This window comes from Dermochelys coriacea, chromosome 9 (assembly GCF_009764565.3).
Source record: "Dermochelys coriacea isolate rDerCor1 chromosome 9, rDerCor1.pri.v4, whole genome shotgun sequence".
Classification (NCBI taxonomy): Eukaryota; Metazoa; Chordata; order Testudines; family Dermochelyidae; genus Dermochelys; species Dermochelys coriacea.
In genome coordinates this window covers 54,829,722-54,951,247 of record NC_050076.1, presented here as the reverse complement: position 1 = coordinate 54,951,247, position 121,526 = coordinate 54,829,722, and the positions used below count along the sequence as shown (strand labels likewise).

The 121,526-nt window shown below is 47.0% G+C and overlaps 1 protein-coding gene across 3 annotated transcripts; it reads right to left on the bottom strand.

The window, feature by feature from the left end:
• Positions 1-16,735: 16,735 nt before the first annotated feature.
• SLCO2A1 (solute carrier organic anion transporter family member 2A1) lies at positions 16,736-100,256 on the bottom strand. 3 transcript variants are annotated; one of them, XM_038416072.2, is made up of 14 exons: positions 99,862-100,230; positions 74,499-74,636; positions 61,599-61,761; positions 55,100-55,315; positions 51,534-51,632; positions 48,319-48,452; positions 46,960-47,041; positions 45,375-45,539; positions 44,260-44,449; positions 37,111-37,267; positions 31,344-31,513; positions 20,672-20,736; positions 18,721-18,841; positions 16,736-17,695 (listed from the first exon to the last, which is right to left on the bottom strand). In XM_038416072.2, the coding sequence occupies exons 1-14, from the start codon at positions 99,955-99,957 to the stop codon at positions 17,575-17,577; spliced, it is 1,917 nt and encodes a 638-aa protein (XP_038272000.1). In that variant the 5' UTR covers positions 99,958-100,230; the 3' UTR covers positions 16,736-17,574. The 3 variants fall into 3 exon arrangements, with proteins under 3 accessions (XP_038272000.1, XP_038272001.1, XP_043348198.1); XM_038416073.2 differs by lacking the exon at positions 55,100-55,315 and having other exon boundaries at positions 99,862-100,256; XM_043492263.1 differs by lacking the exon at positions 74,499-74,636 and having other exon boundaries at positions 99,862-100,224.
• Positions 100,257-121,526: the final 21,270 nt, after the last annotated feature.

Genomic DNA, 121,526 nt, shown 5'->3' with positions numbered 1-121,526 from the left:
GAAATAGGCCAAATCCCGTGAGATGGGATATTAGATGGATGGGATCTGAGTTACCAGGAAAGAATTTTCTGTAGTATCTGTGGGGATATTGCTATATGCTTCAGGGTTTAGAGGATTGCATATTTGGGGCGGGAAGGATTTCCTCCAGGGAGATGGGAGAGGCCTGGAGGTTTTACGCTTCCTCTGTAGCATGGGGCATGGTGACTTGAGGGAGGCTTTCTGTCATTGAAGCTTAAACCATGATTTAAGGGACTCAATAGCTCAGACATCGGTGAGGTTGTTCATAGGAGTGGGTGGGTGAGGTTCTGTGGATGCGCTGTGCAGGAGGTTGGACTAGATTATCAGAATGGTCCTTCTGACCTTGATCTATGAATCTAAACAATGGTATTTTGAAAACAACTCCGGCAGCTGAGGGGAGGCTCTCACTCCTAACTAAAACCAGCTAATGATAGAAAAGGGGAAATAATATAATAGATAGTATGTATCCGCTCCCTCTATGCCAGTGTAAGGTTCTCCCCACCAGTGTATTCAAGGGCTTTGTGCTGTGTATTTCAAAATGCTTCTGGCAATAAGACTCCATCACAGTCCCCTGTGGGAAGCTATCACACCTGTGTTTAATAGACCTCGCTAGTAGGATGTTTTTTATGATTAAGACAATACTTCTTTGCTCAGCTGCAGATCATTATTAATAGTGCGGGAAGCCTTGAATTCCCAGCACCTAGGTTCTTCCACACATCACATATGGTGGAGCAGTAATCGAGAATCATTTAGATGGGCTTTATTTAATACATTAATATTTCCTAACCAATCAGCTGCGCAGCCCCAGAAATCCAGGCTGGGTCTTAGAGGGCCAACTTCCTGCTCCGTGACATGGCATCTTTGTGTCTGCAGCCCAAACTTGCCTGGACTTTTTATCTACCAGAGCACATGTAGTTCATATTAATTGCCATACACTACCACAGTGAGGTCGCTCAGTATTTCCTTGCTAACTAACTTCCTCCATGAATAAAAGATGGGGATATTCCCAGTGCCCCACAATATGTATCTGCATTTTTCCTGTCAATATCCTTTATTTTTCCAGTGCTTTTTTTAATCTCTAGGCCCCTTATTTTCTTTCTTTGGCTGTCCTAGTCTACAGTATCCCCACAAATTTAACTCAGGAGACTGGCTCCTAATAGAAGATCATCACATAGATATAACCAAGTACTTCTGTTCTTGTGGTAACCTACGGATCTGCGATGTTTAGTGATACCCTATGATCACCATTTCAGCCTCATTCATCTGACAATGATCATACCCAAGATGTGTCAATAGTGTTCCCACTAAGTTTCATAAGAAGTGTGCTGCACACTTATGAAAAGCCAGGTGCACAAACCTGTTGATTTCAGTTTTGTCCTTCCATGATGGTGACAAGAAAAGCAAGCAGGCTCTCAGCATGCTTGCTCTCTGGTATTTGCAGTGGAACATATTGCAAATCTGTCGCATACGTCAGTCTTTGGATCAGCACTTTTAAACATATGGTAAAGTGCACTAAGTAAACCAATGGGACGGGCAAGTTCCCATCAGGTAAATCATGAAATAGTGGAATTAGACCATAGAACTCTCAGCCCTTACAGTTTCCTCCATCACTTCCCATATTGTTACCAGAGCGCGAAGGTTGGGAGAAGAAGAACTGACATGGTTACGGGATCGTATACTGTGTTCAGATCCTGTGCCGGTTGGGTCCACCACATGACTGCTGCTAGAGTGGCCCATCTTTATCCCCTCCCAATTAAGGCAAGGATAAACTTGAGCTTTAATAGAAAGTAACTATTATCACATAGCTTGGGGATATAGTCACATACATCTTAGCCTCATGGGTATCAATACTCAAAGGTAGTATTATGGTTAGTTAGGTAGTTAGCACCGAACTCTGGTGGAAACTAGGAGCCCAAATATTTGCAGGATGGGCTCTGTTCCTAAACATGCGCCTTTACTCGACCATGCCTTATTCACTGATGGACAGTCTCTTCCCAGCAGCATGGGGCTCTGAGGATTGGGTTTGTGAGCGCTTGGTTAATTACATGTTGGCAGGGGGGAGTTTGACTATTGCTGCATGAAAAGGAAATGTAGTACTTCCTCTGAACACCAGTAGGGAGCAAGAGTGGGGGCGGGGGTCATCCTTTGTGCAGAGCTAGTAAGGAGAGATTCTTCCCTCAGCAGGAACATGCAGGGAAAGGCAAGCATGGCAGAAGGTTGATGAACTCACCACTGCAATGGGGCCAATAGGTGTAGCTGTTCATTATCGTAAAGATGAAAATTTCATAGTGACCCCTTCCTCTTGCAGAGAGTCCTCCAAGGGGCTTAGTCAGGCTCTGCCGATACCTCCCTATTAGCTAAACAAGTTTCTACTGATCACAGATGGCCAGCCCCCAACAACTTTCAACCTGCTGATACCGGTGTGGCTGCCCATTGAGTGCAGGGTACAATGGGGGTATCAATAGGCACAGAGTTTCAGACCGTTAGTCTTATGTCAAATTGGGCATATGCTTATCCTTGGCTATCTCTTAGCGTCCCATTGCCCTATTCACAAGGCATATGGGTCACAGGGGCAGTGGTCAGCTGAAAGTCAGAGACCAGAACATCAGCAAGACTGCAGTACGCTGCAGTGGGGCAACAGTGCGAGCAGCTGGCGCACAGGGGAGTGGAGATCCCCTGGTGGAAGCTCTGCTGCATCCTGGGCCTTTGCCATAGGCTCTGGCAGGGTTGTGCAAAGACCTGCAAGCAGGCGTGATTGCACACTGCAGAACTAGGGCGCAAGTACAAAGAGACAGGGCAAGATGAGCTACAGACAGCACAGCAGGGGGTTAGCATAAGGAAAGGCAGCGCATGCATGCGATTTTATCAGCCGGCTATATAGTGGCGGCTGCCATGGCCAGTCCTCCACTGAGCCTTACGCAGTGAAGGCTTTCTCCTAGGCCTTCATTAGCAGACGGCTCAAAGGAAAACCGTTTTCAATTCGACTGGTTAAAACAAGGTCCGTCTTGCCACTCTAGGTGGCTCTGCCCACACCTATGTTGTGGTTAAGGCATAGTACCAACACTCTGGAGATCTGGGTTCGAGCCCTCCTTTGTCTGACATTGGGCAGAATCATTTCTGTGCCTCAGTTCCCCATCCATAAAACATGGCTCACAAGCCTTCCTTTATTTGGACTGTAAGCACTGTCTCTCACTAGGTGTCTGGATGGGGCCTGGCCCATCAGGGTCTTGATCTTAGCTGGGACATGCAGGCAGCACTGTAATAAGTGGGTAGGGTCTCTGCACTCTGTGTCCAGGCCTAGGTCCAGGCTCTGTAAGAAAGGGAACAGCAGTGCTGATTGGTCAAACCCACATGTTAAATCCAACAGATTCCTTATGTCATATACACCAGGAAACAAAGCCCATTGAAAACCAGATCACCTGGCCTGCCCACAGCCTCCTGAGGGTCGGAATATTGAATTCAGCTGCAAAGACTGGGGCAGGGGAAAAGGGGGGCTCTTGTATTAAGGATCTCTATGTGTTGGTTAGTGAAACTCAGCTAGTCTACTGTGCTTTCTTATTCCTCCTTCCCCCATCTCCTTAACGCATAAGCAGGCTTTGCTACCCATCACATGGATCGCACAGCACAATGAGCTGTTCCCTCACCTATGCAATGTCAGCGTTATACTCCACAGCGGTTCCGTACAGGAGTCCCATTTACATCTCCCTGTTTATGTCAGGCCTGATCTGAGAATGTTATTTAACATGCTTATTAATATGCATATGCCTGATTTGCATGTCAAAAGCCGTGATGCATGGGGGGGCCTTTGGTGTTGCCACAGCTGTCCTGAAGCCTGATAAGGTGATGTTGCTGGAATGGACAAGATTTTTAAATAAGCCTGTTAAAGAATTTCACATGCTTGTTGACAGCAATGTGTAATCATGGGCTAACTAACACAATTGTAAAGTGTCATTTAGACAAGGGTCAAACTTCTGTGCAAGTCATATTTAACACTAGGTTGGATCTTTGGTTTAAACAGGATTAGCACAAATGTTTGGTCCTTGGTTATGTCACAGTTTACAGTCATGTTAGGTAACCCGTGTTAAAGCACACTTACATTTTATACCATACCAAGCCACTAGCAAAACTGATTGCAAACAACTCAGGCTGAAATTAGCCATCTGCCTACTCAATGGATACTTATGACTCACTGATCCATTTGCCAAAATTAGGCTTTGGGCTTTATTTCCTCACGCAAATAGCCCATCGCTCAGGTTAGTCCCAAAGTTTTCTACATTCCACACAAATCTGGGGTCTCCTCACTTCTGTTGTTGAAAGTTATTTACAGCAAAAATAAAGAATCATTGCACTGACATTGTACAGACACTAAAGGGATGAATCTCATGGCATGTGATATTTCCTAAAGGAATCATTTCTTTGTGTCCCTCATTTTGCATCTTTGTCCCACATTGCATCGCACATTTGAACCTAAGAACAGCCATAGTGGGTCGGACCAAAGGTCCAGCTAGCCCAGTATCCTGTCTTCCAACAGTGGCCAATACCAGGTGCTTCAGAGGGAATGAACAGAACAGATAATCACCAAGTGATCCATCTATCACCCATTCCCAGCTTCTGGCAAACAGAGGCTAGGGACACCATCCCGGCCTATCCTGGCTAATAGCCATTTATGGACCTAGCCTCCATGAATTTATCCAGGGCCTTGGAGTTACTGGTTTGAGAACAATTTGTGAACTAAAACGCGGCTACATTTGTGTGATGTTGCACTCCCTATGTTTACGGAAATATGCTTATGAGTTTAAATACAATGTAACTGGAATATGCTTTCTGCAAAAGGGCTCTTGTAAGGAATCATTACAAAGTTTATAATCTACTGAGTGTGTTCATCCTAGTTGTATGAATGTATCATTCTTGTATCTGAAGCTAGAAATATGAAGTATTACTCTAAAGTCCTATGCATAATGACAGGTTTCAGAGTAGCAGCCGTGTTAGTCTGTATTCGCAAAAAGAAAAGGAGTACTTGTGGCACCTTAGAGACTAACAAATTTATTAGAGCATAAGCTTTTGTGAGCTACAGCTCACAAAAGCTTATGCTCTAATAAATTTGTTAGTCTCTAAGGTGCCACAAGTACTCCTTTTCTTTTTTCTAAAGTCCTATTGTAATTATGTAAAGTGTGGGCCATTAATGGTGGTTTAGAATCTTGATGTCTCCCATTGACCAGGACAATTGGCCGTAAATGGCTCTGTTTACTTGTAAGCCTTCCTGTGTTCCTGTGAGTCAGGCTGGAAAGAATGGAGGCTTGGGGTCTCACAGGACATGTCACCATGTCAGCTGTCACTGGAATCCATCTTAAACTTGGTATTTTTCCATTTAGAAAGAGGGATGGGAACTCAGAGAGACAAAAGCTTCCCGCCTTGTGCCAAAGCTATAAAAGGGGGTGGAACAGAACAAAGGGGGCTGCCACTCATGAGAAATCCCCTTTGTTACCACCTGAGCTAGAACTAACAAGGACTGTACCGGGGAAAGGATTGGGCCCAGACTAAGAAGGAGTCTAGTCTGTGAAAGAAGTTTATTGGAACATCTCTGAGGGTGAGATTTACCTGTATTCAGTTTCTTAAATGTATTAGGCTTAGACTTGCGTGTTTTGTTTTATTTTGCTTGGTGACTTGCTTTGTTTTGTCTGTTATTACTTGAAATCACTTAAATCCTACTTTTTATACTTAATAAAATCATTTTTGTTTATCAGTAAACCCAGAGTAAGTGATTAATACCTGGGGGAGCCAACAGCTGTGCATATTTCTCTATCAGTGTTATAGAGGGCGGACAATTTATGAGTTTAGCCTGTATAAGCTTTATACAGAGTAAAACCGATTTATTTGGGGTTTGGATGCCATTGGGAACTGGGTGTCTGGGTACTGGAGATAGGAAACCTGCTGAGCAGTTTTGATTAAAGTCTGCAGCTTTGGGGGTGTGGCCCGGACCCTGGGTCTGTGTTGCAGCAGGCTAACATGTCTGGCTCAACAAGGCAGGGTTCTGGAGTCCCAAGCTGGCAGGGAAAATGGGCTCAGAGGTAGTTTCAGCATGTCAGGTGACAGTCCCAAGGGGGTCTCTGTGACCGAACCCGTTACAATTTGTAACAAATACAGTCAGAAATAGATAGCTCATCCAGCTCTTGTTGTTGGATGCTGTTGGCTTTCCTTCATCATTTTATTTATATTAGTGTCTTGTTACATTGTCCATGGATTCTGAAAGGAATAACATGCCTACAGATGGCCATGCATGAAGAAACAGCACTGAATATACAAAGCAGGTAATTGCAAGGTAAACAGATCCTGGATTATGCACCAGCCTGTTAACCTAGACCTGTGACAATGAACAAACAAACCAGTGTATGTGTTTGAGAATTAGGGATTTGAAGGGCAAATAGAATCTCATGTCTGGAGAGCTTAAGTAACCCACACACCTTCTGGGTGTGATGTTCTGTCCCATCTAGTGGCACCGAGACCATTTAGACAGAGAGTTAAATGAGTCTGCTCTACAGCCTTAGCTAACAACCAGTTGGCTTATAGCTCATGCAGCAGAGGCTCATGCACTAAGCTCCAGAGGATCACCAATGACCGGGGTCTGTCAATGTTACACTTAGAAGATTAGATCCTTCATGTGTGCCCATAACTTTATTTAACACTTCCTTCTTCATAGTCGGCGTCACCATGGTAGCTGAGGTGGCCACTCCGTTCAGTCAGTCTGCATAAGCAGATCCATCTCCTCTGAAGGACTCTATAAGAATAAAATCACTGTCATTTTCTGCCTTGCTGGATAAGGATAGCTCCCAGAAGACATTTACTTTCTTTTTCTTGTACCAGTGTAGCTTCCTTGTTACATTACAATCATTATTTTTGAAAGCCTTGTTCATTCTTACTCTTAAACGCTAAATGCCGAGAGCACAGGTTTTGTTAGACTTCTAAATAAATGTAAACATTTTAACATTACTTTCTTTACCTTCCAGGTGTCTCTTTAGTTTTTGTCTGCCCCCCACCACCCTGTTATTGCAGTATCTGCACACCACTATTTTTAATGTGTTTATCACATTACAATAGCCATGTGAGGTAGGCCCGCGCTATGCCCTCTGCTTTACAGATGTATACAAACAGTTAGTTTGCAGCAAGCCAGGTTGCAAATCTCCCTCCAACTAGCTGTCTAGCTGGGCCCTGCTGCCATGCACTGAAATGGCATGTTGATCTATCCCACTTCAGTTAGGTTCAACTGAAATGTTTCATTGTGACATTTTCAAAATGGTTCGTTTCTATGTCTTCTTATTCCTTTTTTTTTGATCCTAGAAGTAGCTTATCTTGTGATCCAAAAAGCCATTTCAAGCTGAAAAACGAATGTTTTGTTTACCTGCAGCTCTGACCGCAGTTACCAAAGACATCAGGACCAAAGCTGCCTGGAGGAGCTGGGGTGGGTGGAGCAGGGCAGGAAACTCATGCCCAGTTGGGCCCAAGCACCTGAGCCCTGCCCCCTTAGCCAGCTGTTTCAATAGGCAGCAGAGGGTGCTACAAGCTCTGCAGCCCAGGGCTCCTCCCTGACCATATCCCAGCTGGCCCCCTTCTCTCTCCCTCTCCCCAGGCCCTGTTGCCGCCAGTCCTGCAGCACCGAGCTGAGAGATGTAGCTTCTTTCCAGCTGACCCCATCCTGGCTGCCACCACTGCTGAGCCCCACAGGGTCAGGGCAGGCTGCTCCCTCCCCTCCTTCCCCCAGAGGAGACTCCTCCAGACCGGGGAGGGGAGGGGCTGGGGGGAACACAGGTGGAGAAGGGGGCAGTGACTAGAGCAAAGGAGGAGGTTATCCAGCCATATGGGATGGGTGGGGGGGTGAGTTAAGGGGAGGCGGGGGCTCTCACATGTGTATGGACTGCCCTCAGAAGTCTGGTGCTTGTAAACGCAGCAGTTGGCGCACTGGCAGAGGGGCATGGCCTGTGGTCGGAGGAGGTAGCAGCACCGGCCTCTTGTCCGCCACTTTGTTACTCCCAGCCCCTGGTGACTAGGGAAACTCAGCCCTCACCGATGACCAAGTTTGCCCCCGGTCGCAGGGCTCATAAGTAACCTCCCTCCCCATGGGATCTGTGGCCATGGCCTTTGCCTAACTTATGGTTGCCATCTTTCTACTTTCACAAAACCGAATACCCTTATCCCCCGCCTGCCCCTCCTCCAAGGCCCCTTCTCCGAGGCACAGCCCCCGTTCACTCCATCCCCCCTCCATCTGTCACTTGCTTTCCCCACCCTCACTCACTCACTCACACTCATTTTCACCGGGCTGGCTCAGGGGATTGGGGTGTGGGATGGGGGTGAGGGCTCCAGTTAGGGGTGCGGGCTCTGGGGTGGGGCCAGTAATTAGAAATTCAGGGTACGGGAGGGGGCTCCAGGCTGAGGCAGTGGGTTGGGATGCAAGAGGGGGGTGAGCGCTCTGGCTGGTGGTGCGGTCTCTGGGGTGGGGCAGGAGATGAGGGGCTTGGAGTGCAGAAGGGGGCTCCAGGCTGGGGCTGAGGGGTTCAGAGTATGGGAGGGGATACTCTGGCTGGGGGTGCATAACCTTGTATGAGGATGAGGGGTTTGGAGGGTGGGAGGGGGATCAGGGGTGGAACAGGGGTTTGGGGCAGGGGGTGGTGAGGGCTCCATCTGGGAGTGCAGGCTCTGGTGTGGGGCTGGGGATGAGGGGTTTGAGGTGCAGGACAGTGCTCCAAGCTGGGACTGAGGGGTTCGGAGGATGGAAGTGGGTCCGGGGTGCAGGGTCCAGGTGGCGCTTACCTCAGGCAGCTCCCGGAAGCAGCAGCATGTCCCCCCTCTGGCTCCTATGCAGAACCATGGCCAGGCAGCTCTGCACACTGCCCCGTCCACAGGCGCTGCCCCCGCAGCTCCCATTGGCTGTGGTTCCCAACCAATGCGAGCTGCAGAGCCAGCACTTGGAGCGAAGGCAGCATGCAGAGCTCCCTGGCTGCCCCTATGCCAGGAGCCGGAGGGGGGACATGCCACTGCTTCCAGGAGCCATGTTGAGCCACGGCAAGCAGGGAGCTCACCTTAGCCGCACTGTGCTGCCGACTGACTTTTAATGGCCCGGTTAGTGATGCTTTTTTATGACCAGGTGTTCCGGTTGAAAACCAGACACCTGGCAACCTTAGCCTCAGTCCCCAGCAATGCCTGTGACCATCCAAGAAACAGCTATCTCTTTAACCTGGTGCTCCACAGTTAAGGTTAGCTTCAAAGGCTTGTGAAGCCCTAGAATCTAGGCATGCACACCAACAGGTCCAACCTGCTGTCTGGTGTACTCCACCCTGTCCACATAGTCCAATCCCCTAAAGAGATTTCAGCTTTGCTAGCACTGGGGCAGGAGATCCTCGCTAGAGCTCATACCAATCTGTTAGTATTCTCCACCATACCCCAGCTTCACAAGATCTACACTGAATAAAGGATCCTTAAGCACAGTTCTTACTAGCAGCTGGGATCCCATTCTGCTTCACTCTGGCTTGTGATTTGGTTAGGGTGACATCTTGCCAAGCATATGCTGGGGACAGCTCTGCTGCCCTTTCGCTGCATATTAATGTTAGCAATTGTTCATTGCCGCTGCTCCCAAAAATAAAAGGAACTTGCTCCAAAGCACCCAAAGTGTTCACACTGGAATGGTGATAACAAATGCAAATGAGGCCTGGCTCATTCCACCTCTTCCCCTGGATGCCAGCAGAGGGGAGTAGAGAGCTGTATCCTTCAGAGTCTTTGCCATGGGGCAGATGTATCAATGGCCAGAAACGCCCTGGCCAAAAGGGAGGAGGCAGACCCACACCTTTACCATAGACAGGCACCTTTGTGAGCCCAGTATGTGCCCCCTGGGGGAAGCCAATGGAAGGTTCACTCGTGCCAGAGACAGCCCCTGCCTCTGGAGCGGGGCTGGCAGCCGCTTACGCCTGTGCTCTCTGGTCTGCACTCAGTGCTAGCTCTCTTCTAATCTCTAAATAGCCAGGGTTCGCCTCACCTCAGGCAAGTCTACACTACAAAAGTAAGTCACCGTAAGATACATCTGTGTACAGCCACCACGGAAAGTGAACTGGTTTTACACATCCACACTATGCTCCTTGTGTTGGTGGTGCAAGTCCCCACCAGGAATGCTCGCACCAATTTCACTGTCAGTGTGGGGCATTGTGGGGTGGGTTCTGAAAGGCAGCAACAGTCGATGTAAGTGATGCAGTGTCACTGGCACCGCAGCGACCTAACTCCATCGACATACTCCTCTCATGGGGGTGGAGTTATTAAGTTGGCATAGTGGGCAAGTGTCATTGGTGGGAGCGACCTTATAGTGTAGAGGTTTACAGAGTTAGGTGAATGTACGCTGCCTTACGTCAGCCTAGCTCTGTAGTGTAGACCAGGCCTCAGATACAGCTCTCCCCGCAGGCCCTGCCATGGTGTGTGGGCTCAGCCCCTCCCCAGGGCGCAGGGAGGGAGAGCTGGCTCTCTGGAGCAGGGCTCTGCCTGTTGAATTCAGTCCTGCCAGAGACCCAGTGGCCCAGCCTGGCCCCTTTTCAAGCACTGTGTAGGACACAGCTGTTAACCAAGCTTCTCCTCTGCCTGCAGGCCTGGGCTCTCCTGGCGCACAGAACACTGACCTCTGTTCTCGGAGACTGATACAAGCAAAAGCCCTCGCCATCATTCCCCACTGGGGCAGCAGTGCTGGAGGCTGTGATATGGACAGCAGCAGGTGTTTCCAGCCCCACACATCCTTCTCCCTTACACCAGGGCGGGGGGGGGGGGGAGTGAGAGGAGCATTTGCACATGGGCAAGAAAATCAAGCCTTCCTTTTTCTCCTTCTTTACAGTATTATTTCTGCCCTTCCCCTCAGGGCCTGGGCTAGGCCACGCCGGGGTCCCCTGCCTATGCCAAATCGCAGCTGGCATTCAAGTGCTGACTCCCAAGCCTTATAGTCTCAAGTATTGCTTCCCTGGCATTTGGTCTCTGTAGCCAGGCTTCTTCCTACACCCGCAGGATCTCGGTGATTCCCTGCATTGGCCCCATCCCCAGATCTCTGCTCAGCCCTTGAGTCTATCACCTCTCCTCCAGGTGTGCACCATGATCCCCGGGTGGCGCTGCCCATGGAAAGCCTCCAGCCTTCCTAGGTGGGTCCTTTGCTTGCATAGCACCCTGGGAAGCTTCATGTAGGACCAGGCTCTTCCCTAGGGATGTGCCAGCCAGGAACTTCTGCTGCTTCTTTCTTTGTGGTGGTACCTGTCCAGCTTCTTTGTCTCCAGGCTGATGCTTGCGCCCCTTGAGCCCATGCCCAGCAAGGGGTGGAACAGCCCAGAATACCTCATGCAGGCATCTAGGTTAAATATCTCCAACACGTTTCCCTCACAGCCACACTCATCACCCCCCTGTCCTGCACACCCTGCTCCATGCATGGGGTGTTTCTGTCAGTCCTCTCATGCCCCATGCTCTGTCTGATTTCACTGCCCTCCTTGCTCAGCGACACTTGTGGCCCTTTGAGCCCTTCCCTCCAGAAAGGAGACCCACTGGCCGCTGGGGGAGCAGCCCAGCAGGGCTCCATCCCAGGAGTGGCAGATTGCACGTGGCTTTGGTGGCCATTCTACGCCCCAGAGGAAGTCTCAAGTTCTAGACTTCCCCTTCTCGGAGCCTGTTAGTGTCTAGACATACTCCCTCCTGGGGGGTAGTTCCACAGTATCTGCTGTCGGCTTGATCTCCACGTACGAAGATCTCCACAAAACTCTGTGCCTGTCTCAACCACATCACTCTGTTATCAGCATTAACTCAGCGTGTGGTGGAGCCCTAGAAACACACAGCCCAGACCCACATATCAGCCTCCTCGATGCGCCAAACAGAGCCTCTGCAGTTGCTCAGATCTCACAGCCTCTGCCAGTCCCCCAACTTTGACATGACCCTGCTGTGTATCCTCTGTGCAAGGGGTACACTCTCCTGAGAGGAGCTAGCATGAAGATGGCACAAATACCACCTTAAAACTGACTTAACCAGGCACATGGGGGCAGGGTTGCCAACCCTCCCGGAATGGCCATGAGTCTCCTAGAATCGCTCTCCCAGTGGCTACTGAAACCAATCTGGGAGATGTTAATAGGCCGCTAAAAGTCCATTCGGCAGTGTAGGGGGCTAAGGCAGGCTCCCTACCTGCTCTGGCTCTGCGCGGCTCCTAGACGTGACCAGCATGTCCCTCTGTATGCTGCCCCCACCCCAAGTGCCAACTCCGCAGCTCCCATTGGCTGAGAACCACGACCAATGGGAGCTGCAGGGGCAGTGCCTGCAGGCAGGGGAAGCATGCAGAGCCACTTGGGCACCCCTGAGCCTAGGAGCCAGACATGCTGGTCTCTTCTGGGAGCTGCCCAAGATAAGCGCCACCTGGCCAAAGCCCACTCCCCGAGCCCCCTCCTGCACCCCAACCCCCTGCCACATGCCCGAGCCCCCTCCTGCACCTCAAACCCCTAATCTCTGGCCCCACGCCAGACCCCGCCCCCCGCACTGGAGCCTGCACCCTCTCCCTCACCACAACCCCATGCCCCAGCCCTGAGCCCCCTCCCGCACCCAAACTCCCTCCCAGAGCTTGCACCCCACACCCTCTCCCATACCCCAACCCCATCCCCCAGTCCAGTGAAAGTGAGTGAGAGTGGGGGAGAGTGAACGATGGAAGGAAGGAGGGATGGAGTGAGCATGGGGCGGGGCTTTGGAGAAGAGGCAGGACAGGGGTGTGGCCTCAGAGAAGGGGCAGGGCAGGGGGCGGGGCAAGGGTGTTTGATGAGACAGTTGGCAACCCTACATGGGGGTGGGGAGTTCCTTGCAGGAGGGAATCCCCATGTGATATGAAGGCAGCAGAGCCAGCCCTATGCCACCCTGCTCTGCTAGCCCATCATCTGGAGCTCACCGCTGCCAAAAGGGCGCCCAGTGGCCCTGGCTGTGTTCCTCCCTGAAGCCCTGCTCCTGCTCATCCTCTTCCTCCTAATGCACCTGCAAAGAGGTGAGTGTGAGTGGTAAGTGGTGAGCGGGCGGCGGGGGACCTGGAGGAGGGGAAGAAGAGGTATGAGTGAGCTGCTGGTCAGCTGGCATGTGCAGGGGATCAGGGGAGGGGGCAAAGAGGCACACATGTGGTGGGCGGGGGGGGCCTCAGGGGAAGGGGTGGGCAATGGGGCTGAGCAGGGCTGAGGGTGGACCATGGGCAGGGCTTCAGGGGGAGGAGTCCGAGAAGGCGGGGGGGGGCTGGTTTGGGCATGCCCAACCTCCCCGAATGGAGGAGTCAGGCACTGCTCTGGCCCTGCTGTGCAGTGTACTGAGTATGCTGGGACAGCAGCCGGGTTGATGCTGTGCTCCAGTGAGCCACAACTGTAGCATGGCCCTGTGGGGGTACTTGCAGTCAGACACCATTTAGAGCAGCTCTGGAACTGCTGTAATGTGTGGCAGAGGCCAACCCAAAGGATCATCAGCCCTGTAATTGGATTGGGAAGGGGATGGGGAAAGGTGGCATAAATGGTACATTCCTGCCCTATCTCTGCCCTCCTCCCTGTCCTGCGCAGGGCACTCCTTGGACACCATCTTAGTGTCCCAGCTATATATAACAGTGACTCCTGCAGTGCCCGTGGTGTCGCTCATTTGGAAAGATGGCTCCCATGCACAGTCATTAGAAGGCTATGCAGTGCCTCACAGTTCAGTCATAGAGAGAAGGGTGTCCTGCCATTGTCCACCGATGGCTGGGGCTGCAGGGATGTAAGTCAGTCGTAAGACCTCCCCATGCTGGGGAGAGACAGAAAAGCAGTTGCTTGCCCCTCGGTAAGGAAAGTGAAGCTATCTGGTACAGCAGAGCAGGAGATAGAGCTACAATAGCGAGGTCGGAGGTAATCTGGCGACCTCCCTCTCAGCTGAGGGTCAGTGTCTAGTTCAGGATCTCTGATAAAGCCTCATCTTTCCCCAGCACTGTCCCAATCACCGTTTTCTCCAGAGAAGAAACAACACCTATCATTGAGCGAAAGGATGACCCGTGGTTAGGACACTGGGCAAGGTCTCAGGAGACCTATATACCGCTCCTTGTTCTACCACCAACTTCCTGCGTGACCTTGGACAAGTCACTTAGCCTCAATTTCCCCATCTGTAAAATGAGGCTAATAGAACTGCCCTTCAGGTTCTCAGATACTAGGGTAATGGGGGGAGGGCATTCAAGCCCCACAGAGAGGTGATATTTGTGTGGCTAGCTTTATTTAACACACCTGGCCATGCCTGAAAATGGCCACAACACCCACAACAGGCCAGCTTCTCAGGCACTCAGCTCCTATTCAGACACCTATAAGGGGCAGATTTTCAGGGCCTCTGCACAGGGGATGGGTGGGTATCAGCTATGGCAGCGTACCTGTGCCATCTAGTGGCAGAGCGCTACTGCTGGGGCCGGGGAGTGAACGGATTACAGAGCAGGGAGTGAGGGGAAAAGAAAGAGGGATGACTGCAAAGATTAGAAGGGGCGAGAGTGAGCCAGAAGGGAGGCGAGGGTAATGTTAATATAAAGGCAATACTAGGCCACCCAGAATGATAGATTCCATTTGCTTTTCTCAGCTGTGACATAACTGTACCTTTCTATTGTACACGTCTGTGTCCAGTTCCAAAGCATCAGCCTGGCCGTCTACATGGGTGTTTGCCAGAAGGCTGCTATAAAGAATGCACTGTATTATGACTGCCTCGTGGAAGAAAGTGTTGCCTTGGGAAGGGAACTGAGGTGTGTATCAGCAAGGTAGCAGCTCCCTCGGTCTTGAAGTGCCTAATGCCACACTACAGCAGCTGCTCGGGGTAATGCAGGAAGATATGTGCCCCGACAGACTCACCAACACCACTTGCCAGAGACCCACCGTATTCCATTGCGGGCTCCCTGCCAGCTACGGGCTAAGCCTGACCTTCCTTAGTTTGTGAGCTCTCAGCATAGCCCAGCTCAAGCTGGTCAGACTGCCAGCACAAATCACAAGGCCCCAGACTAGCAATCTAGGATCTTGATTTGACAGCTCCAGTCCCTCTGATCTCTCCCAGCCTTGCTGTTTGATATAATTCACCAACAGCCCAGCCAGTCCCAGCACAAGCTGCCTGAGATTTATTTCTTTGCAGATTCCAAAAGCTAAGGAGGACAATAGAGAGATGTGACACTAAAACAGCAGTCACACCTTTAAATACCCCCTGGTGCTTTGGGAGCAGGGTACCAGGACAGTGATTCCCTACAACACCCAGCTGGGTGGAGGCTGGAGAAAATGGAGGGAGGAAATAGTGGGGAGCTTTGGGATGAAGGTGGGTGGTGTTGTGAAAGGGAATGAACATTAATGCAAGCCCTGCTAATCCAGCATGGCTCTTTGCCCCCATTAGTGGCTAAACCATATAGAGAAATTAATGAACCTGCTACTGCCTCCAAGCTAACAGAGATCAATCAGTGGCAGCTCATGCTTTTAAAACCCACAGTCCAAGGCTTGATCCCCACACGTGACCAGAATAAGGGCATTTTTGTGACCTGGCCCATTCAGCATATGTCTGCGTAGCAGTGATGTCTCTGGGTGGGTTGTTGGCACAGGGATTGAACCAGGGACCGCTGGATTTTAATATATGAGCCTCTACTGCCTGAGCTAAAAGAGACCCCTTGATTTCCCAAATGAGGAGCAGGCTCATCAGCTTCTAGCTGGCCTAGCCACAACTAGAGGGGGGTTGACTGCCACCCCAAGCAGGCATTGCTTACACCTCTCTGTGTATTATCATCATGCGTGCCTGCTTTTTCACCATCCTCCATTCCAAAATAAATCTAAGAGTGAAGTGCATGGCTCTGCTTTCATCACTGTCCCCAGTACCAAGCCTCAAGTCTCATTGACTTCCCAAGGCTGGAAATCGATCCCCTGTAGGCATCTCTAGTCATGACTCTCAGAATCAGTGGCCATTTTTGAAAGTGTTGGCCCAAAGTCAGACGGTCCATAGCACTGTCGGGAATGACACCCAGGTCTCCTTGTTACCCACCTGTGCCTTAATCACAAGGACATGGTTCCTAAGACCTGTGGGACCAGGCTTTCCAGAGATCTCAGTGCCAAGCTGTCGAGCGCTGAGCACAGATCAGTGGGCCCAAATTTTCAGAAGAGCTGAGCTCCCTTTAGGCACCTAAACAGGGGCCAGATTTTCCAAAGAGCCCAGCAACCAATGTGCAGAAAATCTGGCCCTGTGAGGGGGTACTTGAAAGTCTGGCCCCTGAAGCCTGTTCTTGACTGGGGGATTGGGGGGAGGCAGAAGCTCTGACCCCAAGCTGGAGAATGTGGGGAAGCAGAAACTGGGAAATCCACAAGTATAGACTAGCCCTTCTCCAAAGTCTCCTGTAGAACCTCTGTCCAAGCCTGAAAGTTGTGGTGCCAAAAGAAACTGTTTCCTCCCCTCCATGCCCAGCATGCACATGCTCGGATTCAATGAGAACTCTCCTGACGAGCTTCCTTTGGGTTAATTCTGTCCCTTCTTACACAGAACTGTCTGCCCAGGAAATGAAACACCCCAGGTGGGCCTGATCCTGTGAGGTGCCGGGGCCCTCCCCGCCTGCTGACTTCAGTGAAAGGTGCTGCTCACGCTCAGCACCTTCCATGATCTGAGACCATCAGCACAACAAGCAGAGCCCTGGGAGAAGAAAGGAGGTCTCCCATAGGACATTCAATACAGCACCCGAGAGTAGTAAACGTGGGTTTTATTTAAAAATGTGACATTGCAAAATAAACTACTAGCACTAACTTTATACAGTTCATCTACCTGTGTCCACGTTGGCCTGTGTGTGAGGTGGAGGGGAATAGATCTCTGAGCAGAGATTATAAATTTCTTTGATGCTAATGCCATGACTGGTCCCCCTCCCTCCTCTGCTCCCCCCGCCAGGCCAGGCACAGCATACATGGCATGGGACAGAATACATTGGACTGAAGCAAGCTCTTTCACAGACACAGTGGGTGGACAGGAATTTCTGGAGCAGTGGGACAGGGCTCTCACTCCTCCCCCCTCCCCCAGCCTATACACATGGCTTTAGCAGCTGTAACTGCTTTACCCCAAGTAGAATTTTTCCCACTTGCCATTCCTGCATGTTCAAATTCTTCCAAGAGGCTAGATGCTCTTGGGGCAGTCCAGGGGTTCCTCCTCACAGGCCAGACCCCTCTTCTATTTCTCCTTAGAAAACAAAAATAACATCCCCTTTTCTTTGGGGATGAGTGACGCTCTGCTGGAGAACACCTTGCTCTCGGATCTCAAATAGGTCTCTTCATGGGTTCTCGTCCACCGGCTCTTTTCCACGTATCCTGGGAAATCCACACTGGAAAGCCCAGTTTGTTCTCCATTTCCCTCCTTGGAAGTGCAAAGATGTCTCGCCATGGTCTGCATAGCTGGGTTACAGAGCAATTTGCATAGTGGAGCTCAGACGCTAATAAGGAGTTGTTTTCTTACAAAATAGCATGAAAAGGCTAAGTACTGTAGTAAATATGGATAGGCTAGGAAGGGTGCACTCAGGGGTCCATTTGCAGGTCAGGGCTAGACCAGGCCAGCTGCCTTATCTTGCACGTTGTATTCCTTGTTCTTCTTCAACCGCCAGTTGATGATGACCAGCAGCAGAATGCCAAGGAGTTTGTACCCCATCTGGAGGCCTATGTATCTGTCAAGAGAAAGAAATAGAGAAAAGGAGCGGTGTGAAACTGCTAGGGACAAACTCCGATCCGATGGGGCTGGTCCCTGTGCTCAGTAAGATGGCCCTACTGCTCCCTTAGAATGATCCCCGAGCTCTGCTGAACCTTTGGAGTCTGCAAGCTGACTGAGGAGAGGCATTGCAGTGCCATAGCTAGGGCCCTGGCTTCCTGGCTCTGCCACTGAGTGCTGTGACCTTGGGCAACACCTGGCTCCCCTGTGTGCCTCTCCCAACATTTGTGTGTTTAGCCTGGAAGCTCTTCAGTGCAGGGACTGTCTCCTGCATGGCCAGCACCTACCACAATTCTGCCCCAATCTCTACGGTGGGCTTACAGCCTTCCTGGGACATCAATAACACCACTAACTATTGAACTCTGATAGTTAGTTGTGCTGCACGGAGGGCTCTACGATGAGACTGGCACTCTGTGGGTGAGAGAGGGGCCATCCTAACTTGGATCCCTCTCCTATCTACACTTTAACCTATCCTAAAAGAAAATCCCTGGGTTATATTTTAAATCCCTAAAATATAACCCAGGCAGGAGACAGGTTACTTGCCTCACACCTAGCAACTCAGTGAGCGAGGAACATCTCTAAACTGCTGAGGGACAGGGTCTTTGGCTTATCCCACTATTTACAGTAGCAGCAGTGTTCGGACCATGCTCATACATGTTCTTCCTTTCCCATAGTCTCCTCTCAATCCCCTCTCTTGCTCTGGTTTGTCTGCCCCCAAGTCCCTGGACTATCTTGAGCATGCAGCCAGTTTCCTGATCACCCCCCGATGTCTTTCTCAATCCTCGGAGCAACTGAAAAGAGAAAAACTCCTCTCAGGAACCCCCTTCCCAATGCCACCTTCTGCCACCGCTTGACTGTCAAAATGGACTCCCTAGGGCCTGGGGCTCTGAGGGCAGTGGGAGTGTATGGCTCCCTCAGAACCACTGGCCTGACCCATTCCAAGCCAGGGATGGGCTTGTCTCCAGGAGAGCGGGCTCTGAATACCTGCTACGAAGGAAGTCGTTGTTGTAGTAGGCGCAGAATCCTCGCTTGCTGCATTGCTTATTCCAGTGGAGGCAGGAGGAGTCAATGATGACACCAAAGAGAGCTGGAGCAGGTAACCAGGCTGCCGTGGCCAGGGGGAGAAGGGGAAGAAAGAATGTGAGACCAGAGTCACACTCCTTGCCCCGCAATATAGACACAGCAGTCTGTTTAAATTCCCTCTCCTGTTCGCATGGAGGATGTTTCCAGCCAGTCCTCAAACCCGGCCTGGCATCCTGCTACCCCTGGAGGCAGGCCTGATACTTTGAATCTGCTTTACCGCAGCTGGAGCACTCTTTCCATTATAAGCCAACCCAGCTGCTTGGGCGCCATGCCAGCACTCTCCCATCATACCTATGCTTTATCTGGTCCCTATAGCCAGAACTCAGTCAGTGGCTTGCTGTGGTTGTATGCAAGGCGTGCAAAGCAAGCGCCAGGACCGGCTGTGCCCATGGAGCGATTCTGCCCCACGCCTGGATGCACAAACAAAATGGTGTCCTGTGCGCAGCGTGACCTGGTGCTCCCTGTGCATGCCAGGTCATGCCGCAGGGAGGACACCATTTTGCATGCAAATGTACAATTGCACGCCTGTCTAAAAACATCCCAGCACCTCACTGGCCTCAGTCCCAGTCACTCTCTCTTCAGAGCTCAGCTTGAAACCTTCCTCTTCACTTTAACCTGTTACTGAAATTGACCCCTCCATTTCTGCTTTCCCCCAGTCTTCCCTTAGCGGCTACCTACTTTGCACCACTAACGGGGCCTTGAAACGTGCGTCAGTTACACTTACACTCCCCATTACAGCCGCTTGACGTTGGTGGGAGAGATCCTCAGCTGAAGTCAAGGGAGGCCTGATGATTTCCACCAGCTGAAGATCTGGCCCCCACAGCAGTATAAAACAGGGTCAGTGTAAATGGGAATTGAGCTCTACATTCCTTTCCTGCCTGTGGGATAGCGGCTGCACCTTTTTTTGAGGGATGCTATATAAAAACATAGTTCTGTCATGGGCCAGATCCTGAGCTAATGTAAATTGGCGGAACTCTGCTGAAGTCAATGGAGCCCTGCTGATTTACACCAGCCCAGAATCTGACCTAGAATATTTGCTTCAAGTGTTGAGGGAACTTTAACGTCCGAAGTTGTCAGGACATCAGCGTTGTGGCTCATCCAGCCTTTCCTGGTCGCTAAGGCTGCCCTTCTGTACTTTACAATGTGAAGATTGGAAAACTGTCAACAATGCCAACATTCCTGACATGAGAAATGATCTAAGTGTCATCTGATGGAGGGTTTCAACGGAAGCAGACTGTGCACTATCTGCTGGATCAGCTGAATGGGGGTCACAGAAACCATCAGTGGAGTGTCAATACTTTTCCACCACCCAGAGAAGCTTACCTCTTAGGAATTAAAAAAAATGTTACTGCTTCATATGAACAAAGAAATAAATGAGACACAGACCAAAAGGTAAGTTAGGGCTTGTCTACACAGACAGTCGGTTCCTGGGGTGTAAATCTACCTCGCACTAGCCTGCCACCCACTAACTATCGAAGTGGACCCTGCTGCTTTGTGTTAAATGTTCCCTAGTGTGCTCTAATCTACTCCTGTTTCAAGTGGGTAGCTCAAAGTGTGCTAGGGAACTCTTAGTGCACAGCAGTGGTGTTCACAGCAAACAACAGACTGGGGGGGCTAGATTTAGACCCTGGCTTGCTGTAAACTAAGTGTTCACGCAAACAAGTGCTTAGACAGTCAAAAGAAATCCAATCCAAAAGGGAAGGGAAAGGGCTAATGTGAGGTTCTGATGAACCTTGCTGTCCTCTCTCCAGTCTCCAGTTCAGACCTGTACTATGACATTATATGATTTACATGCTTCTTTCCTCCCAGTTTGATGGTTTGTACAGGGAGCTCAAGTCAGACAGACACTCACCTAACAGTCTCATCAGTAAGAACTGGACTCCAATAGCAAATGACTTTTCATCCTGGTTCACCAACCTGTAGGGGAGAAGTTAGAGAAGATCAGATCCAAAAGGTGGATCCATCATTTTTGATGTATTGCCCTGTGCAGATAATGAACAGGTTGGAATCTGCATTCCAGTGGCTTGGGGCTCACCACGTCTCATGGGATGTTCAAGGCTTAAAGATACAGTCAAGCCAGATTTCTCTTGAAGTGAAAGATGTGGGGGAAAGGGATATTTAAGTAATTCCTGAGGGAATGGGCCAGGTTTAGAGGGGACATCACTAGTGATTGGAGCTGGCTGGAAGACTGTAAGTATTTTCTGTGAAAAATTTCAAAAGAAAGGGGATATATTTCCCCCCAAAATATTTTGCAGAATTTTTCCAATGAAAAACTGAAAACAAAGGTCTGAGAGAGGATCTGATTGCTGTCTATAAATTCATTAGCGGGTAAACACCTGGGAGAGAGAAGAGCTATTTAAGCTAACAGACAATATTGGCACAAGAACAAATGGGTATGAAGTGGCCGTGAGTATATTTAGGCTGGAAATGAGAAAGTTTCTAACCATCACAGGACTGAGATTCTGAGATAGTCTTCCAACAGGAAGAGTGGGGGAAGCAACCTAACTAGCTTTAAGATGGAGCTTGATAAATATATTGAAACATTATATGACAGATTACATGTCTGTGACAGGTTTCAGAGTAGCAGCCGTGTTAGTCTGTATTCGCAAAAAGAAAAGGAGTACTTGTGGCACCTTAGAGACTAACAAATTTATTAGAGCATAAGCTTTCGTGAGCTACAGCTCACTTCATTGGATGCATTTGGTGGAAAAAACAGAGGGGAGATTGATATACACACACAGAGAACATGAAACAATGGGTTTATCATACACACTGTAAGGAGAGTGATCACTTAAGATAAGCCATCACCAGCAGCAGGGGGGGGAAAGGAGGAAAACCTTTCATGGTGACAAGCAAGGTAGGCTATTTCCAGCAGTTAACAAGAATATCTGAGGAACAGTGGGAGGTCGGGGTATGAACAAGAGGCTACTAGGCAGCTCTCCAACACCACTTTCTACAAGCCATTACCCTCTGATCCCACTGAGAGTTACCAAAAGAAACTACAGCATTTGCTCAAGAAACTCCCTGAAAAAGCACAAGAACAAATCCGCACAGACACACCCCTAGAACCCCGACCTGGGGTATTCTATCTGCTACCCAAGATCCATAAACCTGGAAATCCTGGACGCCCCATCATCTCAGGCATTGGCACCCTGACAGCAGGATTGTCTGGCTATGTAGACTCCCTCCTCAGGCCCTACGTTACCTGCACTCCCAGCTATCTTCAAGACACCACTGACTTCCTGAGGAAACCACAGTCCATTGGTGATCTTCCTAAAAACACCATCCTAGCCACTATGGATGTAGAAGCCCTCTATACCAACATTCCACACAAAGATGGGCTACAAGCCATCAGGAACAGTATCCCCGATAATGTCACGGCTAACCTGGTGGCTGAACTTTGTGACTTTGTCCTCACCCATAACTATTTCACATTTGGGGACAATGTATACCTTCAAGTCAGCGGCACTGCGATGGGTACCCGCATGGCCCCACAGTATGCCAACCTTTTTATGGCTGACTTAGAATAACGCTTCCTCAGCTCTCGTCTCCTAATGCCCCTACTCTACTTGCGCTACATTGATGACATCTTCATCATCTGGACCCATGGAAAAGAAGCCCTTGAGGAATTCCACCATGATTTCAACAATTTCCATCCCACCATCAACCTCAGCCTGGACCAGTCCACACAAGAGATCCACTTCCTGGACACTACGGTGCTAATAAGCGATGGTCACATAAACACCACCCTATATCGGAAACCTACTGACCGCTATTCCTACCTACATGCCTCTAGCTTTCATCCAGATCATACCACACGATCCATTGTCTACAGCCAAGCTCTACGATATAACCGCATTTGCTCCAAGCCCTCAGACAGAGACAAACACCTACAAGATCTCTATCATGCATTCCTATAACTACAATACCCACCTGCTGAAGTGAAGAAACAGATTGACAGAGCCAGAAGAGTACCCAGAAGTCACCTACTACAGGACAGGCCCAACAAAGAAAATAACAGAATGCCACTAGCCATCACCTTCAGCCCCCAACTAAAACCTCTCCAACGCATCATCAAGGATCTACAACCTATCCTGAAGGACGACCCATCACTCTCATAGATCTTGGGAGACAGGCCAGTCCTTGCTTACAGACAGCCCCCCAATCTGAAGCAAATACTCACTAGCAACCACACACCACACAACAGAACCACCAACCCAGGAACCTATCCTTGCAAGAAAGCCCGTTGCCAACTCTGTCCACATATCTATTCAGGGGACACCATCATAGGGCCTAATCACATCAGCCACACTATCAGAGGCTTGTTCACCTGCGCATCTACCAATATGATATATGCCATCATGTGCCAGCAATGCCCCTCTGCCATGTACATTGGTCAAACTGGACAGTCTCTACGTAAAAGAATGAATGGACACAAATCAGACGTCAAGAATTATAACATTCAAAAACCAGGCGGAGAACACTTCAATCTCTCTGGTCACTCGATTACAGACCTAAGAGTGGCTATCCTTCAACAAAAAAGCTTCAAAAACAGACTCCAATGAGAGACTGCTGAATTGGAATTAATTTGCAAACTGGATACAATTAACTTAGGCTTGAATAGAGACTGGGAATGGATGAGTCATTACACAAAGTAAAACTATTTCCCCATGTTATTTCTCCCCCCCACCCCACCCCACCCCCCACTGTTCCTAAGATATTCTTGTTAACTGCTGGAAATAGCCTACCTTGCTTGTCACCATGAAAGGTTTTCCTCCCCCCCCCCCCCGCTGCTGGTGATGGCTTATCTTAAGTGATCACTCTCCTTACAGTGTGTATGATAAACCCATTGTTTCATGTTCTCTGTGTGTGTATATCAATCTCCCCTCGGTTTTTTCCACCAAATGCATCCGATGAAGTGAGCTGTAGCTCATGAAAGCTTATGCTCTAATAAATTTGTTAGTCTCTAAGGTGCCACAAGTACTCCTTTTCTTTTTACGTCTGTGACAGTAGGTGACTGGACTTGGCCCAAGAGGTCTCTTCCAGTTACATATTCTATGAAACCCCAGACCTGTTAGATCTTGAAAACTGAAGCATTTCTGGTTTTCAAAAATCTCTCCCAAAACAAACATTTTCCAGTTTTTGAAATATTGGTTGTTTTTGAAAACTGAATTTTTTTCCATTTCTGTTTTTTCATAAAATATCATCCAAAACAAAAAATGTTTGCAAAACTTGGTTTAGAAACAAGGCGGTTTTCTTGTTAGACCCGTTTCTAGGACAAAATGCTGCTCAGGTCGCTGGTGATGTAAGTCACTCCTCGGCGGTGGGTGGAAGGAACTGGTGTGCTCAAGGACAGAAAGGGGAAGTAGCAGGAAAGGCAGCCAGCAGATGGGATGAAGGTAAAGATGGGGAGGAGCTCCAGAGCTTCTTGGTTGATTTTACTGCTGCATCTACTCAGTGGAATGTAACTTACACCACCATTTATATCACATCTGAATTTGGCCCAATGACTTGTGATACAGCATGGCCAAAAGGCAGCAGGAGAGTGATATAGGAGAGATATGTAAGTCCCAGGTTGAGGAGAAGCCTTATTCCCTGTAGAGGGAAGAAAGGTTTCTATAGATTAATTAAAAGTAGCTGAAGTCAATTAGAGCACCTGAAGCTAGTCACCTGATAAAAACCCCCTGCTACAATCAGCCAGGGGAAGGAGTTGGAGCAGAGTAGTTTGGAGTTGGAGCAGAGAGCAGTTGGAAGAAATTGGAGCAGAGTGGTTTGGAGTTGGAGCAGAGTGCAAATTGGAGGAGTTGAAGTAGAGGAGAGTTTGGAGAAGTGCCGTGGCTCTCTAGAAGACCAAGACCCTAGGTAAAGAGACACCCAGCTTGTGCAGAGAGAGAGGGCAGGAAGACCCACATGCTGAAGAGCAGGAGAGGGAAGTAACCCAGGGGAAGGAAGCACTAGTTCAAGTGGTTTACCATTATCCCTAGGGCCCCTGGGCTGGGACCCGGAGTAGAGGGCGGGCCCGGGTCCCTCCTTCTCCATTACCCTTCTCTGGGTTACTAGTGGGACAGTAAATACCCTAGCTCAGGGGCAGGAAACTGCGCCCTGAACTCCCCACCCCAAGAAGAGGAAGTGCGGGACCCATCATAATCATACCAGCAATTTGCCACACGTGGTGTGAAAAGTGGGATCTCCATGCTAAAGACTTAAAATAGGGTTAACCAAAACCCGTCCCGTCCCCAAGATGGACGACGTGGTCAAGGCCTTAATACAAGCCACTGCGGCCCAACAGAAAGCTACCCAAATCCACCGCCCAACAGGAGGCGCCTCGGGTGCAGCAGGAGACTAATCGGCTGTTGATGAATCAGGCTGCCCAGGACCGATCTCTGCTACAGGAGCTGGCAAACCAGAAGAAGGCCCTTATGGAGCAGAACCACAATTGTGACGGAACCCAGACTATATGGGCCAGCCACTGCCTACAGAAAATGACACGGAAGGATGATGTAGAGGTGTACCTCCTGGCATTTGAGAGAACAGCCCTGCGGGAGGCCTGGCCCCGAGATCAGTGGTCTGGTATCCTCGTCCCGTTCCTGTGTGGAAAGGCCCAGAAGGTCTACTACGATATGGCTGCAGAGACTGCGGAGGATTACCCTCAGCTGAAGGCAAAGATCCTGGCCAGATCTGGAGTAACCACGGCGTTCCGAACCCAGAGGTTTTATGAATGGCAGTATACAGAGGACAAGACACCCTGATCGCAATTGTTTGACCTGATCCACCTGACCTGGAAATGGCTGTGCCCTGAGGCCCTCAACTCTGAAAAAATGATAGAGCTCCTGGTACTGGACCGGTATATGAGGGGGCTACCACCAGGCCTTAAGGCTTGGGTTGGTCAGAATGACCCCTCTACCTATGATGAGTTGGTCTCCATCGTGGAAAGACAGCTGGCAGCCTGGGAACTGTTCCAGACCCCAGCGGGTGAGACATGGCAAACCAGAAAGACAACCCCAAACCCAAGTCCCGGATTGTCAAGAACTACAGAAGAACCATAACTAGAAGGAAAGACACTGAGAAATGGCTCGAGGCCAAGAAGGGACCTGGGGGGTTGGGAAGAGAGGGCTGGGGGGCCACAGAGGGCAGAGGGCAGCAACCGCGATAAGGGGTTGGTGTTACGAGTGTGGGGAACTAGGGCATATAGCAGCCCAATGCCCCAACTGGGAAGAGCCTATGCAGTGCAGTCTGGGGGATCCTGGGGAACAATGTGGCCTAATTGGCCTGGTAGGGGTTGCAATGACCTCACATGGGTATACAAGGTCAGTAAAGATGAATGGTATTACGACCGTAGCATTAGTAGATTCCGGGAGTGCTGTCACACTGGTCTCAGGGAAGTTGGTGGGGCAAGACCAACTAACCCGGGCCAAAACCACAGGCGTATCGTGCGTTCATGGCATCATAAATTTCTACCCCACAATCCCAGTACGGATTGAGATCCAAGGAAACACTACCAGGCTAACTGCAGGAGTGGTCCCTAGACTCCCCTACCCAGTCTTAATTGGTAGGGACTTTCCCGAGTTTGAGAACTTACTCCCCCCAGTAGACCCAGGGGAGGGTAGCAACCCCCAGGCTGAGACGGAGGCACCTACAGATAGCCTCACCCCAATTTTTGCCGAATTTGCCCCAGAGCTATTTTAATCTCCCAGGAAACCCCGAAAGTCTAGGTGGGAAAAGAGGACAGATAAAAGGCTAGGGACCAAGATTCTAGCAGAGAACCAGAAAGCCTCCCTTGTTGGTAAGTGAACCCGTTCAGGAGGCCAGGAGACAATTCAGGCCAGTGAGGACTCAGAGGTGGTTCCTAGCCCAAGTAGGGGCAACCCAAAGGGCGGAGAAGAAATAGGTCCCATGGAGTTAGGTCAAATCGGTACTGCACGTGAAAGTTTTGGGCAGGACCAAGCCAATGACCCGCTATATGCAAATGTGAGGGAGGAGGTAGTGGAAGTAAATGGCGTACCCGTGGAAGGAAAGACCAAGGGTCAAAGGCCGTATTATGTGATGAAATGTGATCTGTTGTACCAAATAGTGCAAATTATAGGGGAAGAAGTGGAGCAGCTCTTAGTCCCACGGAAACACACAAGGGCAGTATTAGAGTTAGCTCACAGTAATTTATTTGGGGGACATCTAGGAGTAGACAAGACACTTGATAGAGTCCTAAGAAGATTTTATTGGCCAGGAATACGCGCCGAGGTCCAACGTTATTGTACCTCCTGCCTGGAATGCCAGTTGCATAGCCGCCGACCTCACTTGCGGGCCCCATTAGTACCTTTGCCTATTATTGAAGTCCCTTTTGAAAGGATAGCCATGGACCTAGTCGGCCCGCTGGAAAGATCAGCACAGGGCCACCAAAACATATTAGTCATCCTTGACTACGCCACACGGTATCCAGAAGCCATTCCTTTAAGAAACTCCACATCCAAGGCAATAGCAAAAGAACTACTTCAGGTTTTTGCCAGAGTGGGCATCCCTAAGGAGATCCTGACTGACCAAAGAACCCCTTTCATGTTGAAATTAATGAAGGACTTATGTACCCTGCTCTGCATCCATGCCATATGGACCTCAGTTTACCATCCACAAACAGAAGGACTGGTAGAGAGGTTTAACCGCACCCTTAAAGGTATGATCCGGAAGGTGGTAGCACAGGACGGAAAAGACTGGGATACCCTTCTACCATACCTAACGTTTGCAATACAGGAAGTCCCCCAGGCGTCCACCGGTTTCTTTCCCTTTGAGCTACTATACAGATGCCACCCACACAGAATATTAGATAATGCCAAGGAGGACTTGGAAGAACCCAACCCAGGAAAGAATGTCATTGAGCACGTGACACAGATGAGAGAGCGAATAGCTTGAGTAACCCCTATAGTATGAGAACATTTGGAAAAAGCACAAGAGACCCAGCAGATATATGATAACCGCCGGGTGAAAGTACAGAAATTTCAGCTGGGAGAATGGGTGATGGTGCTAGTGCCGATAGCAGAAAGCAAACTCCTGGCCAGCTGGCATGGGCCACATGAGATAGTGGAAGCCATTGGGGAAGCGGACTGTAAGGTCAGACAACCAGACTACTGAAGACCAGAGCAGGTCTACCATGTAAACTTACTGAAGCCCTGGCGTGACTGAGAGACATGCCTGGTCATTCAGAGAGCTCCACCTCAGACGGACGACCCACAGGAGCAGGTGAGGATATCCCCCGAGTTAGCCCCAGAACAACGAACAGAGGTCATTGATATGATCCAACGGAACCAAGATGTGTTCTGTACACAGCTGGGCTGTACGACACTGGTCCAAAATCATATAGTCACCAGGCCCGGAATAAGAATGACGATAAGACCGTACTGGATACCGGAAGCTAAAAGAGAGGAAATTAGGATAGAAGTGAAGAAGATGTTGGAACTTGGGATTATTGAAGAATCCCAAAGCCAGTGGTCCAGCCCTATCGTCCTAGTACCCAACCTGACGGCACCCTGAGATTTTGCAATGACTTCTGGAAGTTGAATGAAGTATCCCAATTTGATGCCTATCTGATACCACGTGTTGATGAGCTAGTTGATCAGTTAGGCAAGACCCGATACCTAACCACTCTGGACCTGACCAAAGGATATTGGCAAATTCCCCTGGCCAAGAATGCCAAGGAGAAGACTGCTTTCTCTACACCTGATGGCCTGTTCCAATACACTGTCGTCCCTTTCGGACTCCTGCAACATTCCAACGACTTATGGATAAATTGCTGAGACCCCATGCCAGGTGTGTTGCCGCTTATTTAGACAATATAGTCATCCATAGTCCTGACTGGGAAATGCACCTAGGGAAAATAGAATTGGTACTAGTCGCCCTGCAGAAGGCCGGCCTCCCTGCCAACCCTCTCAAGTGCGTGATAGGACTAGCTGAGGCGAGATACCTCGGGTATGTAGTAGGGAGAGGGCTTGGTAAAACTGCAATGGAACAAAGTGGAGGCAATACAAGATTGGCCTCGGCCAGTCCATAAAATGCAGGTCAAAGCATTTTTCGGGTTAGTAGGGTACTATCGGAGATTCATCCCTCATTTCACCACAAGACCAGGGCCATTGACGGACCTGATAAAGGCTCGGGGCCCCAAGATAGTAAAATGGTCTGATGCAGCAGAAGAAGCATTCGCAGGTTTAAGGACAGCCCTTTACTGCCATCCAAGTATTCATAGCCCCATACTTCAAGAAAGAATTTGTCCTATAAACAGATGCCTCGGAAGTAGGGCTAGGAGTCGTCCTTTCACAGATGGTAGGGGAGGAGGAACACACCTCAGCCGGAAGCTCCTCCCCAGGGAACAAAAGTATGCCGTTGTTGAAAAGGAATGTCTGGCGATAAAATGGGCCATGGAAACTCTCTGCTACTATCTACTGGCGTGGCGATTTACCCTGGTGACAGACTACACCCCGCTCCAGTGGATGCACAGAAACAAGGAGAAGAATGCAAGAGTGACTAGATGGTTCCTATCTCTGCAACCCTTTCATTTCTGAGTACAGCATAGGGCCGGAAGCCAACACAGCAATGCAGATTGCCTCTCATCCCAAGTAGCCCAACAGCATGGTGTTGAGTGAGGGGGGGAGGATATGTGATACAGCACGGCCAGAAGGCAGCAGGAGAGTGATCCTATTGGGATCTGGGAAGTGGGCGGGTGAAGCCCGTCCACTGCTAAAGGATCCCCCCCAACCTAAAAGGGGGATCCACAGGACCTAGATACCAAATAAATCCAGGGGATAGTTAATGAAATAACAGGGACAGGAGTGTGGTCAAAGGGTCAAACAAAGGGAACCGGACGGGGACACCGAGCAGAGAGCCCCGGACAGCGCCCACTGCTTCTCAAAGGCGTCAAGGGAGTCAGAGGAACTCCGAGAGGACGCTGAGAGGAACTCTGCCCGGATACGTGAACGGACTGAGGATCGGAAATAGGCCCCACAGTCACAGGAGACTCCATTGGCCAACCTCCTCACTCTGGTTTTATGGATGGCCAATAGGAGAGTGATATAGGAGAAATATGTAAGTCCCAGGATGAGGAGATGCCTTATTCCCTGTAGAGGGAAAAAGGTTTCTATAGATTAATTAAAAGCACCTGAAGCCAATTAGAGCACCTAAAGCTAGTCACCTGATAAAAACCCCCTGCTTCAATCAGCCAGGGGAAGGAGTTGGAGCAGAGTGGTTTGGAGGAGTTGGAGCAGAGAGCAGTTTGGAGGAGTTGAAGTAGAGGAGAGTTTGGAGAAGTGATGTGGCTGCTAGAAGACCACGATCCTAGGTAAAGAGACACCTGGCTTGTGCAGAGAGAGAGAGAGGGCAGGAAGCCCCACAAGCTGAAGAGCAGGACAGGGAAGTAGCCCAGGGGAAGGAAGCACTAGTTCAAGTTGTTTACCACTATCCCTAGGGCCCTTGGGCTGGGACCCGGAGTAGAGGGCAGGCCCGGGTCCCTCCCTCTCCACTACCCTTCTCTGGGTTACTAGTGGGACAGTAAATACCCTAGTTCAGGGGCAGAAAACTGCTCCCTGAATCCCCCCCAAGAAGAGGAAGTGTGGAACCCATCATAATCATACCAGCAATTTGCCACACTTGGTATATTCAGATAGCTAACAGGCAAGTTCCATCGGGGCCACGCAGCAATTTCACACCTTCCTTGAGCATATGAAGGACGCTATTCTTTTGGAAATCGGGGTCTCTGGCCAGGACTGGAGTAGATAGGTGAGTTCTGATCTGGAGAAGAAAGTAGCTTTGGACTGAAAAGCAAGCAGCGGGGAGATGGGGATGAAGGGCAGAGGAATGAGGAAGAGGCAAGAGCTGCTACATTCAGTGAGGAGGAAGAGGCTCTTGGGGAGCCCAGTGTCTTAAGGGGGTCCAAAAAGTTGGTGGATTTGGGTTGGGTTTAGTCTTAATTCACCTCTAATTGTGAGCCTAAGAAGATACAGGGCCAGATCCTCAGCTGACATAAATCCATGTAGCTCCATTGATATCCCTTAGTTCTGATATTGACTCCCATGGAGATCAACCAATCAGCACCTGCTGAAGACCTGACCCACACTTCTTGGCCTTTCTTTAAAAGACAACATACCAAACCCAGTCTCCTAGTTGCCTCTTGCCAGTGATAGACCTAGGCTGTGTGACCTATGCAGCTGCATAAAGTCTAACTCTTTCGGAGCCCCCACCACACACAGATACTCATCCCATTAGCCCATGTAGCATCCCCAACTCCACATCCAGCAGACCATGTCAGAGAAAGAGTTCCCCAACTGCCCTCCCCGAGCTCCAATTCAAAAGTCCATGTAGGGGTGCCACAAACAGTCAGAGACCATTATACATAGGCAAGGAGGGGTGTATCACTCCAGGCAGTCAGGAAGGAGGCAGCCAGTGCAGAGAGGCCAAGGAGAAGACCTGGTCATAGGTGGGGAGGAAATTTGCCAGTACTTTGCATATGATACTTCATATGAGGTCCCATGAAACTGAACTTTGTCGCTTACCGTAATACCATCATGTAGAGGGGATTGTGAGACAAGCATGCTACCAGGGCAGCAAACGAGATGAGGAATATGACAGGAAGGAGTAAATGGGAACAGCTGACCAGACAGGAACCTGTCTTTGCTGAGGACTGTCCATTCTTGGTGTGGATACAGGAGCAGTTCACATAGATCTGTTTAGGGCATTAAAAAAAGACAGTAAAACATCTCCTGAGATCAATATATCTGGAGCAGAGTTTTCCCAGTTCTCTTCTCCCACCAGTTTTCCATGGAGTAATGGCACTGGCCTCAGTGGCAGGAGTTCCTGTGGCAGGAGTGAGAGCAGAATATGGCCAATATTAAAAAAATAATATTGTGAAGTCATCATTCAGTGCTTATTAGTGATGCTTGCTCAGTAGGAACCTGGCATAGGCCAGGAAGACCTAGATCACACACAGTTGCTAAAAGTCCTACTGAAAAACAAAACACCTAACAAACATATCGAAAATTTAGGCTACATAAAAAAGCCACAAGAGTATAACAATGCAGGCAGGCAGACCAGCAGCAGGGCAAGGGGCTACCCAGTTTATTGCATTCAGAGCAATATGTGTGATTACCTGCCTTGTAGGCAGATGGCGTATGTGTGCATGCAGTACAGGAAACTCATAGCTCTCAGAGACAGAGTACGGGCTCTGAAGGCCACAGTGGATTGGCTGGAGGAGCATAGGAAGACAGAGGTTCAGGGAGGAGACTTTTAGGGACAGCATAGAATGGTCCCATCTCCTGTCTGACAGTCCCTGTGTGTAAAGGAGGATGAAAGTCATGGGGCAGGAGATCATCAAGCTGGAGTGGAGGGACATGATCCCATAGCTGAGACTCACCTTCTGGATGATGTCATGGTATCTTCTTGCACTGAGGATATCCCTCCAGGGCAGGGAACCCAGTTATTAGGACGAGACAGGCCATAATAGTAGGAGAAGCAATTATTAGAGCCATAGATAGTTGGATTTGTGATGATCAGAAGAATGGCATGATGAACTGCCTACTGGATGTGAAAGTAATGGATCTCATAAGACATCTAGATAACCTTATAGATAGTACTGGGGAGGAGCCAGTAGTCATGGTACGTTTCAGACTAGCAGCCATGTTAGTCTGTATTCGCAAAAAGAAAAGGAGTACTTGTGGTACTTTAGAGACTAACAAATTTATTTGAGCATAAGCTTTCGTGAGCTTATGGATGCATCCGATGAAGTGAGCTGGAGCTCACGAAAGCTTATGCTCAAATAAATTTGTTAGTCTCTTTGGTCATGGTACATGTAAGTACTAATGACACTAGGAAAGGCAGGAGAGAGGACCTGGAGGCCAAATTTAGGCTCTAGGTAAGAGATTAAAGTCCAAGGCCTCCCTGGTAGCATTCTCTAAAATGCTTCCAGTTCTACATGCAGAGTTAATAAAACAGGCAGAACTGCAAAGTCTAAATGCATGGATGAGACAATGGTATAGGGAGGAGGGATTTAGGTTTATTAGGAACTGGGGAACCTTTAGAGGAAGGAGGAGCCTCTACAGGAAGGATGGGCTCTACCTGAACCAAAGTGGAACTAGATTGCTGGCATGTAAAATTAAAAAGGTTGTGGAGAATTTTTTAAGCTAAGGGCTGGGGCAAGCGGACAGGTGCAGAGGAGCACCCGGTTCAGATGGAGACATCCCTCAGGGATGAATTTATTAAAGTGGGAACTCCATAGCCTTGCTAAGAGGATAGGAAAGAAGATGGCAAAGTACAGGTGGGAGCTAGTAAGGAACAGTCAAATGTAAAAGAATCCATTTCAATATAACCAACTGAATATTGATAAAACATACAAATGCTTATATACAAATGTGAGAAGTCTACATACTAAGATGGGTAAATGAGAGTGACTGGCATTAAATGAGGATATTGCTATAACAGGAACCATGGAAACTTGGTGGAAGAAGGAAAATCAATGGGACACAGTAATATTAGTGTATGAAATATACAGGAATGACAGAGTAGGTTATTCTGGTGGGGGAGTTGCACTATATGTTAAAACAGCATAAGCCAAATAAGAAGAAAATCACAAATGACTCAAACAGAACCATAGTATCTCTGTGGACAGAAATTTGATGCTTGAATAATAAGAGTCTATGTCCTCTGTGTTTTAAATCTTTTTATTACCCTGTAAAGTTACCTTCCATCCTGATTTTGCAGGTGTGATTCTTTTACTTTTTTCTTTATAATAAAGTTATTCTTTTAAGAACCTGATTGATTTTAGTGTCCTAAAGATAAAGGTCTGGTCTGCACTCACATTGCTAAGACAATTAGTTGGTATATTATTCTCAAGCCTCCCCAGGAAAGGGGGTAAAGGGACTTGAGGGGGGATATTTTTGGGGGATAGGGATTCCAAGTGACCCTCCCCTGAATTTTTGTGTAAATCACTTGGTGGTGGCAGCAATACCATCCAAGGACAAGGAAAGGAATTTGTGCCTTGGGGAAGTTTTTAACCTAAACTCGTAGAATTTAAGCTTGGGGGTCTTTCATGTGGGTCCCCACATCTGTACCCCAGAGTTCAGAGTGGGGGGGATCCTGACAGTCGAGCAGTAGGAATATACGACCAACCACCTGACAGGATGGTGACAGTGACTGTGAAACGCTCAGGGAGGTTAAAGAAGCTACAAAACCAGAAAATATCATAATAATGGGTAATTTCAACTATCCTCATAGTGACTGGTAAATGGCACCTCAGGACATGAATCAGACATGAAATTTCTAGGCACCATGAATGACTGCTTCTTGGAGCAGCTAATCGTGGAGCCCACAAAAGGAGAGGCAATTCCTGATTTAGTCCTAAGTGGAGCACAAGATCCGGTCCAAGATAGCTGAACCACTTGGTAATAGCGACCATAAGGTAAATACATTTAGCATCCCTGTAGGGGGAAATACACCAAAACCCCCACCCCACTAACATTTAACTTTAAGAAGGGGAACTACACAAGAATAAGGATGATAGTTAGATGGAAAATAAAGAGAGCAGTCACGAGGGTAAAATGCCTGTCACAGTTGGGTTGTGGGCGGCAGACCTAGCAGTCAGAACCCAGAGTCCACAGTCACAAGACAGGGGTCAAGAGCCAGCTGAGTCAGGACTTCAGGAGGTCAGAAGCCGGAGACAAACTGGAGAGCTGACCCATGAGTCAGGCTGGTCAGGTACCATGTGCTCAGAGGCAGGTGACAAACTGTAGGTCAAGAACCATAAATCAGATGCCAACAGGCCAGGTGGGTCAGTAGACCAGGAGATCAAGCTGGGAACACAGAAGTGGGAAGCAGGAAGCACAAAGCACAGAGTCCAGAGCAGGGTGGAGCCCACTAGTTCAGATAACTTCTTGCTGCTGGCTTAAATGGGGCCAGCAGGCCATTCAGCCATGCTGGGATGCTGCCAATCGGACCTCAGGGGCAGAGCCTCATGTGTCTCAAGTAAGCTATTGCTAACATCCTCCAGGTGGAGGGCTGGGGCATGGCTGCTCGCAGGCAGACCTGTAGGTTATAGCAGCAGGCAAAGTACTTTAAAACACCATAATAGAGGCTCAGACTAAATGTATACCCCAAATGAAAAAAGATAGCAGGAGGACTAAAAGAATGCGACCCTGATTAAACAGCAGAGCATTACAGGCTAAAAGGTGCCATTTAAAATTTGGAAGTCACACTCTGGCAAATAAGATGTAAAGGTGTAACAAGGCAGGCCAAGAAAGAATTTGAGAAGCAACTTGCTAAAGACACAAAATCCAACAGTAACAAAAAAAAAAATGTAAGTAGATCAGAAGCAGGAAGCCTGCCAAACAATCAGTGGGGCCACTGGATAATCAAGGTGCTAAAAGAGCACTCAAGGAAGACAAGGTCATCATAGAGAAGCTAAATAAATTCTTTGAATCCATCGTCACCGCATAGGCTGCGAAGGGGATTCCCACACCAGAGCTACTCTTTTCGGACAATAGATCTTAAGTATTGTCCCAGATTGATGCGTCAATAGAAGAGGCTTTAGAACAGACTGACAAACTAAATAGTAATGAGCTTCCCCAATTTATAGAATTCTTTGAGGGAGTCAACATGCACGTGGAGAAAGGTGATCCAGTTGATACAGTGCACTTGGATTTTCAAAAAGCCTTTGACAATGTCCCTCATCAAAGGCTTTTAAGGAAACAAAGTAGCCATGAGATAAGAGGGAAGGTTCTCTCATGGATTAGTAACTGGTCGAAAGATAAGGAAACAAAGGGTAAGAATAAACGGTCAGTTTTCACAATGGAGAGAGGTGAACAGCGGGGTCCTTCAAGGCTCTGTCCTGGGGCCTGTGCTGTTCAACATATTCATTAACGATCTGGAAAAAAGGGGTGCACTGTGAAGTGGCAAAGTTTGCAGATGACACAAAATTGTTCTAGATAGGTAAGTGAAAAGCTGACAGTGAAAAGCTACAAAGGATCTCACTAAGATGGGTGTCTGGGCAACAAAATGTCAGATGAAATTCTACGGCAATAAGTGCAAAGTAATGCATATTGTAAAACACAGTCCCAACTATACATATATATATATGCAATGATGGGGGTCTAAATTAGGTGTTACCACTCAAGAAAGAGATGTTGGAGTCATTGTGGATAGTTTTCTGAAAACTTCCACTCAGTGTGCAGCAGTGGTCAAAAACTCCTACAGTATGTTAGAAACTATTATGAAAGAGAAAATAAGATAGAAATTATCATAATGCCTCTATATAAAGGCATGGTGCACCCACACCTTGAATACTGTGTCCAGTTCTGGTTGCCCCATCTCAAAAAGAACTCAGAGGAACTGAAAAAGGTTCAGAGAAGGACAATAAAGATGAACAGGGGTATGGAACAGCTTCCATACGAGGAGAGACTAAAAAGATTAGGTTTCAGAGTAGCAGCCGTGTTAGTCTGTATTCGCAAAAAGAAAAGGAGTACTTGTGGCACCTTAGAGACTAACAAATTTATTAGAGCATAAGCTTTCGTGAGCTACAGCTCACTTCATCGGATGCATCGGATCCGATGAAGTGAGCTGTAGCTCACGAAAGCTTATGCTCTAATAAATTTGTTAGTCTCTAAGGTGCCACAAGTACTCCTTTTCTTTTTTTAAAAAGATTAGGGCTATTCAGCTTTCAGGACATTGGAAATGTCCCCATTTTTCATTGCTTTGACTAAAACTTTAGAAATGTTTAATAGCTATACAATGCTTGTTGGAGATGTATCACTATGCCAAGCAGAATTTGCTCAATGTTTAAGATGGAACCAATAATCCAGAGGAACAGGCATCTGGGGTGATAAACCATGTTTGGTGTGAAGAGGAAGAAAGTCAAATGATTGCAGGCCTCATCAAAGCTCTTCTTTTGCTTTGAGGCAAAATTAATTATACTTGTTCAAGTGTTCTGTGATCAACTTATTCTGAACATGAAGCTACTGGGGAAAGTCCTGTGCACAGAGAAGTATGCACATGCTGCTGGTGAGTCAGAAGCTGGCATGGCAACACCAGTGCACACTTGGAGAGAAGTGCCCTTTGTCAGGACTGTTTCGCAGCTCGCAACAATATCACCACAAAAGCACCCTGGGTTTTGATTCTGAGAAAATGATCAACATAGCTAGAGGTGGCTCCTGACACCTGATCTTATGAGCTTCCAGAAACAGTTTAGATTCTGGCCCGTCAATGTGACTTTGTGGGCCAGATGGCTCAGCAGTGTGTCATCTCCCCAGCCCTGGAATCCAAGTTGCTGCTACTTACCATGTCCTTGGGTGTGGAGGAATTAACGGAATCCGAGCAGCCAGCCTTGCAGGGGGAGATGTACTCCACGTTGTCATCTCCACAGACTGGGTGAAAGAGGTACTCTGAGCAGGAGCACCCAGTGGGGCACTTAGCTTGGGACTGGAAACTCGATGTACTGCCAAGAAAATGGAAAAAAGAAAAGAAAATAGGATAGGGGAAAAAAAGACCTGTTGAATTCTCTGCGTGGTTAACCAATCTCCCTGTCTCTGTTTGTGTTGGGTCACTGCCATGCAGTAGCCTGGCCTTATGCCCGATTCCTATCCCCTGGCAGGTACTGCTAAAGTTTACAGTGAACTTAGCAGTAATTACTCGCATGTGCATGCAAACAAACATTCACATGCTTTTTTTTGGAGGAAAATTAATGATCAGATACCTGGAGAAATTTAATTGGGCTAAGGCATCCGTCTGAAACCATATAACTTCCCAAATCAGAAATGGGGGGAAAGTCAGTTCAATCAGAATTGAAATTGGAAGCATGCTAGCTCAAACACACAAATTGAGGCAAAGGCTGCATTTAAACTTCACAGGACAAAATTCGCTACACTGATTTTACTTTCCTTAGCACTATGGAGGAGCAGTAAACATCTGCAGTAACATATTATCCAGTAATCCATCTTCAGGGATTACTCTCAGTCAAATCCTAGGGCATGGTGAATGACAGGACAGACTGCATATGCTTTACTTCCTGCAGCAAATAGCTAACAGTCAGCTGGAGTTTTTCAGGTAAAAGGGATTTTCCACTACTCATGGGCTGCTGGCTCTGAGGTGGGGAAGATTTCCAGAGCAATGGAAGCAGTGTTTCCCCCAGGAATTGAAATTACGAGGGGTGTTCAAATTTATGGGTGGGTGGGTCAGGACCAATGAGGGGTGAGACCATGAGGGTGAAGGTGGGCTGTATGGCACCATAGTAAAAACTGAAAAATGTTTCATGACCCTTTTATTAGATTTTAAAATCATCAGACAAATTAAAGTTGGCTACTCAAGCCTTCTATGAATCACTATATCTCCATCCTTCTTGGTTTCTTGTTATAATTTTGCACAACTCTGTTAATGAACTTCTTGAATGCAATGCATTCATCTTTAGTGGCTTCTCGTATATCTGGTACTTCCATTCCTTCAATTGATATGCTCATTAGTTCATTCACATGATCAGGCAGAAGGCAACTTCTTTAAAAAAAACCACAACATTCTATTCAATGATGAAAAAGAACGCTCAGCTGTAGCTGTTGTGTCTGGGAGTAGCAAGAGATGAATTCCTACTTCTTTCAGTCCGGGAAACATAGCATAAAGATTAGGTCGAGCCACTAGTGATGATAAAAAAGAAGTCAAATCTTCATTCATTCGTCGTATGATATTCCACTCTGTGTTCAAATTCTCTATTCTGTTCTGAGCACATGGCAGCCCCATTGCTGGTAGTGCCTCTCTCTATTCAACTGTCGGTGTTTTATAAGACAGGGATCTGTAAAAGCTACATAGAGGTTGAGTAGAATCTAGAAGTCGCTGTTGTAGGTTTTTAAGAATCAAGTCTGTGTACTTTTTCAGTTGTTTTAACAAACACTTCTTGTCCTCTTCACTTAAGGATTCAATATAAATGCCTTCATTAGTCAACTTCTGGATTGAAGTCTTTACTACTTCCAGTACTTTTTCAATGGATAGCTCTCTGATTGATCCAAATGTAGCTTCTATTGCTGGACAAAGATCTACTACTGTTGTACCAGATGCCTGGATGGCATTGTTTAATGACCCAAGTGATTTCAACAGTAGATTTACAAGAGAGAGAATGGCAATAGTCTTTTCTGAACATAGTAGCAAAAGTAATCCACCAGCCTCACTACTTAGATCCATCCTATCTTGGTAGATACTTTCCAAAGCCAGTAATAATGGCTGGAGTAATTTTAAGACAACAACCAAGGATTGCTCATGAGAAAGCCAGAGGGTTTTCCCAGGTTGGACTAATTTGAACTTCAGTCCCAATGTATCTTCCATATTTTCCAAGATATTCAGTCTTTTGGGACTCTTGCTGAAAAAAGAATACAATGAAGACATTAAATTTATAGCTTTTTAAATATCTTTTGAAGAATCTGCAGCTCGTACTAGCACTAGTTGGAGTACATGGCCTCTGCAATGCGTATAGGAGAGACAAGGGTTAAACTTTTCTCTGAGCAAAGCTTGTGCTCCACCATGTCTTCCAGAGAAGTTTGCAGCTCCATCAAATGCACAAGCAGCCATCTGTTTGGGATCCAATTGACAAGCATTTAACTCTTCTAAGATGTGGGTTGTCACAGATGCAGCCAATCTGTCTTCTATAACTTGAACATCTAGAAATGCATGTACTGGCCTACCACTGACATCAAGATAACGTACAGAATGACTTAATACTTAATGACCATTTGCATTAGTGCATTCATCGCCATGTATGCAAATTTTTTGAATGTGGTGAGAGAGTTCTTCACTTTTTCAACTGTTGAGTCTTTCACTGTTGCACCACATGCATCTAGCCAATCAATTGAGTTTCTTGCAGAAAGATAGTGAGCATTTTCTGGTCTTGTTCAGAACCATTGTTCAACTTCAGGATGGACAAGTGACAATGCACTTTACATTGGCCTCCAGTTTGTAGTGTGTGGTATCTTTCGCTTAAATAGAAAGTATGATGCCACAGCCATGTTTGTTCACATGAACTGTGTTGTGTAACAGCCTCATTAACACTCACCGGTGTTGTCCTTGGTCAGTGGAGACTCAGAGTTCAGAGGTGCTTTCACATGAGTTCATCTCCCAGGTGGGGGGCAAGAAGGCACCTTGTTTGTTCCTCCAGCTGCTCATTGTTCGCTCTGGTCACTGTTGTTTGTTGTGCCACCATTCACTCCATCGTTCTGTTGCCAATGGCCCTGCACCATCACCTGCCACCTGCCACTGCGACCTCTGTGCAGGTCTCTTGAGGTTTCACACAACTGTCAGTGATTTTAGCTGAGCTCTCAGCTAGTGCGGACTGGGCCATCTCTTCCACAGAAACACTGTCCCACAGCAGGTCTAAGCACTTAGACCTGATTATCAGTGATTTCAGCTGTAGTGATCACTTAACAAAACAAAGACTATCCATGGAACCTAATCAGCTCTGTCTTTAAACAGTGGAGAGGGGCAGGTCTAATAGTACTTGTGACTCAGGCAGACCATCAAGCAAAACACCTGTCCCCACCCTGTCTCTCGATGCCCTCAATCAGCACAGGCTAAGTTCAGTTCTACTGCCCTTTACTCATACAATAAGAATAACAACATTTCATTACACCCCTTGCCCCCCCGCATTCAAGTGATTTGTAACCCAACCCCAGCCAAAATCTATCACTTGGGCAACACAGCTCTGTTTGCTGGATACCTGGTTAGATAAGGTATGAATGTAAATACAATCTGGTCCTGAAGTCTTTCCCCCCAGCCGCCAGCTCATCACTAGCTGTCAGGGAGAGCTCATTTAGACTTTGCTTACAAATCATAATTTGAAATTATTAGGTTGGCCAACATCACCAAAATGAATGCACTGACATTGTCATAAACAGCTGTACAAGGAAGCTAGTCTATGTTCATACTTTTCAAATCTATTATACTTTTTCAGATACACGTATTTTATCATACACTGTATATGCTTTTAAAGTATGTATTAATGTTTCAATTTCAATTCAAATTTCCAATCATTAAATTGGCAATACTGCATATAACTAGTTCACAAAACTGGGGGTGAGGGGTTGGGGAAATTCAGGGGGGAGTAAACACCCCCATGGGGGGAGGGGTGTAGGGAAATCCCTGAATGGAAAGCATCAGCCAATAGACAACAGACCATAGTAAGAGTCTGACTAGCCTGGTAGTTGATTTGACCCAAGGAACCTGCAGGGGAAGGAGAAGAGCAGGTGAAGGGAGCCACTGGGGAGAAGAGAAAACAATAGCCAGAAAGTGCTGAGCCCAAACCTTGCCCTGGAAGTGGATTGAGTTCACTGGGTCTTCATCATGAGGCGGAAGGGGGCCTCTCTCTCTCTCTCTCTCTCTAGAAACCTGTAGGATTTTGCCTTCCTCACTCAAATTGACAAAGAATGTGGATCCCTCCACTTCTGGCAGTCAGGGGTTCTGTGTACAGCAGTTCTCTACAATCAGCAGTGGGGAACTCACTACATGTCCTGCCCAGGCAGGCATAGACATGGCAGCAAAGGGGCAAATGCCTGTTCTCCACCATAGTCTCCCAACCTGCCATCTCCTCCCATGCAATTGTAACCCACAGTGCTCTGTCCCAGCTAGTGGCACCGAGACCACGGAGAGAGAGAGATTAGAGTCTGCTCTACAGCCTTAGGTAATGGGCCTATGGCTTTTAGCTCATGCAGTAGAGGCTCGTGCATTTAGCTCCGGAGGTCCCAGGTTCGATCCCGCCCGCTGATGACCGGGGTTTGTCAGTGTTACACGATTATCAGAGAAACTCCAGCACACACCTCCAAGCTAAGAAGGAATAGTGAGGAACATGAACTCAAATTAAAACATAAAATTAAAAACCATCACCAACACCAGGCAGTGTACTGGAGTCCAAGGGCCACATTCCCTGATCTCGCCCCAGCATTTCCAAGGAAGGAATTAGGCAAAGTCAGACTTCAATACACAGCATCACAGCATGCAGATATCTCTCCGCAGCGTGGCATCTGCTCCCTGCATTCCACGAAAACACAGCAAATAGCCAGCAAGTGATGGGGGCAATTCAATCCCAGGGCCTGGTCAGCAGACACTGCCCCCGAGCTGACTGCCCTGCCCCCCATCAGCAACCAGACAGACACGAACATCTTTGTGAATCCTGACACAACTAGAGGGCACAGGTGTGCTGACCCATAGCTCAAAATGGCATCTCCAAAGAGCCTGCAAGCCCCAACCCTCCGTGGCTCTGCGTCACTAGTCCAGAATCTGATCTCAGACTGCAAAGAAGGTGAGTGGCCTGGAACTGCACGGTAATGTGCTCAATGTCCTACCCACAAAACTGTCTTTCCTGTCTCTTAGATCCTTTACCAGCTTCCTCTCCCCTCCTCCTCCTCTCCCCCCACCCCGCCCCCGAATCCAAACAATACAGGCTGAACACTGTGTTGTATGGCTAAATAGAGCTCCTCCACACACAGACAAATAATTTTGGGGATCACTAGTAGATTTTTAAAATTGCCAACACTCCCAATGACTATTAACCATTCCTAATGAAGTACACTCAGTGCAGATCTCGAGAGCACCATACAAACATTGCCAGCCATTGCCTAGAGGTCTGTTTGCTGAGTGCTGGTGTCGCTTTCCTTGGTTAAAAATATGTGTTTTTGTTTAACTATGGTAGGGTGCAGGAGGGGGATGAATGGATAGAGTGGCCAGCTTCTGGCCCCTCCTGTTTGCAAGCAGCGCACCCCTGGGACAGAGCGTTTATCACAGGCCAAGAGTAACATTTGTGTGGAAGCCCCTTCTTAAGATATTGGCAGTATGCTGGGAAATGGTCTGAATAAGGTGAAACTGACGAGCTTGGAATGGAGACCAAGTGCAACTTTATCTTAAATAAGTAAAAGGGGACAATAAGAGTCAAGTGTTCCCTCTCACACAGCCAGAGAGGCTACTTTCTGAGAGAAGGAGTGTGAGAGCCAGCTGGCTGTACTAACAGCCTTCAGACAGGGCAGGTGTTCCATGAGCCAGAGCCCCTCTTCCTTATAGAAATGTAAGGATGAAACTTACAGAGGTAGCTTTGCTTGATATGGGAGTCACCAGGTAAACATTATGACCACACTTGTTTGGAAAGGGGTGTTCTGTGCTGTACACCCTCTCTATTCTCTGGCCGGTATATCTAGGCCCAGCAGGTTGAACATATATTAAAGGCCAGAAAGGACCATAATGATCATCTGGTCTGACCTCCTGTATAGCCCAGGCCATAGAATGTCACATAGTTATCCCTGTATTGAGCCCAGTAACTGATTATGTTTATAGCCAACAGCTGCAGAGATTAGATGGGAAATGGTGCTGAAATAGATCACATGTCCAACAGACACAGAGACCATACTCTGATGAGACTCCTGGAAGGACCACCTCTGAAAGGCGGAACTTCCCAGGATGTGCTAACCCTGTCAGCCAATCAGCATTCAGAGTGCCCTTTTGAAGATGATGCCATTGCACAGTGGCATCCCCTGGTTCAGAGGCAGCCGGATACAGAATACTCGCCCTTTTCCAAACACTTTCCTGCTCGGTCAGTCCTGCGGGAGCCCACTGAGGGGAGGTGTGTAACATTCCTCTTCTGGATGGTTGTGAGACTCTGCGCTGTCACAGCAGGGACATACGATTGATTTGGCTCATCCCAAGATATGCAATCTTGAGGAGCAGAAGGTAGCAAAGGGAGCAACGTGGAGGGTTAGTGTTGCCTGGCAAATGAGTGTGTCAATGCTATGGGGGCTGCATATGTGAGAGCCTGCTGTGGGAATAGCCTGGTTCCCTCTGCACCTGGCTGAAGTGAGCGAGTGAAGAGGAGAGCCTCCTGCAACTGCTACAAGGAGAAGCAGTGAGCTGCCGGTCCTGATTGGAAGCCAGTGTGTGCTGTGGGCTGGCTATGGGGAGGCCTCACCATGCTCTTCTCATCATGAACTCCTGAGTGGCCCGTGGCAAACGTGAAGTCCCTAGGTGGCCATGGCCTTGTACAGTGGAGTGTCTGTGGTGTGGTCAAACTGTAGTGTGGCTGGAGTATAAACAAACAGAAGGCTGTGGGCTCTGTGTGAGCTGTAACTGGGCCAGGGACTGAGTGAGGGGAGAGGAGGGAAAGACAAAGAATTGGCCAAAGAAGGAAGGGAAGAGAAAAGTAGAAGAAGCAGAGTAAGGGAGAGAGTGAAGGAGAGGTGGAACTAATCTGAGTACTTGGTGGACATTAATTCCCACTCTGCACTTTGGGGCCTCTTCTAGTATAAGAAGATAAGAGTCTACTACAGCTGCTGGTTAACAGATTAACTCCTTTGGCTATAGTTGGAGAGGCTCCTGCTTTTAGCAATGAAGGTCCCAGGTTCAAAACCCATTCTAATGGCCCGACCAGGATTATACGCTCAGCCAGCCTTCCTCACTGGCACAGCCCTGCATTACCTGGGTGGGTAAACCCCAGCAATGGTTTGTGTAGGGCAGCCCATGAAGAAAAGGGGGAGGCAGCAGAGGACAGAGATGAGGAGCACCACCAGTGCAAACCGTGGGATGGCTTTGATGGAGAAGCCAAAGCGCTTCATGATGATTCCTCCTAGAAGCATCCCCAGTGCGGCGGCGGGCAGGTTCACAGCTCCTGCAATGAAAGAAGAGGCAGCAGCCATGAGTGCATGGAGAGAGCTCTCCTGGCCAAGAGCCGTTCAGTACTGACATTCAGAGGAGCAGGGCTGGCTAGGTATTTGTGGTGGGAGGGGGAACCACAGATCCTTCAATCTCCTGAGGCCAATTAATTGCCACAGTATCTGGTGCACACTAGTTACCCCAGACTGGGAAGTTTCAGTGGTGATATCACATCTATTTTTCATAAACCCTAAGCAGCACCTTTGCACCAATTTGGCCATGCCTCCTTCTTCCCCAGCTGTGATCCTTAGTCAGGGGCTGCGAGGAGGACAATGTATGATCGTTAGGCCAGCTCTGTTCCGCTCGAGGATAGGGGAATTCCTAGGTGGCTTGTTAAACTGACTTCACAGCTCCTTTGCTGTAGAGTGGCAGAGGATCTTGACCATGGCAGGGAGACTACATTAATTTTACACATCTACTAAGTGTCAGATTTGGTGTAAGATACTTTTCCACTGATGCACTTTCTCTAACCAATTGATTTGAAAGATCTACCTGACTTTGCCCTGCCCAAGTCAATGGGTCGCATGGTGTACATGAGAGCAGTCTCTAGCCTACTAACAATAAGGTCAGCCATGGACAACCCGACTGATGGCTGTCACCATGGCCTCATCCTCACAAACATTCAGGGCAGGAAAAGGGAAACGACTTGGATTGGCTTAAGATCAGAGAGGGTGGAAGTCTCTGAATCTTGCCTACATCCTTCCCCAGCTGCAGTGCCAGGAGAATGTACTTCCCATGTTTTCCCTCTTTATATTTTAAAAAGCCATGGAAATCATGGACTGGGTGCCCCCATCTGTGAATGCATTTGCTGCATTTCAAATCTTCCCTTTGAATTCAGGGCCAATCGCCCCCTTTCACGGGGACACGGACATGTGTCTCACCAATGAGGAAGTTGGCATAGGAAGAGGTGGTGCCATACTGTTTCTCCAGGAACTTGTTGAGGAAGGTGGCGAGACCAGCTATGACTGAGGAGAAGCTGCACTGAGCCAGGACCAGGAGAATGAAGAGGGGGTTGAGGAGCAGCTTGAGAAAGATCCGAGGGAATTCTACAAGGAAATAAGAAGGAAGAAGTAATTTATCAAGGAAGAGGTCATGCCAACAGCTCGTTCCATGAAAAGAAAGCTTAGAAACAGCCTTTCTATGATGATTTAATACAGGAACCTCTGGAGCACATGTGGGTTCCGCTATCGGAGACAGGTCCCAGAAGAATTGTCATATTGGAATAGGAAGGTGAGCAATGCTTAATTTGTAATGAAAGAGGTCCCAGGAGCTCAAGCAATTACGTGCTGGGGCCCAAGCAATTTTTTTACATTCATAACTGATGCAGCAAGCCCAGAGGTGCTGGGGCTATAAACTGCCAAGCCTAGACGTGCCAGGGCTGGGCCCTGGCACAAATTAAGCACTGGAGGTAAGGCTGCTTCGAGCCCTACCATCGATCTTCTTTCTGTGTCTTTGTTTTTCTGAATTTAGACACCCTGCCCTGATTGTAATATTGTCTAGCTGTGTCATGCTGACTTGTTAAAATGTGGGCCAGATCCTCAGCTGGTGTAAACTGATGAAACTCCATTGACTTTAATAGAGCCATGCTGATTTACACCAGGTAAAGATCTAGCTCCTGGATTCTGATTGCAAGGAAAATTAACTGCTTGTTCATTTGAATAAATGACAGTATAATTTATTATTTCTAAAGGCCAATCTGAGATGATCTGCATCAGACTGGCCAGCCTAGCAATATGCCACAGACATCTGACTGACCCCAAGTCACTTATGGACCACTGTCATTCTATTGATCACCTTCTTAACTTTGACCACCTTTTTTTAGAGGCAATTTGTCCATGTGAGGAAGAGGAAACATCCTTGTCTGGAAGCTCCCAGGAAGCAAAGCAGTGGTGCAGTGTGCTACCCCGGAGGGAGGGTGGCACGTCCTCTGCTAACAATGTATAATTGCTATGTGTCAGAATGCACTTGTGTCCCTGAGATCCCTTTCCTCTGGAGAGAGCTACGTTTAAATAGGCTGGCTTAGATCACAGTTACAAGTCTGAAGGTAGACCCAGTGCCTACTGCTGTTAATCTGCACCTTGTATCCCCTGCAGAGTTTGGCAGGAGCAACACGCTGGGTACTATTGTCCAAAGTGCCAAAGTGACTTAGGAGCCTCAGGCCCACTTTCAAAGAGACTTGGGCCGTAGGAGCTTAAGTCCCATTGACTTGCAGCTGGGGAGATTAAAGTCACTTCTGAATATGAGCCTTGGGCACACTTTGAAAGATTTGTCCCTCAGCTCTGGATTAGACTAGCTGTGAGTGCTGCTAGCAAGGCCTAAGAAATGTTGGCAGCAATGTGCCAGGAAGTTACGCAGTGCCTGCCTAGCCGTGGTAAGTGTGCTGGCTGCATGAGTCACTCCAGTTCCTGAGTGCACTATCAGCCACTCAAACAGTTAAAGTGCAAGACTAGAACAGGAGCCCTTTACTTTTAATGAACTCTGTCAGGGAGACGTCTTCAGCCTTTGCCTTCTCTATCTTCTTCAGCATGTCTGCCTCGGCACCTGCATCCTGGGGAGAGCAGAGAGAAGCACAGCTTACTCCGAGAGGCACTGGCAGACATTTAGCATTCTCCAGGTGAGTGATGGGTGCTGGAAACTACTCCATAATTATATCAGAGAGGCTGCTGTCCTGCAGTTGTGGTCACACAAAGAGGCACGGGTGGCAGCATGACAATCAAGAAAGCTTAGACACCCCCTTCCAAAGCACTGGCTGGCCTGCTCCGACACAAGAGCCAACTCAACCCTTGTGGTGCTCAGCACAGGGAATGCCCCAGGGTGCATAAAGGGAAAGACAAGGAGATGTGCATCTCTGGTGCAGCTGGACATTGCCAGCTGTGTCCCCTGGCATTCCGCCTGCTGGAGCCAAGCTTCTCTTTGATCTTTTGCCAAGGCTGAGGCACTTGCTCAGCCTGCAGTAGTGAAGGAGTTAATTATCTGAGTGGGTTTGCAAGTCTGCCCCCATTAGGTGCCAGAGTAGAGCTGGATGGAAAGCAGTTTTCCTGTCTGAGAAATTTTGAGATTTTGAAAAAAATTCACATCCTAAATTGGGATGAAAAGTCAAAAATCTCAAAAATTGTCATGAACTAAATATCGGGGGGGGGGGGCAGATTCCAGTTGGGTCAGCTGAAAGAAAATTATGAAATGTTTTGTTTCAATTTTGATTTTTTTAACTATAAATTAACTTAAATTTTGAAATGAAGAGCCGTTTCAAACCAAAAAATAGAACTTTTCATGTTGAAAACATCAAAACGGGATACTTTGACAATTTCAAACCTTTATCTTCCAGCTGTTCTTGAAATGGGGAATTCGTTCAGACCGGCCCTTTCCTGCAAATGGTTTCAATGAATCAAGGACCAGGGCTCCATTGTGCTAGTGACAAGTAACAGAGAAGACAGTTCCTGCCCCAGAGAGTTCCCAGTCTAGTGTGTGAAAGGATTCACCAGGTGGACAGAATGTACAGACAGAATGGGGTGGGGGGAGGATGAGTTAACCAAATGGACAGAGAAGCAGACAAGAAGAAGTCTCAGCTTGCCACCTGCCTGTCCAAGGCCAGTTCTGGTTCTCTCTTCTGCCTAGATTAATTTCAAGAAAATAAAGGTGTCCGTCCCTCATAGATTCACTTGCCAAGATTCACATGCACATATCGGAATGGCCACCATGCTGTCCACCATCCCTTGTCTCCATTCCCCATAACTGTCCTGGAAGAAGACGTGTATCACCACATAAAACACCACAAACCTGCTCTGAGCAAGATGATGTTCTGCCCCTACAATACCTGGGTCTCACCTGCCTTTTGAACATGTACCGAGGGAAGAAGAAATAGGGAATGGAGATGAGTAACAGGCAGCCTGAAGAGATGAGCAGCCCCAGCCACCAGGCTCCAATCCAGCGTTGGTCGTGTGGTGTCAAATTTATGAGATCTGAAAACACAGGGAGGAGTGAAGTTACCCAGTGCCCTAACACAACTCCCGTTAGCACAACATGGCTCTGGCCCCCTAGGTGGCTACACTACGTATAGAGATATATGAGTCTGCAACTGCCTTTGACTCACCAGCGCTAGTCTTTTATCTCAGAACCTAGGGACTCATGTGTTAGTCTCAAGGTCTCAGGTTCAATCCCCGTGCATGGTTGTCCTAACTAGTTCTTATTTTTACACATTCTTGACCCAAAATAAAAGCAAAGAGTAAAAATTTAATCCACTCCAAGCCACTTCTTAGGAGTTACGGGAGCAAGAAGGTTTTCTGAAGCCTCCTGTAAAATAGACTAAGGGCCAAATCCCCAGCTGGGGTAAATAGGCGTAGCTCTATTGAAGTCACTGAGACATTCTTCATTGAAGTCAATGCAGCTGCATAGACTTATATCAGCCGAGGATCTGTCCCTAAATGTTTCTACACCACGAGGGTCACTGCTCATGGCCAGCTGATCCTACAGGGGGGCCTTTCCCCATACTCTCCCCCTTCCCTACCAGGAGCTAGTTCTGAATGGCCAAGACCCATGATGGAACACTTCGCAGCCACCCCCATCATCTGAATTTAGGCAGCAGGACTGAAGGAGTTCTCAAAGCCAATACATGAAGTGAGCCATTGGAGTCCATTAGTCACAGCCAAGCAAAGGCAGCATGCTGACTGGACAGGAACCCCTCCCAGGGAGTACGCTCAACAGCTCCGTACAGCCTGACCAATGCAGGCACAGCCAGGCTCAGGTCCAAGCAAGGCTGCGTGTCCAGCTGGTTCAGGGCACAGCAAAGCTGGCAGAGGAGTTGGACTTGGGCCTGAGGGTTCATGGTGCCTTGCCTGCCTTGTGTTGTCAGCAAAGCAGCTGCTGTCATTTCTAGCAGAGAACCCCCTAGCACTATGAGTAGTGTCTATTCCTGGTGACTGGTGGGGTCTCAAGCCTGCAGTTAATCTCTAGGCCAAGGCCAGAGTCTGTGTGGGGCTTGCTGTGGGCCTGGGATCTACCTGATGATCCCGTGCCACTGAAGGAAACAGGAGCTCTGTCACTATTTATAATGGATGCAGGATCAAGCACTAGCAGTGCAGAATGCAGGTTTAACCCTTCACTAATACTAGAAAGAGCCCATGATCTGATGGAAATGAGCCTAACCTAGGACTCCATGTCCAAACAGCCCTGCACTCTGGGAGTGCCTGGAAAAGTTACATCAGCATCTAACTATGCAGGATTCAAAGTTCTTCCCAAGAAGCCACTCAGTGGTGAAGGAGTTAAAGAAGTCTCTATCATCCTTTGCCTTTGGGTAGATGGCATGTTTGGAATCCAGATGGATAGATGGATTGTAGAGTCAAGAAGGTGACTGGAAATTTTAGTAGCCACTTTCCTGGAAAGAATCCCTGTCCCATTGTTCCCAGGTTTGGCAACTTTCTGCTTACTGAGCTTAAGGGAAGAGCCTGTCACCTCAACTAGCGAAGAGAGAGCCTTAATGAGAGTGATTTCCGAAGGTATTAGCTTCACACCGTTCTCCAGGGACCAGAGGAGAGACAAGAGGGTCACTGCACTTCCAGCACAGACATCCTTAGGCTGGGCGGCATTACTCACCCGAGGTCTAAAGAGCACTGGGGTTGGCATGGAAAGCGCATCTCTGCATTGTTAGGCCTTTATGAGTGGAAAAGGAACAAACAGCAAGCTTAAGTGTATGCTTCTCAGGCCAGACTTCCTGACATCCAGGAATAAACCAGGATCCAGTGCAAGCAAAGCCCACACCCGGCCAGAACAATTGCCTGGCTTCCCTGACCAGAACCAATCCATTCCTGGGTGGGTGATGTCATCAAGGGGTGACCACAGAGAGGACGCTAAATCTGTCTGTCTCCACGGAGACCAAGCCTAGCTCTGCTGACACTTCCTGCCCTCGACTCATTTATTTTTCTTATCTGGCACCAGACGAAAATGTAACATGGCCCAGATCTTTCTGAGGAAATGCAGGAAAAGCCACACTAATGATGAAGATGACTTGAGAATTTGCTAACAATAGATCCTGCATGTACAGTAGATAAAGGACTCCCTGCTGCTGGGAGCTAGATGAATAGGAGGGAGCTGGGTTCTCGTTCTACCTTTACTTTGCTGCATGTGCCATCTCTTCTCAATAGATGTCTGCCTGGCTGGCTGCAGCACTGTGGAAGCATGTGATTAAACCCTAAACCAATAATATTCCAGGCCACATCCCCACAGCAATTGTCTTTTTGTTCTGGGTTTGTACAGCACCTAGCACAATGGAGTCCTGGTCCATGTTGAGGGCTCCTCAGTACTACCGCAATACAAATAATTAATAATAATCATCTTTGTGTTCCAGTAGCATCCAGAGGCCCCAGCAGAGATTGGCACTCCATTGTGTTAAACCCTGCACAAAGTCAGTTCCAGCCCTGAAGAGCTTATGATCTTAGAGAATGTGACTTGGGTAAGGCACACAGCAGATCACTGGTAGAACCAGGAGTAGAAGCCAGGTGCCCTGAGGTCCATCACATTACACTATCACCTAACCATGCTACCTACCCAGGTATACAGCAAATAAGTGAGGCTAGCCTGGCCCATTAAATGCTGTTCTGGGAGTGGAGTGGACCTTTCAGAAGTACATTTGCCCCTACCAGCTCAGCTGGCATAGAGTACCACTCAAACAGCACCCTTGCTCTGCCTGAGCCTCCACAGTGCGCTAGAATCTAGAAATCACTATAAATATTTTCCATTCAGCCAGTCAATAAATCACAGAGAAAACCCCCAGATGGGTTCTGGCTCAATATGCTCTTTGCCTGTCATCAAGTGTTATGCTAATTTATCGGCTTTCCCCAGAAAGTAGATCTAGCTGGTGGCCATACGCAGGCCTTAGAATATATTCTGTGTGGCTCTTCCAGACCCGACCTTTCAACTGGAAAAGGTTTCCTGATTCACCACAGCCAGGGCACATGTTCCAGCCAGCAGGCCTATCAAAGTGACCGTTGTCCTTCTGATGCAGAGAGGAGCCTTAGAAAGTCCAGTGCTACTTGTGGAATACTCACTCACGTCAGGTCTCCCAATGTCCACAAAAAGCCGCAGCACCACGGACCCCAGCAAGTATCCAAAAGACGGGCCAAACACAGCGATGGAAAACAGGATTGCTGAAAGCAAGAGCGGGAGAGCACCAGAGTGAGTAGCAGATTACCAAGTGAGTAATTGTTTTATTGCTGATTTGGCATTTATCTTCCCAAGCGAGGCAGGAAGGGTGTCACAACACACAGGAGAGATAAATCATCTCTTACTAACTGACAGATAATTAATGCCTCCTCTATTACTCAGCTGTTATATGCACTGTTTATTCAACAGACGCATTAGAGATAATAAAGGCAGCTGCCATTCAAAAGGATCCCATCCAAACTGTCAAAATCAAGGCCCCGCAGATGTATTTCAATGTTGCAATCAATGCTTATTGCTACCCTTTGTGCATCACCAGCTACTTATCGCACTTACTTAGTGCTATGAAAATCTCCAGTGACGGGAGCAGTGATGAGCCATCCCTGTGACTGTGCAGTGCTGAACACCCTCCCCTCCCATTGCAGCCTATAGGAGTGAAGGGCTCTCAGCACTTCGCAGGATCAGTAATCCAAACAACATGTCAAGGTGGGCAACTAGTCAGGTGTCTGCAGGAACCAGGGCCCCGATCCTCAAAAGTATTTGGGCACCTAACTCTCATTAAAACCAATGGGAGTTAGGCACTTAAATACCACAGAGGATCTGTACATAGGTACATTGTGGGTTTATGAGACTGAACACCATGTGCCTTTGGCTTCCATTCAGCAAAGTACTTAGCCCCATCCCTTTTCAACAAAGCACTTAAGCACCATCTTAACTTTAAGCACATACTCAAGTCCCATTGATGTCAAGGTGGCTTGAGCACATGGTTAAGTGCTTTGCTGAATTGGGCACTTCATCGGATGAAGTGAGCTGTAGCTCACGAAAGCTTATGCTCTAATAAATTTGTGAGTCTCTAAGGTGCCACAAGTACTCCTTTTCTTTTTGAGGCTGAGAACTCTTCCTTTGCAATAGGTGGCTACCTGCTGGGTAGTAAAAGTGTCCATTTCAAACCCAAGACACAGACTTCCTGAGTCTGCATTCTGTAATATTTGTCTCCTTGAAGGCTGTAGTACCTCTGTTCGCAGAATAATAAATCAATATTAAATAACAGTCAGGAGATGGTTTTCCTACCGTTTTTCCCCCTTGGATGGGCATAACGATTTCTCAGAGAGCAAAGAGAGTAAAAAGCTCCGACTCGTGTGTTTGTGCTGGACACCCATGCAGCCTGAGCTGCTGTCAGCTACTCTGATCCTTCCCTTTGTCATGCCCATATGACATAGATAATCATCACAAATGTAAGAGGGCAGCCAGCTAATAAGGGGAAAAAGAAAAGGAGTACTTGTGGCACCTTAGAGACTAACAAATTTATTTGAGCATAAGCTTTCGTGAGCTACAGCTCACTTCATCGGATGCATGAAGCTCACGAAAGCTTATGCTCAAATAAATTTGTTAGTCTCTAAGGTGCCACAAGTACTCCTTTTCTTTTTGCGAATACAGACAAACACGGCTGCTACTCTGAAACCTAATAAGGGGAGAGGCAGTGTAGCATTGCAAAGGAGAATCTCATTTAAGGGCAATTAGGTGCTGTGCAGGGGCATGACCAATGGCAGGGCAAAACATCAGAGGTCCGTGCCCTGCACAGTTTCAGGTGGTAATTTTGCTTTGTCTAAATACTGTGGCTGACTTTTCCCTTGTTCAAGTCTGCCACTCTGATTATGGGTTTGCATTGTTTTGAGTCTGATTAGTTCCTTGGGGAAGGTGGTCTGAGGTGTGCTTCATTATTCTTTTCCATGCTTGGCTTGTGGCTTCTTTATAAAGTATCATGTTTAACGGGTACCCACCTAAATCACTCAGTCACAGGGCTAGTGGAAAAGCAGAGAGCCCACAAATTTAGGTAGAGTCACTCGATGGTTTCTCAGACTTGTGGATAAAAATGTCTAGTACAGCTGACAAATGGACAATAGATTTCTTCTTTATGGAAAATTTTGATTTTTTGGCAAAATATTGAAAACCAAAATATTTTGATTCGAAATCATGCCACGGTACTTCATCTGAATTGTAGTTTGGGTGCTTTATGCTCCCCTTTTCGTCTATGGGCTGGGCTTGGTGGCCAGACTGCATCTCCTATAATGCACCATTTTCTCCCCTCTTGGTGAGGGGAGGTTGTACCTTATAGGAGTCCCTGGCCATGGTACAACATGGCATGTAGTTCATCCAGAGCACTCAGCCCATAGAGGAGGATGGGAGCATAAGGCACCTGAGCTATAAGTTCCAGCAGGCACCATTTTAAATCAAAATATTTTAGTTTTCAGGTGCTTATGTGTTTGATGAAATGTGGCCATTTTCCACAGGAAGCAGACCGGTTTTTGAGGAATATCATTTAGTTGAAAATCCAATTTTCTACTGAAAAGCAGTTTTGATGGAAAATTTTCAGCCAGCCCCAATGTCTGGGCCAAAGATCATCATCAGTAAGTATAAGTGCTACCTCCTGGCTCCCCATTTATCTCTCTGAGGAGCATCCCATCCTTTCTCCAGTGGGGACATGTCTCCTGGATGGCCTAGGTTCTGTTCACAGAAGGATTTCAACAAGGTGGTGACTGCCTGGCAGGGAGTCTGCACCAATGCAGCGAGGAGCAGCAGCCCAGAGTCCAGGCCAGTTGGATCCTGCAGGAATGTATGGCTTCCCTTTGTTGAGGTAGTAATATGATTTTGGGGGGTTATTTTTAGGAATTTTTGCATTCTATGTATATGTCCAAAAATTGGGGGGGGGGTTGGGGATTTTCTCTGTTTGTATATTGCAATGAGAAGATTTTTTGGGTACTTCCCAAAATTTGTGTCTAAATACGATCGACTTTAATTTTTATTACATGTATAAAAATGACTTACATTAATTTAAGCTTTGTATCCTTTTTACTGAACCCATGGTTTAGTGTTTAGTGAGTTTCACATATCTCTTCCTGGCACTAGGCCCTCATTTTTTACTACTCATATATTATCCATAATAAGCAACTAATATTTAATTATTCAAAATATAATAAAAATACATTTATCATTATCTAAAGAGATTTGTCATTTGCCATCATAGCAATATCTCAATGTAGTCAAAGAGGACAATGTTTGTGAAATCAGGAACTGAAATTTACATTCAAACAATTTGGATTTTTAAATTTTTTAATACAATTTTTAAAATTACATCCAGAGTTTGTAATGTGGTATTGTTTTAAACCCTGTGTGTGTGTACAATGCTATAGCGTGTCCAACAGAAATATGGGAATATGCTGTCACTCAGTGGCTGAGGCAGGTTTAAAGTACCCAGCATGAATTAACGTTAGATACGAGTCAGGGAGCAGGGATAAATTGCACTGGGACAGGGCGGAAGTCAACATGAAGTGAGTAGCCATTTATGGTATTTTTCCGGTATGTATCATTCACTTTATGGTTTGTTTTGGGGTGTTTTGTGGGTGTTTCTGAGGTAAAATCCTAGCAGCAGAAGCCCTACAGACATGGGACTTACCAATGTACAGTGGAGAATTGTTTGCCTCAGCAAAGTCATCCACATAGGAGATCCCAAAGGGCTGAATGGGAACAGTTCCAATCCCAGCTAACAGCTGGGCAATGACCATCAATGCCCACATGCTGGTTGCCTCTTTGTGGGAATCCTGGGTGGTGCTGGGACACACAAACATATCCTCCTTGTGACAAAGATAGGCCTTTGTGTGATTCTTGTTACCTGGAATGAGATGGTAGGAGTGTTATAAACCCAAGCACCCACTCACTGACCATTAGAACTTGCCACTATGCCCTCTTACCATCTGGCACCTCGTGTCATATTCTGCCCTCAGCACACCCCTGTCTTCTTGGGGTTGCGTAGGTGTTACTGAGGGCATAATTTGAAGTTTTATGAGAGGTGATGATGCATGAGAAGTGAAATCCCAGCTTGACATTCAGGCCCAGGCTGAGTTTACAGGGCTGTTTTTTGTATTAGTAAACTGAGCGGATCACACACTCAGAGAGAATAAACTCTACCACACCACATATACAGTCACCTCAAGGAGTAGGACCGCACTGTATGGCTGGTGATAGAAGGTGCACTGCCCACTCAATGCACAGCTGAGGCTGAGCTAACTACCTAGACCCCTCTTTAAACCTCCTTATTAGTCACCCACGCTTGGGTGTTGGTGTTCAGCTAGAACTGGGAACGTCCTCATTTTAATCAACAGCTGTCATCACCTTAGCATTCCTTCAAGGCATGACGTTACCTTTAGTTTCAGAGGTTAGGGTAGAAAGGAAATTGAGCGGGAACTGTTCTGATTAGAGACAGAGGAAACAGAAGCTCTCCAGTATGCCACTTTTGGTACAGGAGTAAAGATAACAGTGTTCACGCAGGTTTCAGAGTAGCAGCCATGTTAGTCTGTATTTGCAAAAAGAAAAGGAGTACTTGTGGCACCTTAGAGACTAACAAATTTATTTGAGCATAAGCTTTCGTGAGCTACAGCTCACTTCATCGAATGCAGAAGAATTTCTCTAAGAAGTTCCAGGTTAGCTTTGCAAGAAAGGATACTGAATTCCTTGCAGAGGCCACAGTAAATCTGGTTTCAATCTATCGATCAAAGTGCTTCTTGGTTCCATTTTAAAGCAGGCCAAATAATAATGGTTATTTGGGGAGGGGAAAATCTGTATCCAGTGTAGAATAAAGGCATCATAGATGAAATATAATGACTTCAGGGCATTTATTCACTAGGTCTTTTCATTCTAGTTTCTTGTTCTCCCCAATTGTTTCAACATTCCCAGCAACTCTTTTTAGTTAAGAAAATGACTCTGTGGCTTTTCTGTAGTTAGAGCAAATTACAACAAAACAGAAACAAATGTTTGTCAGGTGATCATGGATTTTTGCTGGCGTAATAGGACTGTGCATCCCAATAACAGGCTACCACAAAAATCCTTATGCAAATTCATTAAAAGCAGTTCTTGCATGTGAGTAGTTTGTGCTTTCAGCATGAAGGAGCCTCCTTAACCATTGGAGATTTTTGCTTTAAAGAAAAGCAGAAGCAATACCACCATATTAAGGATTAATCTCATGCCAAATATTGTTTTGTAAAATCAAGTTGGTTGCAACTCAATGAGCACAGAAATGCACACCAGACCCACAACATTACTATTTCTCTTCTGTTCAGCATTCTACACTGCTGTCACTTAGAGAAAGCCACCAGACAGATTTTATTTAAAGCTAACTTAACATGTGCACAAGGAAAAAAACCTTGGTATACCCAGGGGCCTCACAATTTAAGAAAAGGTAACTTGTGTGAGACACCCCTAGGATTAAATCAATTTCATCTGCTTTGGCATTGGAACTTGAGAACAGTCAGGGCATGGGTACCAGGAAGGCAACTAAGACTCTGAGTTGAGAAGAAGAGACAGATCTGGCTGGAAAAATTAGGACATGGCTATCATGGCCCATGGAGGGGCTAAATTCATGGGCCCTGCTTTGACAATGTCCCCTTATAGCCAGAGCCCCCAGCTGAGGTAAATGAGGTAAAGTCAGCTGGAGTCTTTCCATTCACTTCAGTGCTCTCCTAGCCATTCCTCTTCCCAATTCCCTCCCCAGGGCAATTGTTGTAGCTGCTAAGGCTGCTTTCAAACAACCCAATTGGGAGTCAGCTAGCAACATCTTGTGGATACTTCTGGGTTTTGGGTTGGTTGGTTTTGCCAACCTTCTATCCTGATAGAGATTCATTCTTACATTTAAAGGGTGAGGTTTTCAAAAGGACCAAAGGGTCAGGTTTTTAAAGGTATTTTAGATGCTAAAGAGGCATATAGATGTCTAATGGGGTTTTCAAAAGTACCTCGTCGTTGGCAGGCGGGATCGAACCTGGGGCCTCTGGAGCTTAGTGCATGAACCTCTACTGCCTGAGCTAAAAGCCAATTGGCTGTTAGCTGAAGCTGTAGAGCAAACTTACTAACTCTCTCTCTAAGTGGTCTCAGTGCCACTAGATGGGACAGAACACCACACCCAGGAGGTGTGTGGGTTTCATACTTCCCCTAGCTGAGGAAGCGTATCCTGAGCTTCAGAGATTTCCCAGTTGAAATCCTGGACAAACTCCCACTTGTAACACTGACAGACCCTGGATGTCGGCAGGTGGGATAGAACCTGGGGCCTCTGCAGCTTCGGGCATAAGCCTTTACCACCTGAGCTAAAAGCAAACTGGCTGTTAAGTTTCAGAGTAGCAGCCATGTTAGTCTGTATTCGCAAAAAGAAAAGGAGTACTTGTGGCACCTTAGAGACTAACAAATGTATTTGAGCGTAAGCTTTCGTGAGCGGCTGTAGAGCAAACTCGTTAATATCTCTCTCTAAGTCTCGGTGCCTCTAAATGGCACAGAAACCACACGCAGGAGGTGTGTGGGTTACACCTACTTCATTGGGAATTAAGTGCCTAGAGCCTTCAAAAAACTCACTAGGCATCTACTTGCCTTTACAATTCTGTCCCTAAGTGATTTAGGAATTTTTCAGAATGCCACCCAAAGCTCTGTGGGGCAGGAACTATAAATTATTCTGTGTTTGTACAGCACCTAGCACAATAGGGGCCTGATCCTGATTGGGGTATCTGGACCCTATACATTCTAATCATAACAGTAAGAATATCTTAACCCACAGAGACCCCAGCACTCGTGAGAAGCATTCTGAGCCTTCCAACTAAGCCTGTGGCAATGCAATCTGTAAATGCACATAGCCAGCTCTCAGGGGATTGCCTCTGGAAACCATATTATCACGGGAGCAGGCAGGAGTCTGGCACCAATAGGAGGTTGCCTGGTGCAGCATGGCAAAAGAATCTGTCCACTCTTCTCACTCCCTGAAAACTTATCTCAGAGCTAGTTGATTATTCAATGCCCTCTAGTTCTGGGTAACTAAAATAACAAATAGTGGCCAACTCAGCTCTCCATAACACTACACAGTGCTGCTATGGGAGTTCGCAGGCCTAGGTCTGTAGAGAGGGATGTAACTGTGCCACCTTTTCATATCACCACATAATAGCACAATGTGCATGACTGGGCTCGTGCAGCACCACGTCTAAACACAGAATCACAAGACCCTCTACATCACTGGGCCCCCACCAGTTTGCAGTGCAACAGCATTTGTCACATCGGTGGGGAGCACGGGTAAGGCTCATGCTATACCACAACCCCAGTGCAACAGACACAATTTATGCACCAACACAAATTCATGAAACACCTGGAACAACACAGCCCAGGTGCACAAGACACGTTCCATGTGAACACACCTGGTCATGAATGCCACAGCCAGAAGCCACAAGGCTGTGTTTTGGTTCAGGCATTTTAACATATGAGGCTCTAATAAGAAAACAATCAGAGCAGATGACACCTGTTCCCTGATCCATTTCATTGGTCAATAAGAACCATTCCTGTTGTAAATCCAATCATCGTTCACAAACTGTCTAGCTGTGGGACCAAGGCTCCTTGGTAAGATCACTGGGACACGTGGCATTTGTCTGACATCCTACCCATGGGCTATTCTGTTAATCAGCCAACTTTTCAAACAAAAATGTTTGGGCGTGGATGGAAGTGAGGCAGCTAGTGATATGGGTGAGAACCTGGTTTTCGTACTTGGCAGAGGATGAACTCTGGAAAACGTGTAGTTCAGTGATGAAGAGTTGTTTTTTAATTATGTTTAATAGACCCTGGGCTTCAGAAGAGCACTGGTCATGGTAACTTGCCCAGAGCAAGGAAGCACTGACCTGGAATAACAAAGCGAGGAGGCTTTGCCTTTAGGTTTCCCTGTCCCCCAGGGGTGAAAGTAACTGAGGACACTTACCGGTATGGGGTGGGGCAGGGGGCCTCCGGCCCCCAGAATGGGCAGGGCCTCGAGCGGAAGGGGCGGGCCTGGGGGGGTCAGCATGCTCCAGCCAATCCTTCCAAGCTGCATGGCCCGGGGTTCCCGTTGATTTAAAGGGCCTGGGGCCCCGGACACCGCTGCTGCGGTAATGGCAGCAGCATCCAGAGCCCCGGGCCCTTTTAAATCGCCGGCCCCAGGACAGCTGCTCCCTTTGTCCCCCCCCAGGCCTGTTGGCGGCTGGGGGGGCAAAAGGGGCAGGGACATTAAAGCTCTACAGGATCCTTTGCCATGGCAGCGCTTTAATGTCCCTGCCCCTTTTGCCTCCCCAGTTACTGGCAGGGCAACCGACGGGTGGATGCCTCAGTGTTACTATGCAACGAATATGTACGCGGAAGTCAAAGGCATGGCTGTGACGAGCTAAGATCCACAGTCCTAAAGCCATAATGTCATTTACGAAGGCTTCTCCTCACTGGAAATGTCTTCACGCCCCCTTGCAGGACAACTTCATTTCTCTTATTGCAGTTATCTGCTCCGGGGGCAGGAACATTAGCAAAGCAAAGTTCCATGTATATGTACAGGGGTCACTAAATGATGCTGTGTATTTATATTATGGCAGTGCCTAGAGGCCCAAACTGAGATCAGGGCCCCATTGTACTAGGCGCTGTACACAGACATAATCCTTGCACCAAACAACTTGCAACCTTAGTAGACAGGGGAAACAGAAGTGAAACGACTTGTCCCAGGAATCAAACCCAGTTCTCCTGACTCCCACCTCCCCTGGCCCACACGGCCACTCTCTAAACAAACATCTGGCAGTAGATCATTTGTTTTCAACAGGTCAGTTAGTCTGTTCCACTGATCCCTGAAAGAAAACAGTAACTAACATCAGTGCTGCTGACTCTAGCAAATGAATCACGCGTTGCGTGGTTGCGGAGCCTGCAATGGCAGCTCTTGTGATGACGCATAAAGTTCCAACCATTTTCAGGGCTGGTTTGGAAACATGGGCTGCGCTCTGAGTGAGAGCTTGTGGGGCGCAGAACAGGGCCCCAGCCTTGCCACATCAGCCCCTATCAGAGTAAATGGAACAGAGGGTTGTGGTGTTGGGGAAGAGCTACTGCAAGAGCTGGAGGCAAAGAGAAAAGGAAGCGGGGGATGGAGAGGGAGTCTGAGAAGCAGTTTCTAGATCCCAGAGACAGGGGTGGTTCTGGGGCAGCAGAGAGGAAGGATAAATACAATAAAAATGAAGTATTTTTAGCTATTTCTGCAATTAATTATAATTGGATCCATTTTTGTAAATAAAACTGTCATTATTACTGGACAATTTATCTAGCTGATCACAATTATACAAAGCAGGCAGAAGGATTTAAAAGAAATGTATGAAATGCATTGAATACGAGGAGTAATTCAAAAGAAATAATATTTAAGGATTATAAATATAGTCACTGCACTCAAAATGGGTTGTGTAGTTATGTCAAACTGGCTCAAACCCATAAATCTCTCTGGTCTTAAATCTTGTCCAGCTAAGCATCAGTCTTGAAGTCAGTCCACATTATCCATCTCTCTTAGGGTTTGTACACCGGCCCATCATAATTGAGTGTGAGAGTCAAATACAGCTCATGTTTTCTAAAATAAGGGCATGATTCTTTGTGTCTGACTTATGAATGAGCAGGTGACTGTACCAGAGAACGGGAAGGAAATCTGGGGGGAAGGGTCAGCGAGGAATGGGGGGGAGGGAGGAACTAGGAGGGCGGAGCTTGAGACAGTCATAGGAAATTAATGACATTTTGCCAGTCTTAAAGGTTCAGTGGAGTCTCTACCCAGCAGTCAGGGAGACAGATGCATGTCTGTGTGCAGTAAAGGTTGTCTTTTCAACCGAAAATGACCACACACATACTGGCAGAGGAGCAGAGGGGTGTTAAACGACAGAGTAAAAGCCATGATTTGGTGGGTTTTTCAAATCTCAGGATTTGGGGGCTAATCTCAGGATTTCTGCTCTCTTGCAGCTGGCAATACTGCAATAAATTCAATTCTTTTACACATTCTGCACCCCCAGTGCATTCCTGGCAAGGAGAAGGAGAGGGTGAGCATCCTGACTGGGGATGCTCATGCTGCCCCCAGCGGATGTGGTGGGGAGTTACAACCCGCAGGAGATCAAGTCACTTACCCGTGTTCATTTGGGCAAACTCGTACCGGTCAGAGAGGAAATGTGGAAGGGTCACCAGGAAAGCCCCCAGGGCCAGCAGCAGGCCCCCCAAGCCGATAAGCCGGGGGCGGTGAACTCGATTGCCAAAGTAGCTGACGAAAATGATGAGGGCAACATTGCCAATCTGGGGTGGGGAGAGCAAAGTGGAGAGAATGTCATGGAGGGCAGGAAGAAGAACGCATGTCTGAGAGTCTATTCTCCACTGGGGCCTCTGGATGCTATAATCACCAAAATGAAAAGCACAACAGGGCACCATGCACTGAGAGAAAGGGGTGGAGGTCACTACAAAGGCATCATTAGCCACCCTGTGCTGAGACAGCGCCTCACAGCATCCCCTCTGACAGGACAGACTTAGGGCATGTCTACACTACGAAGTTAAGTCGACTTAATTTAAGTTGACGTCCACCCACCACAGTAATTAAGTTGGTAAAGCATGTTCACACCATACTCATTGTAACGGTGGAGTGCGTCCTCACTAGCAGCGCTTACTTCAATGCAGAGAGCAGTGCACCATGGATAGCTATTCCACAGTGCAACTAACCGCAGGTGGGGTTGGGATGAACTTGCAATGCCTCATGGGACCAAGACATTGTTGTGGGGGGGAGCAGAAACATGGCTTCAATCTCCTATGATGCAGCTTCCCCCCTTCCTATCCTGATATCAATGGCAAACCCATGTTTTTTCATGCCTTTTTTCAAAATCCAGGCTTAGCTGCATGTAGCCCGAGAAGCATGAACCTTGCTCAGCTGTGCACTGTTGTTGTGAGCATTACAAACAACTCACATCTTATCCTGCAGTATTCCCAGAGCTGAGATAGGAGCTGTCATAAATATAAAGGGAAGGGTAACCACCTTTCTGTATACAGAATTATAAAATCCCTCCTGGCCAGAGGCAAAACCCTTTCACCTGTAAAGGGTTAAGAAGCTAAGATAACCTCGCTGGCACCTGACCAAAATGACCAATGAGGAGACAAGATACTTTCAAAGCTGGAGGGAAGGGAGGGAACAAAAGGTCTGTCTGTCTGTGTGATGCTTTTGCTGGGACCAGGTCAGGAATGCTCTCAGAACTTCTGTTAAGTTAGGTTTCAGAGTAGCAGCCGTGTTAGTCTGTATTCACAAAAAGAAAAGGAGTACTTGTGGCACCTTAGAGACTAACAAATGTATTTGAGCATAAGCTTTCGTGAGCTTCATCGGATGAAGTGAGCTGTAGCTCACAAAAGCTTATGCTCAAATACATTTGTTAGTCTCTAAGGTGCCACAAGTACTCCTTTTCTTTCTGTTAAGTTAGTAAGTAATCTAGCTAGAAATGTGTTAGATTTTCTTTTGTTTAAATGGCTGGTAAATAAGCTCTGCTGAATGGAATGTATATTCCTATTTTTGTGTCTTTTGGTAACTTAAGGTTTTGCCTAGAGGGATTCTCTATGTTTTGAATCTGATTACCCTGTAAGGTATTTAGCATCCTGATTTTACAGAGATAATTCTTTTACTTTTTCTTTAATTAAAATTCTTCTTTTAAGAACCTGATTGCTTTTTCATTATTCTTAAGATCCAAGGGTTTGGGTCTTTGTTCACCTATGCAAATTGGTGAGGATTTTTAACAAGCCTTCCACTGGAAAGGGGGTGTAGGGCTTGGGAGGATATTTTGGGGGGAAGATGTCTCCAAGTGGGCTCTTTCCCTGTTCTTTGTTTAACATGCTTGGTGGTGGCAGCATAGGGTTCAAAGACAAGGCAAAGTTTGTACCTTGAGGAAGTTTTTAACCTAAGCTGGTAAGAATAAGCTTAGGGGGTCTTTCATGCAGGTCCCCACATCTGCACCCTAGAGTTCAGAGTGGGAAAGGAACCTTGACAGGAGCTGCTACATGGAACATTGTGATGTCTTTCAAGCAGCCCTGCTGTAAGCCATAGAATGAAACAATTCCTGGTTGCTGTTGGCAGTCATGCAGCAGTTGAACATGGTAGAGCACCATTTCTGGTCCTGGGAAACAAGCACTGACTCATAGAATCATAAAATATCAGGGTTGGAAGGGACCTCCAGGAGGTCATCTAGTCCAATCCCCTGCTCAAAGCAGGACCAATCCCCAACTAAATCATCCCAGCCAGGGCTTTGTCAAGCCTGACCTTAAAAACTTCTAAGGAAGGAGATTCCACCACCTCCCTAGGTAACACATTCCAGTGTTTCACCACCCTCCTAGTGAAAAAGTTTTTCCTAATATCCAACCTAAACCTCCCCCACTGCAACTTGAGAACATTACTCCTCATTCTGTCATCCGCTACCAATGAGAACAGTCTAGATCCATCCTCTTTGGAACCCCCTTTCAGGTAGTTGAAAGCAGCTATCAAATCCCCCCTCATTCTTCTCTTCCGCAGACTGGTGGGATCACATTATTATGCAGCTATGGAATGACGAGCAGTGGCTGCAGAACTTTTGAAGGCAGAAGGCCACTTTCCAGGAATGTTGTGCAGAGCTTTTCCCAACCCTGAAGCACAGCAACACTAAAATGAGACCTGCTCTGACAGTGGAGAAGCAAGTAGCGATTGTTCTGTGGAAGCTTGCAAGGCCAAAGGGCTACTGGTCAGTGGGGAATCAATTTGGAGTTGGTAGATCCATCATGGGAATTATTGTGATCCACGTTTGCAGGGCCATTAATAGACTTCTCCTAAGAAGGGTAGTGACTCTGGGCAACATGCAGGACATAGTGGATGGTTTTGCCACAATGGGGTTCCCTAATTCCGGTGGGGCTACAGATGAAACGCATATCACTATCTTGGCATGAGGCCACCTTGCCAAAGAGTACATACATAGAAAAGGTACTTCTCAATGGTGTTGCAAGTGCTGGTAGATCACAGGGGGCATTTCATTGACTTCAACTAGGATGGTCAGGAAAGGTGTATGATGCACGCATCTTTAGGAACATAGGTCTGTTCAGAAAGCTGCAAGCAGGTACTTTCTTTCCAGATCACAGAATAACCACTGATGATTTTGAAATGCCAGTAGTGATTCTGGAGACCCAGCCTACCCCTTGCTCCCATGGCTTATGAAGCTGTACACCAGCCACCTGGCCAGCAGTAAGGAGTGGTTCAACAATAGGCTGAGCAACTGCAGAACAGTGGTGTAATGTGCCTTTAATAATAAGAAGAGCCCAGTGAGGAGCTCTGTGTCTCCAGGAGACTTTGAAAATCCATTTCAGTAATGAGCCACATTAAGATGCGCCATTTATCTGTGTTGTGCCTTCCCATACCATCCACACCGTTGCTTCAATTTCCCTGTGCCTCCCCTCCTCCCCCAAGGACCCCATTTTTGGAATAAATAAAGAGTATTTCGTTCTCCAAATGTTGACTTTTATGGCACAAACATAAAGGAACAGAAACATAATTTAATCTTGGGCAAGCGGCGGGATAAAATTGGGAGGGAAGAAACCAAGTCAGCTTGTCTGTGAAAGCACAGAAGTTTTGGCCCTCAAAGGTCTTTGAATGGCCACTTTTTGTTCTTAGTACCGTTCCCTGGTGTTAAGTAGAAGGGATACTGCACCTTCCCTCTCCCCGTCCCCCACCTCCTGGAATGTTTTGGGGGAGGGAGATTGGGAATAGGGCAAAGTTTGCAGGCTGTTCTGCAGGGGCTGCAGAGGGAATCTAGCCTTGACACTCAAGCAGATGCCTCAACATGTCCTTCATAATCCACAGCATCTCATCCTGTGGGGCACGCTTATGCCCTGGGATGTTCTCCTGCTCTCCATGTCATTTTTCAGACAATGAAATCCTCCAGGCTCTGAGCTCCATGTCAGCTGTCCCAGAGGCGTTATTATCTCCCTGAACATGTCATCACACATTCTCTTTTTCTGTCTTCTAATCTGCGAAAGCCTCTCTGTCAGTGTGGAGGATGCACTGAAAGCCAAGCTTTCCACTGTAAGGCAAGCAAAGCACAAGGCAACCATTGTCAGTGCATATCCAGGGTCTGGTACAAGGTTGCTATTTAAAAATCCCTCCTTTTATTACACTCAAGTGCAAGCCAGAACATACTCAGAATCTCTAGCTAGTCAATGAACTGGTTTGCTGTTCCAGCCATGGTGAGTATGGCCCAGCAGGATGGATGATGGGCCTTGTGCTGCACCTTTGTGCGAAATCTGCATCAGGAGCACAGGTGGGCAGGTGGACAATGCCTCTTCCCCTTAGCAACATAGACATTGCTTTTAGACCAGAGACCAGCTTTAAGCCTCCCAAATTGCTATCTGTCTGAGGCGATACCGGGGAGGAGGATGGCCACGAGAGAACACAGAAAGCCCACTCCCCCTTCCCTTAACACTGCTGGTAGTGGTTGCCTTGGGTTTGCAGATTCTGAGGTCAACACCAATCCCTGCCCCAAACCACAGGCATGTTAGGGACACCATGGTTGAGGGACCTGGAAATCACCATGGGCAGGGGATCACATGCTCTATTGTTTGCAGTACGAGTTTTTGTAAGAAAAACTTCCACTGTCTCCTCTAGGTGATATCAGTCTCCTGAGGGTAACAGAGGCAGCAAGGGAGCAGATGTTGCAAGCACCTGGGTTCAGACCTGGTCCTTATGCTGCTATGCTGTGTACCACAATGGTACCAGCAGAGTTAATAGTAGAATGGCGTGGGAAAGCGTCCTACCATGGTGGAAGAAATAAGGTAGCCTTTCCCAGAAACCTGCTGCAAAGGATTACAGAGTACTTCCATGAAAGTTTCCTGGGGATCTCCATAGAGGATTCCTGGGCCATCCCTGTGCACATAAACAGTCTTTTCCAGGGGGGGCACCTTCTACGTAGCTGGAGTGGCCACTGGGAAGCAAATTCCCACTGCACCTCATTTTTTTTCAGATTAAACATAAAATATAAAAACATGCAACCCCTACAGTTTGATTGGAATTGCATACTCACCAGAGCTTCCTTCCCTGGCATCACGCTTGGCCACCATGCTGTCCTGTGACTGGCTGAACTGCTCCGGGGTTAAAAATAGCTCTTGGCTCTCAGGGAGAATGGTCCCCCACTCGCCTGTCTCCCATTCTCCTCCTCATCATCCAAAATGTCCTCCTTGTTGTTGCCTGAGGTGGCCCAGGACTCAGGCTCCTGGGAGTTATCCACTCTGGGTTTGGGGGGTAGTGATGGGGTCGCTGCCAAGAATCACATTCAGCTTATTGTAGAAGCAGCATGTCTGTAGTGCAAAACCAGAATGACTGTTTGCTTCCCTTGTCTTCTGGTATGCCTCCCTTGTCTTCTGGTTCCTTGATTTTCATGCAGCACTACTGTATGTCCCTACTGTAGCCCTTCTCCCACATGCCCTGTGCGATCTTTCCATAGATGTCTACATTTCTTCAGCTGGATCGGAGCCGTGTCTGCACAAACTCTTCTCCCAAAGAGAAGAAGAAGAGAAGAGAAGCACAAACAGACCAATAAGGTCCACCACCTCCTATGTACTGAAGGCTGGAGTGCCATGATCAGCCTAGCTGGGCTGGCAAACTCTTCACGCTGATCAACAGGAAGTGGGAATTCAAAAGTTCCCAGGGCTTTAACAGTGGAAGGGCTGTTTCCTGTGTACCTGGCTGCTGTGCAGCAGAACTGAAAACAATCTCTGGAGTGGTCACAGCGGAGCTTTGTGGAACACCTCCTGGTGGCCAATTCAATTGACTTACACAATGCTGCATCTACACTGCCTCTCTGTTGACCCATCAATATAGAATTACAGGCTGTGCCTCTCACAGAGAAGGAGTAATTAAGTCGACATTACAGGCGAGTTAGGTCGGTAGAAGGGACCTGGTAGTGTAGACACATACATTTTTAGGTAGGCATAAGGCAGCTTCCATTGACCCAAGTTTGTAGTGTACACCAGGCTCTAATGCTTATGACTGATGGAAAGGAGAGGGAAAGAGAAAAGAAGAAGGGAAAGTGAGTGGAGAGAGGGAAACAGAGGATGGCCTCAAGAAAGAGTGAAAGTATGCAAGGAGAAAAAGAGACAATGGAACAAAAATAAAGAGGGGGGAGAGAGACAGGCACATGGGGTGTCTGGAGTCCCTGCTCCCCAAAGGATCATCCAGAAACCCAGGAAAGCAATGCTGGCCAGAAGCTGACCTTTTTTTGCCCAGGAGAATCATAGAATCATAGGGTTACGAGGGACCACCAAGGTCATATAGTCTAACTCCCTGCCGAGATGCAGAATTTGTTGTATCTAAACCATCCAAGAGAAATGCCTTGCATGCTATGCCTCTGTTAATGCAACCTAAAGTGGCATTTGCTTTTTTTTTTTTTTGCAACAGCATCGCATTGCTGACTTACATTGAGGTTGTGATCCACCACAGCTACCAGATCCTTCTCAGCAGTGCTCAGTTCCCCCATTCTGTATTTGTGCATTTGGTTTTTCTTCCCTAAGTGTAGCATTTTACATCTGTCTTTGCTGAATTTCATTTTGTTGTCTATAGCCCAGTTCTCCAGTTTATCAAGATTCCTCTGATTTTAGCTGCATCCTCCAAATTATTGGCAACCCGTCTAGCTTTGTGTCATCTGTAAACTTCATCAGTATGCTCTGTATACCTACATCCAAGTCATTAATGAATATGTTAAACAACACCGGATCCAGAACAGATCCCTGTGGAACCCCACTTGAGACCTCCCTCCAATCTGACATCATTCCACTAATAGTTACTCTTGTTTTGTGGTTGTTGAATGTGTTTGTGTGAGGGCCCAGAGAAGGCCAGATAATGATCTAACTGGACTGGGCTTCACTCTTTTCTGGGAATCACTAGCCTGTTTTAAATATCCCCTTTGGGGTAAATTGTGCATTATTACTGTTTTTTAAAGGACAATGTTATTGCTCATGTGTAAGGCCCTACCAAATTCACAGCTGTAAAAAATGCATCACGGACCATGAAATCAGAGCTCCCCTGGGAAATTTAGCTATTGGAGGAGAGGAGGAGGGATGGAGATGGAGGTGGGGGTGGGGCAGAGCACCTCAGCTGGGCAGCTCCTACTATGCACTTGTCTCCAGCTGCTAGTGTCAGCCGGGCTGGGGAAGGATGGGACTTCCTCTTTCCCTGTATGACTGTTCTTGGGGGTAGATCAGACCCACTTCCAGTTACCTCTCCTGGGTGCAGGAAGCTTCAGCTGTCTCTGAAGCCAGCGCAGCCAGGAGAGGTTCCTGGAGGTGGGTCTGATCTCCCATCCCACACCCTCCCGGCCAAGAGCAGCTGTGCAGGGGAAGAGGAAATCTTCCTGTCCCTCCCCGCCTGGCTAGGACCAGCAGCTAGGAGTCCCTGGCTGGGGTGCTCCCAGCAGCACAGGGAGATCAGACCCACCTCTGGGAACCTCCCTTGGCTGCAGGCAGCACTGAAGTGAGAGTGGCAATCCCACCACCTCCCTACGACAGCTTTGTGACCCCTCATGACCCCGCTTTGGGTCGGGATCTCCACCATTACCACACTGTGAAATTTCAGGTGTAAACATCTGAAAATGTGAAACTGACTAATTTTAAAACCATATGACTGTGAAATTGACCAAAATGAGCCATGACTTTGGTAGGGACCTATTCATGTGCTAAAGCTCAGCAGGTTTCCTTAAAACACCAAAGTGGATCATCTGAATTCCAGACTTGGTTTCTTGTTGTCTGGGTTGTCATGGATTGGGGCAGGCTTTGCCAGAAGAAAGGGTTCCACTCAGCTTCCAGCTAGTTAACACCTGTTACTGTAGGATGATTTAGGGTCTTCCTATCCTCAGCTGGTGTAAACCACCCTCGCTCTATTGACATCAGTGGGGCTATGCTGATTCACACCAGGTGAAAATCTGGCCCTAGATAGCTTTCAACATGCACACAAAAATATACTTCATAACAATCCCCTTCAAGGATTTGAATATACGACTAACACAGTGGTTCTCAAACTATTGTACTGGTGACCCCTTTCACATAACAAGCCTCTGAGTGCGACCCCCCTTATAAATTAAAAATACTTGTTTATATATTTAACATTTCCCTAGTACAGCTGTAGAGATCTCAAAACAATTCTACAGAGTGTACAATTCATAGCCAGAATCGGTGAGTTGCATAAAGTTATAATTACATGGGTTTTGTCAGTTTGGAACAAACTTAACATTATTAAATTAGTTAATTGTGTCTAAATATCCTTTTTTATATATTTGTGTGTCCTGACTCTTTGTCCCTTGTGATTGTTGGAATTTCTTTAATAGTAAATGAGAAAACTTTATAATCCCAGAAAGACAGGCAGGGCAGCTCACATAAAAATATTATAAAGCGCTGAAACAAAGACAACTCTGTTGTTTGAAAATCGATAGTCTCTGAACAGGATGACAGAGACTGTTATTTCACACCCCTAAAAGTTATTGCTGCAATGGAACGTCCCACATGCTATCTGCCTTGCTCTGAAGATGAAGTCTCTAAGCACAGGGCAATATCTTTTATGGATGAGAAGTACTGGGGAAATTAGTATGTCCCAGCTGTGAGTGTTAGGACATGGTTCAGAGCTTTGCCAGAACATTTCAGGGGGACTGACGTTATAATCACTTAAAGCTGTTATTTGGCACATTCAAATTGGAACTTCAGTATCTGTTTCACCACATTTTAGGTCTGAGCCAAAGCCCAAAGTCAATGGAAAGAATCCCACTCACTTCAGTGGACTTTGGATGTGGACTTTTTCCTAGAATGGTTTGGAGCACAGGAAATGCACTTTCCAGGAGAATGACCACCCTGCATTCATAGAATCATAGAATATCAGAGTTGGAAGGGACCTCAGGAGATCGTCTAGTCCAACCCCCTGCTCAAAGCAGGGCCAATCCCCAATTTTTGCCCCAGATCCCTAAATGGCCCCCTCAAGGATTGAACTCACAACCCTGGGTTTAGCAGGCCAATGCTCAAACCACTGAGCTATCCCTTCCCCTTTTGCTAGGGTGCACATTGTAAACCCATATGGATGTGGATGATGGGTATAATTTGTGACACTAAAAGCTTAGGGTGGGATTTTCAAAGATGATCAGCATTAGCCTAATTCTGCTGCCCTTGAAGTCAGTGGTAAAACTCTCATTGATTTCAAGGGCAGCAGAATTAGGCCTGTGCTGAGTGCTTCTGAATATCTGTAAGGCTAGAATTTTCAAAGAGGGACTAGGAGAGTTGGGCAACAGGAGATGGGCAAATAACTTTCTTAGACTTCTTTGAAAATCCCACCCTAAATCCATAATTTGTCAATTGAGCACCCTTAGTAGATACAGCAAGTACCATTCCAAGTAAGCGGAGCACCAGCATTTGTCCCAGAAAGTGCTGAGAATATGAATGTGAATAAAATATGTTAGACTTTCATAGGAACCAGATAAGCTGTATTTGTTTATTTCACAGAATACACCCAATTGCGCATTCTGGGATTCATGTGTATTTGATCATTGGTTACACAGCAAGAGAAAAAAATAATTCCTCAAAATTGAGCAATCACTAAGTTTCACTCCCCACACAAGAACCTGGGAAAAGAAATGGGCACCATGCCCTAAAGGACAAACATGGACTCAGCCAAACCAGTGCAGGAAGTAAATTCCAGAGATTAAGATTTTCCAATAAGAACATTTAGTACCCAGATAATTAGTTCTAGGGCTGTTAACTGGCGTACCCTAGTGACCTCAGAACCGGAGAACCTTCCAGTGAAATGCAATCATCTAACCTAGAAGTCACTGAGGCAGAGATCACAGTGGTGACATCCAAATCCAAGAGAAAAAGCTCACAAAAATCTGATCTGGCATAAGTGAGAAAAAGGAGTTTGAGGGCACCAATGGCACCAGTGATTCCAGGAGGAAACAGGGATCCAAAAGCACTTCTGTGAACTGCTTTGGAACAGAGAGAAGAGACCTCCCTCGCTGATGCAGATGGAACCACACCTCCACCTCACTTATTACTTATCCTCAAGATCCTTCCCCAACACATTCTGGGACAGATTTTCAGAAGAGCTCAACACACAACATGCTGAACTCTCTTGAAAAATCTGAACATATGGAACCTATGCCTGTCCAGATTAAACATCCAAATCTTGCCCAGCAATTGGGTTAGACTGAAAATCCATGTCATCCATAACCCATAAGAACAGGACAGAGCTGCATGACATCACAGCATAGAGGTGATACTAGTATCCAAGTCATTTCAGTACCTTCTTCAGCAGCTCCACATATACGTTGAACAGGAGGGTTTTATAGGACCTTGTGTAAGCTAAATACCCCATACAAGACATGTAGCAATCACTCCAAACCAACCTCTAGGTGGAGAGCGGGAGACAGATGGCCAGACTGCTAGAGATATGGCATATTTATGTGAGCGGTGGCCTAATCACCACATATGTGAAGGAAGCTGGCAACCTGCCTTCCCACAGGAAAGTGATAACAATCTTAATGGGCCAAATTAAATTTATAAAGAACGAATGAATGCACTAGAAGGAAAAAGGAAATAAAATGTTTAGGATGAAAGAAGGAAAGAGAAGTATTTATCTGGGTGTCTGACCAGTGCTATATACCTAGCTACTGTCTAAGGCACTTCTACACCACCCCTCACGACGCCTAGCTAACTGTTGGCCTCCATATACCACTGTGCACTGATTTTGTGCCAGGACCTGCATTGCAATCTTACTTGAGTTTCTCCAATTGGAGCTTCCCATTTCAGGAGCCATACGTGTAATAAGGAACAGCCTTGATGGAATTCTTGGAGAGAACATGCTGTGCATGTGCAGCAGCCACCTTGTTAATTAAACACCTCTGAGGTTTTACATTTTTCCTTTCCAGACTTCCAGATTTGCCTCTGCCCCATGCCAAAGACCAATCACCTGCCAAATTTTAGGTTTAAATCACAGCTGTTCCTGAGTCATGGGTAGCTGAGTTATAACTCGAAAACAGCCAAATTGAGGCCAGCCCAGCAATGTAGTGCTACTGCTACCCGAAACCATGCAAGTTCAGAGTCAGTCCTTTGCTTCAGGGCCAGCAGGGGCTGGGAGCACTGGGGAGTGTACTCCATTCTTGGGGCTGTTGATGGCTGCGTCTCCTCTTAGCAATGGCCAGAAGGAGCTGAGAGTGTTTGGTGAACAGAGGCACTGATTCACATTAACACTGCTGCAGGAGTGGAAGGGGACTGTTTACACGTTCCCTGTTCAGGGGCTGCAGGGTCTAGTGAATCATTGGTGCAGAGCTCAAGACTGCCCGTAGTCCTGATTCAGCGGAGTGCTTCAGTATATGCCTAACTTTAAGTGCCTTGCTGAGGCAGGGTCTTAATTGTGCCCCTGTTTCAATGTCCCCTTTGCAGGAGCATGGAATTGCCAAGGCTCAGGTTTGCCCCAGAGATGCCCCCCCTCCCCTCACCCACACTTGGAGCCCTCCTTCCTCTAACCTGCCCACACTCTGATACCCCTGAACCTTCCGCCATCCCCAGAATGCTGCATGCGTCTGCAGCTGCTGCAGAGATGGCACAGAGCAAGGAAAACTTACTCTGTGCCTGGGCAGAGGGGCTTTTGCATCTGTGGCATTCTCCAGGGGATTCATACCTGTCCTACAGCCCCTTTTGCACCAGTCTAGCTGGATTTATGGGCCCTCCTGGGCACTAGGAGTGCAGGGGAAAGAACAAAAACCCTACAATTCAGGGACTACACCATAGTTGTAAGCCAGATCCCAGCCCAGAGTGAATGATGAAATCTGAATTAGGAATGCCTGAAAACAGGGATTTCTCATGGAAAATGCTGACAGAGCCCTAATTATGGTGGCACTACTTCAGTGCTACTATAATAAAACTTACCAGCATTTGGTAATGCTCTGTTTTAGTCCCAGGTGATGTGAAGGATTCGATAATGTTTTAACAAATACCCATGAAACAAATTGGGGGTGCACCTTCATGTAACAAGACATTACATATTGCTCCCAGCAGCACTTCTGAGGGCCTGGCATGACGTTCATTTCAGTTAAAACCATGGGAGTAGCCTGCCTCCACTGCAGATAGGCACCAAGATGTAGGTCAGGTTCTCTTCCCAGCAGTGATTAAAGCGGGAGAACCATGTTCTAGCTTTAGCGGGTTCTCTCTCCCCCTTACGTCTCTGCTCGTCCAGGTCATAGTGGCCTCTAATGAAGAGTCCCACTAGCTGCCATCCTCTAAAGCTGTGTGCAAACTATACTTCTTTCCCTGAAATGGCCCCACCTCTCTGTAGCAAATGGTGGAAGCACCAGTGTAGACAGGGCTAAGGCCACCCCTGAAATTTGAAACTGTTATGCTTGTCAGAGTGTGACATGATGGGCAAAACACCAGCGCCCAACTGAGCCCACCTGAACCCTGACTACAATGGCATTCCCTCCATTGCTGTCACAGCTGGGTGTAGCAGCCACGGGGAATTTTAGGGACACAAATGTAGTGTAGATGAGGTCCAAATGTCCTGCTGCTGGTTGCTTCTCCTGCTAGCTCCCAGTTTTCCCACTGTGACCCTGAAATCCTGCAGCACCCCTGCTGGTGGGAGGGAGTACTGTATGTGGTGTGACAGAGACAGAGGTGGAGCACCAGGGCAGATGGCCCAGTCCTGGTAGGAAGCATCTTCCCTTTAAAAGTGAGAGGAGAGGTGAGGGTAAGAGGAGAGGGAAGAAAGGGATGTTGGGGCAGTACTCTACTCCCCAGACAACAATTCTAGTCCCACAGTCCCTTAGACTCCTGCTCCTCCCAAATCTCTGTTTACCCTGACAGTGGGAGTCTCTGGCAGGCAGACCCAGCAATCAGCTCATCTGGCACTTGTAGACTTTGCTAAGGAAACACAGAGATAGGGCCCAGAGCTCCTTCACAGAGAGAAATGCCTCCAACCTCATGTCTCCCAGCCGAGCCCATTCACATGCATCTCAGGCAATTACCTCATGCAGGCTGGAGATAAAGCCGGAAGAGAGACTGGAGAGCCCAAAGCGCTTCTCAATGGTGGTCAGGCTGCTCTTGAAGTTAGCACTGTAAAGAAGCTGGAATAACTGGAGAAGACCATGGCAAATCACAAACACCTGTGAGCAAAACAACATGGCATTACAGTTAGTAACTGAGCGACGCCCCTACGGAGCCAAGAGCCACACCCCATGCTGGCGTGTAATCAAGTCAACAGTTATGGCCACATCCGCTTTACAACCATCACACACAGCATGTGTAAACCTAACAATCAGCTGGGTCCAGGAGTCACCCTCACAACCCCATCAGTCAGAGGCCTTCATTTAGGAGAGATTTCATTATTAATTTATTTGTGCATGGGCACAATTCCCCAGCATGTTATCTACTCTCAGGGCCCCGTCTCTGCTACAGCCGACAGAGGAGACCAGGATGGAGCTTGGCTTCTGGATCCATTTGTCTTACTTCTGGCTTGTTGGCAGAGTGACATGAGGTCCATTCTCATGCTGGCCTGATTCCCCCAAAGGCAAGCATCCTCCTCTGCAGCACTCCCAGCTCACAGACTCAGAGACGAGCTATGGGCAGAGCAGAACCAAGAACTATACAGACTTCCTGCCCTGTGCAGGCTGAATGCCTTCATTGAGGGATTGCAGGAGGATGGTAAGAGCTGGTAAAGTGTGTCCTGAAACTAACTAGCTAAATATTCCTGTGCCACCCAACAGCTCCAGGAGAGTCACTCATCAGTTCTTTGCCATCTATAACAAGACAAAACTAAAGCTCCATGTTATCTTTGTGGGTTTCCCTAGAGCTCTGTGTTCCTTGCTCCCTGCCGGCTAGCAGAATAGACCCTAGGCACACTGACTCCCTAGCTAAAGAGATCTGTCCTCCTTCTTCCCTTGCGCCAATGCATCCAGAGCCCTACTCATGTCTCACCACCGCATGTCTGACATCTTTTGCTCCCTAATGGACCTCACAGCTGCAGAGGTGCTTTGAAGGAGTCGCTGTGCTGTCTAACACGGAGATTTCTGGGGTGCAGCTGAGGCCCAAAGCCAGCGAGACACAGCTGAGCAAAACTGGGGACACCATTACGGAGAAAGGAACTGCAGCAGGAGCAGCAGGCATGCCACAGCCAGAGGAGAGTGGATCAGCACTGGCCTGCTGCAGGGTGACTTGTCGCCAAGCCCCTGTACTGCACTGGCACCCAGGTACCACTTACGGTCTGTATAACGCTATGACTGACTCTCTCCCACATACTTTTGTTTTCTTTGTAGCTGACTAGCTGAGCAACGAAATCAGAGCTGCTCGGGTAGTGGCGGCATTGTACAATGGGTAGGGCTGGCCTGGGATCCTAGAAGCCTGTCTGCTATTCCTAGCTTTGCCACTGACGTGCTGTGTGCCCTTGGCCAAGTCTTTCCATGCCCATTTAAGCTGTAAAATCTGGAGCCAGGGACTATGTCTTATTCTGTGGCTGTGCACTGCTCAGCACAATGGGGCCCTGAGCTCTGCTGGTGGTGCTGAAATACTAATAATAGTGATTATGATTTTTAATAAAAAGTAAATTCAGAATTAGACTCAGGAACCGATACATTTTGTTTTGACCTCTTTAGGAGCTAGGAATCTCTCAGTCAGCTCTTTGCCTAGCAAGTTTCACCCAAATGTACTCTTCCATGGCAAGGCTAATGGGGGAGCCATTAGCGAAAAAGCCATAGCAGGGGCTAGATCAGGCTTGTGGTAAGTATGAGTGGCTCAGTCCCTATGTGGAGACTGCAGGACGGGAAGGCTTACTCCTTCATACAGTGGGTGATGTGGTACAAGGTGAAATGGAATCTTCCACTATCGTGGGTTTGAGAAATTCTGCTGTGGGCCCCCTTCCCAGGACACTTGTGTGCTACAGAACAAGCCGGACTTTTAACTCTGTCTGGAACTCTGGACTTTAACACTCTATGCAAGCAGTTGCTGGGCAGCCCTGGCCTGATAAATGGTTTACTGCCTCAACTGCAGCTGCTTTACAGACCTCCTGTGACTTTTGCCGCTGAACCTGCTTCCTTACTGCACCACCAGAACCCTGGAGTAGGAAAACGCATGGCAGGGGACTCTGGTTCTTTAGCAGTAGGCTGGCTATAGATGCTTACGAAGATGGAAAGGTCTCATGAAAGGACTGCATGCATTATTCCTTCTTAATTAATTCATTAATGTTTGTGCAGGACATCGAACGTGTAATTATGCAAGAGAAATGCTAAATATTATGACTAAGTAGTACTATGTATATGTTTACTTTTATGGCTGCTGGGGATTAAGAATTATATTCTGTAGAATATTTATAGTGTTTAATAACCTAGAATATATAGTTTTATTGCATGTTATCAGTTGCTGCAAACAACATATCCTTTTTTCCCTGCTGGGAAGTAATTGATTGAGTTTGGGAAGGAGTGTTGTCTAGTGGTTAGAAAAGGGGACAGGAAGTTGAGAATCCTGGGTTGTGTTCTTAATTCTGCACTGATTTATTATTTGTATTACATTGGTGCCCAGAGGCCAGGATCCCATTGTCCTAGGTGCTGAACAAACATCTAACAAAGAGACAGTCCCTGCCCTGCAGAGAGAGACTTGCTGTGCTGTCCAAGCAAATAACTCAGTGCCAGATTCTCAACTCATGTATATCAGTGTAAAATGGAGTTGAAGATCTGGCCCATTATCATCAAGATGTGCCTCCATTTCAGTCATATATATAACAGGTGAAACAATCCCCCATCTAAGAGGCCGGGTTATTGTTTGTAAAGAGCTTTAAGAACCATAGATGAAAGGGGTTGTATCCGTGCAAAGTATTATTGCTACTTAAAGATCTTTATGGCATGACAAGAGAAGCAGAGAGCTGGGATCCCTAGGGCCACACTACCTATGGGGCCTGGCGGAGGAAACCAAACGTACGGGCTAGCACAATAAATAGAGAGTTGGAGAGGGAATATGTAGGCTACTTGGGGTGGGGCAGGAATACGATCAAAAGAGCAAGGGTAACATACAGCAAGGAAGTCATTCGCGTCCGGAGATGGAATAGGACGCTCTCAAACCTCTTTGATCTATATTTAGCCAGCTCCGTTTTCCTTTATTTTCTTGGGAATGTGACTTGTCCAAACTATGCCAATACTATCTAAAAAATAATTAAAGATAGGGAAAAGTCTTTTTATGTAAATTCTCAGGAAATCAAATATTTGCCGGACTCCGGAAGAATGCCCAGCAAAGATAAAGTTGGGAAGGCTGGACCTGCACACTGGGGATCAAAGGTATCACAGTGCTAACAATCTCCTCAGGCCTGAGGCTGGGATAATAATAAGGATTATTCTCTATTGGTATGTTGGTAGCGCCTGAGAGGCCAGACACAGCTGTGAGGGTGGATGGGAAAGACCATAGAATCATAGCATAGAATCATAGAATATCAGGGTTGGAAGGGACCTCAGGAGGTCATCTAGTCCAAACCTCTGCTCAAAGCAGGACCAATCCCCAACTAAATCATCCATGGAGATCTTATGCAATGTTAATGCAGCAGTGTCCTCTGGAAATTAAAATGAAGCATGTGAAAGGAAACTGGTGATTTTTCCCAAGCTGAGTCCAAACCAAAACCCTACATCCAATCTTTATGTCTCTGCCATGAGCTGCACCAACACCCCAGATCCAAACAGCATGGAATCTGAAGGTTTCATATCTGGATCAATACCTGAACTTTCCCAAATTTCTTGGGGTGAAACCCTGACCCCATTGAAGTCAAAAGAAGTTTTTTCCATTGACTTCAGTAGGGCCAGGATTTCTCCCTGGGTATTCAGATTTGGTTTATAATTACAGAGCTAGGTTCAAGCTGTGAACTTGGATCTGAACTGGGATCCAGATCTGGGTTTTGGTTCAGGCTCCTTCTCAAACTCAAGAGTAAGGTTATAGGATAAGAGGAGACTCCATGGGGACATAGATATCTGCTAGAGTGGGTACACTAGCCTGATTGCAGGCAGAGAAATTGGAGCCAGAAGAAAGGGAGAAGTGAGGGAGGGGATGGGTTCAAGAGGACAAGTTGAGGGTCAGAGGCCAATAATAGAAAGGAGAGCTCCGAGTCAAGTCTGGGCCAAAGGTGGCTTCTCGTGGAGAGGAGGAATCTCATTGACAGATCATGTTCAACTAGTTTTTGAAAATCCAGCTGGATCCTGCTTAAGGAGGGCTAATTAGGAAGCATTAGAGGGTGGGGGCTGGGAGCACCGAAGGTACAGAGCAGCTGGTGAGAGTCTTTGTTGCAAAGAGCTAGGCAAGAGAAGCAAAGCTGTACACAAAGGAGCGGGCGGAGCTGAGAGGATGAATTTACATGGAAAGAGTCAGCAGGCTCCCAAGCCCTTCTCCAAAAGTGCTCAGCAGCATTGAAAAAAACAGGAAGGTCCAGAGCTCTGGGGAGAGCCAAAGGTGGGCAGTGGAAGGGCGGACACAACTGGGAGATGAAAGCCCAGGCTCGGAGAGGAGAAGAAAGGTTGAAAGCAGAAACCTTGATGGCAGCAGAAGGCAGCGAGGATGGGGAAGGAAACCAAGGGCTAGATGCAGCAGAGGAGTCCAAAATGGAGAGACTGGACATCACAATTGACAGGATAGGGGGAGAGTGGCAGAGATACACTTGTTGAATGAGAGCAAGTGGTGATGAGAGAAGGAATTCTCTGCCCTCGTGCCAATAATCCCCTTCATTAGGAGTCACTAGCTGGATGGCAGAAGGAACCTCTTGAGGGGTGTTGACAGGAATTGAATCCGTCTGACTCTCCTTGGCCAGACCCCCAACAGGCTTAGGCAGGATGACAGAGGGGGTGGGGAGAGGTGTGGCAGTGGGGCCTGAGGCAGAGCGATGCAGGGAGGGACCGTGGGAAAGGAGTGCCAATGGGGCCAAAGGCAGACAGATGGAGGAGTGTAACCACTGCTAAGGCAGGGGAGTGCAAGCACTGGATAACACCTTTTCCCCCACTCCCCACTGAGTAGCAATGCAAAGTATGGGGGAAACTAAGGCACACACAGGATTCACAAATATATTATAGAAAATGCCCAGAGTAACAAGCTATAACTCAGCAGGCCATGGTTAGAGCGGGATGGGGGCAGCATGCTCTGGTGGCTAGGGCTGTAGTTCAGCAGGCCAAGGGTCCATTTATGACTCTGCCACTGACCTACTTGGGCACGTCTCTCCTCCTCTGGTTAGACTGGAAGCTCTTTGGGGCTGGGGCTGCCTCTCACAGTGTGTCTATAGCACACCTAGCATATCTCAGCTGGGGCTTGCCAGTGCTAATGTAATTAAACAACTATCCATTTTACAGCTGAGACCCTAAGGGCACATCTACATGGTGAAAATCCCCTGCGGCCGTGAGTCTTAGAGCCCGGGTCAATGGAGTCAGGTGCAGGCGGTAGGACTAAAAATAGCAGTGCAGACGTTCTAGCTCAGCCTGGAGCACAGGCTCTGAAACCCGGCTAGAGGGAGGATCTCATAGCACAGGCTCCAGCTGAGCCTAAATGTCTACACTGCTAGTTTTAGCCCTGCACTGGGCACCCGCAGCAGCTGACCTGAGCTCTGAGACTCCCTAGCACCGGGAGAATGGGGGGTGTTGGCTGTATAGACATGCCCTAAGGCCCTGTCTCTATCAGCAGCAATTTGATCTTCTCCCTTCCCCACTACTGTAACTGATGTGTAGGATTCTCCTCCCCCCACAGGAGCCTGGGTGACCCCAGCTAAAGGGGCTAGTTTAATAATACTGATTTTTAATACTCTTTGCTGCAGGCTTCTGTATGCTGAGTGAACAACACACTAACAAACTCAGGGAGGTGGAACCATCCTTAGTGAAGGTGTGCACGTAAACCACACAAATGCAAAGACCAACACCTGATGTCAATGGCTGTGAGGCCAGGGGATGGGAACTGAAGGGCAGGGGAGTTTTATTACTCTGGAAAAGCTGAAATTGGAATACCACCCACAATATTACAAAACAGCCTCTGATCTAGGTTAGTTTCAGGAGCCAGGCTGGATTGTGGAGTTTTCCAGATGTGCCTTGGTCAGTTTCAAGCTGATATAGCTAGGTACCTGATCCAGGAGTTCCCTCACATCCAGCAAACTAGGTGCTTACTGGACTAAGAATGTCCAAATCTCACAGAGGCGTTATGCATAAGTAATGGTGAAAGGCACTTCTTGGATGACTGGAGTATCCCTGAGCATTGGCCTGAGGAGGACTGAGGAGCTGGACTGAAAGCATCACTCTGAGGAGAGAAGATACCCGGCTTGTGATAATGAAGGGGAAGTTGTTCAAAGGCACAAATGGGAACTGGGCATCAAACTCTCACTGTAGCTTCGCATGTCCCTTAGCAGGTCTTTGACCTCCTCTTTTTCTCTAACCATTCCCCTGGTGTCTTTCTGTGTGCCGGCCTGTCTGCACTTGGCTTCAATCTCTCCCTTCTCCCTCAGAATAATTTATCTATAATTCTCCTTCTTCTTTAAATGTTGCTGGTTTTTCCTCTTTCCTCAAGATGTTCTGCATTTATTATTAATTATTATTATTAAGTGGATCACAGCAATGATACCCAGCCAAGCTCAGGGACCACTGGGTTAGGGGCTGTCCTGACACATAGTGGGTGATTGTAAGTGCCTCAGAGCACGGACTATCTAAATAACCAAGTCAGACAAAGCAAACACGCGAGCTGATTTTCAGCGGCACTAACACTGCCCAGGTCCTGGCCACTGGTCCCGGGGGCTCTGCTGCTGGCCTGGGGTACCGGCCCCCTGCCAGCTGAGGTTCCATCCACTGGCCCCACTCAGCCTGCTGCCAGCCCTGGGTCCCGGCCACTGGTCCCGGGAGCTCCGCTGCTGGCCTGGGGTACTTGCCGCTGGCCCCCTGCCAGCCAGGGTTCCACCCGCCGGCCCTTCTCAGCCCGCTGATGGCTCTGGGTCCTGGTCACCGGTCTGGGGGGCTCTGCTGTCAGCCTGGGGTCCCGGTCGCCGCACATGGCTCTGCAGCTGTCCCCAGCTGTGGCCCACTGGCCCCAGCAATGGCCCATTGGCCCCAGCCTGGAGCAGTGAGGGGTGCAGACAGGGGCAAGAGGGGGCACAGCTCAGCACCCCACCTTAAAAATTGTTCCAGCGCCACTGTGCTGGCATATATTTAAGTCCTGATTTGCTGCTTACATCACTATCACACCACATGGAACAGCGCACTGCGTTTGATGTTGAATTAGAATGTACATGCAAGAACTGGAATCAGAATTTTCTGACAGATTTCAAGATTTCCAGCGATTTGGCCCAATGCTTTCTTTTCTAATTAAACCTGAACAGTTCAATGAAAGGGACTTGGATTTGTCTGTATTTCAGTGGATGGGTGTCGAAATGCAGCTCATTCAGTTAAAAAGCTCAGAATTGTGGGCATCAGAGTTTGGAGATCTACAGAGTGCACTTGAAGCTACAGAGAGAGATCATGGGGCCTCTGTTCCGACCTGCTGGATGTCCCTGCTCTGACCTGCTGGACGTCCCTGCCAGTGAAATTTAACTGTTTGAAGAAAATTGCGTTTGCAATGCTTTCAGCATTTGGATCCACACCTGTGTGAACAGATATTTTCACACATGAAATCTGTCCTCTGTCCCTCTCGGAGCTGGTTAACAACTGATCACTCAGAAGCCTTTGTGCAGCTTAAAGTATCCAAATACATGCCAGACATTGGAAAACTCAGCAAGGGAAAGCAAGGCAAGGATCACACTAAACTGATAAGATCTGCATTTTAATTTAATTTTAAATGAAGCTTCTTAAACATTTTTAAAATCTTATTTACTTTACATACAACAAGAGTTTAGTTATATATTATAGACTTATAGAAAGAGACCTTCTAAAAATGTTAAAATGTATTACTGGCACGCAAAACCTTAAATTAGAGTGAATAAATGAAGACTTGGCACACCACTTCTGAAAGGTTGCCAACCCCTGGACTAGCCCAAGGTCACATGGCAGGTCAGTGGTAGTGCTAGGCATAGAACCTAGTTGCCTGCAGCATGCACTGAGCACCTCGGTGACAGGTCACTCATCTTTTATAAACCTTTACCAAAAATGGTTTAAATAAGAACAAATAAACTCACTCTGAGGGAGGTGAGATGTTGACACGAAGTGGGAACAATGGCACGGGGAAACTGCTCACAAGCAAAAATCCTGCGTGCCACTCTTATCCATAGTTCACTGACCCTCCTCCAGCAGAGGCAGCAGGGAGCCTGCCCACCTCCAGCAGGATTTTCAGAGCTTTGGGCGAATTCCTGATCAAGGTGCAATAGTACAGGCACACCTAGTGAAGTGCAAAAAAGCCAAGGCATGCACCCACAAACGCGCGCACGCACAAATGCCTCCCTCAATCCGCTTTTAATCACCTTGACATTTCCCTTCAGAGTGGCTGAGTGCTCATGACTGCAGGCTGTTTATACAAGACACCTGACTCCCTTCCACACTTTACATTAAAAGGGAAGCAAGTGCCTGGGGAGAGGATCCTCACACACATACACACAACTCCCCCTGCCAACTCCAGACCTGAAGCTTCCAGGGCAACATTTTTGCCAAGGAAAAACACCCACCATATTGCATGGCATAGAAGAAATGTTTTCTCCACAATCTTGGATCCTTGGGACTATTCCTTCTCCACCCCCAGGTGTCCAATTCAAAATGGATAGCATTGCTGGGCATTAGGGAAAGGCATCGCACCCAGCAGAAATCTACTCCTCCAGACTTACCCCATGGGACTGACTGGCACAAGGGGAACTATGCAAAGAATCCTCATGCTGTGGATACCACACAGCAGCCCGATAACACACCAACTCATCTGGGGAGCCGGCACTGGCACCCTGGCATTCAGCTTCAGAGACAGGCTGGGGAACTGCAAGAACACAAATCTATGTCCAGGAATTGTGGCCAGTCACGTGGTGGGACTCTTCCTCTGCACCTGACTAGCTCATCCCCCCTCTACAATGATGACAACTGAGCCAGCTTCCACTCTGCTGCCAGTTGGCTACTGGGCTGCCAGCTTGTGTGTCAGTAGTAAGGAGAGTAAGGAGAGTCAGCAAGGAGGATTATTAATGGTGCTCCAAGCATTAACTGGCCCTGGCTTTTAGACACGGAATGTAATGCCTAGTGCTGGGGGAACATGCTTCAAGCAGCTCCGCTTTCCTTGCCAGCAGGGTCTGTTGGCTACAAGGATATTTTATGGAGGAAACTGAGGCAGCTGCTGAGATGGAGACAGGGGAATCTCCGAGCAGCACTATCTTCTCATTCTACATGGTCCACCTGCAGTCTCCTATGTGCCATGCAGAGAGGTACCAGGAAGGGCTAGCTCACTGGGGGATCTAACTAATTAGGACTTGGCCTAATTATGAAACTGGGCTTTAGATTTGGTTTATCGTTTTTACAGAACTGTCATAATGTCTAATCGTTAGTATGTTACATAGAGAAGACAATTTTCGTTATATTAACAGTACATTTAGCCCATGCTACATACTGGGTCAACTCAGCCATATTCTTATCTTGTATATCTTTCTATTACTGAAAAAAGAAAAGGAGTACTTGTGGCACCTTAGAGACTAACAAATGTATTTGAGCATAAGCTTTCGCGAGCTACAGCTCACTGTTACTGCTTATATAAGATAACGCACCATCAACAATTTTGTTTACCCTTAACAATCACTAACTAAAGACTTTCTGAGAATGTATTTTAAACATCCCTGTTATGAAACGTGGACTATTTTGTAACGGTTTGGGGGGAACATCCAGGGGGTTAGCAAAAACCAGTCAATAAAATGCTTTTGAAGTTGGCTCCAGGGCAAAGCAAAGTTGAGACATTTGATAACCCTCCATGTATGTTTATTGCAGGTGGGTCAGACTTAAGATCATTGTGCTGTGATAAAATAAGAATTGCTTTTCATGTAGTGAGAAAAGGGTGCTGGCTCCTCAGCCAGCATCAATCAGCATTGCTCCACCAAAAGGAGTAGAGCTACCGTGATTTACCCCAGCTGAAAATCTGGCCCACTGTGCTTATGGTTATTGTGTCGGTGATGCAAGATTTATTCTGACCTTAGTTAATCCCAGCATGGAGGAAACTTGTGTTGTGACTACCCACACTCATCTGCTTTGTGGACACTGGGCTAAGTGTTGGTTCTCCACCCTGCTACAACAGCCACACCTTAGCCCAGTGCCATTCCAGAGAGCTACACTGGTGTAATGACATGGAGAATCAAACCATTAGTCTCCAGGCCATCAAACTCTGACACAAAGCAGCCAGAATAGGGGCCAGAATCCCCATCATCCCCAGGTTTGCAGATAAAATTACTCATCCAATAAGCCTGGTTAAGATTTAATTTTAGAAACAAACAAGCCCCCTTCCTCCAGGCCCGCTTCTTCACATAGACCCAGGAGCTTCTTACAATGTCCTTAACCGCACCCCAGTTTCTCCCCTAGGGCAGCTCTGGGCGGAGGAACTGAAGGTTGAAACTCTACGCGGACAGGGTCACCATGCCTCAGGAAGGCTATTATCAATGTGAAGAGGGTGCAGCACAAGGCAACAGAGATAATTCCGAGCATGAAGAATCTAAACTAATTAGTAAGAGGGAAATAGAAGCTTTTGCAGGTATGAAAGAGTGTTACAGTCACTGTATATTTTCTCACACTACCATGGTTATTACATTACAGTAGCATCAGGAGAGAGCAACAGAGATCAGAGTTCCACCATGCTGAGAGACAATCCTTGCCCTAAGGACCTTACAGTCTAAACAGACAAAAGGTGGGAGGGGGAACTGAGGCACAGGGTGGGGCTGTAACAGGCTGCTGGAGGTCAATTAAGAAGCATTAATTGGGGCTGGCTAAGCATGCCATGCCTAATTGATAGAAGGGAAGCACCTACGGGCCTCATTAGCTGGCAATATAGGGCTGGCTGGCAGGTAGGTAGTGGAGCAGCTGCCGCCAAAGGCTGTGCATCCCTTCTTGCTGGAGAAGCTAGCTATCCCCTGGGGTGCTAGTGGAAGCGGTCTGTAAATAGAAGGCGGTGGGATCTGACACTGTAAATAAAAGGCACTGGTGATTGCACCCAGAAGAGGTCTCAGGCTGATCTGTGGGTGCAGAGGTCCCATAGTGTGAAGGCAAACAGGAAGGCCCTCATTACAGGAGCAGTGACTTGTCCATGGACTCACAGCAGAGCCATGAATTGAACCCAGCACTCCTGAGCCCTAGGTCTGTGCTCTAGCCACTAGATCATGTTGCCTCCTTGCCACTGGCAACCACTTTCAAAATGAAAGGGCATAATATAAAACTTTGCCCCCCAGGCAGAACTGGGATAAATATATAGATTGAAGTACTGGAGAGAATCATTGAAGCCAATGGAAAAACATGAATTTGAAAGACAGCAAGGTGTCTTCCCAGAAGAAGGGACCAAAGTTGAAGAAGTAGCAAGAGTTTTTAAATCCTAGCTGGCTGAATAGCCCTTTACCGCTCCTAAATTATCTAGGACCAGGTGCTCAGCGAGTGTAAATTGATGTCACTTCTTTGCCTTCACTGGGCCTCTCCCAATGTACACCAGCTGAGGATCTGGCCTGTTATGCTCTTGCAAAATGATTACCTGTGCCACCTCATTACCCATCATTTCAGTTTTTACAGGTACTCGTCAACACCCATGTAAGTGCTGAGGAGATCAGCCATGGTGATGTGGCTGCCTAACCAGATGGAAGAATCAGAGCCTCATTTGTGAAAATGTACAGAACAGCTGTCTCAGGAGCAGTAGAAGAAGTGAAGACACTTAGAGAACTCATCTGAGTGTTCTCATCTGATTGAAGACCCTCCGATTTATGACTTGGCCAAGCATAGTTGTGGTAAGGAGACATGCTCCCAAAAACTAAATGAATGGGGGGGAGGTGAGGGGGGTATAAATTTGTAGAAAGGGCTGGCCTTTGTGGAAAGCTCTTCTGCAGTAGCTTTGCTGCTATTATAATTGTACAATGGTTCAGAACCTGCTGACCTCAATGGAAACGTTATCTACTATGCTGTGCTGCTACAATTCCAGCCATGCTATTTTGTGCTTAGATGTGAAACTGTTTTTCAAAGCTTTAGCCACACCCAAGATACCTTTCACTTTCATCTACTAATTTTGAATATAATTAGGGGCCTTAATTGGGTGCTTGGTCTAATTCAGTCAACTCATTCCAGGGAAAGGATGAGTTAATGGGGCAAAGCTGTAATTTAGTTTATGAAGATGATGGCATAGGGCACAGGCTAAGGCAGAGACAGGTTCTACCATTGGAAGCTGCAGTGATTCGGATGGCTCCCGGTTTTGGAGATAATTATCAGCTTTGCTGTTCATAGGTAATTCATTGCTCACTCAGCCCAGTCAGTCCAGGGAGGGGGGAAGGGTGTGCTTTTGTTGTTGCTGTTTAGTATTTTGTGCTGTTTCAGTGGGGTTCCATAGGCAGTAGCCATTGGTGCCTGTCTAAATTCACGTGTATTCTGTGGGTCCCACTGAAGGCAAGGTGAGTAGTTCTGTTGCCTACAGCAGGCTTGGCTCAGCTTGTAAAGCAGTGTTCTCACTGCCAAAGCGACAAGCTGTCACATAAAGGTGGAACTCCAAAACAAAACAGGATTTGCCCCTTTCTTGCTTTACTCTCTTACAACACATAAAGGAGGCCTCAAACTGCTGCCTTTTTAAAAAAGTAATTGGCTTGGTTTTTTACATTAGAAATAACAGGTCTTGACGTCTCCATTTTTGCTGGAAGCCTAATGTGATGATGACATCTGAAAATCTGAAACTTGCATGAGGAGAGGCTGTGTAGAGCCAGCATAGCCTAATGAACAAGGAACCTCGGTGGGCATCAGAAAACTCACGTTCTGGTCCCAGCTCTGCTACTGACCAGCCATTTGACTTTGGACACATCACTTCAGCTCTATTTCCCCTCTCATCCTTTGTCTTGTCTATTTAGACTGTAAGATCTTTAGGGTGGGGTCTGGGTCTCACTACCTGTCTGTAGCACAATGAGGCTATGACCTTGGCCGGGACCTCTGGGCACTACCATTTACAAATAATAATGTTTAGTCAGATGTGTAAAACACACTTTAAGGTGTGTGTATGTTATACACTGTTTAACTCAAATGCCTCACCAACTCTTGGGAAAAAGCTTTCTCTGAAAGATGCGATATTGTCTTTTCTTCAAGGGAGCTGAACAATGTTCCTGCTCCTCCAAAGAGTTCTCCAGTAAAAACCAGAATATCAGAACTTGCTATTCCTAAGATTTCTAAGGTAAACAATAGGAACCTTTAAATACAAACTTGATCAGGCCGTCTTTATATACCACTAATGAGCAGCAAACAACAGAAATAAGAATCTGTTCCTTTACAATCCGTCTTTAACAGTCACTGCTTAATACACCAAGGGAACCTTTCCATGTATAATGGATTGAGTCATAAGATGTCAAATGTCAAACACAGAAGAAAAGTAAATGCACTCTTCTTTTGTAAGACGAAACTTGACAAACACACACAGGCGCACCAATGTGTCAAGACTTTCACAGCCAACGCCCACTGGCTTTTGTGTTTGATGTCATCTTCACTGGCTTGCCACTTTGTACCAACCAACATTCACTTACAATGTTCGGTTAACCAAGCAGGAGTCCCAGGAAGGCTGCAGCAATGCTGCTTGGGCAGGAGTTCACAGCCACTCCAGCAGAGGCCTCCCTCGGCCCTGCTACAAACAGTCATTTGCACTGCCATGCAAATTGCACTAAAAACCATCATGAGGGACAGTAACTGGCTCCCTAGTAAACCGTGTAAATTGGGGAAGGGGGGCAAATTGCCCTTCACACTTGTGGCGCTCACGACAGTCAATAGAAACCAAGGACAGAATTTGTCACTTAGATTTTATTTCTAGTATAAGAAACTAAACGAGACAAAACTTTAACTCATTTTAAAGCCCATCTTGGCCATCCCCTTGCAGTATTATTAGCATGAATAATGTTTTCCTATGGCTGAATAATCCATATTTTCCTGAAGTCACACTTCAAATGCAAAGATATTTGTCCTTTCCTGAGCTAATCAATAACTCAAGTGTACATAAAAAGAAAAGGAGTACTTGTGGCACCTTAGAGACTAACAAATTTATTAGAGCATAAGCTTTCGTGAGCTACAGCTCAATGAAGTGAGCTGTAGCTCACGAAAGCTTATGCTCTAATAAATTTGTTAGTCTCTAAGGTGCCACAAGTACTCCTTTTCTTTTTGCGAATACAGACTAACACGGCTGCTACTCTGAATCAAGTGTACATGTGATTTTTCCAGAACAGTGATAAATGCTGCTCCCACTAGGTAAGAACTGGGGGCACTGGCAGAGCTATAGGTGGAAGTGCTGGTGTGCTCACTTGTCCTATAGAGATGTTACAGGGAAGCAGTGAGATGATGGGTCTTCGTTTGAAGAGCACAGGCTGTGGTTCATGCTCATTGAGGTGCTGATTCAGGAAAGTACTTCTGCACGTGCTTAAAGTTAAACCCACACTAGTCAAGCACCTCCCTGAACTTGGATACTTTCCTGAATTAAGGGCTGAGAGAACTGGTTGCAGAGTCCTTGCCTGCACTAGTCTATGTTGGGGCTCTTCTCAATCCAGATGGGGTCCTAATGAATCACCAACACCAGCTCCAGTACCAACTGAGCTTCTGGGGCTACCTAGAGCTGAACCTGCATCTCTTCAAAGAGCTAAAGAAATCCTACTCCAAAGTCTTCTCTGACCCCGTGACACAATTCACAGACATGGTTAAAAGAGAGAGCTCTGATCCACACTGCAACATAGAACTGAATTTCAACCATGTTCCCCAACACTGTTGATTTTTGTAGACTAGATGGGACCTGTCTCTTTCATAGAGGCATGAACCAGAAGGGGTCAGGAGTTGAGTTGTCCCTTAATGGTGATGTTGTTAACATTCTATGCACATTTTATGCAGAACACAGATGTAAGTAAGCCCTATCTTTCATATAACATTCACACCAGTATCTAGTATGAACTACGGAGCGGCTTCTGCCATTCCTCAGTGTGATGGAACATTTCACTACTTTAGCTCAGCAAATAGTTACTATGGTCTGTTCTACCACAACTCACTGAGCTTAGATTGCAAGCTCTTCGGAGCTATGTGTTTGAACAATGGGGAGTGAAACCTCTGGCTGCTACTGAAACATGAACATGTAATTATAGCAACAACATATCAAGTGCTATTGACACATTGTCTAGCCAGATGGTCTGATCAAGATCTCATCTACCTGGATGTCACCATTTGCTTGGCCAGTAGAATTTCTCCCCAGTGCCTGATATTTCCACAGTTCAGGCTTTCTCACTCTAATGGCTTCAGCTTGTTATTCTGCTTTGCAGTCTTCATTACCCTGGTAAGTTTATTTTCTTGCCATGTGGTTTGATCCTTACACTTTCACTATGTTTATGAGCTCTCTTCTCTCCACAACATGCCCATATCAGATCCCCTTTGCTTTCCTTGACCCACAATCTTACACAGTCTCTTCCCCTCACACCCATATGCCTGATCATACCCTAGCTCTCACTATCAACAACACTCCTCTTCCATTCTGCTCATGATAATCTTATCTACACTGACCACTCCTTGGTTATGCTTGGACACTGAACCACCTTACCCCTCATAAAATTACCCTGTTTCATTGCTCCTAGAAACTTGATCCCACTAAACTTTTCATCTTGGCTTGCTCTCTGAATCCCTCCTTTCTTGACCCTTCTCCTACAGTTCTCTTACTTATGGTGCTGTCCAACTTTTTGCCTTTTACCAATCTGACCCAATCAAAAAACCACCTGTAGTACACACCAGCTCCAGATCATTACAAGCATGAGTTGAGCTTTATAAAAAATACACACTCATCCCATCACTATATCCATTAGGAAATCTGTTCACATACAAAGGGATGTTCTCAGCAATGCAAAATCTCCCTCTTCCTCACTTGCTTTCTCTTCCTTTACATTAATCCTCTTCTCTACCCATCCAGCTCATACTTACTTCTCAGCATTTCCTGGCCAAGTACAAGGGATTTGCTTCCTTCTTTAAAACTGTGATTTCCCCCTAATTTGTCCTGACATCTCCTCCATCCTGACATCTCCTTCTGACTACCAGCCTGAAATCAAGCTATCTACTGAGCAGGTGCCAATGATTTGTTAATATTCTGTTGTTCTATTGATATTTCATCAGCTAAATAAAAGGCAATCAGAGTGCATTGCAACAACTTTTTAAACAGAGTTCCACAGCATGACAGGTTAATGGCTACATTTATAGACCACAACATTTCTTTCATCAAATCTTTGGTCCTACTGAAGTAAATGGCAAAACACCCATTTACATCAGAGGGACCAGGAACATATAGCAACTTATATGTATATATTCACATATTATTAAAACATTCACAAAATAAGATGTTCCATTGCATGGGCTTCTTCCCCTGGGGAGACGATCAGAGTGCAAACATGTGCCAGATGTTAGTCACATTGCTTAATGCATGTCTGGAAGGCGCTCAGATATACTACAGGTTTCAGAGTGTTAGTCTGTATCCGCAAAAACAACGAGGAGTCCTTGTGGCACCTTAGAGACTAACAAATTTATTTGGGCATAAGCTCTTGTGGGCTAGAACCCACTGCATCAGATGCATGGAGTGGAAAATACAGGAGCAGGTATAAGTACATGAAAAGATGTGAGTTGCCTTACCAAGTGTGAGGTCAGTCTAATGAAACAATTCAATTGACGGCAGGATACCAAGGGAGGAAAAATAACCTTTGAAGTGGTAATGAGTGGCACATTTCAGACAGTTCCCATTTCAAAAGTTATTTTTCCCCCCTTGGTATTCTGCTGTCAATTGAATTGTCTCCTTAGACTGACCTCCCACTTGGTAAGGCAATTCACATCTTTTCATGTATTTATACCTGCTCCTGTATTTTCCACTACATGCATCTCATGAAGTGGGTTCTAGCCCTCGAAATCTTATGCCCAAATAAAGTTGTTAGTCTCTAAAATATACTATAGTGATGACTGCAGCGTAAGAACCTATATCGAATAGATTGGAGAGTTAGGAGCTCAAATCCCACTGAAATCCAATGAGACCTGGGCACCTTGGTAAATCCCGGACCAAGTCATTACAATAAAAACGGCAGTATGGATAGTCACTTTCACATTTGCAATACCATAAAGGCAGTAAGGGTCAGACTGTGCCATCCCTACTCATGGGAGTAGCACCTTACTCCAGGAGTACTTCCACTGAACTCAGGGGCACCGCTTTTGAAGTAAGGCACTACCCAGCATGAGTAAGAATGGCAGAACTGGCACTAAATACACAGAAGTATTTTTTTTCTTTATTATGGATGCTGTGGGCCTGATTCTTGTTTATACCTTTTGGACCATGTTAATTAGACTTACCCCGCTCTGGCAGTGCAAGGGGCCTTACAGCTGCCGTACAGAATTAACACTGCCAGAGCAGTGTGAATGAGTGATTGGGAACTAGGCTCTGGGAGTCCCTCATTCACCTTCTCTTATGAACTCCCCACATGTTTATGGACAAACAGCAGCCCTGCTCTTCACACATCTCTCCAACTATTTTCTCCCTCTCCTTCCTGACAATGCCATTGTCCCTCAGACATTTCTGACATAAGCCAGTCCCTCAAAACCCCTTTCTTCCCAGACCCTTCCTTTCTCTCCTAGTTCCCTGTTGCGCTTTGCTCCCTTTTTAAAAAACCCTCCCTAGATCCTGAAACACTTCACCTGACATCCTGGCTACCACCTTTCCTACCTCTGCTAATTTCCTGAGAGAGTAGCCCTCATCTCTCCAACTACCGCAGCAGCATAAGTATGCTTCTCTGCTCCAGCCCTCGCACACAAACTGATTTTCTCTATAGACCAAACACCTTCTCCTTTCCAAGGACCAGGGTTCATTCTTCTCCTTGAGCCTTCAGCAGTCTGAAGTCCTTCCTGGTCCTCCTACAGATCCGTGTCACTGCCTCCTTCCTGTCAATGTTGCATTCCTGCCCTCTTTTCTCTGGTGGTGGTAATTGTTCTGTACCACAGCCCTCTTTGGTAGAGTCCCATGAGCCCATTTTTGATCCTGTGCTATTTCCCATCCACCTTTTCCTCTCTCATTTGTATACCTTATCTAATGGCTTTAGGCTGAGGCTACTCCACCATACATACATACATACATATTTCTACAGCTTTGATGACCTGTGTCGTCTTCATAAGTTCCGTAAGCTAAATACCTGATAAACTGAAGTTTCTCTTAAGCAAGAGCTTAAGAGAACCCACTACTTTTCCTCCATTCCCCTCCTGTACTTAGATATCCTGGCATCACCAGTATCAAAAGAAACGTGAAGTGAGCCTTGACCCTGGTTTTGCCGTCTCCTCCCATATTTCCAGTATCTGCAGATTTTCCTATTGTCGCTATTATTGTTTACGTACAGCGCTGCCTTTACCTGAGCTCCAACTCTGTTGGTATCCTCCTCCATGTTTCCATCTCACCCTACCTGGATTATGTCAGCTCCATTTTGTTGGCCCCTCTCTTCTCCAGATAGCAGCATGAACAGAGTGCCACTGACCACTTTCACAGGTGGACAGAGAAGCATGACCTCATCACAGATGCATTCAAATGATTCCACTTGCTCCCAACTCATTTCAGGATGCCCTCTTTGGTTTTTAGGCTCTCTGTGGATTTGCTTCTACCTACATAGATTCATAGATACTAAGGTCAGAAGGGACCATTCTGATCATCTAGTCCGACCTCCTGCACAGCGCAGGCCACAGAATCTCACCCACCCACTCCTATGAAAAACCTCACCCATGTCTGAGCTATTGAAGTCCTTAAATCATGGTTCAAAGACTTCAAGGAGCAGAGAAGCCTCCCTCAAGTCAACCATGCCCCATGCTACAGAGGAAGGCGAAAAACCTCCAGGGCGCCTCCAATCTGCCCTGGAGGAAAATTCCTTCCTGACCCCAAATATGGCAATCAGCTAAACCCTGACGTCTGCTCCCACCACCTTGCTCAGGCCTTCTCTCTTCCCCATTATGCAGTCTCAAAGGGTTGAGAATATAATGGTCCATTCACAGCCTTGATCAACGGGCACTGCCTTCCTGCATCTCCAGCTAGTTTCAAAGCCCATCTGAAAATACGTCTCCTTTCCCTTTGCCCATGTCTCCGAATTTCTTGCTCTGTCTGGTTTTTTTACTTTCACTTTGGAGCTCTGTTATTTAACTCCATAAAACATTTAAAACACTTGACACAATAAAGAAAATCACTCAGTTGCAGTGCTCACTGAGTGCAGACTTGTTCATCTAAGTTAATAACTGTTTTGTGTACACAGTGTCCTGACCCATCATAGTTCTTGGGGCACTGCACGGACAATGCTAGTTAAAACACCATAAACTAAACAAGATACAGTAAATAAACCACAATAGAAAGGTGCCTAACTGTTTGCCACAGGGGGCGGGGTCACTTTAAAGAGAAATTGACTCTGCCAAAGTAGTTTTTAATTGCTGTTTAAAAGGATGGAATGAACACCAATAGGGCGATGAGAGGCAGCATGGTCTAGTAGTTAAGGCACTGGACTGGGACTCGGAAAACTGAGACTCTGTTCCTTGCTGTGCCAGTGACCTGCTGTGTGACTTCATGCAAGTAACTTCATCTCCCTGTACCTCACTTTCTCCTCCCTCTCTTTGTGTCTGTGTTATCTACTCAGACTGTAAACTCTTCAGAGCAGAGACTATCATATCTCCTGTTAGGCTGCTCTTAGTTGGGACTCTGGGTGCTATAATTTAAACATAGTGACACAAATAATAAGGGGGATTAACTGCTGCACCCTAAGGGACCAACAACACTTACAATAAGGTGCAAAGGGGGACCCCTTAAAGGCTGGGGGGCCAGAGCACAGTTATATGTCAGCACAGATATTAATGCAGCAGCAATCACAAACCATGGACATGTCATCCACAAGACCTTTCTCAATCGCTGCTCTCAGCCTATTTCCCCTGCTTCCTCAATGATATTTTCTAATCCATCCATTAGGAGAAGTCCCCCGTCCTACCCTGATCTACAAGGACCTTGCAGGACATTAGAAGCAGCCTGATGCAGAGAGCTATTGTATTTAAATCTTTATTTTCATTCTATCAGCAACAGCTGGTTCTGCTTGACACCCAGAGCTTTGCCTTGCTTCCTCTTACCCACAATTCTCCAGGCCAAGACAACAAAGCGGCAGGTGAGATCACTCAGGGCTTTGGCTAACACAATCCTATTTCCAAACACAGAGATTAAGGAGTGCTAGCCCCCTCTAACTGCAACTGCACAGAGTAGCTGCACAGCCCGTCCCACCTCAGAATGACTGGGTGATACTCTGGGCTCACTCGACAGTAGATTAGGGAGGGAGAGTGCTGGGGGAACAGGATGCTCTGTTTTAAAAAGCTGTGTTTGTTATTTTGGGAATCAGTCTCAAGCAAGACACTTTGGATATGCTGGCCTGTGAATACTGCCACCTCTAATAAATATGGGCTTTATTATCAGTACCTGGAGTGAACAGTTAGAACGGCCACACTGGGTCAGACCAGTGGTCCATCTAGCCCAGTATCCTGTCTTCCGAGAGTGGTCAGTGACAGATCCTTCAGAGGGAATGCCAGAACAGGACAGCCAGTCTGAGCTTCTGGCAGTTGGAGGTTTAGGGACACCAAGAGCATGGAGTTGTGTCCCTTAGCAATTTTGGTGTATTGGAATTACAGCTGTGTTCAGCACCTGCTATTGTTTATATGAGGACACTTACCTTTATTCAGTGAAGCCCTGATCATGTAATTGTTTCTGAGTTTCTGTGCAGAGCCCAAGTGAATATTGTTACAGAGCCAGCTACTTATTTAATACATTATTTGTAGTGCCAGCATGTATCTTTTAAATAAGGAGTAGAATGCTTTATAAACTGGGAGGGTTACTCTGCTGGGCAAACTATTGCCCTTCGGTTAAAGATGAAACCCTTATGGCACAATAACGCTCCCAGACATTCCTGTTGCATTTGCCACTACATCTTTTGTCCGAGGGCATTGGTGCCACTGGCTGTCACTTACTTTTCAACCCCAGGGGCAATCATTTTTGACCCAGAGTTCCATCCCCTCTGTCTATCTCTAAAGACAGAGAGAAAATCTCAGTATTTCTAGTTAGTTAAGATACTTGTAGAAAATATATATACACAATATATTATCTCACAAAGGCTTAGCTATTTCTCTGTCTTGTAAAAAGCATTAACTTTTACATGTTTACAAGGTAAAGAAATAGCTAATATTAATAATACTAATAACTCTTTTAGTTCACTGTTTCTTCATTTGGAAATGCTAAAGGGTCTGACTAACTTATTCAAAGGCTCCTTTGCAACACTGGCAGGGAGGATAATAGAAGAGGTGGTTCATCTATTGAATATCACTTATGGTAGAAAGTTTTTCTTAAAGAGGAAGGCCTCACAATGTTTCCTAAAGATGGTAAGACTTTGGATTTGCAAGATCCCCTCAACAAAGAATGCTTTGTTCCCAGCTCTCACATGCTTCCTCCTGGGCTGTAGGTTCTGCATTGCTCCAGAGGTATACGGCAGCTGTGGTGGTTCAAAGATCAAAATTGGCCTTTGGTGTAGCTGGGGCTTGATCCATTAATAGCTTTGAAAATTAAGACCAAGACTTTAAATTGGCATTGGAAGCTGATTGGGAACCAGCGGAGGGATGTGAACACAGGCCTGATGTACTCACTGTGGCCTGAGCCACATAGACAGTGGGCAGCCACATTCTGTACAAGCTGAACCCTGTGTATCATCTTCACATTCAGATTCAGATACAAAGAGTTATACTGATCCAACCTGGTGGTGACCAATGCATGGATCTCTGTGTTCAGGCCCTCAACTAGGAGGAAGGGACAGAGCTTCCTATCAAGCTGGAGGTGAAAGAAGACATGCTACCTGGTTATCCAGGCTTAGCAAGGGGTCAAACAGGAGCCTGAAGCTTTGCACGCATCAGCTGAATAAAGCTCCACTGGCAGAAGATCCCTGGGTCCATCAGACCCAAGCCAGCTTCATGAATGGAGAGGTATGGTACAGAATTTAAACACAATTTAATTTGAATTTGAACACTGTTCAAAACACAAGGAAGACCTGCTGTTTACAGTGTTGTTGAAGCCGGGATGGTCCCAGGATATCAAAGAGACAAGGTGGGTGAGGTAATATCTTTTACTGGAAGAACTTCTGCTGAGGGAAGAGACAAGTTTTCAAGCTACCCAGACCTGAAGAAGAGCTCTGTGGCATTCAAAAGCTTGTCCCTTCCACCAGCAGAAGTTTGTCCAATACAAGATATTCCCTCACCCGCCTTGTCTCTCTCATGAAGATATGTTGGATTTGGGTGAACACTAGTTAGAAGAACAAGAGTATTTGTGGCAAACTAGATACCATTAACTTGGGTTTGAATAGAGACTGAATAGAGACTGGGAGTATCTGGGTCATTACATATATTGAATCTATTTTCTTAAGTATCCTCACACCTTCTTGTCAACTGTCTAAATGGGCCATCTTGTGATTATCGCTACAAAGGTTTTTTTTTTCCTCCTGCTGATAATAGCTCATCTTAACTAATTAGCCTCTCACAGTTTGTATGGTAACTTCCAACTTATCTGTATGTGTGTGTATATGTATGTATGTATGTATGTATGTGTGTGTGTGTGTGTGTGTGTATATATATAATCTTACTATATGTTCCATTCTATGCATCCAATGAAGTGAGCTGTAGCTCAGGAAAGCTTATGCTCAAATAAATTTGTTAGTCTCTAAGGTGCCACAAATACTCCTGTTCTTTTTGCGGATACAGACTAACACGGCTGCTACTCTGAAACTAGTTAGAAGGATATTAATTTTTAGGGAACTATCCTGTAAAATAACTGTTTCCACTCTAACAAGTTTTTCAACCTTAAAACAGCCTTAAGACCAATGATTTCTTTAAGATCTCAGGATATTTTCCCCACCTCCCTCTGGACATCCAAGAGCCTTTTGTGCCAACAGGAGTAGTACACACTGCACGGTGGGAACAATTCTGCTGTCAGTTATAACTGCATAAATCTGCAGTAAAGCCTAGGCCCAAACCTGGGCTGCTGCTGAGGAGCACACACTGCAATTCAGGAGAGCACAGTTCAGGTGGTTTTTAAGACCAGTTTTCAGACTTCCAGTCCTGGGCTGGCTGTACCCTGAGTCTGTCGCTTGGTATAAACTGGAGTAATCTAAATTAGACCAGCTGCCAACAGCCCAAGGTGCATTTCATAGATTCATAGAGTTTAAGGCCAGAAGGGACCATCTGATCATCTAGTCTGACTGCAGCTGACAGTCAGGGCTAAAACTCCAGGGGAGTTACTGTGGATTTACACTGGTGTAACCAAGAGCAGAAGGGGTGGTACAAATTAACTGACATAATTTAGTCAGTAAAAAGAAAAGGAGTACTTGTGGCACCTTAGAGACTAACAAATTTATTAGAGCATAAGCTTTCGTGAGCTGTAGCTCACGAAAGCTTATGCTCTAATAAATTTGTTAGTCTCTAAGGTGCCACAAGTACTCCTTTTCTTTTTGCGAATACAGACTAACATGGCTGCTACTCTGAAATTTAGTCAGTGTTGCTGTAGGACTGCCCAAGAAGCATCAGACCCTCAGAAGGTGAGGAGGGGGAGGGCTTGTTCTGTGCCCATCAGAGGAAAAGGAAACAAATGATTAAAAAGACAATCAGGTTAAAAAAAGGTGTGCTTGGGAGCTCAGTGCCTGGCTTAGCCTGGGGCATTTAAGACCTGCTGCTGTAAAAGGTTTGGTCCCTAAGGGAAGTACTGACAAACCCTTCCTTACAGTGCTACTATCAGATGGTAAACAAACAACTATTATCTGACGCCAGTGGGAAGTCACCAGCCTCAGGGACAGAGTGCACCGGCACTGACAACTGCTGCCAGCCTGGAGATAGATGGCTGGTCTGCTACTTTGCTTCTCAGTGGGTCACTTTTACACTGGGGAGTCAGATCTTAAAGGTAGCGATGCCACTGCTGTGCCACTCCGAACCTCTGCAGCCAGCCAGCCAGCCGCATACTACCCACCCCATCTGTTCTGTCATCCCTCACACACACCTGCTGGCTCGTGCTCTCACACACACTGGGCTATTTCCCTGTCGACACAGTGCATGTTACTCCCTCTCATTCATGCTACCCACACCAGTAAAAGAATATAGGCATGTGCCTGTGAAATAGAGAAACTTCACAAGGTTGGTTTAGGAATTGGATCTCCCAGAAGTTCTCTAGGAGCTGCTGGCAGTTTTTTAGACTCTGGGTTGGGGGAGCAAAGAATTAAAATGTCCTCAGGGGGAGTTCTAACAAGCAAAACAGACTGGGCCAGATCCTCAGCTGGTGCAAGTCAGCACAGCTCCATTAACACTTGTCACACTATTTACACCAGCTAAGGTCTGGCCCAAAGAGTGCACTAAAGCACATGGGGTGGGGGGAAAGGTGTGTTTCAAAATGTGGTCACTAACATGTGTTAAAATGCTAGCGTAGACAGGACAAGTTGTAGTTTTAACATCTCTAGACCTTGTCTATTATAGGGTTTTAGCTGTGGCATTTTAAAAAAAACACCCCTCTCTCCCAATGTGGACATACCCTGTAAATAAAGGGTGCAGGTGAATAAATCCACCTCTTTGTTGACTACAGGAAGGGAGAACTAAACCAGTTGAGAAATCTCTCACACTTTTAATCGTATTAACAATTGAATTGTCCTTGCAGAGATTTTCCAAGCAAATTAATGTGATTTTAAGGCAGTGTTTTCTTTTCACACCATGATCCCAATCATTCCCTAACAAATGACACACTGTGGGTTAAACAGTAGGGGGCCAGATCCATAGGTGGTGTAAATCGGCATAGCTCTCCCACCTGTAAATTTAGTCCTATGGTCCTATGTGTCTGTGCCTCTTATTGTGAACAACTATTTCAACAAGAAACTTGCATTGCGCTATACTGCGAGTATTCACCATGCCAAGAACTACTGTACCCCCAAATCTACATTTATTTCCCTGCCACATGCTTGCCAGCTTCTCTTAGTACTTGGTGTTGCAGGAGAACGAGGGAGTTTGAAATGCTGCATTTTAACAAATGCACTGAGTTCTAGGAGCTAAAAAAAGTGTGAATCAGGACCAGTGCTGCTGTTGGTAAAAGACTTGTGAAAATTTGAAAAGCAAACATGTCTTCATTCTCCCAATCAGCTAAGGAAGAAAAGTAATACAAAATTAAGCTCCTTACCTTGATATTGCAAAAGATGTTCTGGTAACAGGTGCGACAGTTTTGGGGGCTACTGCTGATGCCTGGAGCTTTGCTGTTTTCAGACTGAACTCCCATTGTTTGGTTAGAATTGCTATTGGAGGCCAATGCACACTGTTTCCTCTCTCTTTTCCCTAACTTGCCAGTAAATCAGAAGAATACCAAAATGCTGAAGTGCTCAGCTGTCTGTTGATATAAACCTCTCTCCTTCCCTTCCTCCAGCCCGGATTCTGATAAGTCACAACTGAAAGCTGTCCAAGCATGTGAGATTTAGTGAGTGTGAGCATGAAGTTTTTATAAGACTGTTTTCTGGAATAGTGATGATGAAACTTTATTTCTCCTCCCTCTTTTCTTGTGTGTGTAAAGAGAACTTTAAAGGCACAGGGAGGCTGAGCCAGGCTCAAACACCATCCCTCCCAGGCAGGTATGAGTAACAATCTGTCACACATATGACATTCCAATGACAGGTCAGCGCTCTCTCTCCCCCCACGTCATGTGGATCATAGAAGACACCAATGCAGAGTTGGATCCCTTAGGCAGTGCTGCAAAACATTTGATACAGCTTTCCCACCATAAAGATATTCATGGCCTCAATCACCCTCTTTTCGCCCCCCACCCAAAATCCCCTTTCCTAGCAGAGTTTGTATAACCTAATGAAAGCTAGAGGCTCCAGGAAGAGGGGCTTTGCTTTGCCACTCTTAACATAGAATATCAGGGTTGGAAGGGATCTCAGGAGGTCATCTAGTCCAACCCCCTGCTCAAAGCAGGACCAATCCCCAATTTTTGCCCCAGATCCCTAAGTGGCCCCCTCAAGGATTGAACTCCTAACTGTTGGTTTAGCAGGCCAATGCTTAAACCACTGAGCTCTTATTAACATGAAAGATGCCAGTAAATCACAGTGATGGGCAGCAGGAAAAACCCTAATAGATGGAGCTGATCCATCTTTTAATTCAGGTGTCCTAGAGAGAAAGGGTGACAGGATGCCTGCTTGTCTTGCAGACTATGTTTGTGTTAATTTTCCTTTCATGTCTCCAGCAGGTGAGACTGGAAAAGGGAAACTTTTAGAAGCAGAGAGCAAGCGAAAGAAAGAAATCTTTCTCTCAAGCAGGTGGGAGGTTTGCAGCACACACAACGCTAGCATGTTCTGCTCTCTGCTTGTTTTCACTTGCAGAAAAACTGCGTTTGTAAATTTCCAGAGAGCTGTTCTTTCAGAGACCTTGCTGGGGTTATGTTTGCACAAAGAATTGATTTATTTAAACTGCCTTACGCGGGAGGGTGGGGGAGAAGGAGTGGAGGGCAGGTTTTCATTTGCTCAGGAGGAGGAGCTGGGTTTCAATTTGAATATTTTTCTCAGAAATGCCAGACTGAATAGATGATGCCTGAGGCTTTCCAATGTGTACAATCATGCAGGGGAGAGAAAATCTGGCAAAGGGATCCCCTAGGAAATAACAGTCTAATTTATTTTAGTGTTCTTCAAATGCCTTCACACCAAACACACCAAAAAGCCTAGTTGGAAATTGCTTCTTCCTAAGGATTGTTCTAGTAGGGAGGTGATCTTGGGGATGATACGATGACCTGTAAATAAAGCTACACATGATCCTGAACACTGCTTCATGCGGCCAGATCCCTGTACCCACACAGGAGCCCTTTGACTTCAGTGGGGCTCTGAGTGGATACTGGAGTCTCGCTGCACAAAGCAGTTTGCAGGATTGGGGGCATAGCTGGTGCTAAACACAGAGCTGAGTGAATAATCCTCTTGAAGCAATTTATGCAGTTAATTTAGCCTCTTTTCCCACACAATTTGCCTGTGGAACTCAATATATCACAGAGTATACCAGTTTAGCAGCATTTATAGAGATATTAGACATTTAGATAACAAGAATATCCAAAGTTATAATAGTAAATATAAAAAGAAAATAAACAAGCATTTTTTAAGGGCTTCTGCACTTCAGTGAAGCTCTGGGTCAGGAAAAGCTTTTCCTGGGGGAAGATTATACCTCCTGCAGAGTTTCTTACACCTTCCTTTGAAGCACTTAGCCATTGTTACAGACAGGATATTGGACGGTCCAATCTACTCTGGCTATTCCTATATTCTTTTTTTCTCCTTGCAAAGTATCCATGAGTGGACTGTGATATCTTTATATTCATTCATTATGAACAGTCAACAAATATCTTTTTTTAAAACTTTAGACAGCTCACAAATGTAAACTTGACCAGAACCAATTAGCTGTGATTGGTCAGGTAAGTCACATGGTGCCACAAGTACTCCTTTTCTTTTTGCGAATACAGACTAACACAGTTGCTACTCTGAAACCTCACATGGTATTGTTTCCACATCCTGATTGCACAAGCATGCAGACACTTCCACCATGAATACTAGAATTTGCTTTCCAAGAACATTTGGGCCAGTAACCTTTGATTACTCTCGTCAGCAGAAAGCAAAGACAGTAAGGAAGGAACAGAGCAAAGCTGATAGTTTAAAATAATCAAATTAATACTTAGGTACTCTTTTTTTTGGAGTACTTGGCCAACTTTAGTAAATAAACTTCTGGGTGAGCTGCTGGGGGTGCTCTGGATTTTAAACTGGGAGCTATTTAGCATCAGTTATAGTGGCTCAGCCAGGGAGAAACTCCCCTTTAGGTGACAGAATTGCTTCCTGAACACCACAGGGACAGGTTTGAATTTGAGACTGAGGTGTGTCGGAGCTGGATTTGGGGCCCACGACCCTGCACTCAAGGATCCCCACTGATTCCAGGAGCCTAAGAAAACTCTCAGATTTCCTTAAATTTCTCCTCCCCACCCCCAGCCCCCGGCCCCTACCCCCATGTGCAATGACAGCCTTGAAAACTTAGATCACCAGGTCTGAGAGCCAGCCACTGATTTCCCCTAAAGCTCCTCAGCCTTGGGCTGAAAAGACCCTGGCCCTAGCTCCCTCAATGTTTAGGAGAACTCCAGATGAGTTCATGACTATGTGGAGGGCAAGGCCAGTCAGGCTGCTGAGGTGGGCACTAGGATGAGCACAAGTTCCCCTCCACTCCAAGGCAGGTCCTTGGCAAAACACCTAGTGCAGTAACCTCTGGCCACAAGAGGGAGTATTTCAATGGCAGGAGAGGCAGCATGTTTAATAGCAGAAGGCAGCGTGGATGGAGCATGGGCTGAGAATAAGGGATTCCAATGTTCTAAACCTGGCTCTGTGACCTTTCTCACATCACTTAACTCTTCCGCCTTATTGTCCTCATTGGTAAACTACAAATAAAAATGGTGACATCTCCCCCTATCCTCCTGCAAGGTGGGTCTATGCCGACCAGGTAGCTAACTTCTGAAGCACTTTGCACCTGTGTAAATGACTTTATAGGTCCAAGGCAGTGAGGGTCGGGCCTGATCTCTGTACAAGGAGATAGTTACACTTAAGATTTCAGCACCTTGGCTTACTGGGCATATCCTGTGCAAACTGCTCTTCGTGGCTAGGAGCCAGTTGCTTGTATTTAGATGGGGAGGGTGGCAAAAAATTATGTCACAGTCCCCCAAGCCCATCTCAAAAACAAAATGCTCCAACTGGGCCTGAAGGTACCAGGCAGACACACCCTTTGTTACAAAATGGGGCATTTCCACTAATCAGGTAAGCATCACTCTGTATAGCTCTCCAGTATACAAGTGACATGACACCCACAAAGTCTGACTCTGGGTTGATGGGAGTGTTGCGCCTCAAATGTGTGTTTTCTCCCAAGAAAGCGTGTTTAACTCCCATGTCTCTCCCCACACACAAACCTAATCAATCAATGATTGATTTTTTACCTTTCAATCTGCTCTTTAAAGCACTGTCACTTTAATTTATTCTAAGACTGTGATTGTCATTGGATTATAACAATTAGAGGTTACACAGGTGGCACTGAAGGCATCATCTGCAGAAGGTGCTTGATTACTCAGTGAATAGTCAACTTTACACAGGCCATCATGGAGGTGTGGTCATACCTCTCAGCTACTGTCTTCTTATAAGAGAAACCCCAAATTCTGGACCCAAATTTACCCACATTCTGCACAGAGCTGGTGGTCTCGCTCTTATATTATTTTAAATTACAGCCCTGAAACCAATGAGTCATGCAATGGAGGTGGCAAAACATATTTCTGCTGAGCATGTGAATCCTGCCTCATTTTAAGAATTTTCTATATCATCCTCATTTTGAATCTTTGCCCCACAGTTGAGTCTTGGCAAGCTGAGTGGTATAGCTTGTGGATTTAGAGCATAGAAAGAAACTGATTTACAGCACAGAGAGGGAGAGGAATTTAGCTTCAAATTCTTATTATTGCACTTTGTTATGTGATAATGGCGAAATTAAGTACTAGCAGGAAAATCACAGATACGTGTGGTTTGGTTTGGCTTACAGTGCTCTAGGGATGCCTTTCTTTTTGAGGCTTTGAAATCATATCCTCCCTAAAATGGTCATACTTTTTACAGTACCACGGGATAACTCCACACTGGAATTAAACACTTGGAATTAAAGGAAAAGGAACCAGTGCAGTAAACTGAATGAGAGCCCACCTACTATTGGCATTCCCACCTGCTGCTCTAAGATTGCCCTTGCCAGTTGGTCATAGGTGGGACATGGTAATGGGCACCAGAATAGGACTATAAAACAGATAGACAGTATTCCCAGAGGGTAGAAAGCAGGAAGCTGGTCACGTATCTCAGAAATGCATGGCCAGAATACTATATGTACTGACCCCAATCCTCAGGTCTGAGTAAACTCAGTCTACAATACATCACCTTGGCTACTCCCCAGTTCTAAGGCCTCAGGTCTTCTCTAAATTAATCCCAGCACCCTGTTGCCGCAAATGGCCATTCAGGGAGCTGGGAATCAGGGGTGAAAGTAAGTCGAGTGATATACAGGTACGCTGGGGCTAGCTCTGGTCCCCAGAAGGGGCAGGACCTAGGACGGAAGAGGCGGGGCTGAGGGGGTCAGATCCAGCCCTAGCCCACACTGTAAGGTAAGTGCCCCCCTTCTCATCCTCCTCCCCCCCCCCACCGGAATAGCAGCAGCAGCCCGGGGCTCTGGGGGCTATTTAAAGGACCAGGGCGACAGAGACAGCTGGAGCCCCGGCCCTTTAAATAGCCCCCGGAGCCCCCGCTACCCCAGGGCTCTGGGGGCTATTTAAAGGGTCCACAGCTCCCCTGCTTCTACTGCTCTGATCCTTTAAATAGCCCCCCGAGCTCTGGAGTAGCGGCAGTGGGGCTCCAGCGGCTATTTAAAGGGCCAGGGCGGTAAAAGCAGGGGAATCCCAGGCTCTTTAAATAGCCGCCGGAGCCCTGCGGCTCCAGCAGCAGGGCTCTGGAGGCAATTTAAAGGGCTTGGGGCTCCAGCCACTGCTGGGAGCCCCAGGCCCTTTAAATTGCCCCCTGGGGAAGCCAGGCTGCCCCAGTACAGTGCACCAGCTCTTGCCGGTACACCATACCAGGGCATACTGGCTTACTTTCACCTCTGCTGGGAATACTCCATCCATGCCCCCTTTTCCAAGCTGTGGTGGGGGCTTCAGGTACCCATGGATTCCCCTATGCAGAATTTATTCCCAGCTGATGAGATCCACCAGGTTTGCAGTCCCTATGTGCCATGAGAGTGGCTCAAGGAGGCCATCAAAGATCCTAACATCAGGCCCATTTCCCCCATTTACACCATCAGACTGTTTGCTCCACCTCACTCTCCTCCAAAGCAGCAATCAGAGAGAAGTATATTGGGCCTGATCCACCTCTCCGTTATTCCAGTTTCTGGCTGGCACCACCCCACTGATGGCAGTGAAACAACACTTGTGTAGAAGCGGAGGGACACCATGGGGAAGCAGGCCCTTTTAAGCCAGTAGAAACAAATATGGTTAAGTGGAGCTTGAATCAACCAAAAACATGAGGACTCTGCCCAGCCTGCAGATTGCTACCTCCCCTCTAACGGTACGTCTGCACAGCAGTATGGAGGTGTGACCACAGCATGCGTAGACGGTCCTCAGCTAGCTTGTGTCTAATTAGATTGAGTAGCAATAGCAGCAAAGCTGCAGCAGCATGGGCTGTGGCCACTTGAGTCTGTACCCAGGGTCCACGGTGGGCAGGGCTTCATTGTTATTTTACTGGTGATAGCGTTGATCAACATGTGGTGTAACCGCATCTCCCCATTGCAGTGTAGACATACCCAGGGCCGGCTCTAGGATTTTTGCCGCTGCAAGGAAAAAATTTTTGGGCTGCCCCCGCTTTTTTTTGCGTGCTCCCCCCACCCCCGGCTCTGCCCCTTCGCAACCTCCCACCCTAGGTCACCTCCGCTCAGCCTGCTTCTCCCGCCTCCTTCTCAGGCAAGGGAGAGGCGGTGCGCTCAGGGGAGCAGGCTGAATGGAGGTGAGTGGTGGGGGAGGTGGTAGAGGAACCGCTCCCTGCCCCAGCTCACCTCCGCTCCATCGCCGCCACCTCCCCTGAGCAAACCGCCGCTCGGCTTCTCCTCCCTCCCAGGCTTGCCGCGCGAAACAGCCGTTTGGTGCGCAGCAAGCCTGGGGGGGGGGGGAGTGGAGCGGTGGCGGGGCGCTCGGGGGCAGGCGAAGGCGAGCTGGGGTGGCAGGGGCACATTTCTAGGGGCGGCATGGCCGGCACCGGAATGCCGCCCCTAGAAATGTGCAGCCCCAAGTACTTGCTTGTTTTGCTGGTGCCTAGAGCCACCCCTGGACATACCCTGTAGCAGCTTGTGCTACACAAGGCTGGTAAAGAGTCTTGATGAAATCTGCCTGCCTCCCCAACTCAGGCAGCTTTAATAATAACCAGAACTCTGCTCATTTCCTTCATGTTTGTGCCAAAAAAGTTGGGGGTGCCTCTTAGGGGTCAGGTCGAGACTGGCTGCTCTCCTCCATCTGATTTTCATCTGACACTGGCCAATAACTGGATTCCAGGTCTCAATTCGACTCTAACCTCTCTACCCAACCCATTCCTCCCAGTGATCTTTGGCCTGCAAAGGTCTCAATGGCAGCACCACACATAGAGGTACAAGGAGTCAGCAGCAAAAATAGCACTGCTTGTTCCTAAGGCAAGAGGAGATACTGCTGTTTGTTCTCTGGGAGGAACCTCTGTCCAGGACAACAGCAAGTGGTATAATTTCACAATGCTCTATACATGCTGAAGCGGGGGGGGGGGGGGGGGGGCACCAGCTACGCTGGAGTCAGACTCAGCAAAATGTTTGTTTAATTATTATTATTTTTTAAATAAAAGACAATTCATTCACTGCAGCCTTCCAGATTAGCTTCTAGAGAATGCTGGCCAGGCATTTTGCACTCATAAGACTTACTCTTTATATAGCCACTGGCTGATCTTTCAATGCAGAGACAAAGCCACTTAGGACCACCCATACAGGAGAATGAAAGTACAATTACTCCTGTGGGGGAAAGTAAGGACTTCAATTGCTGTTGTTTTCCCCACTGCCAGCTGGGAGAGGGACAATCTGCTGCTATATATAAGACTTTATGGACTATTTCATGTAACGTAAGTTAGCGAAGATAGAACCAGAAACCTTTGGCTTCAGCTCTGAAAGGCACAAAACATGGAGTCACACATTCTTAAGAACAGTGAAAATTTTGGTCTTACTGTTTTTTCCCTCTTATGGCCGAAAAGATTCATTGGTACAGGAATGCCTGGTATTATTATTACTGTTTATATTACATTACAGGAACCTAACTGAGATCAGGGCCCCATCATGCTTGGTGCTGTACAAATACAGAGTAAAAGACAGCTCCTGCCCCAAAGAACTTACTGTCTAAATAGACAAAGGAAGGATTTTCCCCATTTTACAGTTGCGGAGCTAAGGCAGATAAAACAACTTGCCCAGCATTGCCTATGGCAGGGCTGGGAGCTAAAGCGCGCATCTCCTAAATTCCAGTCTGGTGACTTAAACATGATGTTCTGATAGTGAGACACTTAGACCCAAAGCTGAATGTTTCTTGTCTATTATTGTCAATGGAGCATTATTAATATGATCCACACTCCACAACACAGAGACACACAATCAATGCTAGTCAGGCTCTCTGTGTTTGACCTGTCCTGCCTGATTTTCAAGAGATTCAGCACAATACAAGCACATTGACTGCTGAGCTCTCTTGAAAATCTGGCCCCCTAGTTAGGTGCTTAAATGGAAGCTGAGTACTCTGTAAATTGAGTGGGTGTTCTGAGCCCTTGGAAATCTGACCAAGAGCTCTTCTGAAAATCTGGCCCACAATGCACCAGCTGACAAGGTGAGAGATAAATCTCAAAACAGTGGAAACATTGCCTGTCGTTTTATGTGAAATTATCCAGCCCGATGCATTACTGGTGCAAGGCTTTGTGGAGGACATGAGCTAAAAGGAGGGGGCTGAGTGAAGAGAGGTTGGTCATTCAGCACAGCGCCAGGTGGGGAGCTCTAAACACGATAGGTGTGGAGAAGACTACTGAAGTACCCCTGGGTGGAAAATGGTTTCCCCATCCCAGTAAACTTTTTCAAAAATATTTCTGTTCTGTATCAGAGCAAAGCTGAGACCTTTGGAAATTTTTCATATAAAAACACAGAGAGAGAGAGATACCCCCAAATGGCCAAAAGTTAGGTGGGTAGGGCCCTCACTTGGGATGCAAGAGAACCAGGTTCAAGTCCTTCCATTAAATCAGACCGATTAAGGACTTGGAGCTGGGTCTCCCACATCCCAGCTAATTGCCCGAATTACAGGGCTGCAGAGTCAGTCTCTCTCTGGCCCACTGAACATTTAATTATTTAGATAAAGCAGAACAGTTCCAGGAGGAAAATGGAGATCATCCTGTGACACAAAGGCCCCTTGGCAAAGAGTTCTCTCATCTTTGCAAACAACTTTAGTCTCAGATCTACAAATTCACTACATCAAATACATTGCTTACAGGGTAATTGTCCATAAAAGGTAACATGTAAAGTCTCGATTGAAAGCATAATCCTGGCACATAATCCTGGCGTATGCGTGATATTGATATTTAAGGAATAACATAGCTATATTGGTGTTTATGCCCTGATGGTCATAAGGTTAAAAGGTGTCACCAGGCAGTAATATTATTCAGTGATGGCCTATTCATGCAAATGGAATGGCCACCTCTCCCTAGTCAGCCAGCGATGTAATGCCAGGCTCAATTGTCCAGCATTCCTCCATCCCAGAACAGTCAATGGAACACAACTGGAAGCGATCAAAGCCCCTTGGAGGTCAAGAAGGAACATGACAACAGACAGGGGTTGGCCCTGTCTATGGATAAAGACAGACTGTTTCAGTATAATTCAGAGTGGGGAGAGACCCTCTGGATCCATTTACTTCTTAAGTGGGGGTGTTTTTCATGAAAGTTTGAATCCTAGTTCCTGGAAAGCCAGCCAGCTCTGCAACAGACTGAACTTTGGGGGAACAACCAACTCTATTAGATAGGCAAGGAAACTATTGATAAGTGTAGTCCATAGTTCACATTTTATTATCTTGTTTTGTATTGGTTTCAGAGTAGCAGCCGTGTTAGTCTGTATTCGCAAAAAGAAAAGGAGTACTTGTGGCACCTTAGAGACTAACAAATTTATTAGAGCATAAGCTTTCGTGAGCTAATGCATCCGATGAAGTGAGCTGTAGCTCACGAAAGCTTATGCTCTAATAAATTTGTTAGTCTCTAAGGTGCCACAAGTACTCCTTTTCTTTTTGTTTTGTTTTTGTTTTGTATTGTAACCATTTGTTTCCATTATACCTTTTTGTTTCTCTCCCTATTCATTCTTAAATAAATCTTTTGTTTCATTACAAGTGCTGTATGTTACACAGGAGCAGTAGTTTAAGGTAAAACTAGGATAACACTGCTCCTTTGGGGCAGAGGATCTGGGATGTCTGTGAGTAGCCAGTGTCAGGGGCTGGGTAGCACAGGGGGATGCTTCAAGGGGACTGAGGTGCACTTTGTGTTAACCTGAAAGGCAAAGTCAGGGCTGTCATAGACCGAAGGAAAGTGCTTGAGTCACTGAAAGGCTGGTGCTGTCAGGGAGCTGACACTCCATTAAGTACCAGCATTACTTCCTCAAGCTGGAGGCTGGGGGCAATAAGGTGATTCACAGTCCTTGAAACATCAAGACCTGTCACTCCAGCATAGGCAGGTGGTTTGGGTACTCCATCATGATTTAAATGACCCAGGTTCAAGTCCTTGCTCTGATTTTGACCTGAAAAACTTTTACTATTGAAAATTTTGTTGGAACTGATAAGTTCCCATGAAAAGTTTTGGGTGTGATGAAATTGCATTTTTCAACAAAAACCTGTTAAGTCAAAAAATTGCCAACCAGCTCTATGCCAAAGGGGCATGAAGGCAGATGGCTTGACTGAAGGGTAGACAGCAAGAGAGGGTGGAGGATTATGGCATATGGAATGATCGTAGAGAAGTAAACAAAGAAAGCCCATGGTGGAATAGTTTGGGGATTGTTGTCTCAATTCATGGGCTGGGCCGTTCCAAACAGCATTAAGGTAGATACAACATTATCCCATTAGCTTTTAAAAATGAATTTGCTGCAGCTGCATTTGTGCCCTTTCTGTAAGTGTTACCCATGAACATCTGAGTATAACTGTTCACTGAGATTTAACTGTGAACCCTGCAGGCTTGAGTTCTCATGCGTAGAGGCTATTAAACTTGCAAATGCAAGTCGTTTTCACTGGAAATATGGGATGGTTCATTACATGACACAGCAGAGAATCAAAATTCTGCCTCAGAGCTCTGGCACAGAGGCAAGTAAGGGAGCCAGACAAGGATCTACCAGCTCCCTTCACAACCAGGGCTGGGCGCGTGCACATGATTACCTTGTGTCAGTGACTGTGGTGATGACAGCAGTTTACAAACTGTGATGGCCAGACTGGTTTCACTCTGCCAATAATCATCTTTGATCACGATCAGAATTGCTGGTAAGAGGAAGCAACTTTTGTTGCTTGAAAGACAGACTGAGCTGACTCACAAGCTAATGCCTTCCTTCAGAAACAGCAAACATTTGAAAGAGGGCTTATCAGAATCCCGAAAGGACTTCTTCCAACAGCAGACAATCGGTTCCTCCCAGGGTGGAGGATTGCAAATGTTGGCTCTACCTTCCAAGGAACATTTGAGAAAACAAAGGGTTGAACACCAAAAGAGGAAGTGACAGTGGTTAACCCCAGAGGTGAATACAATCCTGAATGGAATTGGAGCAGGCCCAGGGAAACACCCCTTAGGGTATGTCTAGATTAGGAGAAGAGGTCAAGGTTAGGTTGGGGTTAGTTAACATAGCCCTGACCATTTCCCTAGCACAGATTCATAGCAACACTCTAGGCTCCCCCTTAGAATTGATTTCGACCAGATAATTCAAGGCAACCAATTTCTACATTAGGGAAAAGGCTGGAGTTAGCTAATGTGTTAAGTGACCCTGCTTTAAATTCAACATCCTATTCTAGACAACCCCCATGAGGGATAATGGTGCAGGCAAGCCTTTGTAGATAGTAAATCAGGAACATCAAATAAATTTGAAAGGCACAAGGCTGTGAGGGTGATTTGGGAGACTGAATACCAGAGGGATGTGACTTTAGGAGGCTGAGATCCTGGAAGGGCCAGGGTGGGAGAAAGAGAATCCTTATGTTTCTAGAAAGTAGTGTAACTGAACCCCAGGGGAGCCTATCTAGATGAGCTTTGCAGTGGTTCAGACTAGATCTCTTAAGCAGACTTTTTTTTTTGTCTGATCACTGTATTCTGAGTGTCTTGCTGATAAATAGGCTATTTGAGTTTCAGGATCAAATTCCTCCCTGCTGGTATCTTCTCTGAAGTCAGTGGAGTTACAGAAGGGTGAAGCTTGGCCTTTTTTGGGGGGAGCATATGTATACCCATTATTTTTAATGGAATCTGGGCATATAAATCCTCAAACAGATTTTAAAATCTCAGACTTTGAGCATTTCATACCATAACAGCCCAGAGAGGAAAACAACCTTCAACCTTCAGAAAGAGGAAGTGAGGAATGGATGATTCGAGCATACCTCACTTGGGATTCTCAGTAAAAAGGGCAGGGATTAAGAAATCCTTTCCTGTCATTTGTAGCATTTGCAAGGCTGGGCCAGATGTGGCCTGGTAAATGTCTGCTGACCATGAATGAGAACCTAGCATAAGGGTGACAGGGTGCAGACCAGTAAATATGGTCCAGACCAGTACACTCATAGTAATACTATAATGAAATAATTGTTTGTTTTGCCATAGTATCTCGGAGTTCCGCTCATGGAGCAGGAGGTCATTGACCTAAGAGCTGTATAAACAGACAGTTCAGACCTCAAAAAACTTACAAGCTAGAGTGTCAGTATCCTGTACCAGAGGCAATTACATGACTCAGGGCTTGGCTACACTTGCAAGTTACAGCGCATTAAAGGAGTCCCAGGTGCACTAGCTCATTACCTGTCCCACTGACAAGGCACATAGAGCGCTCTGACTCCGCGGCTGGTTCACTCCTGGTACTCCACCTCGGCGAGTGGAATACTGTTTTCTGCACCCCCGCTGGAGCGCCGCGGCACCAGTGTGGACACACTGGTCTGTTAATGTGCTCTGATCAGCCTCCAGAAGTGTCCCACAATGCCTGTTCTAGACACTCTGGTCATCACTTTGAACTCTACTGCCCCACCCTCAGATGACCATCAGACCCACCCTTTAAATTCTCTGGGAATTTTGAAAATTCCCTTCCTGTTTGCTCAGCCAGGCATGGAGTGCTCTCAGCAAATCTTTCCAGGTGACCATGCCTCCATGCTCCAGGCGATCTCCAATATGGAGCAATGGCAAGGTGCTGGACCTCATCAGTGTTTAGGGGGGAGGAAGCTGTCCAGTCCCAGCTGCGCTCCAGTCGTAGGAATTATGATACCTTTGGGCAGATATCAAGGGACATGATGGAAAGGGGCCATGACCGGGACACTCTGCAGTGCAGGATTAAAGTGAAGGAGCTGTGGAATGCCTACTGCAAAGCCCATGAGGCAAACAGCTGCTCCAGTGCTGCCCCTGTGACCTGCCATTTCTACAAAGAGCTGGATGCAATACTTGGGGGTGACCCCACCTCCACTCCAAATACCACATGGACACTTCAAAGCCCAGTGCAACAAGGCAGGAGGAGGAGGAACAAAGTGGGAGCGAGGGTACTGAGGTAGAGGAAGACACCCCAGAATCCCTAGAGGCATGCAGCCAGGAGCTGTTCTCAAGCCAAGAGGAAGGTAGCCAGTCACGGTGGCTGGTACTTGGGGAAGGACAAATACCAGAGGAGGTTCCTGGTAAGCTGCTTTTATTTTGGGAAGGAAGATATTTGGTGCGGGCTCTTGGGGTGAGGAGGGTTGGGGCTGCATGCATGCCTAAATGCGGAATAGGGGATTGATGTGCGCTCTCACATCGTGGTAATCGGCCTCAACGATCTCTTCAAAGGTGTCAGCCAGAATTTGGGCAATGCGCTTGCCCAGGTTTCTCGGGAGAGCCACTATGTTCCTTGTCCCAGTCAGGCTAACTTGTCTGTGCCATTGTGCCATGAAGGGCGGGGGATCATTGCTGTACATAGGCAAGCTGCATATGGGCCAGGGTGGAATCTGCATTGCAGTAGAAGACCCTCCCTTGCTTCCCAGGTCACCCTCAGCAGCAAGACGAACTTCCAGGACGAACTCCTGTGAAAAATGTGGGGATAGTGTTCAGTATAGGGGTCCCCTGCCGCTGTTTGCTCTCCCCAAGGCACAGAAACCCAGAGGACAGTACAGCCCTGAAACAATCAGTCACGCTTGACTCTGTGCTTACTCCCATTTTGGGGCTCCCGTGGGTTATGTGCACTTGCTTTGGGATGGGCAAATTATGCTATTGTGTAGACTGTGCTTGCCCTTAAGTACAGGAGAATCATTGCTCTGTCTGGTGTGAACAATGCTACCTCTGTTAAGTGTTGCATTTTGCCTTTACAGATGCAACCTTGAGATCTCAGCCATCCGTGTTCTCACCGGCCAAAAGACTCCAAAGAATCAGAAAGAGGCAAGTAGAAGCAAGGAAGACATGTTGCATGAAGTAATGCAGCATTTAAGTAATGAAAATCGAAAAATGCAGGAGTGGCGGGACAGTGAAAGGAGGATCCGCCAGCAGAATGAGGAGCGCCGGCACAAAAGCACGGTGCTCCAGCAGCAAAGTACGGATTGGCTGATAAGCATAATGGAACGCCAAGCGGACTCGATCCAGGTGCTTGTAGCCATGCAGGTGGAGCACTACCATGCCCGATGCCTCCACTACAGCCCTTGTCCCAAAACTCTTTCCCTTGTGCCCCCATGTCACCTCCAACCCACTTTCCCCAACATCCGGGTTCTTACCACCACCAGCTGCCTCCAACACCTGTAGCTTCACCACCCAGCCCTGAAAACTATGACCCTTACCCACTGCACTCAACCCCTATCACCATGCAGTATAGCCACCCTGAAGTGCAGCACTTATTGTACAGCACTCTAGACAGGAAGGCTGAGTATGATAACAGGACATACGCAAATCTGTGGTTGTACTGTTCCTCACTCCACCCCCTTGCCTTTTCTGTTTCCCAAGTAGTTGTTTTTCAATAAATGGATTTTTTGGCTTTGAAAAAATTCTTTATTATTGCATAAAGTAAAAGATACCTTAGCCCAGGAAAGAAACAGGCACTGCACATCAGCTTAGCAAACACAGATTCCTACTAACATTGGAACCACTGCACTTCACTCCCGTGTAGGGCACCAGACATTATTGGTGGCTTTCAGCCTCATATTGCTCCCTCAAGGCATCCCTAATCCTTGCAGCCCCACGCTGGGTCCCTCTAATAGCCCTGCTCTCTGGCTGTTCAAATTCAGCCTCCAGGTGTTGAACCTCTGAGTTCCATGCCTGAGTGAATTGTTCAGCCTTCCCTTCACAAATGTTATGGAGGGTACAGCACGTGGATATAACCGCGGGGATGCTGTCTTCGGCCAGGTCCAGCCTCCCATACAGACAGCACCAGCGGCCCTTTAAACGGCCAAAAGCACACTCCACAGTCATTCTGCACCGGCTCAGCCTGTTGTTGAACCACTTCTTGCTGCTGTCAAGGCTCCCTTTGTAGGGTTTCATGATCCACGGCATTAAAGGGTAAGTGGGGCCTCCAAGATCACAATGGGCATTTCGACTTCCCCTATGGTGATCTTCTGGTCTGGGAAAAAAGTCCCGGCTTGCAGCTTCCTGAACAGGCCAGTGTTCCAAAAGATGTGTGTGTCATGCACCTTTCCAGACCAACCTGTGTTAATGTCAATGAAACACCCATGGTGATCCACAAGCACCTGGAGAACCATAGAAAAATATCCCTTCCAATTAACGTACTTGGAGGTTAGGTGGGCTGGTGCCAGAATTGGAATATGTGTGCCATCTATCACTCCTCCGCAGTTAGGGAAACCCACTTGTGCAAAGCCATCCACAATGTCATGCATGTTACCCAGAGTCACGGTTCTTCTGAGAAGAATGCGATTAATGGCCCTGCAAACTTGCATCAGCATGATTCCAACGGTCGACTTCCCCACTCCAAACTGGTTAGCGACCGATTGGTAGCTGTCTGGAGTTGTCAGCTTCCAGATTGCAATTGCCACCCACTTCTCCACCATGAGGGCAGCTCTCAATCTCATGTCTTTGCACTACAGGGTGGGAGCGAGCTCCTCACACAGTCCCATGAAAATGGCTTTTCTCATCCAAAAGTTCTGCAGCCACTGCTGCTTACATGACTATCTGATTCCACCACTCACTGCTTGTTTCCCAAGCCCAAAAGCGACGTTCCACAGTGGTGAGCATGTCCGTGAATGCCACAAGCAAACTTATGTCATATGCGTTACTTGAGTCAATGTCATTGTTGGAGCCCTCACTGTCACTTTGGATCATAAAGAATAACTCGACTGCCAAACGTGACATGCTGGCGAGACTCATCAGCATACTCCTCAGCAGTTCGGGCTCCATTCCCGCAGATGGAAAGGGAAGACAGAGCACACAGTACAAAAAACATTGAAAGATGGCGCCAAATGTGGACGGAAGCACAGTGATTGCTGGGATGTGAACCGATGCGTCACGGGGCTTTGGGACAGGACCCAGAATGTCCCGTACCCTCCACCCCCTTCCCACAAGCCACAGCACTAGAATGGGAAGAGGTGCTCTGTGGGATAGCTGCCCATAATGCACCGCTCCCAATGCCACTGCAAGTGCCGCAAATGTGGCCACGCCAGTGCACTTGCAGCTGACAGTGTGGACAGACTGCAGCGCTTTCCCTATTGCGGTCTCTGAGGGCTGGTTTAACGCACAGCGCTCTACATCTGCAAGTGTAGCCATGCCCTCAGACAAGAAGCTAACTACCCCATTCAAAGCAGGATTGTATTTTTGGGCAATTGCTTTGTGTGAATGTGATGAGAGAGAATTTAATATAACTCTGTTCCTTGACAATACATTTTACAGTCATCTCATTATGGCAGGAATGATGCCCTAAACAAGGCTTATGTTGTCTAGAAAGGGAAAGATTTAACATTTTGCTAAAATTCCCTATTCCTGTTAGTCTGCTACCTTGCTCTACTTCTACTTCTGCAGGAGAGAGTCAAACCCTTTCAGGCTCTGCTGATTATAAGAGTTACTCTCCCACAGTCAAGGAACAGAAACAATAACGTGGTTTATGTGCCTCATGACAACTCAAATTTCAAATGTCAGGGAACAATACCAGCAGCTAAGTGTTTGTGATCCAGTCATCACAAGTGGGTTGAAAAAAGTAAGTACATTTGATTAACACAAAACACTCTAGAAAACTGCATTCTACTCACTGCAAGTTGAGAATGAGGCTGAGTTAATCAATCACTTTAAATTATTCACTCAGTTCTAGTCAAAACAGTTGATCTTATTTCCACACTGGGAAGGTAATGGAGTCCCTGTGACTACGGGTTGTAAGATTTGCAAGAAAATGGATCAAAAAGCTCTGGCTTAGTTGTTGACATTGCACCTGCCTTTCCAGCAGGCATAAGCCAAATTCCAGATTCCCACCATTGACCCAGTTTTGTTCCTGCAGCTGTGGTAGACTGTAAATTGCATGGCAACGCCCAGCTCAGAAATGCACATGAGGCGGGAAGGGATAGATGTGAGTGAGGGTTGACTTCCTTGGAAGGCTATTGAAATTTAGCATAAGTCATTTTTGTGATGTCTTAGGGCTGAAGTTTTACAATCTGCCCCGAATAAGGTGTGGCGCGTGGCTGTGCAGTGCCAGGCACCCAGAGGGATCAAATTGTGACTATTCTATAGGCGATGTTACGCTGTGCCCATTGCCGTGGTGTTTGAGTGCCAGCCCATTCCTGGACACTACGGTGCTAATAAGCGATGGTCACATAAACACCACCCTATATCGGAAACCTACTGACTGCTACTCCTACCTACATGCCTCTAGCTTTCATCCATATCATACCACTCAATCCATTGTCTACAGCCAAGCTCTACGATATAACCGCATTTGCTCCAACCCCTCAGACAGAGACAAACACCTACAAGATCTCTATCATGCATTCCTACAACTACAATACCCACCTGCTGAAGTGAAGAAACAGATTGACAGAGCCAGAAGAGTACCCAGAAGTCACCTACTACAGGACAGGCCCAACAAAGAAAATAACAGAACGCCACTAGCCATCACCTTCAGCCCCCAACTAAAACCTCTCCAACGCATCATCAAGGATCTACAACCTATCCTGAAGGACGACCCATCACTCTCACAGATCTTGGGAGACAGGCCAGTCCTTGCTTACAGACAGCCCCCCAATCTGAAGCAAATACTCACCAGCAACCACACACCACACAACAGAACCACTAACCCAGGAACCTATCCTTGCAACAAAGCCCGTTGCCAACTCTGTCCACATATCTATTCAGGGGATACCATCATAGGGCCTAATCACATCAGCCACACTATCAGAGGCTCCTTCACCTGCGCATCTACCAATGTGATAGATGCCATCATGTGCCAGTAATGCCCCTCTGCCATGTACATTGGTCAAACTGGACAGTCTCTACGTAAAAGAATAAATGGACACAAATCAGACGTCAAGAATTATAACATTCAAAAACCAGTTGGAGAACACTTCAATCTCTCTGGTCACTCGATTACAGACCTAAGAGTGGCTATCCTTCAACAAAAAAGCTTCAAAAACAGACTCCAATGAGAGACTGCTGAATTGGAATTAATTTGCAAACTGGATACAATTAACTTAGGCTTGAATAGAGACTGGGAATGGATGAGTCATTACACAAAGTAAAACTATTTCCCCATGGTATTTCTCCCCCCCACCCCACCCCCCACTGTTCCTCAGATATTCTTGTTAACTGCTGGAATTAGCCTACCTTGCTCGTCACCATGAAAGGTTTTCCTCTTTCCTCCCCCTGCTGCTGGTGATGGCTTATCTTAAGTGATCACTCTCCTTACAGTGTGTATGATAAACCCATTGTTTCATGTTCTCTGTATGTGTATATAAATCTCTCCTCTGTTTTTTCCACCAAATGCATCCGATGAAGTGAGCTGTAGCTCACGAAAGCTTATGCTCTAATAAATTTGTTAGTCTCTAAGATGCCACAAGTACTCCTTTTCTTTTTGCAAATACAGACTAACACAGCTGCTACTCTGAAACCTCTCCTTACAGTGTGTATGATAAAAACCCATTGTTTCATGTTCTCTGTGTGTGTATGTAAATCTCCCCTCTGTATTTTCCACCAAATGCATCCAATGAAGTGAGCTGTAGCTCACAAAAGCTTATGCTCAAATGAATTTGTTAGTCTCTAAGGTGCCACAAGTACTCCTTTTCTTTTAGCCCATAGCAGGATGCCTGACATGCCCACTCAGGCGCCCCTCGCTCCCCGGGGCAGAAGCTTCTGCTGACCCCTCTCCCCTACACAGCTCACTCTCCACAGCAGCCCCCTGCCCAATAGCAGCTTCCCCCCCGCCCCCGCCGCCACTGCCTCCGTGAACCAGCAGCCGGGCACAAGTAGGGTGACCAGATGTCCCGATTTTATAGGGACAGTCCCGATATTTGGGACTTTATCTTATATAGGTGCCTATTACCCTCCACCCCCATCCCAATTTTTCACACTTGCTGTCTGGTCACTCTAGGTACAAGGGGTGCCATATGCTCCCTGGCTGAGCCCCGGAGGTAGGCTCATGACAGAGCTCCCGAGCAGCTCCCCACCCAGGTACTTGGGGGGCTGGTGGGGTGCAGAGAGGACCCCTTCTTGGGCTGCTTGTGGGGGGACAGGGCAGGTCCTCAGCACAGCAGGTGTCGGGCCGTCCTGGCCCAACCTCTGTGCAGGCTCCATTGGCTCCAACCCCAAGGCCAGCCAGCCCAGCCACCGGCCTGGCCCCTCCATGCCCAGAGCCACCCGACCCAGCAGGGCCCTGCCACTGGCTGTTGCTTTTTCTGATGTGAGGGGGCAGGGGCAGGGGCAGGGGCAGGGGCAGGATGGGCTGCTCCACTTTCCACAGTGAGAGAGGTAAGGGCATGGAACCTCCCAGCCTGGGAAGCTCCCAGCAGCTCAGGGCCTGCTCCCCCTCCCTTACTGTGAAAAGTGAGCTGGTCCAGCCATACCCCTTCTCTCCTCCCCCGTGTATAAATAAATGCCACCTCCTGCAGACACTCCCTCCAGAGTGGTCTGGGTGCAGGGGTTCCCCGCCTCCTCCCTCCCCCACTCAGCCCAGCTGGCTGCCGCTCCTTAGCCAGCAGGACCCTCCCACTCTTTGCAGAGCTGGATTGATGCAATCCAGGTCCCCAGGCAACTCGGCCATGGGACACCCTCTAGACACCCCTCCCCCAGCCTCCCAGAGATAAGGCTGGCAGCACAGGGACCCCAGTACTTACCTCAGCTGGCAGGAGATATCTGCTTGGGTGGACTGGCTAGGCCTGCTGTACTCTTCCCCTTCTGCTCAACACAAAAGTCCCCTTGGTGGGCTTTCTTAGAGCAGTGAGTCTTGGTGTTAACACTCCATGGAAATGCATGGGGCAGATCCTTCCTCTTAGAGCTATTGTGTCAGGCTCTCTGCAAATTCAGGCAGGCATCGCTCCATTGGTTTTTTCTCTCAAAGCTATTGTGTCAGGTTCTGTGGAGACTCAGTGCTTGCCTACATGGGGAAATTTACTGTCATAACTATACAGGAATAATTATACCAGTATAACTGCATATGTGGACACTCTTATTCTGGAATAAGTGCCTCTTTATGGAAGCGCTTAAACCACTTCCAATGTGATATAAGCTAAAGCAAAAACAGGTCCTCTTATTGCAAAATGCGTATCAACACGGGGAGTAATAGTAGTAAAACTACAGTGCGGTACTTATTCCAGTATAGTTATGCCAGTAAACTTCCGCATGTAGATAAGCCTTGAATCTGCAGAGAACCTAACACAATAGCTAAATTATGCTACTAAACTTCTCTGTGTAGACAAGCCCTCGGGCAGATGCAACTGCATTAGTTACACATGAGTCATTATTTAAGCTGTTCTTTGCAATTTACAGGGCTAGAATCCTTACCCCCACACCTTTTTTTTTTTAATGACAAATGACAAAACCTGAGGTTTTTCTCCTTTTTTTGTTTTTCCCCACTGTTCAGTGGATGCTCCCCCACTCACTTATTTGGATCTTTGGCTGATGGCTCAGCTCTTGCTACTGCTCCAGTTATGAACCAGCAGCAGGAAAGTGAAACTGACAAGTAGAGTTGGTTGGGAAATGTTTTTTTTCCCCCTCTTGTGAAAAATTATGACAAAAAAAACACATTATTTTCATCAACATTTTTTCTTTGACAATTTTCAGGTTTTGGTAAAAAAAAAAAAAAAAAAACCTCCCAAAACTATAACCCTCCAAAATTAAAGGGTTTTGGTTTCTAAAAACAGAAAGACAAACTAAATCAGTTTTTGATTTTTCAGTGACAAATGTAGACATTTGAGTTCAGAGGAAAAAGCCATTTTCCACTGAAAAAAATGTCATGGCAAAGTTTAGACCTGCCGTAGTGACAAGTTTTCCAATCTTTGATGCTCTTCAGACAAATGAAATGCAACAACCCACATCCACAAAGGATTAGAACCCAAAGCTGAGATTTTAAAAAGCTTTCTAGGAGATTTGGATACCCAATTTCCATTAATCTTAATGCTTCCAAATCCCATAGGTTGCTTTGAAAATCTCAGCCTAACAATGATTTTATTTCTAGTCTGCTTGCTCCCCACTTCTGCCCTTTGCCAAAGAACAAGGAGTGCTGTACAAGCCACAAAAGACAGTCATAATGATAAATGAAATAAATACAAAACACTAAAAAACACCACCTGGGGGAGGCAGAAGCCAATCCAAAACCAGGCAGATCCAAGAGAAAGACTGGTTTCAGAGCAGTAGCCGTGTTAGTCTGTATTTGCAAAAAGAAAAGGAGTACTTGTGGCACCTTAGAGACTCACAAATTTATTTGAGCATAAGCTTTCGTGAGCTACAGCTCACTTCATCGGATGCATTCAGAGAAAGACTGCTCATGTTTGTTCTCTTAGCACTATTTTATAAGGGCAGGTAGGAGAGGAATTATTTAAGCTCAGCACCAATGTGGACACAAGAACAAATGGGTATAAACTGGCCACCAGGAAGTTTAGACTTGAAA

Bases quoted from the DNA above. Each gene is read 5' to 3' on its own strand.
- SLCO2A1 (XM_038416072.2), bottom strand. From the start codon at position 99,957: ATGGGAGTTCAGTCTGAAAACAGCAAAGCTCCAGGCATCAGCAGTAGC. The intron at 74,637-99,861 runs GTAAGGAGCTTA...TTTTGCTCACAG, and splicing joins ACATCTTTTGCAATATCAAG to GTGTTTGTGATTTGCCATGG. The intron at 61,762-74,498 runs GTAATTGCCTGA...TCCCCACCCCAG, and splicing joins TTATCTCCAGCCTGCATGAG to ATTGGCAATGTTGCCCTCAT.